General features: G+C 46.9%; 1 protein-coding gene across 1 annotated transcript; it reads right to left on the bottom strand.

The window, feature by feature from the left end:
• Nucleotides 1–56,652: 56,652 nt before the first annotated feature.
• Nucleotides 56,653–119,727, bottom strand: TGFA (transforming growth factor alpha). Its single transcript, XM_069618909.1, has 6 exons — nt 119,194–119,727; nt 90,563–90,631; nt 71,035–71,152; nt 68,593–68,742; nt 61,804–61,913; nt 56,653–57,322 (listed from the first exon to the last, which is right to left on the bottom strand). Exons 1-6 carry the CDS (start codon nt 119,231–119,233, stop codon nt 57,315–57,317), a joined length of 495 nt encoding a protein of 164 aa, XP_069475010.1. The 5' UTR covers nt 119,234–119,727; the 3' UTR covers nt 56,653–57,314.
• Nucleotides 119,728–144,179: the final 24,452 nt, after the last annotated feature.

Here is a 144,179-nt window from a genome sequence, read left to right as displayed (position 1 = left end):
TGTTTGTTTTATTATTTGCAATACGCAAGCCCCCCCTCGGTTAACAGTGCCCAGCATTTATAAGAGATTGCGAAAATTAGTTACATCAACAAAAATATATACATACACATATAGACAAGGTCAGCAATATGAGGTAAATAGAGAGAGAATTCAAAAATGACACCCAGGTAGTTCGGCACCCAGGATGGTGAAGGTAGGGGTTAGGGTTAGCGTACTTTGTATGCACACTGTACAATAAAATTTATTTACAAAAAGACAATCGTATTACAATTATTTAAACCGGGATTTGTACTTCACAACCAGCTCTCCTTTGGGTGGACATGGCACAGTGGCAATGTTGGGCGGCAGTGGATCAGTGCTCTGCACAGAAACGTTCAAAATTCCATATCTGTGCTTCTCTAATACAGCAACAATAAGGCTTTTGACAAAGTCGAACTCCATTTCCTCATAGACTGGTTTGATCACCCATTGCTGACTTCTTTTTGAAAAGGCCTTAGTGTAGCGAGGCATCCTTACATTACCCTTAGTCCTAGATTGTTCATGGCCGAGATTCTCGTTATGGGCCAAGACGGCAAGTAGAGTCCTATGTCTCATGCCCTGTATGCTGAAATGCAAGCGCTTTGGCCTGTACTTTAGGCACATATTGTGGAACACCTCCAAACCTCCAGTGTGACAGAATTCTGTCAGCCCCCTCAAATCTCTTGATAGAGTTTTATCAAAAACAATCTTCTAAATGGCTTTGTGTGTCGGTGAAGGTGGATTCAACCACTGGGGATAAAAGGCCATGTTCACATTGGTGGAAATGTAGGTTTCCTGACCAGCGGTGCACGTTGGTACAGTGGTGCATCAGTGACCGCCATTTTTCAAGTAGTATTTCCACTGACCCTTCACAAGTTTTGGAGCTCCACCAAATTTGGTTGCTGATAGACTGGGACCACTCTGAAATACTTTCCAAACCTTTTTTTTTCCCTGCAGCCGAGATTTTCTTATTGATTGATTTAGCAAGATGCCATACGTCAAATTGATGTTTAATATGTGGGAACTGCTCTCTCATTGTCTTGGCAATTGAAACGTGTCTGTCCGTGGCTATGAGGTCGATGTGCATTCCACTCGATTGCAGATATTCCACTGATTTTATAAATCCTAGTTTCTCCATGGCCACTGAGGATGTACATTGTGTTACCTGCACGACCACCGAACTCACAATTATCTTACTATCCATGTCCTGAAAGTGGTAGGTGCAGTACTTGGCAGAAAATCCAGGGCTGTCGCACTGTCCATCGCCGGCTAGCCTGAATCGTTTGCCTTCAAATGTACTTGCTAGAGACAATTGTTCAATTTTCCAAGCATCACTAATGGCCGGAAACAGATAATCATGTTGGTATTTGTAGTACTGCGTTTTTGAAATGAAATGGAGTCCCACAAACTGATAGAAAGACTTTAACTTTCTAAAACTGGAGCCACTAAAAAGTGATGCAGCTGCACACAGTAGATTACTGCTGGCAGTTTCCCCAGCATCGGTTGTGCAGACCATGAGAACGTATGATGTAATCTACAGGCGGCATGTATTGTGACGTTACTGCCTTGTTTTTGACGAGTCACATGAATCAATGGCTTCCCACATACTTTCCCTCTGACGGAATGCCCACATTTCAGCATACTTATAATATCCATCAAACAACTGTCGAATACTATGTATTTGTCCTCTTTCATTAGATTGTCATCTGCGTCAAAGTTGTTTCGGCCTGTGACGTTGAGGACATATCACCACATTTGAAAGAAATATCGCTGCTATCAAGTTCTGATGCGTCAGTGAATGCTGCTGCTGGTTCATTCTCTGTCATTTCAACATCTGCTACTTCAACATTGATGGGAGAACACAACAATGTCGACAGCTTTTTTGGTGGCAATTTTTTGGTGGGTGTAGATTGTGTAAATTGATCTGCGACTACTTCAGAGCTATCTTCAATACATCCAGTATCATGTTGTTGCAGTGGTGCGGTCGTACTGTAGCAATGGTCCAATACAACTTTGCTGGATTCTCCAGACACATTCATTTCATTTTCTGTACATTGGACATGAGCATCCCGAGTCTCATCACGCCGCGTCTGAATTAATAGTTCCTCCATAGCCTCCATAGTGTAAATGGTCTGGCAAGCAACATCTCTCATTCACTTCACTGTCTGTGTATGTATAGTTCGTAGACCCACGGGTAACTAGAGGACAGATTGGAAAAGGGATGTTCAGTTTAAACACAAGATAAAGTATAGTACAATTGACTTTAAAAAAACATAAAATAGTCCCCAGCACAAAATAAATTCTTATTTTTGTTTCTTTTCTTTGCAACTTTTTTGACTCGACCTTCAACATTTGAACGCTGTTGCTCCAATACGTACCCGCATGTCTCCCCTTCCTCTTGCGATGCAACGACTATATTTTCTGTATCCGCATAGACAGCACGGAATGAGGCTCCATCGACTCCCTGAAACATAGTATTTTCATTACTGTGTATCAAAATATTGTTAGCATAAAACGCACGTGAGAATGAACACACATGTACATCTCAATAGCCAAACACAATTTAAACATTGTGTGGAACAAACGACATGTATTCGAGCTCTGATGACCTAGTTCGATGGAGCTGTCAGTATCCATACCTCTGGCTCTGCATGGACTGCCACGAATGATTGTATTGAAGAGGAGGCATCTGCAACTCCCTGAAACACAGTACTTGCGTTAGTATGGTTTTCAATATCGTAAACATAACACACACTTGGGGTCGACGGCACAGGTACATATAAAGAGATAACCACAAATGTTGCATTGTCTAAAAGAATCAAGGAATATTTAAAAATGATCAGATTTAATCGACTTATTTCTCCGATTTCTTTACATCTACATCATCTAAATGGGATCTTGTGGTTGTAGTGGAAGCTCCATCATCTCCCTGAAACACAGTACTTGCGTTAATAGGGAAGAAAGTATAGCAAATGGAATCACGTTATATGATCACGCTCGATGGAGCTGTCAGTATCCATACCTCATGCTGCTGAAGAATATCTAGGGCTGTTGTCAATGTGGTGCGCACTTCCAAAAGCTGTTGCACCGATTCGTATCCGCATGGTCCCGCTTCCACCAGAATTACTTGAATGTCAGGCTCCGCATCAAGTGCGTGGGTTGACGATTCAACAACTGCCTGAAACATAGTATTTGCATTAGTAAGGATTACAATATTGAAAACACAACACACGCTTGGGGTCGACCGCACAGGTACATATCAACGGCTAACCACAAATGAAACGTGGTGTAGAACAATCAAACGACAAGTGTTCCAGTCCTGATGATCACGGTCAGTTGAGCTGTCAGTATCCATACCTCTGGCTGCTGAAGAACATCTAGGGCTTAGGGCTATTGTCAATGTGGTGGACGCTTCAGCATCTCCCTGAAAGACAGTACTTGCATTAGTATGGATAACACTAATTATAACTGAAAACAAGCACCAGGGGACGACAACTAAGGTGTATATCAATTGGAAAGCACTAACCAAACAATTGGTAAAATAATCACACGATACATACAAACTATTATTTGACATGCATAAAACAAGTGTGTAGCGGAATAGCCAAGTATGATTACCTGATATGCGCTAGAAGTGGTTGATAACTGCGAGCACGTGATGGAAGTAGAATGTTCTTGCTTCAGATTCAAGGGATAGTCAAGAAGTTGTAAAGGTAAATTATTGTTTGATAATGAAATGCCAATATTTAAAATTGCCATGTAAGGAGACAGAATACTTGAGTAATGCGCAATATAGCACAGTTCCCTGTGCCCATATATAGATTTCGTTTGTGGGTTATGAAATCTAAAAATAATATATTGATAATTGTCATTATTCAAAAAGCTATACACTCATATCAATGTTGAAAGTATTACAAATTGGAGACAACACCTAAAATATCAATGAATCCATTCAGCTACATACACACTACCGCAAGGCCTAAAGCTAAAAACGGACACTTGACTCACCAGTGGCGGATTGTGGATGAATAGAGTGGGAATAGCGTTTGCGTGCAATTTTCGTGTCGATCGCCGTTTATTCTTCTTTGTTACCCAAGATGTGGTGTACATGTTTGAGGGAAAGTGCCGGCTGCAGATGCGGTATCAATCACTCCTCTTGTGTTCAAAGACTTGTTGGACTCTACTTTCCAGCTCATCCAGTGGATATCCGCAATGTCTGACCCATTCTCTTATTCGATCAACAGTTTTCGGGAACACATGCATTGTAGTGCCTTCAGATTTAGCATGGGTCTTCGAAGGACAATCGCTAATCGAACAGGCAGGCATTGTTGAAAATTCTGAAAAGTAAATATCAAGATTATTATAAAACCTTGATGAATAAAAATGTCATAAAAAAGTAAATGAACCATACCATGCTCAATGCAAGGTTTGTTTTGGTCGCCGGAACTATACCAGTTCATCATGTGTGGCTTAGTATTTGCATAAGTTACAGAAATTTTTTAAATTATGTGACTAAACTCTGAACATGTGACTCGTCCCTTGGATGTTCTGTCTTGCACGAAAAGGAACCATGCTTTCATTATAGACTGGACCCCCGAAGGATGCAATTCGATGACAATTGACACAGATGAAAATAAATAGATCTATTGATAGCATAACAATTGAAAGTCAATAGCAATGAGACCAATGACCATAGCTCTATTGGGTACTGTAATAGCAAATAGATTGAAATGTAAAAATGACCGAAATATGACTAGGATACATGGCCTTACCTTGACCAACAAACAGTTGGATTCAGCAGGCTGAGCAGTATGTTGCAGGAGAACAGGTAGATGGTCACAGGTAGCACACACTGACGAGTTTGCTCGAAGCGGTCACAGATAGCACGACGACGAGCAGATTAGCATAGATCTCAGTGCTTCTCAGGTAAAAGGTTCAGGAGTTGACTTGCAAAGCACAAAGATGTTCTCATGAGACATATCAAGTGGTTTATAAAGTATTAGAAACAGGGGTGTGTTTGTGAATGAATGACGTGTGTATGTCGTGGTATTATGTTTATTGCAGGGGGGCGGCCTGCCTCAGGGGAGGCCTGCCTGGAGACACGTGGTCTGAGGAGGCCATGTGAGCGATGGCCCCTGGGCGTGGGATACCTTTTAAAGCGTACATGCCGTTTGGCACCTTGGCCATTTGCGCCCGTCACAGCCCCCCATGCCAGCGCTCATCCCCGGGTGCAAACTGCCTTTGATAGAGGGGGTGGGATGGATGGGCCTGGGGCATGCAGATAAGGCACAGGAAGACTGCTGAATGGAGACACACTTATGTGGATTGCAGGGGGGCGGCCTGCCTCAGGGGAGGCCTGCCTGGAGACACAGGGTCTCAGGAGGCCATGTGAGCGATGGCCCCTGGGCGTGGGATACCTTTTGAAGTGTACATGCTGTTTGGCACCTTGGCCGTTTGCACCCGTCACAGCCCCCCATGCCAGCGTTCATCCCCGGGTGCAAACCGCCTTTGATAGAGGGGGTGGGATGGATGGGCCTGGGGCGTGCAGATAAGGCACAGGAAGACTGGTGAATGGAGACACACTTATGTGGATTGCAGGGGGGCGGCCTGCCTCAGGGGAGGCCTGCCTGGAGACACAGGGTCTGAGGAGGCCATGTGAGCAATGGCCCCTGGGCGTGGGATACCTTTTGAAGTGTACATGCTGTTTGGCACCTTGGCCGTTTGCGCCCGTCACAGCCCCCCATGCCAGCGCTCATCCCCGGGTGTGAACCGCCTTTTGGCGTGCAGGCAAATGTGTGGGAGCGAGGGGCCATCAGGCCCCTCTCATCCTTTACTTCTCAGTAGAAACTCGTACCAAGTGCCTCCAGTAGTGGGTTCGCCCCTTGCCCTTATGTGATGTTAACTTTGGATGACATTTGCGTAGATGGGAACACTGAGCAGGACACGGGGCATCCATTTTTGCACCCCCTTTCCACTCCATTTTGGTGACGAGGCCTCACTGCGATAGTACAGCGTGCAGAGCACATGGCCCACAGCCTCGTTCTCACTCTGACTGGAAAACTCCAGAGGTATTTGCAACAGCTAATAAATGTAACACATCACTCTCTGAGATCACGGTCCTGCCCACGCACCCTCGCCAGTGGAAACTTACTGCCATTATGACCCTGTGTCCCTGCAAGGTATTCTCTTCATGTGCCAGACCACTGACCATGCCATGATGCCCACCTAGCAGATCCCCAACTAACATTAGACCCCTACTGCAGTATATCGTTGCCTATCAATAACAAATGCCACATACCGGAGTTTCTTGTGAGCACAGACCGACACTTCAAACAGTGTATTATAGTGGTCAAGACCCTTGACCCAAGGCCTGTTAATCCAATGTTAATTGATAGTATTGATATATGTGTGACTTTTATAGAGACATAACCGACTGAAAGACTTGAACAAGTGTTATTTAGTGCATGCATTATTGATAATATATTATGTTAGCTTAGATAGTGACCACCCCGCTTCACAGCGACCTGAACTTCATCCATTCCGAGCACAGGTGTCTGACGTCCATCCTTGAATGAAGACACACTTGATTGATTTAAAAAATCGAAACAACCGTTGTTAAAATATATGTGGTGTTTTATTTTGTAGCTTATTTTGATGACACAAAAATACAAAACTTTACACATTGTACAGTTCAGGTTGCAGCACAGCGAGAGAAAATCCCCTGTACTGACCGTTGTCACTCGGGAACGTTTCTCTTAAGGCACGAACAGCACAGGCGGGTATCACTCTTCGAACGCGGTGTCCAAGCCTCCCGTGAAGCCACCATGTAAAGGAACGATAGGCCACCAGCCTGTACAACCTGTAAAAAGGAATGAAACAAACTGTTTTTAAATGACCAAGATACGTTTAATAAACATTTGTTGTCAATGACAATTCTTGTAACTAATGGCATTCTGCTCGGACAAATGCTATCTAGACACTGCACACTATTCAACGACTTTCATGCGTTACAATGATATGTACATGTAATTTTGGATATAGTAGAAGACCATGAAATGGGAGTGGCATGACAAGCAGAGTATACTTACTCGTTACTCGGATTACGAGGATGAACAGTTGCGCGAGGTTCGTGCATAAGCACCATCATTATCCTCAACACGGACCGTGTGAGGCAGGCTGCCCTGAAGTCTGGCAGCTCGGTGATGCATTGCGGTCGTGGCTCACCTTCCGAAATGTAAGCCACGCATCCCGAGTTTTTACAGCAGCAGCAGTTCTCGTCCTCTGTTGGCATTAGCTCGCACCGATTGCATGTGCACCAGGTGGAAACACCGTCCATGTGACTAGGTCCAGGCTCTTCAGCTGTTGAATCGTCGTCCCAACTGATGTCCGAAGACCCATCGTTTTCGCGGTTTTCCCTTTCCAGTAGTTCCTCCTCGGTATACTCGGGCTCATATATGTAGGGCAATATTGTATCCATTGTGTGTTAAACAAACTAAAATAATTGATAGCGGTGGTACTGGTATCTGTTCACACGGGCTACAAGCAACGAAGGTAGCTGACCAGAGCACAGAATCGAGTTACAGAATACTCAAAGTAACACAGAGAGAGGAATGGTATCGAAAATCTGCTGCTGTGTGTTGTGAAACGGTCTGTTTATACTTATTGAGGAAAGAGGCGTCATGCCATTTCCATGGCGACACGTCATTAGTTGAAGCACAGCGATTGTTGACACGAGACGTGCTTTGGCGTTGTGAAATGGGTGGTACGCATCTGCTGATGACAGGCTCAGGGGCGGGGGATATGATTTAGTGCCGCAAAAGCAGGTCAGCCAGGGCGATGGGGGAAATGATAGGATTATCACAAAATGGCAGCTCCCTGGTGCCTGTTTTCGCGTGCGTTTAATGGATGAAAACTCGGGTAAGGTCCATAGGAAATTTTTTCGAAAATCGAGCGACTGGGGCTTAAATCCGATCCATAGGGGCAATAACAAATTTTGACCGAACCATTCCTTTAATGTGTGCTCTCTTCTTGATGAGTGTTATTGCTTTGACTGGCATTTTGCTGCAACCAGTCTAGGTATGTCTAAATGTGGCCTGGCATGCTTTACTATAATGTTATTACCTGTTTACACTGGTCTACATTGTGCAGCCAGTTGGAAGCATTAATGTTCCTGTGCACTGTTGGTGACTTGCATGTATTGGATTGTGTTACCCTACAAAACAATTGCAAACACTCTGGCTTTATGGCCAATTTATCTCAGAAAGTGTGCTGTATATTGCATTTAAACACATATTTATATCTTTTTCCTAGTGCAGTGTGCGGCATACCCCTTCAGCAGCGTTCATGCTTATTGCGCAAGCGTGACAATCTAGGCCGGCCCAGAGTGTGGCGCGACCCGTGATTTGTTGCCGAGTTGGGGGCCCCCTCAGCATGGCTCGCAGGGGGGCCCCCATGTTTTGTGTTACGCCACTGATGTAAGATGTTGCACCTGGTTGGAAGCAATCGTGGATTCTCAATAAAAACATGTGTACAAAACATCATCTAGTATGTATCGCCTTAGGCCCAATGACATCGCCATCCCATAAGTGTATCTTTCTCGTTGCTGCATTATTGTGGAACATGCACCACATTACTATGATTCTGCACACCTTGACTGAGCTGCACAGTCTTCCATTAACATGTGAGCATCTAGACCTACACTTGAGAAGGACAAATGTAGGTCCAATAATACAGCATTTACATGTGCACAATTTCTGGTCACCACCCTAGACTAGGGGTGTAGATTTGGTGTAAGGAGCCATGACTTCAAAGGGTGCACTGCTGTTTTGTTTATACAATAGTAAAACAAATGATACCATTTAATTCATTATGACAGTATGTTACATTGTGACAGAGGCGGCATGGGAAGTGGTGTTCACTATACCTCTTTCCCTTTGTATGTTGAGCGTATCAATTAGCCAATTATACTCTTGACGCAGTGACATTATAATCTATACAATGCTGCTACTCCATAGAATACAATCATTGGGCCTCATTGCGAGGTATGCCGGTAAGGCAAAAACGATGCCAGTATGGTAATACCAGCATCGTTTACCGTCCCGTTGCATTCCGACCCGCAAACCCGGTATTAGCGGCACACTAAACAACGGTGCCGCTAATAGCGGCATAGGCACGTACACGCGCCCCTTCAGGGAGCAAATACCAGCATGCCGGTAATAGGGGGTAATTCCAACCCACGCATACATGCAAATACCGGCATCGCAAAGCCGGTAATCATGGGCTGCACGATGCCGGCCATACAGGCATCCTGGACCACCCGCAAACAGCAAGAGGATACAAGGCAGCTGCCACAGGTGCACACAATCCCCACAGGTGGAGTCAATGGAGGCTGTGCCAGTATAAACTGAGCACACCCACACACCACAACCCCCCCACAGGTGTAGGTAATGTAGAGTGGCCCAGTAGAAAAGGAGCACACCTACACACCACACCCCTTCCTACACCAAAATGCTACCACTAGCAGTTGCAATCATGGCACTGGAGGACATGCCTATACTGCTACAACTACAGCAACAACAGCAACAACTACAGCATCAAGAACAGGCAGCACAGAGGAGACGCAGGAGGAGAAGGAGGGTGAGACAGGCCCAGCAATTACCGCCAGCGCAGCCACCAGTGCTTCGTAGGCAGCCACCAATCCCTCGCACCAGACCCAGCCCATTCAACCTAACCCCTGAGCAGATCCACACCCTGTACTGGTTGGACCGTGACACCATCACCACCATAGTGGACATGATACAGAACGACATTGCCAGACACATAGAAATACGCACTGCCACCCCCCACTACTAAACGTGGTGTCTGTGCTACACTTCCTGGCCACAGGCACCTACCAACACACAGTGGGCCAGCTGCATGGCATTTCACAACCACTATTCTCACGCATGCTGAACCAAGTGCTGGATGCCCTCCTGAAGCACACAAGCACCCATATATCCCTACCACGGACTGCCCAGGAGAAAGCCGAAACCAAAGTAGGCTTCCATGCACTGGCAGGCATGCCCAATTGTGTTGGTGCCATCGACTGCACCCATGTGGAATTGGTAGTCCCCCATGCCATAGAGGCGGTGTACCGCAATTGCAAGCAATACCACTCCATCAATGTGCAAATAGTATGTGACTCCAGCAAGATCATCACACATTGCTGCGCCCGATTTCCTGGATCCACACATGATGCCATGGTACTGCGCAACTCCACGCTACCCCATCACATGGAGCGACATGCTGGACCACGTGCCTGGCTGCTCGGTGAGTTGCACAACAGGGCCATGGCCATGCTGTGGGGTAATGATGTGTGCGGATGCAGAGGGGGGGGGCCTACTGCACCCGGGTGGTAAAGGGGGGGAATAGTGCACCTGGGTGGCACTAGCCAGTGAGTGGAGAATGCATGCAGAGCTAAACACTCCTCACCTGAACCAGCCGAACGGAGCATAACACATCAATGGGCCACATATCACAAATATTGCATATGGATGACAAGTAAGAAGCACAACCAGGGCACGATGGTGATGGCAAGCAATGCATGACTGACTAGGATGGCAACAGTGGCAATGCGGCTAGTGTGACCATGCATAGTAAAGAATATACATCATGATTTGGAGGCCAAACATTTTGGCACTACCACAGCACATCTGCCAGAGCATGCATGATTACACCCTGCATCATCTGTTGAACCCCATCCAGTGTACCACACCTCATTACAGTATACATTGCATCTGGGTGACTATTTTGTACAAGTACAGGGATATGTACATGCCCACACCAAATAGCTGCTGCCATGACTGTGCTCCCTGAAGGTGGCAGTTCAGAGTGACACACACATATTTGTATCTGCTTGCAGGTGATGGAGGATATCCCTTGAGGCCATGGCTACTTACCCCTGTGCGGAACCCACAGAACAGCCATGAAGAGGAGTACAATTGTGTGCACACTCGTACCCGTGTTGTGATTGAGCAGACCTTTGGCCTGTTGAAGGCGCGGTTCCACTGCATAAGCAGGTCTGGTGGGGCACTCCTATATAGGCCTGAGAAGGTGGCGAAGATCACCATGGCCTGTGTCATGCTGCACAACATGTGCGTCCGAAGGAATGTACCACTGCCACCTGACATTGACATGCATGGGCCGGGTGAGGATGAAGGGGATGGAGACGGAGGCGAAGGAGCCCCAATGCCAGTACGTGATGCACGGGATGGCCATGCTGTACGCCAAGCACTAATTGACGAATACTTTTGAAACGCAGGGACCATAAATGTAATGTGCCTATGACACACTGTCTGCATGTGGACATGCACACTTGTTTTGTTAGAATTGCCCCACTGTACACCATCACAGATTAAATGTACATGCACAAAAATAAGTATGTCCAGCCAATGATTTTCTTGCACAAAACAGGTGTATTTTCCAGACACGTGATAATGTGAACAAAATCCCCTCACAACCCCCAGTGAACACCCGCACCCACCCTACAAACCCCAAAAATACCCAAGTAAACTCCCTCACCCACCCTACAAACCCCAAATGTCCCCATATGTCCAACAAACACTGGGCCCTTCACCAACGTACATTTTCAAAATGTCATTGTCTGCCCACTCTATTTCTTTGCAATTTTGGGATCCATGGGTGCCATGGTCAAGCGCCGTGCTCTCCTCCGCGTCAACCGCACGGGGCTCGATTGGGCCGAGGTAGAAGGGGTTGTGGCAGTGGAGGTGTCGATGATCAGTCCCATGCCTGCCCCAGGGTGTGGGCAGTGTGTTTGAGGTAGATTCGTAAGCAGGGCCTGTGTAAGTGTCCCCATACACTCCCTCATGGCAGTGTTGGCTGCAATGGCTGTGGCAATGGCCCTTATGGAGTCATTCCCGTTGGATATTTTTTCTGCATGAGTTCAAGCATCAACTCCTGTCGGGCCTCAAACCTTGACAGGCGAGCCTCGAAGGAGTTGTTGGCTGCAGGAGTACTGGTGGGTCGGGTGGTGGTGGTAGGCAGGGTGGTGGATGGCAGGGTAGTGGTAGGCAAGGTGGAGGATGGCACCTGCGTGGGGCCCACGTCCAAGGCACAGTCCTACTCAAAGAGGGCTATGTCTGAGTCTCCAAGGTCCGAGTCGTGGAAGCAGGGATCGTCCATGCCCTCGACCTCTGTAGGGTGGGGTAGGCTGGTAATGGGGCTTGGGGTGGGTTTGCCGGACATGATGTCACCCTCATTCTCCACTTCTGTATCCACAACGTCCGCGGTGGCTGGCAGAGTGGGAATGGAAACCCCTCCCACTGTTGTGTGTGGCTGCTGCTGTACTGTGGCTGCAGGTGTCTCCTGCAGGGTTACTGCCCGGTGTGGCACAGTGCCTGTTGCTCTGGGCAGTTTCTTGGGCTGTGGGGTGGTGGTGGCCCTGGTCCCTTGCTGTGAAGTGGATGAACTTGCACCCCTGTCCTGCATTCCATCTTCTTCATCGGTGCCTGGGGGATAGAAGAGCAGGTCACCAGTGATGGTGCCACATGGCAGCTATGATGTATTGCGCTGCGATATGTTCATACATTCATGCATCAAATTGTTTCTGGGGTGTGCCATTTGGTGTTCTGAGGGGGCATGTGGGCAATTAATGCATGGCATTGGTATGGTGTCTGTGTGGTGAGTTCCATGGGCACGGTTGGGTCATGTTGCACTTGTGTTGGCATTGGGATTGGCACGCAGCATGCGTGTGTTGCAGGGTGTGCCACACATTCTTGATTGGATATGTTGATGTGGGCCTGGGACATGCATTGCCTTGCCTAGTCTCACTTCCTCATCACTTGTGCCACATCATGGTTTAGCCTACATGGATGTGATGGATCACTCACCTTCTTCTGTGGATGATGCGGCGCCCACCTCCTGGTCTCCAATTCCCTCGATGTATTCAGGGTCAATGAAGGTACTGGCGGTCTCCTCCCATGCCGTCAACTTCACTGGAGAGTGTGGGCCCCCGCCTGTCGCTATTGCGGCCCTCCTGTTCTCCGCCAGGATCTTCCTCACCCTGAGGCAGAGGTCATCCCACCGCTTCCTACAGTCAGGCACACTCCTTGGGGTGGTTCCCACTGCCGACACCCTCTGAGCGACCTCCTGCCAGACTTCTGTTTTTTTGGTTTGGGCCGAATGCTTCATGTCAGTGCTCCTGATTGTGTACACATGCTGGGCCAGGGTGTCAGCAAGCATGTTTAGTTCAGCGTCTGAAAACGCTGTTTTCTCTTCCTTTGGGTCGCCTTTTTGGTAGCCTTGGACATCCTGCTTCTATTCTGCCACAGAACAGCACGAAAGAACTGGTGGTTGTAGAGGATGGCAATGGATTGTGTTTTTAAAGATGGCCGCCGGCCCATTTCCCGCTCCTGTGCGATGATGTAATTTCCGGGTCCGTTATTTGCGAACACGGTAATACCGTGCCGGTTTTTAGGGGTTGTTATGAGGCGGTAACACTATGGGCGGGCCCCGCAATGCCGGTATAGGGGGGTTGGTGGCCCTTTACCAGCATGGCGGTATTGCCACTACCGGCATGGGGGAACGCGGGTGCTCGCGCACTTGTAATCACCCGCTGTTAGCGGGTTTATACGAGCACGGACCCGCTCATTCCGGCATGCCGGTAATGAACCCGCTTTTACCGGGCAACTCGTAATGAGGCCCATTGTGTGTTGTGTTGAGCCTTAAGGTTTTGCTTTGCAAAGATTCATGACACAATCCACATTAAAAATCATAGCCTATTCATAGAATATGCCATGTTTCTACTTCAGAACGACTGCTTTCTAGCTCAGGGTGGGATTACGCACACGTGAGTGCAAGCTGTATAATCAAACACATTAGGGAAAGATACAAACATGTATATGCAGATCTGCGTGATTACTGCCCATCTGGAAATTGCGAATCCGAAAAGATCAAATCGCAGAATCCCATTTGCAGTGATCACGTAGATCACTTTCTGCCATCCACCCAACACCCATTTACCTTTTACAGCAGCACACACAGAAGTGTGCCTCCACCTCTCCTGTACCACTGCGGCGCCAGTTTCCTTCCACTAATGTGGGTCGGAGCTAGCGCCGCAGGGTACTTTTTTCTATTTTCTTTAATTTTTTTCTTCTTTATTGTACCTTTCTTCCAATGTCATGGAAGTGGGGGACACCCCCCCACCCACAGACCCCCGCAACCTCTGCTCCCCCAGTTCAGCATTAAGGCATTCGTTTTTTTGGTTATTGCCGAATGCGCACAGAAGGCGCATTCAGCTTTTTCTTTTCCTCGATATTATGGGGTAAACCCGTAGAAGCCCATGTTCACCTCCTTTAAGCCTACATCAGTTGTTGGGAAATAGATATATCTTGCCTCATGTCTGGCAACATTCCTTTCATCACTGACAGTAAATGGCTGAATGCTGGTTGCAAAATCCCCACTGCCATGGAAATGGTTCCTTGAAAAGCAGAGGTTGCACAAACATGAAGAACAGGCAAACATTTCACAAAAGGTGCCGCCGAAGTATCAGTATTGGTCCATGGCCCGCCTTTGTGCAAATTCTAGCAGACACATCGAGTAGTCTGTTCATTCAGCCGCCGAGCCCTCGTGGCATGTTCTGTGCACACACCACACAAGGACGTGGGCATGCAAGGCACTGGCTGCTCATGTCTCTGCCTTGTAGGCCCCTGGTCTTCTGTTCAATCATTGGCTGTAGCGTGATAGCGTTGTGAACAGTTGGCCCTATAGACTTGTTTTGTTGTTCCCCTCATAAGATACGCTTCTGAAATACTCACCAATGTGTTGTTTTCTTTTCGCCAACACCAACGTTTCATACATGTGTGCGTACAGTACTGCCACAAAAACTCGCAAACTCAAATTTAAATAATATTGAAAAGGTTATGTTATGCAGTGTTTATGCTGTGTCCGTCACCACTGTAGCGGTCATTTGGCCCATGGCATTGCCCGAAAAGTGTCGTATCGTGACCCCGATAGGTTGTTGCCAGACCTTAGTTGGTGGAAAGAGTAGGGCTGGGGCAGTTGAAAGGAAAGAAGGATTATACACTAAAAATAAAACATTTCAGGGGTAGAACCATTGGGAAGAGGGGGTTAGGATATGATTGTGATAATAGTGATGTGTGCTTGTAACTGCGGCTAGTTGTCTGTATCTGAGAGAAAAGGTCCCAGGAGTGGGCAGTTCGGTTAAGAGTAGAGTAGGTTTTGATGGCACAATCTAGACCAGATGAAGCGCGGTAATAGATGCAGTTGGCCAAGGGATGCTTGATTGTCTCGGGAGTATAGCTCGGGGGCAACGTGCTCGCCTCGGAAGCAAGACTACACAGAGCACCACAGGTTCGATCCCTGGGTCCGCTCTTAGAAACCTCTGGGTATTAAGCACATTATAAATAACCTATCATATCATATTAATGCAAACAAACATGAATACTCCGCTGTCACAAACATGTCATAGTAGACATAAATAGGTTACTGAGCGACCATGGAGAAGCAGTGTAATTACTCTATCCCAGATAGACTCAGAGCCACTGAGCGAGAACCGGGAATGGAAGTGGAGTGTGGAAACGTAGGACCTGGGCAGGCCAGAGTGGAAGGGCGAAAGAAGAGAGAACTTTCCCACGAAGCAAGAGCTGGGGTGCAAGCTTACAAAGGAGAGTCACATAACTGGGGTTTCCTCATCTAAGGAGCAGTCCCAAAAGGAAGGGCCAAGAGGGTCTGACTCGGAAGAGCAGAGAATGAAAAAACAGTGGAGCGCTAACCAAACCCTGTGAGAGGCTGGGTACTAGATGGCAGCTTCAGCAGTCCAAAGACAGATTGGCCCAGAGGAAGAGCACAGATCACAGGGCCACCTTCATGCTTTATGACCAGACGATGACACCCAGACCAAGATTGTCACCAAATGATGCAGAAAAGGTCAGACATGACGGGAGTGCGGGAGATCCTGTCAAGGCAATCACCAAATATGCAGTTCACGAACAGCCCCTACATTAGCCAATTAGCCAGTAGAAACCCACTGGACATTCCCAGAAAGACAATCTCATTGGTATTGCTTTTGGATAGCCGCTCTAGAAGCAATTCTATTGGGGGAGCAATTCCTACAAGTAGTGGTTCTGCAGATCCTAAGGAAAGGATTGAAGCCATACAATCGGGTGGCGTTTCGGATATCACGCATGGTGCCATTACCCATCATACCACATGGATGGAAGCACACGCCTTTGGATATCATCCATGGTGTTATTATGCATTATATCACATGGATGAAAGCACGTGCCTTCGGATATCACCCATGATGCCAATACCCTTGATGCCACATGGATGAAAGCATGCGCCTTCGGATATCACCCATAGTGCCAATATCCTTGATGCCACATGGATGAAAGCACGTGCCTTTGGCTATCACCAATGGTGCCATTTCCCATCAAACCACATGGATGAAAGCATGCGCCTTCGGATATCACCCATGGTGTCATTATCCTTGATGCCACTTGGATGAAAGCATGTGCCTTCGGATATCACCCATGGTGCTATTACCCATGATAGCACATGGATGAAAGCATGCGCCTTCGGATATCACGCATGGTGCCAATATCCTTGATACCAGATGGATGAAAGCACGTGCCTTTGGCTATCACCAATGGTGCCATTTCCCATCAAACCACATGGATGAAAGCATGCGCCTTCGGATATCACCCATGGTGTCATTATCCTTGATGCCACTTGGATGAAAGCATGTGCCTTCGGATATCACCCATGGTGCTATTACCCATGATAGCACATGGATGAAAGCATGCGCCTTCGGATATCACGCATGGTGCCAATATCCTTGATACCAGATGGATGAAAGCACGTGCCTTTGGCTATCACCAATGGTGCCATTTCCCATCAAACCACATGGATGAAAGCATGCGCCTTCGGATATCACCCATGGTGTCATTATTCTTGATGCCACTTGGATGAAAGCATGTGCCTTCGGATATCACCCATGGTGCTATTACCCATGATAGCACATGGATGAAAGCATGCGCCTTCGAATATCACGCATGGTGCCAATATCCTTGATACGAGATGGATGAAAGCACACGCTTTGGATATCACACATGGTGCCATTGCCCTTGATGCCACATGGATGAAAGCATGTGCCTTCGGATATCACCCATGGTGCTATTGCCCATGGTAGCACATGGATGAAAGCACGCGCCTTCGGATATCACCCATGGTGCCACTCTCCTTGATGCCACATGGATGAAAGCATGTGCCTTCCTATATCACCCATGGTGCCAATATCCTTGATGTCACATGGATGAAAGCACGCGCCTTCGGATAGCCCCCATTGTGCTTTTGGCCATGGTAGTACATGGATGAAAGCATGAGCCTTCGGATATCACCCATGGTGCCAATATCCTTGATACCACATGGATGAAAGCCGCATTTTTGGATATCACCCATAGTGCCATTGCCCTTGATGCCACATGAACAAATGCATGTGTCCTATGCATAGCAGAAGATCCTGGTCTCCCATTTTGTATCAATGTGGGCTTTGGCTGTGCCATCCTGAGAATTGCATTGCTTTTAAATGTGTTTCTTTTTGACATACAAGCTGGCAAATGTGTGGCCAGTTTCCCCAGTTGCATGCATGCAAATCATATTTTGCGTGTTGCAGAATTCTACATAGGAAGGGCTACACAGTTTGCTTTCCATGGCCCCAGCGTAATCAGCCACTTTGTGACAGACAGTGGCAGGTACAATTATACACTATATATGTGCAGTTTCAGGAGTTGTTTGTTTGTTTGTTTATTTGTAACACACACCAGACCCGGAGGTATCAGGGCGCAAGGCAAGGATATTTTAAGCTTACATAGTTACCTAATACAGTACAGGTACATTTTGGTTAAAACGTGTCTTCCTGCTGTGTCTTTGTGTCTGTACGAGGAGGTAATGTTCTCTGGGCAGTGCCCATCTCTCCTTTGAATGTTAGTGAGCATTGGCCTGTCTGCTATGGATCTTCCCACCAATGTCCCCAAGAGGAGGGGCTCCCAGGCCTGAGATCTGCAGTGGGACCAAGGGAGTATCCCGACTGAGAAGGGGGTAATTTGGTCTCTCAGGGCTGTGGCCCCTTCCCATGGTTCCTGGATGGATTAGGAGGGTGAGGTGATCTAGAGGTAGCGAGGAGGCATCTTTAAAACATCCCTGAACAGCAAGACTGAGCAGCCTGACAGTTTGTTTTGAACTTCCTGGTACCCCCATCGATTGCTAGGTGCGATATAGATACTCCCCCAGAGGGGTTAGACAGTTTCTACATGTATGGTGATTCCAGGTTCGTTTAAGCCCTTGCTCTGAACCCGCACATCTAGTTAGGAAATGCCTACAACACAGGCAGGCCAAGAAAGCATCCACTGACAGACCAATGTCAATTTCAAAGTTATAGGGCCTCCCTCCACATGCACCCCTTCTCATGCCAGACTAAGCATCATCAACCTACATGCCAAACTAAGCATCACACGCCACCACACCTTGTTGCATAGTATGGTGTACACTGTAATCCCGAGTCACGTGAGCGAGGGGAAGTCTGCCTCACATGACAAGAGAGAGTAATGGAAATAAAGAGAGTGATGCCTGGAAGGGGTGACCAGGTGAAATACTAGAGCATAGCCACCGCTGAGCCTACATTGAATTCTTACACCATAGCCACTGTTTGAACTAAGGTGAACTTTACAGTATAGCAACTGTTAAATTTAACAAACTCTTACAATATAGCCGCTAATGAAGCTTGGTGGAACATTGGAAAAACATAATCACTGCAGACCTCTGGTGAATGTCACACTATAACCACTCTCTGAACCCATGTGCTTTTCTATAACACTGCTAAGGTTGAATCTGGGTGAATACTGGGGTATAATCTCTGGTGAATCTAGGTGAATTCCCAAAATATAGCGGTAGTGAACTCATGTGACTTACATAACAGCCACTGCTAAACCTAGATACATTATTGCAGTATAGCCACTGTTGAATCTGGTAGAATTACTAGAGCACAGCCCCGGGCGAAACTGGGAGAACTGCTAGAGCTCAAACACTGTAGAACTCATCTGAACTCTGTTATATAAACTACATTTCTCCACCACCTAGCCTATTCTCAACTCTCAGCATTTGTATCTACTCACTCTCTCCTTCCCCCTCTCAATCTGGATTCCACCCTAAACACTCCACCGAGACTGCTCTCACTTACGTGCTCAATTCCCTCCTCACTGCTCGCTACGCTAATCAATCTTCTATCCTCATCCTCCTTGACCTGTCTGCTGCCTTTGACACCGTCGATCACCCCTTACTCCTTAGTACTCTCTCCTCCTTTTGTTTCAAAGCAGTGTCCTCTCCTGGCTCTCCTCTTACCTCTCCAATCGTTCCTCCGCTGTCTCCTGGGGCGGCCACATCTCCTCCAACATCCCTTTGGACTATGGTGTTCCCCAACTCTCTGTACTTGGCCTTTCCTTTTCTCCCTTTATACCTCCCTTCTCGCCCCTGTTATCTCCTCTTTCGGCTTTCCCCACCACTTCTATGCTGATGACACCCAACTCTTCCTCTCCTTCTCCTCTTTCACTCCTGATTTCCACCACTCCTTATCTTCCTGCCTTACGGCCATTAAAAACTGGATGTCATCTCACTTTCTCTCCCTTAATACTGACAAGACGGAAGTCCTTTTCTTTCCTTATAACACACTTTCCCCTACTCCTCATTCAATCAACTTTCCCCCTTCTACTCTTCCCATCTCTGCCCATGCTCGCAATCTTGGTCTCCACTTCGACTCCTCTCTTTCCTTCTCCCACCACATTTCTCTCATCGCTCATGCCTGCCGTCAGCACCTTCACAACATTCGTAAAATCTGATCCTCCCTCACCTTCCACGCTTCTAAACTCTTCATCTCCTCCCTCATCTTCTCCCATCTCTTCTATTGCTCTTCTCTCCTCTTTGGTCTCCCTGTCTCTCATCTGACCCCCCTCAAATCCATCTACCACTCCTCTATCCGTACTCTCTGTCTTCTCGGTCCTCGCAACTCTATTTCCTCCTCGCTCTCCCTCCTTGGCTGGCTTCCCTTCCTCTCCCAACTTAAGTTTCAATTTCTCTGTCTGGCTTTCACATCTCTCCATGACATTGACCCCCCTACATCTCCTCTCTCCTTTCATTCTACACTCCTTCCCGCTCTCTCCGCTCCACTGATCTCTCCCTACTCGCTGTACCCCCATCACCATGTGCCTCTTCACGCTTCTTTTCCTTTCAGCTCTTGGCCCCCCTACACTGGAACTACTTACCTCTCCCATCTGCTCCATCCCCTCCTACTCCTCCTTCCGGTCTGCCTTGAAAGCCCTCCTTCTCCACTCCCCCCTTGACTTCCTTCCTTCCTCTCTCTGCCCTTCTCCCCTGTCCCCCCGATCCCCTTCATACCTCCCTCTTCCTCCCCTTTTTTCCTGCGGGAATTTAAATCAGACAACTGAATTTGATCCCCCTCCCTGACTACCCCCCACACCCTTCCTCCTCGCCCTTCTCTTGCCTCCTCCATCTAAGGAAACTGTTCTACGTATTGTTACACTGGTTTGAATCATGAGTGTTTATATGCTTCTCCCTCTATTGTACCTGTTGTTATATTGTAAAGCGCTTTGGGTTAAAGCGCTATATAAACCTCATAAACATATAGCCATAGGTGAAGCCAGTCGAACTGTTGGAGTGTAGCCACTGAGGAACCCATGTGAATTCACATCACAACTACCACACAGTGTCTAGTCTAACTATTGCAGGCTGGGGTGAGGCCAGGAGAACCGTTGGAGTGTGGCCACTGTTGAACCCAAGTGAGCTTCACACCAACCCATCAAATCCAAAGGGACCACTGACTCTAGTAGCGGTGGACCACACTGCACTGATGCATTTCCTCCCACAGCATTTTCTCCCACAAAACAATTCAAATGTAAGATTGCAAAACACCTAGTAACAATCAGGAACCCGCCCACCACAGGAAGGGCACTGCCTCTGTGAACCAAAAACAGCTAACAACTGCAGTGACGCATAAGGAGAGACAGGCACACTGGACCAACAAGGGAAGAAATAACCTCAGGTTACTAGAGGGAGGCCTTAGCCAAGTAGGAACCCGATACAAGATACAACCTATAAAAACGGACTAAAGGAGACAACAACACTGAACCCCACAAGAGAAGAGCTAACAACAGAACATCAGAGGTCACCAAAGGGAAGGAAGTGCCTCACCATCGTGGAACTGATACAACCACAACTACAAAACCAATACACCCACAAATCGCCACAGGAAGGCCTCTGCCGATGGGAACTGGACACAACCAAAACCACGGGACCCCACAAAGGAAGAGCTAACCCCAGGACATCATTAGCCACCATAGAGAGGCAATTGCTACCACTGAACCCAATTCCAAGACAAGAACCCATAAAGAGAGACAGCCACACAGGAACCCACAAGGGAAGAACTAACAACTGAACACCACAGGTCACCAAAAGGTAGGAAGGGCCTGCCATGCCATTGTGGAACCAATACAACAACTATAAACCAGTCCAACCACAACTACACATCCACAATTAACCGTTGCCTCTGTGAACCAGGAACAACCAAAACCACGCAACGCCCACAAGGAGGGACAGCCACAAAGGACCCCACAAGGAAGAGCTAACCACAGGACACTAGAGGGAGGCTTTTGCCACTGTGAACACAGCACAGCTACAACTAGAAAACTATAGGTTCCCACAATGGAAGATCAAACAAAAGGGCACCACAGGGAGGCATTACCAACCGTGAACCTGATACAACTACAAATACAAACAGAACTACAAAACTGGCAGAACACACATGGATAGGCACCCCTCAAGGGAAGATATAACAACAGGCCACAACAGATCTCCACAGGAAGGCCTTTGCGTGAGCATGGTACTGGTGGTTTACTACCCAAGGGATATCCCAGGGTGCAAAATAGTCCAACCGTGACAAGTCCCCCCGCCGCCTAGAATAAAAGCCTTCTCAGAACAGAACCCAGTACAATATGCCATGCACCAGAAAGACCAATGAATAAGGAACAACCAAAACAGATCAAATGAAATGGAACAATCTCGGAACATCACACCTGAAAATAGGTGCACACCAGGGGATCCAACAGCTTGCTCAAGAGAAATAAGCCAATTTGCTGAAACAAGAATAAAATGGCTCTACCTAAAACCCTACATGTCAACCCACCACCCACTTGAACAGTCAACAATATCAAAGAACCTCAAGCGCACTAACAGGATAGAAGAACACCAAGGACAAAGACATGAAACTCACAGAAACAAACCAGAAGGAAACTACACCACCACACCATTCGTCACCAAAAACTGGTGTGAACAAAGGAACCATCCACTTCGACCGAGAGATGACCATGAAGAAGAAATCAACCCAATATGGAACTTGGCTTAACTACTCAATGAAGAATCAACACCTACAGACCCAAACATGCAATCAAGTAGTAATAATGAACTACTCATTGAAGAATCAACCCCCACAGACCTAAACATGGAATCAAGCAGTAATAACAAAAAAGACCAATATGGCCACCAAATGACACAGCCAAAAACCAAACAGATCACAAGTGTCACAAAGATACACTGCATCCCAGTTAATGCCAGATCCATTTCCAAACACACAACAGAAATCTACTATCTGCTATGCAATAGAGAGATATACATTTTATGCATCACTGAAAACTGGCTAACTCAAAACTACATGGTCATACGGCATGACTGCATACCCAACAGTTTCAATCTCAAGCAAACCCACAGACAAGGAGAAAGAGGAGGAGAACTTGCAGTGGCATACAAGGACCATATAAAAATAACAATGGCCCAACCATTAAACATCGCAAACTGCAAATCATTCATCATAGAACTATCGTCAGACCCTCAAACAAATATTACATTTACACTCATCTACAGGCTGCCAAACTATGACCCTACATTCTTAGCCACCTTCGTAGAAGCAGTCACTAACATGGCCATTAAGCATGATCACCTGAATTTCCTTGGAGACTTCAACGTCTGATCCGATGAAGAAAACATCATCTCAGCCAAAACACTAACCAATCAACCCAGCAACAATGCACCTAAGACAAATGGTGAAAGGAGCAACACACACAGCAGGCCACACACTAGATGCAATCTTCAGCAACAAAAACCTGGTCACAACTGCACCCCGAATGCAAATCCCCTGGAGTGACTGCCTCATTACAAGCACCTTGGAAAACAACATGTGGAGTCCCATAGGGGTCATCGATTTCTCCATTACTCTTTAACATCTACATTACTCCACTGATCAACCTCATCAAAAAACATGGCCTCCCTGCTGCAACTACGTAAAATCAATACCAGCGAAGAGCAAAACTCAACGCTAACCAACTGCCTCATTGAACTAAACCAATGGATGAGCACCAACAGCCTTAAACTCAACCCGGACAACATCCAAATCATGATTACACCCAATGACCTTGCAAACAACCAATACATTTCATGACCCGCCAAACCAGGCAACTCGCCAGAACATTCCAAGGGTGTCAAACATCTTGGTATCCTATTGGACAACGAGCTAACACTAGATTCACAAGTAAATGCAGTAGTTAAGAAATGCTTCTTCCACCTGCACACAATAAAGTATTTCCTTACTTCTGCTTCATACACAGTACGCTCTCCATCTTCTCCCTCATCATGTCAAGAATATACTACACCAACAGCATCTACATCAGAATGCCAGAATACCTCCTGAGGAAGCTATAACATGTACGGAACGCAGTGGCAAGACTACTCCTTAAAGTGACAAGAAGAGAACACATCACACGAGCACTGAGAACGTTGCATTGATTGCCAGTCAAAAAACAAATCTTCAAAACGCTCTGCATAACACACATAGCGTCCATGGCCATAGAGCAGAATGCATTCAGCAGAAAATCACTGTCTACAAACCAACATGAACACTAAGATCCAGCAACGCCATCCGTCAAACACAAACAATAGTCAAAACAAAGGTTTTGGGATCAGTATTTTCACGCATAGCAGTGAAACTCAGGAATGTGCTCCCAAAGGAAATACGAACAGCAGAGGAACAACTCAAGTTCAGGAAACTATTAAAAACATGGCTCTTTAATACCGTGAGCTTAAGAACACTTCAGAGCATCATAAATCTGCCCGCCACAATGCAAGAGAACTTCACAAGAATAGACCACTCAAACGTCAACCACAAACTCACCAGGAACAAGAAGAAACGAAAGAGCCAACCCATTGCATCAAATCCAAAGAGCCCCAACCAACCCTACTAATCACTCTCTAATTATCTAATTCTCTAACACTCAGCATATCCACCACCCACTACATAACTGGCTTGATACAAACCTCAGACACGATACACCGAAACCAAGAAACTCTACCTACTCCAACAACACCGAATACAGACAGGTAATATCCACATAAAACACACAAATGCCAAAATCATACCAGCCCATCAAAGCTCTCTTGCGCTTCTGCCTCTCAACCCCACCAACCCTCCCAAGCCCCCTCCTTTTCAGGTCCACCTGAGCACTTGGAGGCCATGAGAAATGGCACTAGAGCTTGGTACAAGTCCCAAAAACATAATATAACACAATAGACCAGTTCATGTTGAGAGTTATGGACCATACAATAAGAGAGGAGGCTTGGGTTAAGGGTGATCGCAGTCTGAAAGAGGTTCAGGACATTACCAAGGGGGTTGAACACACGATGCATTGTGTGAAGGAGTGAAAGGTGAAAGATTCCAAAGGGACCAAAAGGGAGTGTGGTGCAGTCAAGGGAGAAGAGCAAAGCAGAAATGAACAGGTGGGGAAGAGTGTCCACACACAGGGGAGGAGAGATGGAAAACAAAACTGTGTCAAAGGGGACAGAGGATTGGAGAGGGCAGGTGGAAGGGTAGGGAAGAGATTGTTAAGCTCTGGGATGAATTTAGAAGAGGCAGTGGACAGGAGGGTGTGTGCGTATAGGTTAGCTTCTCATTCTGTTATGGCGTTAGTCCCATTTGAAGGGATTAGGAGAAAATCTCTCACCACTGTGTGCCATCTTTGAATGGAGCGGGCAAGTTTGAGGAATGGGATGAAGATCAAGTGAGGGGGAGGTAAAGTAGAAAAAATGAAAGGGTAAGCACAAGGTATGATCACAAGAATAATGTTAAGAAAGAGGAGTTTCAGAAGGGGGGGCAAGTGTGCGTGAAGAAGGGAGGGTTGACTCCTAAAATGATGAGTAGGCCTTGGAAACAGCAAAACGTTGTGCAGATGTTTGAGGCTGCGGTGGTCACAGAGGATGGAAAGGTGTTGAACAAAGACAGGGTGGCACTGAAGGCACGCATACTAGGTGACCACTGAATGCAACACCAAGTCAGGGTGTTAAAGGGAGAAGGTGTGTTATATAGTGTTTCCAGTTCTTTAGCTGTTCGTGTTCATGTTATTAATGCATTTTAAACATTTAATGTGAGCAGTCTCTCTTCACTGGAGTGTGGAATGTGAAGGAAGGTCTGCTCTTGGGGGTTTGTACCCAAGGTGCTGCTCGTGTATTTTTGCAATAAACATTGAGCCATCCAAAGTAACTCACCTCTTTTGTGGAAGTCTCATTTTCACTTTGATTGAAACGTTTTCTTTCTCTTTTTTCTGCTCTCTCATCATCCCAAAAGGCTCAGACCCAAAGGATACATGTGAACACACTGGGAACGGGTGGTGACTAGGTTTCAGCAAATAACTGTAGCCGAACTTCATGGAAAAGCATGTATCCATTTGAGGGAATCAGCCAAAGTGTAATGCTTGCAGAAGACATATACGGTGGCCCACTGTGAAAACATGAAAATAATATGAGGCCGGGAAGCCCAAAAGAAACACACCAACACAGGTTACAAAGAACATACAAGTGCTTTATTTAAAAGCTACAACAGTTACCAAAGTCAATTGACAAACGGATAGCTATTCGGCTCTCAGAGTAACGTAACGAACTTCAACGAAGGTTTGATGCATTAGTAAGAGAGACCGTACATTGGAATACTTGGGTCTTTTATATGATTTGTCCAGCCCTTGGCCAACCCTCTCGCGGGTTAACCATTCTTGGGATCGGGCCTTGGGTTCCTTGCCAGGTCAATCCTATAATATATGCATTTTGATCAGTTTCGCTGATATAGTTGTGCATTTACACATAGGTCAGCAATAGGACAAGGTCTCAGTTCGCGACCCCGACAAGTGGCCTGCAGGCATATTAATTATTCGTGTGTACGGAGGTCACAACGGCCAGAATCTTACTCAGAATGTCATTCGGTCTCCATTTTGATGTTCAGGGTGACTTCCACATTACAATAGAACCTAAAATGGCGGCTTAATCCAAGTTGGCGACTTACATTACTTTCTCTAAGGTCAAGACCTTGCCGCGGAGTTTATTCGCATGATATTTTAGACAACTTGGCATAGGCCAATACACATACAATTGCTGCAATAGGAGGCATAATATTATTTCAATTCCGACACCATGAGGCTTGTCTGTTTATTTCTGAGATTGCGCTGAAGGAAATGTTGTAGTTATATCTTTGCAGAATACTATTGCCCCGTCACATCCACATTACTTAATGAAGCATCAATTCCAGAATAAAAGACTGTCAAAGACTGGGAAAGTGACCTTCTGATTGAGATGATAGCCCAAAGAGTTTGGGAATGTAGGACAACACCATTTAAAGGACCACTTGCCCCTGAGAAAAATAAAGTAAGCTCCTTGGAAGACAGAGCTAGAAGTTTGCTCATTCTTTCAGCCGATATTATGGTAAAGAGAAAAACAGTTTCCCAGGTCAACAAATCCAGGTGACAGTGTTCATCGACTCTAAGGGTTTGCATATTAGCGAACCTCAGCTGAGTTTACATCCCTTTAAAAAGCAGGCCCTCTGCCCCAAGAGGGTAAAGATGATTGGAGGCAATCCAACTATATTTTCTTTTAAACCTTGGACTATACTTAGACTTTTAGTGAGTCTAAGTATACAATAAAGTGCAAGAGATAAGGCTTATGAGACATGGATCCGTGAAACTGGCAAAGAATGACATGTCACTGTGCAATGTGGCAAGTAGGTGATTGGTCTGTTTTCCTGGAGCCCAATGACAAAAATGAAGCCATCTGATTTTGTTCCGCTTTCAGCTAGACTCCTTTCTTGCTCCACTCACCAGAGTCAAATCTTTGTCTGAAGTCTGCAAGTGAACCTCAGCTCTCAAGTTCAGCGATAGTAGGGAGAGGCGGAGGAAACATCTCTTATGAGATGCAAGGAGATTCAGCACCTGAGGGAGTGTCAGGAACTTGGATCTGAAATTCCAAACATGGTGAAGGACAGGTTGGAGAAAGAGGATCAGAGAGTGTTTTTGTTTAAATTACTTGACCATCAGAAGAGTTCTCTGGCTTAGAGTTACCTATGGAAAGGTACATAGCGTCCTATTCATCTGAAGGGCATCCTTTAGGGAATTGTGGCAGCGACCCAAACAGAGTGCATGTATGCAACCCAAGCTTTCCAGTGTGTGTAGTGGGGTAAAATCATTTGGGCCACTGTGAGGTTTATCCCCCACTCATGCGGAACATAATGAGGTCGGATCATCTGCTGTTACATTGGGCATTCCTCTAAATGCACAGCCATAACCATTTAGTGATGCTGATGTACCCAATCCCAAATCTATGATAGGTTGTGCCGAGAATGGGAGAGGATGCGGCAAGTACCTCCTTGTTTGTTCAAGTAAACCTGTGCAGTCTTTCAGTCCGTTTTGACTTGTAGGACATTTACTTGGAGCTGAGGAGTGAAGGATTTTAGTATCAGAAGGATAGCTTTCAGCTGGAGGAAGTTTGTGTGGTGGACCTTGTCTTGAGGACTGCAAATACTTTGGGTTTCCAAGTACTGACAATGCCCTATATACCCAAATGTAATTCTCAATTGTGACAGAAATTGGGTGAGGGGTGGATGGAAGGAGACACATTTTTAGAACACGTCTCTCATGATTCAGCCACTGGATGGCCAAGCTATATTTCGAGCGATCACAATTTTCTTGAATTGCTCCTCTGAGGTCTAGTCTCAGTTCAGAGCAAGATTCCACAGCACTAGTCTGCTTTTTAATCTCACAGAGCAATAATATGAATGCATGGGTCCATGAGTCCCTACAACATCCAGAACCAAGATTCTGTGGGTGCGTTTGATTGGAGAAATTAAGATCACTTTTCTGGGTCAGTGATATTCTTCCATGGATAGGGAAGGCCTTGCCTTGGGTACAGTGAAGGACTGCTTTGATAAACTGTGCTCTACCACCTTGAAGCGTCTCATGCGTCTCATGTTGCTACATAGACCCTCTGATTGGTTGGCATTCTCTCCCAACCTTAGGCTTTTGGTCCATTAGCAGCAGGTAAGCAAAACGAAACCCAGGTGCAGCAAGCAACGTCAGACTACTACCCACTTGCCCAAATAGTCCATCATCTCTCATCGGTTAGGCCCTAAGCAAAGGCTTCTTATTTATAGTTGACCTTGCAGCCTGTTCTCTGTTCTGGGACTTTTAAGGGAGAATAGGTACACTATTATCACTGTCTGGAGCTTAATAAATAGCCCTCGTTTTCGGCTTCTGAATCACGTGTGACGAGACCATGATGTGGTCAATTTCAACCATTTATTTACTGCTATTTGAATTAATTAAGCTGGATGTCATTCCTCTTCTTGGCCTCTGGAGACTTGCTCACTCCATCTTACATAGGCTTTTCGCATCCTTGACTGTCCAATGCTTGGCTCTTGCAGATGTTTTCCTTTTAGCTTAATCTAAGAGAAATATGTCTTATGTACATGGCCTACTCGCTTGATTCCCTTTGTGCCTTGCAATTATCCCTTGAAGTGGCATTCTTGATCCCAGGTCAATGGACTCCTCTTTCTTCCTCACACAATGCTGTTTTACCAGCATCTCCTGACTCTGCAGCCAAGGTCTGTCTCTGAGGTAGCTTGATTGGTTTCAACACGAGTTTGACGTCCACCTTTCCATCATGGCCTTAGCCATGTTATGTTTGCTTCTGTAGCAAGCTTCTATATGTCTTTGTCTTGCATTTTTTACGTATATGCATTTACTTCATCTCTCCTCACATACTTCTTTGGTGCATATGATTTCTTCATCTCCCATTAAATGTTTCTCTCATTATTCCAGTTACATCTTCATTTTTTAAGTATTTGCATATCGTTTCAGTGCATCTTTGTGTCTTTCCTTCATGACGTCACTCTGCTCTCATCCGATTTCACTTATAGCACTTCGATGGTATGTGCAAACATCCTTCCACCCTTTCAGTGCTGGGGTATTTTCGATACAACTGTCTGATTGCATGTTTTCTCTCATACACTCGGTGTAGTATTTGGATGATATCTGGTGTCCCACATAGGGCTCTTTTCCTGTTGTTCCAATGAAATGGAGGTGAGAGGGCGGGTGCTAGAGATGATGTGTCTACCTGATCCTCTACAAAACAGTGTTTTCTGTGTGAAAATGAGGTTTGGCTGGTCCATAGGAGGCACTCCTGGTTTGTCCGTCCACTTTTAGGGATCAGCCCGTTTCATAATGAAAATGTTGTCTTTGCCTTTTTATAGAATCTAAAAATGTTTAGATTCTCTTCAAATGTAACTATTGGTGTCCACAAAAACCTGCATAGGGTTGTAAATGGGCTAGTGCCAACGCTTCGGCCAACATGTATGCGTAGCCCTGTGCATGGCATTGGTGTGAGCATCTGCTGATATCCCCAGCAGCTGACCTGCAGTGGTGCAGGACTGTTTCAAAGGTCACATATGCATCCATAAACACAGCGGGAAGACATAGTTACAGCAGAGCAAGGTGGCTTGTTTACTGCCATAAGCTCTGGTTCAAAATATTATAATTGTGTACCCCAGTAGCCTGGTGGCAGTTATTATCTAAAGATAAACCATGTCTGGTTTTAACATGTTGACTACTGAGATCACACACACACATTGGATGGCATAGTATTGTCAGCTGGGTGAGCTGTGGCTCATTCATGACAGCACCTTAGCCATTTGGCCTGGGTGTACCCACAAATCCTCTCTTTTATCCCAATGAGTAAGATCAACGCTTTCCTCCACGAAATATTAACCCTCCTCAGGCTGTCTCCTGCAAACCAGTGCATCAATGACAATCCTCTGGTCATCAAAATGGACACCTCAAACCGGAGTACTTGTTAGTGGAGACATTTTGATTTAGACAGAAAGACGAAAGGAATAGCCAAGAGGAGATTTTCAGTCCACAGAGGAGCCACTCCATGTTGGGTTTTGCTAGAGCTCCCAAACTTACTGTCATCCCTCCCCATTTCCTGAAGACATGGCACTCTAGGTATTATATCAGCAGACAGCTGCCCATTTTGGACCATTAACAACAAGCTTGCTGTGAACCAATAAGCTACTGCATTCCCTCCCCTTTGTTTATTCATCTTTGGAACACTTTCGAAAAAGGATTTACTGGAACCAGGTTCGGAGTAGAGTCTCTTTCAAAGTCCTCTGCCAGAAAGGTGAAAACCAGGAGCTACAAGATGGAGGAAGCTCTTTTCCTCAACCACCCTAAAGGACAAATTGTGGTGAAAGCCGTGTGTACATGACAATCTACTGCTTTAACATTGGAACCAGGGCTACCCATTGAAGGTGCCAGATCCCTGCATATTGTCTCTGGTGACTTTCCTGGGTTGGGTCTCCCAGTAACTCAGAAGTCAAGGAACAGCCTCAGACCCCTCAAGCCGCTTCTGAGCTACACCGACCAGGACATACACTGCCTGTCCCAAACTTCTTCTTTCCATGTGCTGTTGCTGCTTGATCTATTATCTTTGATGCATCCCGTCAACTAGCTCACCAGCCCCATGCAAAATCACCACCTGAGGGAGCTCCTTGAAGCTTGGCACAATGCTATTGAGCCATGAAAGACACATATTAAAAATATCTGAAGTGCCCTATCACACATGGTCTGCTGTAAAGGATAGTAGTGACGTTGAAGCCTCTTCTCTACCTTTTTGAAAGACATATCCAGTAACATTACTTTTTCCCACTGGAATCTTTGCCGAGCACCCATGTCTCCAAACCCAGAGTGCCCCTTTATTTTCAAGTCTGCTTTCTCTGGGTTTTCCTTTACAGGAGTGGACCAGTAGTGTTTATTTTAACAATAGTTATGTGCATTTCTTTCGTTTAAGAAAAAATCCTATTTTTGTATATCCTGGGTTGGACATTATTTTATTTCGGTACCCCAGTAATATTAGAGTTTGGGTTGCTTCTATACCAGCTTACATTCCTACTGAAGAATCTAACCTGCCCATGGCCAGTGTACCAAACGAAGTGAAGGGGGTGTTCCTTTTGGGCTATGCTTGCTTCACCTTTATGACTGGGATCAATACTGATTTAGTAGTCATGTGGGACTGAGTAGGTGCTGTAGCTACTGCTCATCCCTGTACTCCTACAGAAAAGTAGTAATTTTGTCACAGATTGTGTCTGGAGTTTTATAGTGTGAGTCCTGTCATGAAGGCCTGGTGTGAAGCACAAATGACTGAATTTAGAAGATGAGTTTTCCAGTCTTCATTTTCACAGGGAACAAGAAACACAAAGGTCAAGGTAGCAAATGGACAACTCACCATGACAAACAAGCAAAATCTCCCAACCTGAGATGACAAATTCTCTCACTATAGGGCGGTTTCCACTACTTGTTGACCAGCTGGATGGGCCCCATACACATGGCTATCTAACACTAACTGTCCTCAACAAGTCCACACGCCAATCGGCTTCTTGCAGTCTCTAGTTGATGCACCACTGCATCACTTCCACCATTTGAAGGTATAACTTGAGTTGCCCCAATGGTTGAAGCTGGAGCAAGGAGAACCCACCATGAGTCGCTACTCCCCAGCACCCACTCCTCCTTCTGGGTTGCACCCCTGGACACCCTTTCTTCTCTGCACCTGCTGGTATCAGGTAATATTATTCCCACAAATAATATTGTCATGCATATGGTCGTCAGGAACAGCCTTAAGCAATATTATGAATGGGGATAGTTTTTGGGGTAAATGGGAGTGGGGGTTGCGAGGGTGTCCCCCGCTCCCTTTAAAATAATATGTGGGTTGCGGAGTGTCCCCCGCAGGTTCAATGGGTAAATATTGCTGCAAATAAATGGCAAAATTCTTGTATGGTGATATTTTTGCTGGGATATTAACACATGGATCTCTCCTACTTTGCTCTCCATGCCAACTTCTCGACCTGCCTTAGGCCAACACTGTTTCCGTCTTCCATCCTGCTCTTATTGTCTGCTTCATCTGCTGCCACCTTCTCATTGGGGTTACAAGGTCCTCCGGCTGTCACGTCTACTCATATATTATGCCACACACTCCTGAAGTTATGGCCATCGACAAACCTTCACCACCTCCTTCTAATGTTACCACCTCCCTCACTTCTTCCATGCAGACCTCATCCTGCTTTAAGAGGTCCTCCTCTGATGCTCCCTGGGGCTGTCTACACTGGTATGTTGCTGTGCTGTTTATGTGGAATTACAGGTTGAAAACACACTGGGTACGTGTTCTGTCTTTTCTGAGTTACTTGTACCATTTGGTGAGCGAACAGCAGGATTCTTTGTTTGTCCAGCATGAGATTATTTTGCCTAGATAAACTGAAGCTGCAACTAGTTTAACTACGTTCAAGAAACAGCATGATTCAAAACTTGTTTCCACATGACCATGCTGATCATCACAGGTCCTGCACTTGATTCTAACATGATGTTGATCTTTCACTGCACACTCTCTAGCTAGCCTATTGCGTTGAAATTAGAATGTTTATTAAGGGTGGCCATTGCGTAGCAGTTGGAGGGACCATGGGAGTGGCTAGGGTGCTGAAATTGGTGAGGTGGTGAGGATGGGCAACGTGTTGCATTCCAGACTAAGTCTGAGGGTGGGCATGTACTGCACTTGTGGCAAGGAGGGGTAACTGGTGTTTTGCGCATGGGGGAATTGTGAAGGAAGATCATTTGAAGGTAGAATGTAGCCAGTGTATGGAAACTGGGTGAGTGTGGAATGTGGCCGATGTGTTGATCCTGGTTGAATGCGCAATGTAGCCAATGTATTGTAGGGTGATTGTGTATGGATGAATCATAAAGGCAACTAATGTGAAGGTAGGATGTAGAATATGTACTAAATCTGGATAAATTCACATCTAGGTGAATGCAGAATGTAGGCAATATATTGAAACCCTGGAATGCAAAATGTTGCCATGGAATTCAATCCAGATGAACGCAGTATGTACCCAGCACTGTATTCTAGATGAATGAAGAATGTACCATAGGTACTGATTCTGGGTGAACGTGGAATGGAGCCAGTATACTAAATCTGGGTGATTGTAAACTGTAGCCAATATACTTCTTGACCTCTTCTTCCAAACTCCTCCTCCTTGGTCACTTCAACATCCACCTCGACTCTCTTGAATCATCCACCTCGCAGTTACAGGTGCTCTGTGACTCCCACTCTCTCACTATTTTTCCTTCCAGCTCAACTCAATCTGCTGGCCACACTCTTCATGTCCTCATCTCTGGTGACATCCCTATCTGTAACCCAGTCACCACCCCCTCTCCTGGTCTGACCACTCTCTCCTTTCCTTGGCCCTCTATCCGAGCCACGCCCTGCACTGCAAACCTTCTTCAGTGTAGTTCGACCAATTAAGGAAGTGTAAGTTGCTGCTTTTGCCTCCACCTTCATCCCCCCTCCCACCACAGCTCCTGACTCTCCCTCTGACTCTGAACTTGCTAATCTGCTTCTTGTCATCTCCAACACTCTCGGCATTCTTGCTCATGCCATGAGGATCCCTCTAAAACCTGCCACCAAGAACAAAAGCTGGTACGACACAGATCTAGTATCTCTGAAACGCAAGTGCAGGGTTACTGAATGGAAGTAGCAGACCTTGGGCTTATCCTCTGACAAACTGGCCTGCTGCCAGCTCCAAAGGCAATATCGCCTCTCTGTCCACTCCAGAAGGTAAGCCCACATCTAAGCCCCCATCACTGGAGCCACTAATAACACAGCCAAACTTTTCAAAATATGCAAGGAACTTGCCAATCCAATTGCAGTCTCCACCTCTCGCCTTCCTTCTCAGGCCCTCTGCACTTCCTCAGCCTCCCACGTCACATGCAAAACTCAGGGCATCCTGTCCTCACTCTCCTCCACCCCATCTCCTCTCTCACTCTTAGCCCCCTGCCTCCCTTGGCCCCCCTCCATCCACCCCCCCACTTTCCTCCTGCCTGCCTATAACAACGGACAAGGTCTCTAAAGTAGTCCACTCTATGAAGGCCTACTCCAAACAGGTGCTCCCCTGCTCCTCCAGAACCATTAAGGACAACATCTCTTCTCTTGCCCGACCCTTGCAGACCTCTATAACCACTCCTTCACCACTGGCTCTTTCCCTCAATCTCTCAAGCACTCCCTTGTGGGACCTTTCTAAAAAAAAACATTTGCTGAACCCTCCTGCCCAGCTAACTATTGCCCTATCTTTATTACCCCCTTCCTGCATAACCTCTTCGAATAGTTAGCCCTTCCACAACTGACCCTCCACACTGAACTTGTTGGCTGCCTTTGTGCCCACCAATCTGGTTTCCAGGCATCCAGAGGCATGGAAACTGCTCTCCTGAACACCCATGAAACCATGCTTGCAAATCTCAATTCCAACTCTCCTGTTGTTCTCATCTCCTTGATCTCTCCTCCACCGTTGACATGGTCAACCACTCTATCATCATAAAACGACTCTGTGACACCATCGGCATCACTGACTGGGCATTGGACTGGCTGACCTCTTTCTTCACTAACCACCCTTCCCAGCTGCAATTGGGCCCTTTCTTCTCCTCCACCACCCTCTCTACCTGTGGTGTCACCCAGGGCTCTATCTTATTGCCTTGGCTCATCAATATCTACCCCGCCCCTCTTGTTCATCTAATCTCCTCCTTCTTTCCTCATTTCCAGTGTTATGCAGATGACACACAACTTTCCTTCAAACTTCCCTCTTCCCCCTCTTCCTCCGCTCTCATCCCTGAATGTCTGTCTGCCATTCAAGCATGGTGTTCAGCAAATGATCTCTGTCTCAATGCCAGCAAGACGGAGATTCTCCTCATCGGTACACCTGTGCCCTCTTTTCCTCCAACCCTTTGGCCACCCTCTTTGGGCCCTCTACCCCCACCATCTATGAGGCCAAAAACCTCAGAGCTATCTTTGATTCTGCTCTCTCCTTCATCCCTCACATCATGGACCTTTACCAAAAAGTCCCACTTCCAGCTCCACCCCCTCGGAGGCATTCTTCCTTTTCTCACCTTCCTTCAGACACTCAATGTCTTAGAGCTTTGGTCCTTAACAGGCTGGATTACTGCAACAGCCTCTTTCTCAATCTACTTCTCTTTGCTCCCTTGGCCCCCTCCAGATAATCCAGAATAAGGCTGCAAGACTTATCCTTGGCCTCAGGCCCAGGGACTGTATCTCTCCAACCCTTAAATCTCTCCACTTTCTCCCGGTGGCAGCAAGGATCAAATTCAAAACCCTTTGCATCATCTGCAAGGCCTTCTGATGCCTGGGACCATGCTATCTCCAACGTTCCCTCGCTAAATAGATCCCTGCTCGAGCCCTACGCTCCTCTAATTCCAACTCTGTGACTGTCAAACGCTACTCTAAGCAGAGAGTGGGGGGCAGATCTCTCTCTGTGGCTGGTCCCTTCCCTATGGAACAGCCTCCCTCCCCCTCTCAGATTTGAGGCTGGCCTCCTTAAGTTCTGGGAACTGCTAAAACCTCTGCTCTTCTCTACGTCTTTCCCTCTTTCCCTTTTTTTGCTAATCAGCCCTCTGCCACTGTGACCGGTGGCCTGATCCTCATGAACCTCACAGGCTCTCAGGCCCTTCCTCCCTGTCAATACCAGCATACCCCCCTCCCCCATTGCATTACGCGTGGGCCCCTGCCTGGTGGCTGCACATTCCACCCTTGAGAGCTGCTTGTACTAGCACTTAGCCTGAGATGCTCCTCCTGGCTCTCCTTAGTACTTGTCCACTCCTCTGCTCCCCCTTTCCATCTCCCTCCCCCATACGTCTTATCAATGCACTTGCACGGCCGAAAGCCACAAGGCCTAGTAGGACCACGACGGTGTATATATATTATTACTGCCTTTTCTTTCTTACCACTGTTACTATCTCCCCCGTTGTCTTCCCATTTAGCCGTGTGGTGCTTTGAAACACAATTCTGTTGTATAAAGCACCTTACAAATGACCAATAAAATAAATAAAAAATTAAAATAAATATTAATTCTAAGTTACGCCTGGATGCACCCAATGTATTGAATCTAGGTCAATAGAGAATGTAGCCTATGGAGTGACCCTAGATTAATCATTTTACAGCTCGCTGCATTTTATTCTTTTCATCCAAGCATAATGAGTTATTATGGAAGAGGATGGAGAGTGAAAAATCAAAGGTTTCTTGTTAAACTATATGCTTAAATAAAAAAATTTAAAAAATGTGCTTTCTGACCTGTGAGCACTGACTGCCCAAGGAAAGAGATGTCCATGCCCATAACAGGTTTCTTAGGTTTTGAAATAGCCATTGGGCCTCATTACGGCCCAGGCGGTAAGGGGTTAACGGCGCCGTAAAAGGTGTCGACACCATTAAACCCTTACCGCCTAATTACGAGGTCCCTTTGCAGGTCCCTACCTTAACGGCTGGTTTTACCAGCCATTAAGGATTGGACCCGCAAAGGGACCTTCGAGGTAATAACGGTACCGCAATTTGCGATACCGTAACTACCGCCTTCCCCATTTCCATTGAGCCCTATGGGGGCAAAAATGGGAATGGGGAAGGGCCAATGGTGAATGGGGAATTACTGCCCCGCCAACCTTGGAATGGGGCGGTAATTCCGCCATTCACCATGGCGGAGTTGGTAAAATACCGGCGGTAACCATGGCGCTAATAGCGCCATGGTTACCGCCTGGGTCGTAATGATGCCCATTGTGTTATAAAGACCTATGGAAGAAGAATGTGCTTAAAGAAAAATATAAATATTCAACGCCTAAATGAATTTCCTGAAACTATGTTATGCAGCCTGGCAGGGTTCATAGGTTGTGCCTCCCATTCATTAGAGTCTTTGCATGGTTTGTTTTCTTAACAGAACCCTGATCATCTCTGCAATCCGATCTGATGGCTGTGGCACCAGTGTAAATGTCGGGTCTTGTGATTCCTGGGCTGGGATGGGTGGTATTTGGTGGCTCACAGGTTTTAGAAGGGTCTTAACCTGGTGCACAGAAGGCTCTGAACATGGGCCTGATCGCGTGGTCCGCAGCACTCTATTCATCCCCACCCTAACACTCCCTTGGCTTTAAGCAGAGCCACAAGCCAAGGAGATTGGCTCACTGCAGTAAAAGGAGATGATGATGCTGTGCCCATCAGCTCATGTCCTTTTAATGAAGGGCGGGTCATTGATCGTGGTAGTGAGAATAGTACTGGGTAAACAGAATTGACCTTGCAACCTGAATATGCATAAAGGACAGAGGCAGTAGTGAAGGAGACGACAGAAGGCTCGGTCCAAAAAATACCTTTCTGCCACAGGCACAGATTGCAAGTCAGATTCAGAACACTGTGTAGGTGGGGTCAGCGTTTCCCACACTGGCATACTAGAAATCTGAACAAATGGAGCAGGAAATAGCAGGGAAGCTTCACTACTCAGTTCCTCTGAGTCAGGTAAGGTTATCAGTTCACATCTGGGCACACAACATGACTGATGATTTAAATCATCTCCCAGAATCAACCAACAAAAGGACTTGCTTAGCACCAGGCACCACATTTTTTCTTTTTCCCAGGCCACAAAGGAAGAGTGTTCTGAACTTCTCTCCTTTATCCTCCATTCTTTATGGGGTGCTTAAAAGGAAACTGGCAGCAAAAGAGGAATGTGGTACCAGGCTCAACACAGAATGTTTGCAAGTCTGTCTATTCTTTTTTGTGCAAGTGATTGATTACCGAGAAAGTTTGCTTGTTTTAAGCTTGGTGAGAGCCTCTAGGGGTCCTTACAGTTTTGCCGGTCTGAAAAAATTGCAGGTACGTCCGGAAGCAGCAATTTTACTGTACTAGCAAAACACGTTTGCCGGTGGTGGCAATGATTTACCTCCAGCCAAGAACAGGAGGTAAATCAGGCCCCTGTTGGTAAATAAATGCCCGAATTACCAGCAATGGTATTACTGGTGGAATGGAATTACTTCCTTTGCCGGCACCTACAATATCCCGGTAATACCAGGATATCGGGCACTGGTAATGATAGGGGCCGTTTACCGGTATCCCGCCGCAATTCATGGCGGGATACCGGCAAACTTTTTGACTCCAATGATGCCAATTGTTTGGTACAGGAGAAGGTCAACTTAATTCCCAAGTGTGTCGATTTTGATGGGAATGGACACCGGGTTTTGGAGAATTTGACACATGAAAACACCCAATTTCCAGTATGCTGTGGGCCTGAATGGTTTGGTACCAAAGCTGGGGGAACCTGTGCAGTATCCGTATAGTCCTAATCTCTCGCCTTGGAGCTTTCATTCCATGTGGTACTCGCTTGTATATATTCACAAAATGCTTCTCCCTTAATAGAGCCGAATGTGAATGGTGACCTTCACATGGAACCTGAAGGGCACTGCCAGTTGTGGGACTGCATTTGGAACCAACCTCGACCCCTTACCTAGTTCCAGCAGGTTGTGAGCTTCCAGGTAGCTTATTGTCGCCCCTGGTACCAATCCTATGCTGGACATCAATTGTCAGCGCTTCTTCAGCGTCCCCAGGGGTCACCCGCCACAGTGTCAGAAGTTCTTATTTGCTCTGAGTTCAGGAGCTACGTAATCTCGGTCTACGTCAGTCGTAGAGAAGCGTCTGTCACCAGAACACCAGACCGCTTACGTCGGCAGGAGGTGACGGGCGGCAATGGATGTTCCAACTAGTTTTCCAATGCCAATCAGAATAAAATAGAGCAAAAGAGGCTGGCCCTTCGATGACCATTGAGAAGAGACAATTCACCTTAGAATTCAAAAGGAAGACAACGATAAGGTGCGCCTTCTCGAGCTGCCTACAGGCAGACAGGAAACAGCAACAGGTATGGGGGTTGGCATGCTGTATTTCAAGGAGCTGGGCTGGCCCACATCAGGACACAGCACGAGCAGCCCCACTACAACATTTGGAAATGTACAGTGATCGTCTAGACAGTGTTTTCGGGGGGGGGGGGGCCTGCATGCAGTGTATACAATGCCCAACCAGTTGTGAATTGGGGAGTGCAGATGACAAATAACCCGTTTTCCTTTGAGTGCTCGCCTCTGTGCAACCTATGGTCTGGGACCTTATTCGTCAATCGCCAAAGCCTGTGCATTCATTCTATTGCCCCGGCCTCCTGGGTCTCTTCAACTATTTAGTCAGGTTCTATATGAGGTCAGTATCTGCACCGAGCCTGCCGGGCAGCGTGTGTTTGACCCGGACGTTCTTCTTTTATTCACATGTATGGTATGTCTAAGAAGGGTGCACTTCCTCCTGTGTTCAGGCCTAATATTGACCTCTCCTACTAGCTGTCCATATTAGCGGCTGGTAAGATATCACTCTAAGTTCACCACTCATCGCAGACAACTCTGTTCAGCCTTCAGGACACGAGTTCAAATCCTGTCAGGTTGTGTCAGGGCGTTCATCCTTTTGGATTCGATACATTGAGCACCATGAACTATTGGGTGATAAAAATACCTGCTATTACAAAAGTTGGGAGTGGGAGGAAAGCATGACGCACTCTTCATAAACAGGGTTTTGTTGTTATATGGGGAGGCTGTTAAACATGACACTGCATTTTGCAGGCTTTCCAGCTCTGTTTAGAAAGGCGACACTGTATCACACTCTGGAAGAAATAATCTCAGAAGCCTCTCTCACCTTCAATTTGTCATCCTATTTGCCTTCTGCTGTATCACTCTAAAGATATGAAACAAGACTGTCCATTCCTGGGCTCCATATTTCCTTCATAAATATGGGAAGAGCTTATTTTACATTTGTATTCATTGAAATTAATGGTGAGTGCTTCCATCAGAAATACTGTACATTAGAAAAAAATACAGAAGTGGATCAGTCCCTGCACAAGGACCTACAGAATACCCGGTACTGAACCGTGACCAACGTATGTGTGACCAATCAACTTCCAGGGCACCAGTGGTCCAGGGATGAATATCGGTTTCTAAACCATCAATCAGCCCCACACCTCACAGCAAAACACACGCAAATTATAAACTTCCTTTTCCAATTTTGGTAACATGGACGGAACGGCAGACTTATCTTCAGATGGTCGTGGATCGTTGGTTAGTTGCAAAACAGCGAAAATACAATTGTCACCCAATGATAAAAGGGACTGTCCAGTCAATGTTGTATACAAATATCTACTTTATTGTTTTTACAACAGAGAGTTCCAGTACAATACAAAATACAGCTCACCCTGTAAAGGAATGCAGAAGACAGTTTCAAGAAGGAAAGGGATGCACTCTGGATACTGACAGGAGGGTATAGTCGGTCAAGTAATTCATCGCAATAGTTCAAGGATACTTGGTTTCATTTCAAAGGGAACAATGGGTCGTAAAATTTCACTAGGGGCCTTTTGGAGAAGGATCAGGGGGACAGAACTACAATGTACCCTATGCTTGAAGTGGCTCTTGGAGCTCGACAGGGTCAAGTCGGTTTCAGCCTGCTTTGCAGCTTCTGCGACAGAGTTCAAGATGAGAGACCGCTGCGGGTATCAGGTGGCAGGCAGTTCGGCAAGCGAGGCTGGATGGACGGCTCCAGGCTGGCCTACACAGTGGCTCAGTGTCAGGAATCATCTCAGTGCTGTTGGTGGGTCTGAAGCACTGGTCAAGGCATCTCGGACGGCATGAGTGACTGTGACAACAACAGTCAGAGGTGTAGTCAGTTGCAGCTGGAGGGGCTCAACTGGCTTGAAAATGTCCTTTAAGGCAGATGCTGGTTGATGCTTGTTATTTATGTATTTATTTATTTATTCAAATTTATTTAAAGCGCACGTCAGCCCGGGGGCATGGTGGCGCTGTTACATGAAGACATACATAATCTGGTTACAGTGGAAGGAAGATGGTTACAAAGAAATTTTCATTACAAGACACATTTTGTATCAGACGTATGCGAGCCAGTGTGGGTGAAGGAAGGATGAAGTTAGTTGAATAGAGTGGTTTTGAGAGATTTGCTAAAGGTATACAGAGATGGTTCTGCTCTGAGTGAGTTGGGGAGAGCATTCCAGAGCTTAGATGCTATGTGTGGGAAGCCAATGCTGCCGACTTTGGCTCTTTTTACAGTGGGTACTCGGAGTTGGTTGGTGTGATGGCTTCTTCTGGGACGGGTGGAAGAGTTCTTTGTTATAGTTTCAGATAGGTAGGGGGGTGCTGTGTGATTGATGCACTTGTGTGTGAGAGTGAGGATTTTAAAGTTGATTCTTTCCTTGACTGGGAGCCAGTGGACGAGTCTTCTGGCCTGTGAAATATGGTCAGTTTTGGGGATGTGTAGTGCAGCGGGGAGGGCATTGTTTTGCACTATTTGGAGCCTGCTTAGGTTTTTTGACGATGTGCCAGCCAGGAGGGTGTTTCAGTAGTCCAATCTGGCTCCTATAGTAGCTCTGGCTATGGAGAGGCAGTTGGGCTTGCTGAGGTAGGGTTTTATGGCGTAAATGAGTTTGGTGGTCAGAGCAGAAGTTGAGGCGATGGCGCTGGTTTGTCTGGTCATTGAGAGTTGTTGATGCAGTCCTCCAAGCTTCTCCGCTGGGCTAGTGTCATCCTTTAAGGTGATGGCCCAAAGCTGAGGAGAGTGTTGCAGGCAACAGCTTTAGTTCAGAGACTCTCTGGCACTTCTCACCTAGGAAACATGCTGCAGAGCCTAGCAGGGCACGCTGTGTGCTGGCTGGGTAATGGTTCTAGAGCTGCTAGTGGGTCCTCTGGATTCAGTATCTCCCTCTGTTCCCTGGAAGATGTTTAGGGGAGGGATCTTGCTTCCTTCTTGGAGGTCCTAGCCTTCCTTCACTGGCGGAAGATGTAAGGCAGACTGTACCTTAGCCAGGGCCCAATGTTGAGTTCTTCTTGTTACCTTTGCAAATTATTGAGATGATATGCCCAAAGGAGGGGCTCAGCCCTCTTTTAAGGATAAATGGGTGACAGTGATTCTTGTATGCTAAGCCTACCTTAATGAAACACAAGGTCATAACCAGAGTGCTTTGCAACAGAAAAGGTAAAGGGGTGAAATCATGTAATACTAAATCCCACCCATCTTCCTGTCTGTTGTGGCTCAAAGGGTCTCTCTGGTTAATTGAGCTCTCGGTGATTCCTGATTATAGCGGCAGGTGTCCCTTGAAACTGCAACGAGAACAGCCTTTCTGTCTCCTGCAACCCACATTCTCATACCTTCTGAATGGGGTCCCCCTGAAGGTGTTGCCTACTGTAATCACTTAGGACCAGGCATGACAGCTCACTGTCATTGATACTTTAGGACGGGAGCTGGTTTCAGGTTGACACAGTGCATATGAAAGGGGTATTGGGGTTTCCTGTCTCATTTGTTTAGCCTCTGCAGCAAGCCCCATGTGGGACTGTTTCAATGAAACTTTGATTGGTATGCGAAGCTGCCAGCAGCAGTAGAGCTTAGGTAAAGGGAAAGGGCCTACCCATGGAGCCTTTGTTAGTTAATTAGTTTGACCATGGCAGGAGGAAGGTTTTGCCCTCCCCTTCTGAGATGCCTTGATCTACTATTGGCTGGCATTTACCAACTAAATATGACAGCGGGGAAGGCACCTGTTGGATTTATCCACCCATAGTACACAGGTCTACGTGTATGCTGTGCGGTGACCATATGCAAATGTGTGCAGATTAGCCCCACGCATTTTCTGGAGGTTGATCTACCATCAATCAATTTCAATTAAAATTTAGAAAAAGCCCAGGCGAGTGCACACCCACTGTGCGGATAGTCATATTCCTCAGAGTATGAGCCAGCTGGTGGAGAAGGCAGGTCATCAATGGCATATGAACTGGATGTCAATACAGGCATATAACACGCTATTACATTATTTACAATAGTGTACAGTTGAGGTTGAGTTAGAGGATAGGAAGGGAGGATGATGCAACTCTACATCTCGTGTGCCTCTTCCCTGGATAGGAGATGCTTTGTCAGAGCAGTCTATATGGCCTGTATGGAAGGGTTGTTATTAATATCAGGAGGGTAGGCAGGGCTTTAAGTGGGCCGGGGCCAGCCGGGGCCGGGCCCCGGCAGTCTCCAAAAAGTGGGATTGAGCAGGGGCCCTGCCGGGGCCCCCGTCCCACCGCACGCAACATTGGCGGGATGCATTATCCCGTCGCGGCGGCAGCCGCGACGGGGGATGCGCCTGCCATGAAGTCAAGCGATCTGACAGAAGTGGCAGCCAACCACAGCGATGCTGTGCCTGGCTGCCACTTCTGTAAGTCATAGTAACTGCCTCTGGTGACCTCTCGCGCGAGGGGTCACCAGAGGCAGTTACTGTCCCTTTGTTTCCCCAGGTCGCCGAGGCGTCTTTAACCCTCGGCGAACCTGGGGATTCCTTGACATGTTGCGAGGTTTATGAAAGATGGCTTGAAAAGTACACAATTCAAGCCATCTTTTATAAAGCTTTGCCGACGGACAATTTTGTCCGTAGTCAAAGCTTTATAAAAGATGGCTTGAATTGTGTACTTTCAAAGCCATCTTTTATAAAACAAAATGTTTAAAAAAAAAATGGCCTGAAAAGTAGGCAAACCGTAAGGTATGCACACACACATATATATGCATGTTATATATCTGTGTGCGTACCTTACTATGGTTTGTGTACTTTGCAAGCCATCTTTTCTAAACATAGAAATATGTATTTGCAAAGTACACAAACCATAGTAAGGTACGCACACAGATATATAACATGCATATATATGTGTGTGCATACCTTACGATTTGCGTACGTTTTAGGACACGCCCCCCACAGGCCACGCCCCCAAATGTGGGCCCCCCCTCGATTTCTTACCCCACTTAAAGCCCTGAGGGTAGGGAATTCCAGTTGTAGTTTGTATATATCAGGCAGAAGAAAATTTGAACAGCTGAAATGAAATGCAATTTTGAGGAACACCATTATTCATTGACATGTAAGGAGAATGGGTAAGAGATCATGCATAAATAACTAAGACAGTAAAATAGTCATGAAATGAGGAGGGACTATATGAACAGTCACATTTTTTTGATTACAGCATTGATTTTAATCGGCAGAAGTGAGAATTGAAAGGCTAATAAACTAATGGTATTTATGTGAGTGAGTTTATACTTATGGAGCTTCTTTGATTATTTTATCAAAGTTTGTTTGTGTTTGAAGGAGGAGGAAGGATAGCACAGGGGCAATGTGTTAGTCTTGGAAGCAAGACAATGCAGCGCAATCCCGAGCCCATGCTTAGAACCATTTGGTGGTATTAAGCCAATTATAAAACATCTACTATAATAAAATACTATACATTAATTGACAGGAAGACAGATTAGATTAGCCGGTCAGATAGCACCGCGAGCGGAGTGCCTGTTTTTGACATCTGTGTGCAGCCTACTTGTGCAGGTTCAAATCCTGGTAGGGCCAACTCAACGACGCTCTGGGATAATAATATCAACTGTTATTTTAGCTCTCAAATGCCTTAAGGCTTGTAGCGCTATATAAAACTAGATATTATATCAGCATTTCCTGTTGAAGGGTTGAAGAGACCCAAAACATGTAGAATAATAGTCGTAGAGGAAGTTCACTGTTACACTCCTCTGGACCTCTTGGGCAGTAAATAGTAGTATGAACCATAATGATTTTGAAAACATTGCTCTATTGAACTGAATTTTCCTTTACTTTTGGTAAAAATGTGAAAAGAAAGTATAGTAATTCATAAGAGCAATTATGTATGATGCTAAGTAAAAATATCAGAATAGATCATAAGGATTCATTTATTGTGATTAAAGTATGAGACTGAGTACAGAAGAGCGGCGTGAGTTTACATTTCGTTACTTTGATAAGAGGGTTAATTCCAAATTGGAGTGCGGTTGGGATCCCAGGAGGACTCGTACGGAATGGTTATGCATTGATTTGAGCCTAATATCAGGATGGCAGGTAGATCCAGTGTTAGGGAGCAAGGAGGGTGAAGGAGAAGAAATGTGAGGCTGTGCATTGGATAGAGCAAAGCCTGCTAACAAACAAAGAGGGTGTGGTGAGGAGTACCAGGAGATAGAGTTTGAAAGAGGACTGAGTGAGTGTGATTATTCACACAGCAGGCATTGCAGAAATAAACTGATCCTTGGTGCTGTTAGCCAAACACCAGGAATGAAGAACTGAGATTAAACTGCAAAAGAGGTATTTCTTGAAAGATCTCTGAAATGGAAGTGATCCGGCTGGGTGCCGAATGAAGTTGGGATCTTGTTCGATAGTTGTTGGGGAGAAGACTCCAAGACGGCTAACTCCCTGACAGGTGCAGTTATACCACGTGACAACAAGAGGAGATGATCTTGTGGATCGTAGAACCTGTTGCAGCTAATAGATATGAAACTTATCAGTGTGCGAGGTGGGGCAGAGGTTATGTGTAAATTTATGTATCAGACACAAGATTTGAGAAAAAACCTCTTTCCTTTAGAGAAACCCAGTGAAAGGAACCCTGAGCCACTGACATGTTATGTGTCTTGGAGAGCACAGGGAGCAGGTGGGGTGCCCTGATCTGTATCAGTTGCAGCCTGTTAGTGGAAACTGGCAGGAGCCCGGGAATAATGAAGTTGTTATAATCAGTGCAGCAGTTTGTCAGGATGCCTACCACTATTTAATTAAGATCCTTTGGGGCAAAAGGGGGAATAAGATTTAATTTCTTTGCTGAAAATAACAGGGTTTTTTTTGTCTATAGGTTAACAGCGATCTGGCAGGGTCGAACCAGAATCCTAATTTACGGACCGGATATGTGGGTCATTTGAGGGAATCTGGGCAGGGGCAAGAAAGAGGGAGATCCCAAAGTAGTTCAGGCAGTCCACAGACATGCCTTTCTATGTTATCTTGATTGAGCAGAAGCAAATTGTTATCCTGTTATAGAAACAAGACAGGTTCAGAAAATGGCGGATTGGGTGGGACAATCAGAAATGTGAATGTAAAGTTGAGTGTCATTAGTGCAAGACTGATAGAGAACCTGAGAAGAGTTTAAAGATAAGATGAAGGGGCCAGGGTCAACATTAAATAATAGATTAGGTAAACATTAGAGATAGCAAAAGAAACAGAGCTGAGCTAAAAAATTAAGTGGTTTATCTGAAAGGAAACAAAGGAACCAGCTTAGAGTATTAGTGGACAGATAGAGCACAGACTAGAGAGGTTCCAATAAGATGCCATGATCCATAGTGTTGAAGGTGACAGACAGGTGTAGAAGACATAATACCATCACATTCCATTGTCTGCACCATAGACGACATCACCCAACAAGAAGGGAAGAGCCACTTTGATTTTATAGGGGTCTAGGAAGGGCAAGTACATCCATGAATTTTGAAGAAATTGAGCCAGATCATGAAGAGTGAGCAGTATTCGGGTAAAGAGACATCCCGTTAACAGGCGTTGGACAGAGGTGTGAGACTATCAAGGGCTGAAAGGAGTGCAGGAAGCAAAATTAAGAACCTTGTTGTGCGGAGCAGAGGAATCGAGGGGGAGTGCCTGACGAATACTGAAGCAGGGGTCCTGCATGATGATAAGAGCGGAGAAAGTGGTTTTAGTCGAGTGGTAGGTTAGGTGTGGCCATAATTTGCAGATTTTCAGCATGTTCATCCTGGCCGGCATAGCAGTGGTGATGATGAACAGTTGGAGTTTAATGTCCCTGTTGAAGAGGACCACAGGGTTGACAGCTTTGGTGGATGGGGTGAGGAGACAGGGTGGGAAAGAAATAGGGCAGGGGACAAAGGGGTGGGCATTTGTAGCCGGGAGGTAGGTTTAGCATTTGGCAACCAAATTTGACCCAATGGCATTTATTAGCAGGAGAGTTGGACATGTGAGAGGAAAGCGAACAGGCAGGTGAGTGAGTGGAAGGAGAATAATAATAATCAAGGGTGCTGAATAATAAAAGATGCCAGGTGGTAAAATGCAGCATTCTCAATGGCAGAGTGCCAGGAAAAAGAGCAAACCGTCTAGATGACCAAGGACCTTGGACTCCTGGTCACTGTCATCTGACTTGGTTTCTATCACTGTATTAACTGAAATGGCTCTATTAATGCCATTGATGCTCACTGGTTAGCAGAGCTTTTAGGATAATAGTGTGCCAGATAACAAAACGTGTGTTGTCTACTGAGCCGTTTACAGTCAGGTCTCTGGGAGGGTCATTCTTCACAGATTGCACGCCTTGTACTCACTGATTTTCTCTACCGCGTTTGCCACTTTTTATCACTCTTTTGTTTTCACTCTCTACTTTGAGGTATGAGGTAATTCACTGGATCAGTTCTCCTCTTACCTTGAGATTCTCTCTTTTCAGTCTCCTCAAAAAGATCGTATTTTGATTCTTCTTCGTCTTGTGGGGTAGGAATAGGCTGAGTACTTGAACTTCTTTTTCACTCTTTGAGCCATTCTTCTATCATGAATGATTTCTGCATTTATGTTGTATACAGACAATAACTGGATGTTGCCACTTTTACCTTTTGTTTTCTGATGCTGTTCCCTTTTCTATCCCCTCATCATTTTCATTTTTTTCATCGCTGATCACACCCATTACTTCTACTAGTAATCTACATGTTGCCTTGAATTTTCCCCTTCTTTCCAGGAACCAATCTTATCAGTCATTCATGTATGTCGATTTCATTTGTGTCATATGAGATCAATCAGACATTGACTGCTTTTTTTCTGGCAACGATTGTCTGCCGAAACAAGCACTGCTCACTTTTTGTCAGCCTACCGTTATATTCTCTTCTCCCCATACAGTATTTTCTTCACACTACTGTTCACATAGTATTTGTGTAAGTAAGTTATGTACCCACATTTCTGTTTGTTTCTGCCTTGGCCATTGTGCTTTGCTTTTCCTGTTCATATTTGCTACCATTAGAGGGAAAACCAAATGTCTTACATATACCTTTCAAATCATCTCTGGTACACCATGGTTGGCCATACACAATCCCCACCTTAATAGAAAGTGTGATCCGTTCCTATCCCAGTATCATCAACAGCACGGCTATCACTCTTTACAAGTGTTTGACACCATTATTTCCCTCTATTACTCTGCATTATCTGAGGCAATGCCGTTACTAGTGGCTACAACTCAGGAAATACCAAAGGAATAGTTACTCTTCGAAGATATTGCGATGAATGGGAGTCAAATAAGCCCACCCACTATTGTCCTAACATTAAAGGACAAATACCATTGATATGTCTGGGGCTCCATATGACAGTAGCTAAGCTCTCACAGACCGGGGAAAATGAGAACCATCGCCACTTATTCCTTCAGTTTAGTGCCCTTCGACCAATGCATTAAAATATTGGAGCATTAAAACACTAATAGATGGTATTACCCAAATTGTTCGAACACAATTGTTCGAATTACATAATTGACTGAAAGTCGAGGGTCCGAATTGACCTTTGCACAATTGACCGTATATATATATATATATATATATATATATATATATATATATATATATATATATATATATATATATATATATATTGGTTTGGTTATATATATATGTATATATATATATATTTATACATATAAAGGAGGGTTGGGGGGGTTTCTCCCCCGCATATATGTAACAATTGACCTTCACAATTCTGTCAATTGTGCAAAGGTCAATTGTAATTCGAACAATTGTAGTAGAAGAATTGAAAACGAAATGCAGATGCGAGAAGAATTGTCAAAAACAAGCTTTAATGACACACATCTTTAAATAACTATTAGTCTAAGTTCAAGAACTGAGAACAATCACATAAACGTGTAACAGGAATCAAAAAAATTAATTTACCAAATGTAATAAATTAAAAATAACTTTAAATACCAACTTTGTCTTTGCTCAGTGCCACATGTATACAAGTACATGTTGCTAAAACTGCTCTTCTGTTTATAGTATAAAAGAATACATTTGTTAAATTTTACAAACAATTTGCTATTTGTTAACGACCAGCGGGACGTTTGTCTGGAACATACAAATAAAAAAGCCCTGAAATACAATTCACTATTGTTTTACTTCGTGTTATTCCTAGGAGCACATGCCATGATGAAACTGAAAACAAGTTTATTTGTGAAGTGAGTGAGCTATTTGAAGTAAAGATATCAGTTCGTGGCTATACTGGTGACAAAGGAAAATGCACAGGGTAGAAACTGTTGAGATGTAAATAATAAATAATGTATGGACAGACAGGAAGATCTTGATAACAGATCTAGGAGAAATAATGCCAGAAGGGGCATTCCAGAGAAAGCTAAGGGATCCAATGCAGAATTACTAGATCAGTCACTGTAGGGCGATGTGAAATAACAAGGTGAACATCTAATTCACGTAGACTGTGCACATAGTCTATGCACCCTCAAAAAGGCAAACATTTCCAATGATTCTGTTTAGAGTTTCTTTTCACAAAAATAAGAACAGATTTATGACCAAAACAGGAATACAACCGTGGGCGTACATTTGGGGGGGCTAAGGGTGTTTGTCCCCCTCAACTTTCGTGGCACACCATTTTGTCCCAATTCATTTAGCAGGGGCACCTTTTCCTTTAGATGTCATGCCCCCCCCCAACATTTTCAGCAAAGTTACTCCACTGAATACAACAAGAAATTACTATGTCGACCAGGCATTCGTGATCATCCAGGATTTGTCCCAAACCCCTCTTCAAAAAAAGTACAATATACATGAAACTGGCAATAAGGAAATCATGTTGAGTAAATGATCATTATATGTGAGGGTGCCCCCTGAAGTTGCCTTTAGATTGTAATGGAAAAACAAATGCTCATAATTAGATGATCTACTGTTCACTCTTGGGGTACAGCACAACCCTTCCGTCTATCATTGGAATAATTGGCAACATTTCAAGATGTTACTTGATTGAAAGAACACCATTTTAAAAGCATGGCCCTTAATATTGCAAATTACCCAAACACAGCCACAAAATCATAATCATATGAAGCGAGTTAAGCCCCATGTTACATAACCAGATATCAATTCTATTAAATTGTATGGATAATCTCTTTAATCTGCTCATTTTCAGGTTTATCTTCGGAGGCTTTCCAATAATGAGGCCTGGCAATGATACAAGATAGGAAACCAACATGGGTAGTCTCAATACTACGACACCAAAATTTAGGCTGGTAATATAGATCTGAAAATGCAAGTTGTGTGGGTAAGTATATAGCGCTCATGAGTCAGTGATTGGTTAGTAATGCAGACAAAACAATTCATAAAAATGCTAACATCTCTTGTATTGGTACGCTGTATGCAAAATGTGTGAAAAATATCAAACAGTATATATAACAAATTATTATACTTAAGTATATTAATATGTACACTACTGTGGTTCAGGAAAAGAGATGCAAGTTAGCCTGGATAGACTGTATCACTGTATAAAGAAAAATGTAATCCAAATGTTACTTTGTGTTTATACGTTTAGTTTAGCAAAACTTAGTTAAAGATAATTCCCTGACTCTGATAAAAGATATTTGAAATCCTTTAGGCAAACACAATACTTAGATTGTCCCAAAGGTTTTGTTCTAGGGTTTAACAGAATGGAGCATGGCATTGCCAGATATTCAATATTATTATTTTTCCATACACTTAGGAATCGTCGATGAATGGCATAAAGAGAAACTGCCTTTACAGTGGACGGCTCTAGAACAGTTACATTCCAAAATAACGATCAGCAGGATTTTATCTTGCCTTTTGTATGAAGCTCATTTAAACAAATTGATGCTCTAAATATGTAATCCTTATTTTTGGGTAACTCTTTAACTACATTATCTCTTACCTTTTCCTAAACTTACATAACCCAGTTTTCTGTGAAATATAAGAGGTTTTTGTTCAATGCTGAACTTTAATAAGTGTATAAGTAAATTTGTTTTGAAAGCGAACTAAATATCTCAGAATTTTACAGCTAAGACATTAGCTCTGAAATGGCTATGAACAGCAGGGATGTTCACATGATGTGTCTAAAGTTAACAACACCGACAGTGTCCTTTACAACATTCTAATGTTTTTATATTAATGAGTTTATGTGCCATGAAAAATATTACCGTAAAATAGCACATGAGATAAAAGAATATGTGGAAAGATTTTGAGGGAAATGGGAGGGGTTTGTGGACTAGGACCCTTTTTTGTATATATGACTATGTATAAATAACCTATCAGTACTCAAGTTAAACTAGAGCCAACAGGGTACATATAATGAAATTCTACTGTGGACAGCTTGCCAATAAATGTAGCCGTTTTGTAATCCTATTAAGACTTTTGGGAGAAATAGTATAGACTCTTAGGGAAAATATCTATCTGGTATGATACTACCTAACGGCCCACCGAGATGAACACCAAGAATAATCTAAAAAGGAGCTTCAGCCTCTAGTGCTTCCTTTAGAGCAAAGTTTTCAAATATGTATTGTGGTCATAGTATCGTGGTCACTGTTGAACAGTAGAGATGTGAGGCAGCTAACTTTTGGGTCTTGTAGAGAGGGCATTGGGATCAAAACAATGATTTTGATGATGGATGAGGAAAAACCGGAAATACATTCATGTTCTGTTTCCTTTTTATATCAGATTTAATACTACAATCACAACCCAATATGACTTGGAGTTTAAAGGCATATCTTTTCAGTGGCTGTGATGAAGGTGGTGCACTCTTGTGTACTCATAGAGGATGTTCATATAGTTGGCCATGTATATAGTTCAGTTCAAAGAAATTGTTTCTTGGCAGTGGTGTTATTATTTTCCTGCTTAGTAGTACTTATTTTGAGTCGGATGAAAGTCTTCGCTGAAACCACAGGATTCTATCATGGGACTTGTTGGTTGCACATATATCTAGCAGGTATGAAAACAACTATGTTACAACATGTTGAGGTTGAACATCATTTGAACCCCAAGCACTGTAGCGGGAATTAACTCCTGCCAATGGAATAAATATAGGTTACACTCATTTGTTTGGGTTATTAGGTGGTGCTTGAGACTATTATTATTGCATTAGAGAACAGATAGGGAGATATGGCCTAAGAGGAGGGACACAAAGCTTGTAGATGTTGTTTGGATATTTGCCCACTCTTTGAGCTCACTTTAATCAAGCCGTTGCATCAAACTTTGCACTCAAAGTACCTGCCAGCGTTTTTTCAAAGCAATCTTCTGAGAGTTAATGACTTAATTGGAGTTGTAAACTGGCTACTGCTGTAAATAAATATGTCTTACCCGGTCTGCCTCCAGCCAATCAATGTATACGCACTATGCATGTCCTTCACTGAAGTCATGTTCAAAACAAGCATTGGCAAAGCCAACTGTTTTGGCATGTGTATGAGTATTAGGTATTTGCCAAATACTGCTATTAAATGTCCAGGTACTTGCACCATTTTTCATGCACATTCTACCACCAATGGCCAGTTAATACTACTAGTCCATTGCCTGGCAAGTGTCTTTCCTGTGCCTACACAAAAGCCCAAACTGTTGGCATTGCCAATGCATGTTTTCCCTTTGAAATCAATAGAGGGCCGGAGGTGAGCATCTACCAAAAGCAGAGTTTTTGCAATTTGGATAATGTCTCCTATACACACGGCTTTGGTTATGATGGTGATAAAAGCATGTTAATACACATAGCAAACAGCCATGCACACCACCTCTCAGTGATGGGCGATGGCCTGTGAACAATAGTGGCAAGCTAGAGCCATGAGTTTCTGCAGAATTTGATGTCTGCTGTTTCAACATGGGATCCTCAATGAGATTTCACCCAAAGATCAGGTAAAAAGGTCACCTAGACCTTGTCATCCACCTCGGCGTGCCTTGCGTTCGCTATAGGAATCTTGTCTGTCTGTCACGGCATGGTGCCACAGGGAAGGTCTTTCCGGTCCCTTCGTTTAATCTCAAATATCCTACATGTGAACATGGGTATCCAGTTGATGCCACCTTGAGTATCCTGCATGCATACGTGACTGTTCAGGCCACCCCACCGTAAGCATCGTGCATGCAGAGCAGACTTGTCAGTCTATCCCTCCTGAAGCATGCTGCACGCAGGCATCACTGTCCATCTGCATCCTGCATGCTGTCATAGCTATTCATTCCCTTACGTGCCCCGCACCATTATAGTTTAAAGCATCCTGCATGCAACTATGGCTGTGCAGTCAAGAGATCACCAACTACTGCTCACTGCACGTAGACGCCGAAATCCATTCCCTTCTGTGCCACCATGAAGCGTACTCCATGCAGAATGGATATTCCATTGCTGCACACCTTACAGCAGCTGCCTGCAGGCATGACCTTCCAGGCCATCACTTTATATGTTCAAAAATCCTGCGTCGAAACACAGCAGTCCAGGCATTTCTTATCCCATCACAGAGAAAGCTGCCTGCCAACATGGCCATCACTCCCTTCCATTAGCCGGTAAGAGTCTCCTGCTTTGGAGATCAGGCAATCCTGCTGCCCGTTTGATCACCATTTGCCTTGCAGGAGTCCTGCTTTACTCTTCAGTGAACAACAAGAGCCTCGGGGATCCCTTGACTTTTACCATTCCTCACAAATGAGTTGAAATAAAGTACACAGCCTCGAATTGAGAACATTCTGGATGTAACCCGGCATGAAGGGATAGAGAGTCCTGGTGGGAACAGGCACGTGTCACAATCTTTTCCCTTTCTCAATCTTAATGCATGGTCATAGGGTGTATTGGGTAGTTACATATCTGGGAAGCCGCATCCGGTATTTACATTGCAGGCTCCAAAGCGTGGCCCAGCTAGCTTTCGAAAAACGGACCCTGGCTTTCTGATCGCGGAAGCGGAGATATCTAACTCAATAGCAAGCTGATACTTTGTGTGCCCACTTCATCAAGCTAATATGGGGTTGAGGGACAAATAGCTGAGACGGTTTCTACACCTCCTTAATATCACAAAACACTGCCAGTGGGAGTGTACATAACCAAAAGGGAGACTGGTCCAGGCCGCAGAGGCCAGCTAAAGCTGTGGTACTGAAACTCTGCCCAAGACCAAATCACAGCCCTTCACTGTGCAGGGGGGGGGTGGCTCTCCTTAACCAATGTTCAGGGCCTCCCACCTTCCAGACCCTGGGGTGTTTTCTAATCTTGATGCCCCTTTTAGAGGATCTGCAGCATTTTGCAGAGAAAGCCAGTGTGCCTGAATCTATCCCTTGTTTTCTATAAGAGGGCCTGCCTCCTTCCTCTCTGTCTTGTTGTGTAGTTATTTATTTGGTGCTTAGTTTCAGAAAGAGGTGCATCTAGGAATCAATCCCCTTAAGAGTAAAATACTATTTTTTCAGGGACCTGCACAGGGATTCATGATTCCCTTTTGCGTTCACGGCAAACCCATGTTACGTTCTTTTTAGTTTGGGCTGTTCGGTGCCGCTTGCACACCACCTGTAAGCTGAAACTATTGCATCGGAGCACAGCTAGGGAGAAATGGCACAGGAGGAGGGACACAAACCTTCTAGGTGTTGCTTGGTTACCCGCCCACCCATTGCCTCCCCGCGGTCATGCTAATCCCTATGGCCATACCTACCCAGTTCCTGCCCAAAACACCTCCTCGGTGGAACTCTTTGAGCTCGCTTTAATCAAGCCTTAACATCAACCTTAACACAGTGCCTCCTGTGTTTTTTTGAAAGCAGTCTTCTGAGAGTTAATGACTTTATTGGAGTTGTAAACACCAACACTGGTGTAGTAAAAATGTCTTAACCAGGTCTGCCTCCAGCCACTCGGTTTACAAGCATTGTGTGTGTCCTTCACTGAAGATCTGTTAAAAGCAAGCATTGGCAAAGCCAACAATTTTGGCTTGTGTAGATATATTAGGCACTATTAGATGCCCAGACACGAGCACCAATTTGCACCTACTATCATCAAAGGCCAGTTAATACCACTACCGCAGTGCCTGATAAGTGCCTTTTCCATGCCTGCACACAAGCCGGAACTGTTGGTATTGCCAGTGCTTGTTTATGTTATGTTACTGGGATTTGTACCACAAGCCGCTGCTGTCTGCAGAAGAGGGCCTTTGCTCCAAACGCAATCCAACCCCCCAACAGGGTATCTACTGGTCCGGACCCTCAGTCATTTATTATTAGCATTAGGGGCATTGACAAGAGCCCCACGTCACGGTCAGTCTTCAGGCTAACTAAGTGCTAGCTAACAGGTAGAAATAACACTGGAAAAACAAAAAAAGCATTGTTGGCTCGGGCGACTGGCACAGCCGAAACTCACTGTACACTGACAGCGACAAGGAAGCCCCTTCGGAGACTTGTGAAATTGTGTCCACACGTGTAAATACAGGCACGAAGTGTTGCCAGGCTTGTGTAATAGCTGTCATGTATTCTTCAGATTAATGTGTTGGTATTCAGAGATAAAGCCCAAATAATAGGCCACACCCTCAAGTGCCATAGTTGTTATTGGCCTATGGTTCCCATTTAAAATCTTCACTGCGTCAATGGCGGTTCCATTGCCAGTCGTATAAAAGCCTTTCCTTTTACCAAATTAGCCAGTTGCCTTTATAGATGGCAAGCTCCCAACCTGGTGACCAAAAATGGCCCCAATCATCCTTAGCCAGAATTATTACTCCTGAAATATGTGGTATCTGCGACTAAAACAAAGAAATACCTTTCCAGCCGTAGCCATGAGAACCGGCATGAAAACATTTTTTTTTTCAATCTCCGGTTACAATGGCAGCCTAGTCAATGGATCCAGGATCCAGGCAAAGAGTAGTCTACAGTGGAACATGGCGCTACCTTGGTTACGGGACAATGGGACACAGGCATGCTCGCGTGTGGTGGCCGACTTGTGCTTGGCTTCACATATTGGGTGGGACCTCCATTTTATGGTGATAGCTTGTGCACTCCCCGCAGCGACTGTCCGAAGACAATGACAAAGGGGACAGTTGTAGGGCATCTTTGTGTTTTTTGGTTAAAGGAAAGAGGTTAGAATTAGGTATGTGAGGGGGGAGAGAGTGTTAATAGGAGTCTCCAGAGGCTCAACGGCAGGCATGGCCATGGGTCCAAACTAGCATTAGATAAAACTCCCATTAATCTCTAGTAGCTCTGACGCGTGTGGGCCGAGGGATAACCACCGCTCTCAGAAATGTCTGCCCAACTCTACACACCCACCAATTCCATCCTAGCCATATACCCCAAAGCACCTGCTAAACATTGTAGGCGTGTTGAAGGCATAACTGCAAGGCTCAACCCCGGCCGAGCAAGTGCGGGCCCGGGGCCTTTTGCATCCAGACCAAAGAGCGGGTGGCGGAAGGATCTGCACAAATACTTGCAGGCGCAAAACAGGCGCAACACTTGAGCAAGACCTTCGAGAGACGACACTTTCACAATTTTCACTTAAATAAAACATTGTTAATAAAACACATCAACTAGGAAACTTAACTTGGTCATATTTGTTAGCTTCTTTTTGAATCCTTCTCAGGCACAGCCCCCTCTGTTCACGACAGGGTTGCGCAGGGGGAGGGCAGGCATGCAGACCTTATAAAATTAATAATAAATAAATGAAAGACACTTGTGTAACAAATCTCAGATCCCGCCTGCCAATTCTGGCCGGCGGGCGCAGTCCTTCCCAGTCCGGTAGGTTCATGCCCACGGTTACAATGGAGTCCGCCGCAGCTGGTTCTCCGGCCTGAGCTTTGTGTGCTCCAGTCACTTCCAGTGGAACAGTGAGAAGCCCGCCCCGCAGATAGTCCCTCAGAGCCTTTAGTGTTCAATACTGCCACGAGCGCGTGGTATGAATGTCTTAAGATCCGGCGGTAGGGATCAGCTCTCCACAGCATTAACATCCGTCACTCTGATTAGTCCGAGGTTCTGAGGCAGCGACAGCCCCAACTGATCCGCGCGCATGCTCAGGCTATGCAGAGTCGCGGCGGTCGGTCCAGCACGGGTGCGTTCCTCCATAGGAGGCCATTGCAGTCATTCTGCGCATGGTTGGTGCCGCAGATTCGTCATTCCCGTTGCAAAGACACGGAATTAGAACTGCCCCCCACTTAGACCACTGCAGAGAAAAAAAACAAAAAAAGATTAAGTTCCATATTCAAGAAGATTGCGTGCATTGTGTGAGGACTATATTGACTAGAGTGCAGGTTTGTGAGTCAGACAATATTTTTTAAACCACTAGAAACCTAGAAACAAGCCTGTCTGAGATAAAAGGTGGGGCACTGACAAAGTGTGCATAAAACACCCAGTGAGTACATAGAGAGTTTTGCATCACACCACTGAACCACAGTCATTTTGATATTGTTATTTTATTTCTATCGTGCTCATACACAAGTGTTTCAGAGTGTAACAAGGCAAGGGAAGAGGAACAGAGAAACAAAAACAACGATCTTACTAGGCCCAGTGACACTGAGAACGCGCAAGTGCATGGAAGAGGGGGAGAGGGAGAAGTGCATGGAAGGGGGAACAAAAAGGAGCGTGCGGAGCAAGGGGGAAAAAAACCATAAATAATAATTAATAAATTAATAAATAAAAAGGCAACAAACACAGGGAGTGCAGCCACAAGTGGCAGTGCTGGGTTTAAGGCAGCAGGCTGGGTAGGTCTGATAAGTGCAGGAAGAACAACAAAAAAGAGGGTGGGGGCTGTATGGGTACAGATACAGACCCCAGTGCAAGGGGTGGCCCAGAGGCAGTGTGTGTGGGTGGCAAGAGGAGCAGGTACTTGGGCCCGGAGGAAAGAGGGTGGCCAGGTGCATGGTGCTGAGGGAGAGTAGAATCAGCAGGGGAGAGGGGGGGCAAAGGCAGAAACAAAGAGGAAGGTCTTGAGGTGCTTTCGGAACCGGAGATGGTTCTCCTCAAGTTTTAGAGTGGCAGGGAGGCTGTTCCAGAGGGAGGCTCCAGCCGAAGACAGAGATCTACCCCCAGCTCGTTTCTTTGAGGAACAACTGACCCTGAGGGAGTTAGAGATAGAGGAGTGCTCGAGAAGGGAGGTATTTGCGGAGGGATAGCTGAAGGTATGTTGGACCCAGGCCCCAGAAAGCCTTGTGGACAATGCAGGGGGTTTTGAATTTAATCCATGCATCCACTGGGAGCCAATGGAGAGATTTCAGAGCTGGAGAGATATGATCCCAGGGCTTGAGGCCAAGGAAAAGTCTTGCAGTCCTGTTCTGGATAAGTTGCAAAGGGGGCGGAGAGTAGAGGCAGGTAGATTTAGAAAGAGGCTGTTGCAATAGTCCAACTTAGAGAGAACCAGAGCTTGGGAGACAGTGAGTTTCTGGGGGAATGAGAGGAAAGTAAGAATACCTCTGAGGAGGTGCAGTAGGAGGTTTTACTTTTTTGACACATCAGCGATGTGGGCGAAGAAGGAGAGTGTGGAATCAAAGGTGACACCAAGGTTCTTGGCCTCGCAGGTGGGGATAGGAGGAGGGCCAAGGGAGGCCGGCCAGAGAGTGAGGGGAAAGGAAGGTGATGGTGTGCCAATGAGGAGGATCTCTGTCTTGCTGGCATTCAGACAAAGATCGATGGCGGCACACCAATCTTGAATGGCAGTTAGGCAATCGGTGATGCGAGAGGTGGAGGAGGTGGCCGAGGGCAGCCTGAAAATGAGTTGAGTGTCATCCGCGTAGCACTGGAAGTTTGAGCAGAAAATGGCAATACAGAGTGCGAGATTTCCACTGGAATGATGAAATTCCACAGATGGGTCAAGCACAGCATGCTTTGGGATTTGCCATTCAAGCCATCATCTGCCGCATCATTTGATTTTGGGAAAATAACATTGTCTCAAGCCCTACTGGATCAAAACGTCACACACCAAAAATTAGACAACTGTCCCAGATACACCAACGGAAGGACCGGCCATTTTCATTCATCACGCTCTTCTTGCTATAACTTTCCTTACAGGTCATCCATCACCTTTAACGTGAACGCCCATTTAGAGTTGTGCATTGATGTTCCAATAAAAGAAATACATGTTGAGTGTAACAGTATGGGATGATTGTAGCCAAGTTCATAACATAAAAATACGCAAGACCAAGCAGTAGCAATCAACAAAGAGTCAAGTCTTTGGGAGTATTGTCACTGTCAATGTGTGGTCATCATTTCATCATTGTGGGCACATCCTTGAATACTCTCCAAAGATGCTCTCTGAAGGGAATTTGCCAGCGGTATCACAGGTTTCTGTAACCAAAAAGTGATGGGTGCAAGGTTTGGAAGCAATCATAGCCTATGATAGCATTAGCATTTGATCTGTCCCTATGATCCTTCCGGAAAGAGCTCAAAACGTGGCTTTTCAATCAAGAGTAATACCTACTCTTGACCCCCCCTCTCGCCACACACACCAAGCGTGACTCTCTAACTGTACCAGTAATATGCAACCTCTTTATGTAATTGTTACCTGTAACGTATGTACTTATTGAAGTTTAACGATTTCATCTGATGTACCCTGAATGCAGCCTAAGGTAACTATTGCAACCTCCACGCTTCTGTAACCAGCGTCTAGATGCGATCGGGCTAAGCGTGCTTAACAAATGGCAGCATAAATAAATAAATAGCCACTAGCTTTTCTTAAGGCCACGCTCCATACCTTCGATTTCAGCCTGTCTGTGACATCATTCTTGGGGACCAGCCATATGCAAATAAGCACAGGTCCTGCTAACAATAAATGCAGTTCTACGCTGCGCCAACCCACATCTCCTCTGCACAGGAAACCATGCACCCCAGACATCTGTCAGCCTTATTGAGCCTCGTCATTAAGGTGGAGTTGGTTCCTTATAGAAGAGCGAGCAAGGGGCCCACACTTTTACCTGACCCTCTAAAACCAACAAGCGATGGTTGGAAGGTTTCAATTAATGATACCCACTGATATTGTCCTGGGGAACCTTCTGTATCATTGGTTTTAGCCTGTCTGCCCCACCATGCTACCCGATGAGTAAAAGAAAATAATTAAAAATGGCAGCGTAGTGTACTCTGCACACGCAGGCCTGTCCACTCCACCCTCCGAGCCATGACTTCCTGCCCCGCCCCCAGACAACACGATTGGCTAGGGCCAGAACAGGGAGTCACCCCCACCGGAGCAGCCATAAAAAGTTTGATGGGAGAGGCATTAGCCCCTTTATCCTATCAGTTCTCTTTAAGGTTGTTTCCAGTGTGATAACGAGGCTCAGGCAGGGCGGCGCAGGAGACCGGTGAGCAGCAGCAGCTACGGCTTAAGGTAGACCCACCTAACCACTCTATCTTCCTTTTTTGGGTATTGCTTCTCATTTTGCTGGCGCGCGACACAGGCAAAATGGGAAGAAATGCCCATTTTTTTCATCTATGGGCATTTATTTTCATTTTGCCTGCGCTGCGCGCCAGCAAAATGGAGAGCAATGCCCATAAATGAAAAACAAAAAGGCGGCCCTGATGGCTGTTCAGTGCCGACAATACACCAAGGCCGCGTTTATTTTTTTCCTTTTTCTGCATTTTCTTTACATTTTGCCCACGGCACGGCCAATATGGAAAGAAATGCGCAAAAAAGCGAAAAATTGAATGCGGCCCTGATGGTGGCTCGACAGAGCCGCATTTTTTAATATTTTTCTGGGGGAGACAGGTATTTTATGGGCTTGCCCCTGGTGGGCTCCTAGAGACAGGCCTGGCCCTCAGGCTCGGCCCCGCTCGGCCTTACCCATGAAATCCCTGGCTCCCCCAGCTCGAGTAAGGTGAATAACCTTACGCAGGATTCCTAGACCTGTGCAAACAGAACTGGAGAACTGTTGATTACCGCTGGCCCTTTTCTGTGCCTGTGCCCTTATGGATTGACTATGGAATCCTTATAGATCTCTGATGTCCGAGAAAAGTGATTGCTGCAGTGTCTGCACTGTGTTAATACCTTGCTTGGACACTGGTAATCGGCTCATGAACGATTAAACAAGTACATGTGCACCCGTTGTCTTCTGCTTACCCAATCGCTATTAACAGCTCTTTTAAATCACTTAATGTGACGAAATGTTGGTGAATGAATAGGCAATTAAGCCATTACCTTTCACACAACTGTATTTTAGGGAAGAAAGCATTGTTTTAAATCAAATAAATGTGACAATAATTTAGATAATGTAGATAATGTAGTGCAGGCCAAGGTACTGCTGAATAGGTATCCATCTACAAACGCAGAAATAAAGGCCCATTCACATATATGCTTTAAGCCATGGGTGGGCTTATTGGCAGCAACTTTACTGCAAAGCCCACAAGAAGAGGATATTATGAGTGCTTTCACAGCATTCTTTGAGCAAAGATAAATGCCAGTGAACAAAAGCAAACACACCTGTACGATATTAAAGAAAGCGAGATGTGACTGGCTCTGTCCCAGCCCATACTGGCTTCTCCCAGACGACAACCACCTGTCAGTAAATCGCATGGCTTAGTAAGCCTGCCTGTCTAGTCTGTGTCTGATGACTCAAGCACCAATGCCACCGGTAACGGAGGGCCTGAAAACCCAAGAAGTCAGAGTGCATGGTTTACACAAAGAAACTCTTGTGAATGGATGAATCCCCATGGAGACTGTACCTGTTTCTGATTGGCAGCAGGAGGTCCTGCCGTTTAAAAGGCCCGCTGGCTTTTCCTGCCGGCAGAGAATCGATCGGCACCAGTCACAATTTTGTCTCGGCCTGCAGCAGCTAAAATGAAAAGGAGAGAAAGATAAAGGTAAGTTAAACTTTCGACGATAATCCCACTGCAACGCGTGACATTGACTTATTTGAGAAAGTCTGCATTCATGTAACATTTTCAAGCTCAGATAAACCAGTAAATTGGGCTCAATGTTTCACAAACTAAAACGAATACAAAAGGCTTTAAGTGGGCCAGGTCTATCCAGGACTGAGTCCCGGCAGTTTCCCAAAGCTTTGATCGAGCTAGGGCACTGTGTGGGCCTCCTAGGTTTCCACCACCCCACTGACAACTCGACAGCGAGGAAAGACACTTTTTTGTATTGTTCGATACTGGGGATTCAAACCCAAGCCCTGCCGGTGACAAGCCAGTGCCACATGGCACTGTTACTGTGCCCATAACGGCCTTTATGTGCCAAACAGTCTAATGAATGAAGCAAAAGAAATGCAACATCTCTGAAATAGCAGTGTGTGCGGGTTCGAATCCCCAGCATGGGACTATAAAGATTTTTTTTATAAGTATCCCAACAGTGAGGAAAGCTACTTTCATTTATTGTCCTGGGCTGACTTCAGGCCACACCCATCCGTTAGGCCACACACCCACCCTCATTACAGCCCCCCTCGATTTCTCACCCTATTTAAAGCACTGTTTATACTTTTAACAATTCAACTTCGTTTTACTTCATCTGGCCATAAGTTCCAACGTTGTTATCTTCGCCCTATCAACACCGCTGTATATGGCAATAAAGTGCTAAAATGCAAAAAAGTACTTACATTTATGAAGGCAGTTAGTTCCTGTATGTCTGGAAACATATTAAACACATTCTTACATGTTAGCACTTTATTGCCATATACAATGGTGCTATTGTGGATTGTATGTAGGATAAATGTTTAACTCGTGTTGTACTTCACTTTTTTAAAGTAATCATTTACTGTAATATTTGGCTGAATAAACACCCTTATGTGCTGGTGCAGCGTGAGAAATTGTCCATTTACTGTATGGGGGATGCTAGCCCCTACAGTTAGAAACAATGCTGCTTATAAATGTGTAAATTATCATGTATGCATTTATATTTTTCTCTATGCAGACGTTTGTGTTTTATGTATCAACAACTAGTGTGAATGCATCACTGTTGCCCTTGTACGTCAGATGTGACTAGCTTTCCCTTGACCTTCCCCTGTTCTCGCACACTGAACCGTCCACCAGGTCTGCCAATGTACCATCAGCCAAACCAGTCCCCCGTTAGAACAGGAAAGGTCACGTGATAAACGTCCAGCTGCACGCTTTAGGAATACGCCGATATCGCAGGGTCAGGGGGGCCAGGGATGATTTTACGTATTGCAGCGGACAGCACGTCCACTGTACTATCGGGGGCACTGATTGCCGTGCAGTTCATGGTCCACGAGGACGGGTAGATTAAGGGAGATGTCGCACGGGATCCAGAAAAGCAGCACCCATGCCTGGGTGGAGGCCACGAGGGTTGACATAAAATGGACGCCGTGCCAGTGCTCACTTTTGTGACAAGTTGCGCCTAACACTGCTGGCGATAGGGATGCCGGCTACGTGAGTGCTACGGCCCCTCCCACTACTCCCCCCGACCGCCCACCCCCCTTTCAAAGACCAATTGAATTAAATACGTTGAAATGGGACTTTTTTTTGCCGCCGCTCCCCCGATCCCTGAGATGGGAAAACCAAAAGTCTACTCCCCTGTCTGGCTACTATCAGGGACACTGAGAATCCACACGCATCTCTGCCACCGCACATCAACAACGCTGCCTGCTCTCCCTCAACCGTGGCCATCAACATCATGCCTGCCTATTGTCCAGGTTTAGGCCAGAAACTCAGGCTTTCCATGCTCTTCTCCTGCTCTCTGAGGAAGAGCGAGGAGCCTCTGGGATTTTCGGAAATCCCAGCAACTCCACCCACACCTCCATGTGATTGACCACAAGCAGACTGCTTCTGGCCAATCACATGAAGGTGTGGGCGGAGACACAGTATCATGAGCAAATCCCATCCATATCTGGCATTACACCATAGTGTTTTTTTTTAAAACTAGTGGTTTGGTTAGGTGGGCAGAGTCTAGAAATATGTGGGCGGAGTCTATCAAGTGATGTGGGTGGGGAGCTGTGTGATGTCAATCCGGGTTTTTCGTTTTAAAATGTAAAAATGTAGGCAGGTATGATCAACACACGTCTGTAAAGGTGCCTCGATAAAAGACTTCCGCACACACTTCTATTCTGGCAGCAAGACCCACAACCAGGTCTACCTATGCACCTCCTGAATACCAACCGATTGACCACTGCTATTCCAATATTCGGAAGCCCACCTCGCTCTGTCATTATACCTTCCTTAAGACCTGCAGTACCCCCAGCTCCGCCAATGCACCACGATCCGAACCTGCCGTGCTCCGTCCCATAGGGCATGCCAATGCACCTCTTTACTGGCCTGCAACACTCACTGGCAAATCCATTAGAAGGACCCACACACACCGCTGTCATCACACCTCAGTACAGACCTGCAGCCACCCCTGTGATTGTACACAGACTGCGTTCACAAGTGGTGCTGCAGGTCTGTCAGCCATGACGTGCATTGGCAGAGCTTTGGGTACGGTATTGTACTGAGACTGGGAAAGCAGGGGTGCTACAGGTCTGCGTTGAGGTGCGCTGGCAGTATTGCGCGTGGTTCGAGGTGATGGAGCAGCCAGCAAGGGCTTCTGATCATGTATGAGGTTATCGTCACGAGCTTTGGGTAGTCTGCTGGAACAATACTCTGCGTTGTGCTCTGGCGATGCTCTAAGTCTTGACCTGCATCCTTCGCTCTCCTAATTCAGTACCTCACCTATGCACACACCACTACCACCATTGCCCTTCAATCCTCCTATAGGCAGATGTGTGGCAATGACTACTGCTCTTGTGGGAGTACAGGGCTGAGCAGTGGCGGGACTTCCAACTCGGCCCCACACTACTTCAACATCAGCGACGATCCAAATCATAAAGGTGAAAAGGCACAGCGGAGAGGTACACCTCATAGTAGTAGCAACCCAAACAACTCAAGTACAATGGTCCAAAATAAAAGAACGTACAACTAAGGTTCTTTAAAAATATAGATTTAAAATCAAACAAAATGCAAACAACTAATCAGAAAACAATACAAAAACCCACCCCTGTAAAATATACACAGAGGATGCAGATGACCTCGGTAGATCATTTCAACCTGAAGTCGAGCCTGGCACTTAGAAAGGTGTTGCTCAGTCTTTGTGGCTGGGTTTCTGACAGAATGCCCATCAGATGAAGGCCGGATAGTCTGGCTTTTCTAATGTTAACATAACTTGATGCAGGTTATTCCTTTGTGAAAGGGAGGTCTGCCAATCAGACCCACTTTTCAAAAATACTCTGTGCCAAAAGTATAATACAAACATGTGCCTTTGCTGAGATAGACTGGAATGCTTAGGACCACTGAAGTCATCACCTTGGAGTGAGTGTGGTTTTTGTTATGTCAATGTTGCCAGGAGACTTGCTGGTGGGCGTTCCTGTGCTCTGGGAGAAAGGTATTGGCTTTCCCTCTGGGGAACTAAAGAGGCAGCATTCTGGCCCTTGTTCCATGTTGTAGTATTGGAGACACCTGGACCAGACACCAAAACACAACAGTCCTGTTAGAGCTGGCCCTGCTCACAGAGCTGACAGTAGTGTGATATCAAATACCTGTCAGCAGTCACCATGCCACAACGAGGCATGGCTTATATTTAAATATGTATGTGCCAAAAGACTGACTAATGCATACAATTATTAGAATTTAGATGAGAGGTGCAGACAGTTAAAATGTCACCTCTGCATGCAAGAACTTTGTTTTCCAACATTTGTCAGGGATGTACATGCAACCTTTCAACCTGCCCTGTACCGCTGCAGAGCTAGCACTAGGGGTGCTTGTAGGCAATCTCCGCAAAGGCACATGTTTGCACTATCCCGCCAACACCAGATGGCCATTTTGTCACAGCAGCAGTATTATAGAAATCCACAGATGTGATGATAGGCCAGTTTGCCATTAGTCCACTGTCTCGGCCTAGTGTATTTCCTCTTCGGCCTAATGCCACGACTATCGCTTTCCTAGGGAATCTTCTTTCCTGGGGATTCTCCCACAGAGCCTCCAGAATGTTGGCGCTTCTGGATGTTTAGCATATCTAAATATTCTGGCTCTAAATATTCTTCTCTGAAGACTCCTCTGATCGGCCGTGCATCACTAGGTGCAGCCCTCTTACTTTATTAACGCACACGTGGCACATGAGAAGCTGGATATTCTGGCACCAGCCGTTTCAGCGCAACGCCTTCATCGCAGCTACCATTCAGGTGCACCCTGTTGGCCGCGGCTGACAGTGTGCACCGAGCTGTGCTAATAAATACAGTGCTTTGGCTGACAGCATATTTAAGCTAAACACTATGCGCTCAGTATATGGAACCGTTAACGGTGACATGTACTGAGCGTGTGGGGTTTGGCTTAAATATACTATCCACCAAAGCACTGCATTTATTAGTGCTTTGGATGACAATATAGTTGAGCAAACAGTAATATCCCGGCACGGACAAGTCTCTGTGATGGGATATTACTGTTAGCGTTGCTAACCTGGCGTGGACAGCTCCCTGCGCATGTGTGTCTGAATGGGAGCTGTGCCAAAGACGCGATGCCAAATTGGCCGTGCCAAAATGCGGCCTTCTGCATGTGGCCCACACTGGCACTGGACAGGTACATGCACGGGACTACCCGCACACACTCAGCATGTAGAGGTGGCGAGTGCACATTCGGAGTGTACAAAAGGCATTAATTCACCCATTCAGTATGTTATTCATTAAAGCATCAATCACCCATTCTTGCATTAAGTGATCCCCACTCAGTTCCTGTTTCATCCACTTGGCTGCTGAATATCTGTGAAGGAGCCCAGTATCAACTTATTCTTATTTATTTATTTGTTTCAGTTCATCCAGAACCGTTACAAAATATAAAATATTAAAACAGGGATTATACATATACAAAATACATGGACAGATATGCATAGACAAGTACCAGCATATACCAAAGTATAATTTCATAATCTAGGTCCCAAATACCCAAGCCACACTTTCTGCTATAAGGAGCTATGAGTTCGCTTGTAGGTCATGAGGCATACAGCAACAACAAAACATGTACCCATAAGACCTGCATTGTATAGCCTACAACGTGATTTGTTTTGACATATATCCATATCTTAGTTGCACATTCTCCATAGATCAATGGATAAGGCCTCTGATCTCCTAATACTACTAAAAAACCAACTGGTTTCTTAAAAATTCCTTAATATAAAATATTGAGTTAAAATTTTGTCTCATTACCAGACTATCTACGGCAATCATATCACTATCAACCAATTTCTACTAGGTATGGCTGATCTCAATTTGACTACTTTCTATTTTAAATTAACTACACATTAATTCATATGTTATGGTACTTTGCCTGTATCTCTTATTAGTTTCTGCGTACCTTTCTTATTACGTGTGGCACTCTAAACGTGGCCATATTGACTTTCAGACTTGGTGTAGTGCTATGTGTACCTTTTCCAATTCAGTGTTCAAACAGAAGTCCCAAAATGTGTCTGTTTTGATAGAATCATACCTTCCTACAAAAGGCCCCCAGTAGTGTCATATATGTCGGTCCCATCTTGGGGCATAATGTCATAAAATGCCAGGGGGTTTCCATATTTTCTTGTGTTCTACTAATTTGGCATATTCTTTGCTCTATTGGTACTTTAGCCGAGGCCCCTTGCGGGGCTAATAGCGGGAGTTGATTAACCCAGAGCTGTAATATAAAGTGGTGCAATGATGGACTAGAGCACTGCATAAGATAGCTCTGCGCCTTGAGATATGTGTGTCTCACCTCGTTTACATATGTGTACTGTTTTAGTGACTCCAGGTGGGCAAATTTACTGATCCAGTCCCACTGCTCGATCTTATTTTTGTATAAGGTTCTCAAGATATCATAACTCATACCGCGGGCAAAGTCTTGCGTCCACCCAATGCTGGTGAAACTTTCCTCTTTCAGCTCTGCCTACTTTCGGGCAACCCGGCTATCGTAGATTGTTCCCAAGACGTGTAATAGGGGACACTTCGTATTAGATCGAGATTTAATATAGAACAATCCTCTCCATAGAAGCAAATGGCTCTTCAAGGACAGTATACCCAATTCCAGTCTTATCAAATATGACTTTTTTTCAGTTAAATAATTATTTGCTAATTGCTCGTGTTTCACACATTATCGTGCTTTTTCAAGGCTTGCTTTCTCTTTGACATCAATGCATAGCGGGGGTTTATGGACCTCTAGTCTAGTGGGTTTCTCCCGTGCACACAGACTATTGGCATCTTCAAGTAAAAAGCCTTTGAAAAGCACCATAGCCTGAGGAACGCTGGCTAGTTTAGGAAACTGATACTATTAGCAAATATTTGGACAATTGAAAAATAGTGAACAGATGAATATTTCATACATTTTGTTTTCGATTTCTGCAAAGGATTCCACGGTAGGATGAAACGTGATCCATTGAGGCCAAATGGGGAAATTAACTTGTTCAAACCCGAGGATGGCAAACTTTACAGGTAGCTAAAAGCAGACCTTTAAAAGAGGAGCAGCAAGACTGCAATGGCCACGTGATCAAGCCTGCGCATCACTTACTGTATTAACACGCAGGCCGTGATGAGCAGCACGCACGCCACCACTGACACCACCACCAGGACAGTGATGGTCTGCTTCTTCTGATTGGCAGCCACGACAGCCAGGAGATCGGCGTGCTCGCAGCGCGAGCCGATAAACCCTGGGTTGCACCTGTGCAAGGGAGAGATGGAGAAGGTGAGAAACTGCAAGTCTCAAGGCCCCGAGTAAAACCAAAACACTAAGGGATTCAGCACACCCCGTGCGACATGCAGTGGCAGCTGAAAACAAATACGAGTGCACGGGGTGAGATCTGCTAGGACCTTATGGCACATTATTTACAGGGCTTCCTTTCAATGATATCACACTAATGACCTCAAAGTGGTAGAATCGGGTCTGTGATTGTTGAGCAGTTTTTGGAGTGCTGTGTGTCTTTGGTTGACAACATCACCTTCAAAGTGACCATCTTTTCAGGTGATGGCATTGTGTGTTTTCTGTCACCGTGTGGGCACAGTGATGACATTGCCAAATGAGCTTGCGAATATCAACACCCCAAGGGCAGGGGGCATGGTTTAGAGAGGGGAGAGGGGGAGGTCGTAGTGGACATCCAGCAGTGCTGGAATACTTTAAAAAAAAAAGAGAGAAAAAAAAGCGCCTGCGACGGCAGCATTGCCTTTTACCACCAGCTTTGGCACTGGTGTGTAATACACAATGCTCGCTAACATTTACAACTGCAAGCAATCAGTTGTACATGTAGCGAGCATTGTGCATTACACACCAGTGCCAAAGCCACAGTAAAATGCAGTGCTGCTGTCGCAGGCGCATTTTCTTTTTTTCTTTTTTTAAAAAAAAGTTTTCCAGCGGGTTCAAGGGCTTGGGCGGTTGACTCTGGCCGGATCCCGAGATCCGCCTCCATATCTGGTGCCGGATCTCGGATCCGCCAAGAGCCGGCCCAATGACCAGCACTGGGCCCGCCATGACAAAGAAGAAGGTGTGGTGGGGGGGAGGGATTAGGGAGAGATGCCGAGAAAGAAATCCTGGATGGTCTGGGTGAGAGGGGGACAGAGAGAAGAAACGTGACAAAAGAGGGAAAAGAGGTAGAAATGAGTGGGGCAGCGAGAGGAGAGAGGGTAAGAGAAAGGGGGAGAAAGGGTGGAAGCAGACGAGGGAGAGCCAGAAAGAGACATACATGGGCAGAGAGATACACGGAGAGACAGGTAATGAGAAGGCAAAGAAGGAAGGGTGGGTCACGGGTGTTTGTTAGAGAGTTATCGAGAGGAGGCAGTTTGGATTTGGGAGAGAATGAGAGACAGAAAGTGAAGAGGTTCAAAGTAAAGTAGACACGACAGAGTGCGAGACTGAGGAGGAAAGGTGTGTTGGCGAATTTGACAGAGAGACAGAGGAAAGGGGGCTAGAGAGAAAAAGATAGGAGGAAAGATTTCACGCGGGAAGCAAACGTAGCAAAGGATAGAAGATGGAGCAGAAGTCATGGAAAGGAAGGTCTGGGTGCGAGATACAAATGAGAGACAAAGATCAAGATGTGGGTGATGGGGAGCTATGGAGGAATTGGAGCAAGAGGAAGACAGCTTGAAAAGAACGAGAAAAAAAGAAACCGTGAAAGTGATAAGGGAAGAGGAGGGTTAATCAACTAAGATGGAACGCGTCAGATGTAGTGCGAGAATCTGGCAACTGGCGCGACTAAAGAGAGAGAGCACCTTGCCTTTTACATGGTCTCCAAGTGGGCACGGCGTAAGAGGCTGGCTCTGCCCGAAGGAACGATGGGACATGACATAGACCGGCCAAGCCTCGCCCATCTTTCCGGTTCAGAGGCGTGCCTGACAAGTGACTGGCCCCGCCCGATCAGCGCCGGAAACAGAGGAATTGGCCCACGTGGGAAGCTGCCAGTTCCGCCGTAACACCTTCAGTATTTCAATGCGTTGCAGGGCACGGAAGGGGACGTGCCAGTACACGTCCAGTGTAATCCCCAGCTACACTTTCAGGAAGGCAACATCCGGCACCACACCTTCAGCCCTAATGCACCAACCTGCTCTTTTAAAGCGCCGAAAGCGCCCACATGACTTTAACACCCCTCCCCACCCCCCTCTGAGTCACAGGCCCAGGAAACCAGACTCCAGGAGCACTGGTCTCTGACGACGATCTGAGGGTGCGTGCACACTGGGAGAAAGTGGGCAGACAGGCGGCAGACTCTGCAACCTGGGGTGCGTGATGGGTTAAGAGTGGGGTGCAATGCGGGAGGCAGGAAGAGAAAGCAGGGCAAGCGAGACCTCTGTGTGAGAGAGAAATAGATAGAGAGGGGGAGTGGTGGGGGGATTAAGGAGAGGACAAGTAAGAGTGATACCTTGACAAGCATAGGAGTATTTTAACGAGCAGAACTTATGAAAAGGGGGATGCGGAAGTCGGGACCCCGTCGCGAGGACCCCTGGGCTCCACCCCGGATATACTTACACGCACGCGGCCACATTCTCCTGCACGATGAACCGGCAGCTGCCGTGGAAGCAGTACGCTACGTGTGACCTGGGACAGTCACCGAAGTGCGATCTCATCTGTGCTGCCATCGGTGCTTCTAGAAAGAAAAGAAAGCAGGGGTTGAGGGCGAGCAGTCACCGTCGCCACTCTGGCACAATGCCAACATGTAACAGCCGGCGGAATGCCACCCAGTTTATGACAATGCGGCATAGCGTACATTCACTTCGCATCACATAACCTGGAGTAGCAAAGCGTAGTATAACATGATTTGGTTGCACAGAGCCGGGCGGAGTTACTGGTTTGACGAGTTAATGGCCTGACAGCACACATCCTAACAAAACATAGCACGACTGTAGCAACCTAACATTGGCTGTGTCTCGGGTGTGCCACACCTGGAGCATAACGTAATAATCGATTCCAAGTCCCCCCTCACCCACCCCTCCGCCCCCCAAGCAGGGGCTTGGTCTCAGCGGCGCTGCGAGACTGCATACAGAAACGACCAAAGCCTCACAAACTTCCTTGCAGCTGCATACTTGCCAGCATAACCCATTCTAATGTATAGGTGCTTATCCAGTCATGTTTTTTTCTTTGCATTCTGGTATTTGTAGTTCAATTTGTCCCATTATAAAACTTGGAATACAAGTCGCAGAATGCAAAGTAAAACCTAGGACTGGATAAGCACCTACAGATTGGAACGGGTCATATTGCCAAGTATGCAGCTGCCCAAACCGGTATATCTCTCTTGCAATGTATAGATTTTTTTTGTTGTTGTTAGGCTGAGTACTGTGACCAATGGAAACAGCAGAGTTAAACTTCCATTATTCGCTGAAAAGGGTTTCTTGCTAAATCACTAAGAGTCATGTTTAACATTTAAAATGATGGTAATTCGAAAGTTCCCAATAATGATTTTGCTTTTATGCAAAGGGCCAGGGTGTGGGTTCTATTATGAGATATTATGTTGCCACGCCCTTCCTCCCCATGGCCCCACCCCTCCAAGGAGGAGGTGGTTCCCCAGTAAATGTATTCCATGTCCAGCACTGACCCCAAGGCGCGTGCTATGGGTACACATGCTATATTTTTTTCTCTAGGTGTCCTTCTTTGGCGGTCTGCACGCCCCATGTAAGTAGTATAGCTCCATGACTCAGTGACTGCTGTGATGTCAACCGAGGCAGCACGCGTGCCAACCCTGCCGGGATTGGCCACCCATGTTAAGGGCCAGAGCAAGGCAAGGCTTCCTTGCAGCAGGTGGTGATGTTACCACTGACTTGGTTAATATCACCATCAGCACCCGCGGTTATAAGATTAGGGTGCCACTGGCTTTTGACAAACCGCTCTTTTCAGAGGAAGTCCCTTTTCAGTGTTTGTGGCAATCCCCACAGCCTGTCTGGGTATTAACCGAGACCTCTCCGGGCCAGTCCCGCTCATTGTCGCTTGAGCACTACCACCAATGGTTTCTGGTGCTCCATTGCTACATTGTAACACGCTTTTCTAAATCCCCATGGCTCAATCATCATTCTAGGAAAGGGGCCTTGTAACATGTGGCCTTTTCACCAGTTCCAGAAGTAGCTTTTCACAAATACATGTAGCTGCTTTTTCCAGGAATGTAGACCCTTGGGACAAAAGGAAGGAATGGCAAGGACTGCTCACATGGGCAGTGTGGTGGGCTTTTCCGGCCTAATAGGTTTTCCGTCTACGGTGGCCTTTCCACTTTCTAAACCCCTGAGTCCTTGGCGCGGCACAATGAGGCCTCTCATTGCTAGAGCTTAACTCCACGGTCCATCAGCTGATGGGCTAAGAGCTGGACTTGCAGCTTCACTAAAACCCGATGGAAGGATGGAGATTAACATTTTATATGCCTTCTACCTTAGGAAGGGCTGGTGTCTGAACCCACAGCTTGATGAGGGGGTGAAGGTCTGGACTACGCACGCGCTGAGAGACTGACTGGACCTGCAACTTTTCACAACCTAATGAAGGGCCTGACACTGGGATGGCAGGCAGTGCCTTTAAGTGGAATGAGCAATCCAGGGGGGGGGGCTCTATCTAGAGGATGTGGCCTAAAGTGGGTGTGGCCTCTAGGGCGGTCAAGCCGCTTAGGGGAGGGCTTCCTCCTCCAAATGATGAATAACCCTTTCTTGAGGGGGGTGAAAGCACACATTTGAAAATAACACATTTCATGTTATGATGACTAGGTTGCAACACAGAAATACATGTCACTATTCACATGCCATAACTGTTGCCTTTTTTATATGCACATATGCTACACTATAATCTAGTAAACCACAAGTTGGTGTTTTTTGAATAGTGTAGACTGCAAACTGAGTAACTTCTAGGGGCTCACTATTTTTGGCAGTTAAGGCACAGTGAGATTACATGATTTGTCCAGGATAACACACTTTGGTTAAGTGCTGAAGCCGGGATTTGAAACTATTCTGCAATTTAACCATTTGACCAGATATCTTCCATGTTCTAATTGGTTCAGTTATGTGTTAATGTTTGGTTTCAGAGAGTTCAAATAATAGTCTGCTTTATAGCAATATCATTGAAAGCACACACATCACACAACAAACAAACGCGACAGTATATACATTGTCAAACAAACATATTGAGCAAAAAGAGTATCACTGCTACTTAATTCCCCCCATCCTGAAGAGCCTTAGATGCACAGTGAAAGAAAGGCATGATAAGGTCACTGGCTTGAAATCATAACCGTGACTCTCCGAGTGTTTGATGGGAACAGCTGGTGTTGCACTCTTGCAGATCAGCTATGCCCCAGGGAGATACCTGCCCCAAGAAACAGCCCTGGCTGGAAGGGCTGAAAGAGTCAGAAGCAGGGAACGTGTGTGAGTTACGCTTCAGATTATGCTTTCGGTTTTGCCGAGTTGCCGCGTGCTCGACAGCTCACACTCCAGACCCCCGCTACCAGTGAGACTGAGGGTTGCCCCAGTGCAGCCTCGGCCAATGAGCAGCTTGTGGAGACTGCCGGAGCTCTGCACTGGCTAACCTGGCCTATTTAAAGACCTGGCTGGAGACATACTCAGAGATTCCTTCTCCTTAAGGAGGGGCTGGAGACTGGCTTCACAGCTTCCCATAGCCTGGTGAGGGGATCACAGACTTCACCCAGAGGTTCATACAAGCCATGGAGGGTCTGGAGACAGGCTTAAGTGTGTCCCATAAACCGATGAAGGCCTGGAGACTTGACTAAGAGCTTCCTGCAGCCTGAGGAAAAGCTAGGAACTGGCTCCAGAGCTTCCCAAAACCTAACGAGGGGCTGGAGACGTGTCTCAGCGCTCGCTGCAGCCCAAGGCGTTGCTGGAGACGGGCTTTTCAGCTTCGCATAACACAACTATGGCATCCAACACTTGATTCAGAACTCCCTACAAACTAAGGAGGGCTTAGAGACTGGCCTCTAAGCTTCCCAGAACCCAATGAGGAGTCAGAGATTTGACTCAAAGCTTCTTCAAACCCAAGATGGAGCTGGAGACTGGCTTGGCTTCACAGTTTCCCCACACCTGGTGTAGGACCAGAGACTTGATTCCCAGCTTCCTGCCACCCGCGCAGGGGATGGAAAGGGACCTTGCAACAACCTCATTTCTGGCAAGTGGCGGGGGGCTTGATGTGCAGTCTCTCAGAACCCGACGAGACGCCCAGAACTGGATTCCCTGCTCCTTGATCCCTGTAGAGAAGATCCACCCCGCTCAGAGCTTTCCTGAACCTCTGTAGAATTCCACACTGTGCCGGGGGGCTTATGTGTTGTCCAGGGCACAGAGCTGCCTTGTTCTTACTGTGAGCATCGCCATGAAAATGATCACCCGAGGAGGAGCTGCGCAATTTATTCAGGCTCTCTTTGTGTTAAATTAGTTGCATGCAGTGCTGGTTGGACAAAAAACAGTGGTGCTGCAATATGTTACTTCATGCATGGATTCCACCCACCTAGTGCAGCGTGGGACACTTGGCCAAAAGATGGCCAAAGTTAAGTGGCCACGGTAACATAACCCCAAGCCATTGCGTCCCTTCGCAGCTCTGATCAGGCTCCAGCTCCAAGTAAGGCTACATCTAGTCTGACACTATCACCCACGCTATCTCCCAAGTGTATTAGGGGGTACCAGGCGGGCAACGGGTGGTACCCATACTCTCCCTCAAAGTAGCATGGTGGACTTGGCAAAAAAAGCCACAACCTAGGCTTAGACAACCTGCCTTATTCTCTCACAATAACTCACATGCACATACAATATCTCCCAGGGGTGTTGCTAGGTCTGTAAAAGATCCGGGGCTACGCTAATGTGGGGACTCGGGGCTAGCTAGCCTTTTGGTTGTAGTCACTGAGCTTCTATCTAGGGCTACTGCCGAAATACCTGGGGCTATAGCGCACTCAGCCCCCCTTAGCAATGCCTCTGATATCTCCGTTAGCACCGCCCAACTCAAAAAAACTTGGGAGACAGGGCTGAGTCCGAACAATCTCCCCAACTCTGTCCCTTTAGTAATAAAATACCAATGCCACCCCATGCCCATCAGAAATGGGAACCAGAGGAGGAACAACTCCCCATTGCTGGTAGACACCAGCACAACACACATCAGTGTTCAGCTCAAGAGCGGACTGGTGCTCCAACAGTTAACTCCTCATGAACCCCAAACTCCATCTAGCTTCCCAAGTAAGCGAGTCACCTCTCGACCGACTAGCACCATCATACTAGGTGCCCAGGCATGTGCGAAAGCTTCAGGCTTCAGGAAAAAATGCCATAATGGTGGTGCCGCACTGCGAGGCATCCCTTCGCCCGTGGGCCGGTGCCACCATTAAGGCTGAAAGGGTGAGGCTGCTGGAAGCAGAGGCCTTGTTTTCTAAATCCTGAAGCTCCCGCGCATTCGCAGGAGTTTCAGTCTTCAGGAAACTGCCTCAGCTTCCAGTGTCCTCACCCTTTCAGCCTTAATGGTGACGCTGCCCCTCCCCAGCTGGCGAGGGCCAGCGCCACCATTAAGGCCGAATAGGTGAAGCGCTGTCCCCTGCCAGGCAAGCCTTTAAAAAATAAAGGCAGAGATCAACCCCTTCTCCCCCGGGGAGAGAGGGTGCTGATCTCTACAAAAGGCTGCCTGGGAGGGGTGCCAGTAGCCCATTGAGCCGGGGCTCATCAAGGGGGCGTGGCCTAACGGGCAGCAGGCGACCCCCACTGTTAGGCCACACCCCCTTGATGGGCCCGGGCTCATTTTGTAGTGCCACTTAAGGCACTGTGTAAGCCTATCAGTGCCATCTCCTGTACCTTAACCTCACTGAAGCAGCTCAAAGCTCATTGCACAGCCCGGCACACTTTAGCTCCATCGCACACCCACCCAATAGGTCGCCAGATAAAACACATGGCCACAAATCGCACAGAACCATACCCACACTCATGGCGTGTGTACTTGTGTCCTGCACTCATCAACACTTCAGGTTTTGCCAGTGCTTTAAATGAGATTAGAAATCTGGGGGGGTCCTCTCATTAGGGGGTATAGCTGCCACATTACCCAACAAGAGCCCCCCCCCCCGGCCTAAGGGGGCGGGGAGTGGTAAAAGAAGTAGAGCTGGGGCGCACTGGCATTTATTACCTTTAATGTGCCCAGCCCCTCCTTTTAAACAAAAGAATGGTTAGGGCACACCAAAGGTGTGGCTCCAGTGTGACACAGCTCACACGCAGCATTTTCATTCAAGGAGCCGCGCGGTAGGAAACGCTTTAACCACGAGCTCCTTCAATGAAAGGTCTGCCTGCTGCTGATGTCTCTGTACTCAAAGACAGGAGGAGGCCTGGACTCACTGCCCAGCTCGCCTTTTGTTTCTGAGTAAATAGTCATCACGCAGCAGGCCGCCAGCTTCATGCTGCGTGATGACTATTTACTCAGAAACAAAAGGAGAGCTGGGCAGTCCAGCCCTCCTCCTGTTTGAGTACATAGACATCAGGCAGTTCCTGCAGCCGAAGCGCTGCACAGTTCCACGGACTGCTTGTAGCCGTCAGTACTTTTCTTCTTTTCTAATCCGAAATGCTGACACCTGCAGGCAGCTCATGCAACCGTGCAGCTTCTACACGGGAGGCCTGAGGTGTCGTTGTGGCAGGTGCTAGTCGGGGGTGGGCCCTGGCAGGGCCCCGGCTCGGGAGCCCATTCCTGAGACTGCCGGGGCTCGGCCATGGCTAGCTCCGGCCCACTTTAAGCCCTGGGTTTTGTATCTGCCTCTCTTTTTAGCCGACTGATGCCTGACCTACCTGCCTTTTCTTGGGGAGCCAGGTGCAACAAGAGAATCAAAATTGCATAGGTGCCCTATACAAGACCATTTCTCATTGCTGGCCTGGCCTATAGAGAAATTATGAGCTGGTGGCAGAAGGGTAACGTGAGCCAGAGAGCAGCTTCTTTGGATAACTAGGAAACAAACTTGACCATAATTCATATTTACACAATTTTAGAATGAAAAACAACACAGCTCTCCCCCACATCCCTTCTGCAGAGTGTAAGGGCTACTGTAAACTCCGTTTCAATTTTTTTTTTTTACGCTGGCTATTACAGCTCAGTAGGACGGGCGCTCGCTGCAGAGATCTCGTTGCATGGCGGAGACACAGGTGCCAATCCCTAATGGAGTCCATTAAGTCTCTCATTATGGAGAGGTTGATAAAATGGCCGCCATTCGTGTGGCAAATGAAGAACGCTACATAACATTCCGAGAACACCATTTGGATGGCGCACTCGCTCACGTGCTGGAACCGATTTCCTATGGTATTTACTCGCAGATTTGCATAGGGTTTCTGGCAGGGAGGCCTTCTGGCTCTTTCCTCTCAGCCATATCAGCGCAAGACACTGCAACCTCTCCCCATACCGTTCAAACAGCTGATAGTAATGGTGGCCGTCACCTGGAGAGGCCATATGGCTTTAGAGACGTCCGTGGCTCTATGAACGTTTGCCGGCTTGTTCTGACAAATTCCAATTTTGCTGAATTTCTTTGACTGATTTGACCACTTTACTGCTAAATGTGGGGCGACCTCCCTTAATCCCGCCACACCCTCCTCTGTGCACCTTACTCCAATTTACCATCTGCGCTTTCGCAGTAAAAAAAAATGGTTAAAAAAATGCACATTTTTTGGGCGAAAGTCTATTCGATGAAAGAGGGGAATACCGGCCGGAATTCAAACTTGCTAGAAAGCAGGCCGGCGTTTTTAGGGGGCCTGGCATTTAGGGTACTCACTGGGGCCGATACAGCGCGAGTCTTCTGTGCAGCACAGGGGAAGTGGGAGGGCTGCTGCCGGTATATGCCAGGATAGCAGCAAGACTGCACTGACCTAGCCGGACCATAGCCTGGCGTCTCACACTAATGTCTGTGGGTGGTGGTGGGGGCTGGCGAGGGGGTGCAGTGGGGAAAGGTTCCAAGGGCCTCCTCGTGGAACGATCAGCCTCCATCCTTTCGTCCTTACACCAGCTGACGTTTAGAGCAAAGAGCAAAGTCCTGCTTGGTGAGCAGCGAGCTACAAAAGGGCTGGGCTTCTGAAGGCCGACAGCGAGCGGGTGATTGCTTTCCTGTTTTTGCCTGCTGGCAGTGGGAGTAAAGAGCAAACTCCTGCTTCATGCAGATGTCCCAACAGTCCTGTTTCTAGGACTGCCGACAGGGCCTAGAGTCAGTCACGTGTCAGATAGCCGCACATTTGACCTGGAGTGGAGACAGCGTGTCAGAGAAGCAGGCTGGATGGCCCCACGGCCTTTAGCGGCCATGCTGTTGGGAAAGCCCCCAGCTCAAGCATGCCTCCCCCACCCCCTTTGCCCCCCCAACCTCGGTCTGAACCACCGTGCAGGCTTCTTGGATCCATGCTGGCAGTGAGATCACACGTGTACAGTACACACTCACACACAGTACTTCCCCGTCTTTCATCCGCGCCGGCTGGGACATCAAAAGCCCGCGGGCCAGAATGGCGGTCTTATTCCCGTGCCAGGAGCCTTATTGACACACTTGGCTCTTCCAAGAGCCACAACCGCCCTCTTCCACGCCGCCACTGGGCAAACAAGGTCGGGCGAGATGTGCCCCCTTCCCCAGGGCCGGAGGAGGGCAGGTCCGGAATGCCAGACAGATCCGAGCCTTGTTCACAGCCCAGCCCGGCCAGACCGTGCATCACCTGGAGGGACAGGCCATACACACGGGCCTTCATGGTGACCCGGCTTCCACGACTGCCGGCGCCAGCTGGAGTGTTGACATATTTGGAGGTGCTTTCTCATTTGGCTCGAGTTCGAAACCCTCATTCATAAAATGACGCTGCCCCCTTCCCCCCTACCTTCAAACGATTCCATGAAGGTATCTCTGCCTTCACAATATCCCACTCAGAATCCATTGCGGCTCAAGCCGTTCTCTTGAATGGCGTCTACGCAGGAGAAAAGGAGGACGTTCTTGTGAGGTTTTCGTGATTAAATCTCCAAATATCATGACAGTGTAAACTGGAGGGCTTAATCGCATGAGAGTGTGGAAGTAACCTGCCCCAGCCCATACTCCGCGTGCATGCCTAAAGGAGGATAAAGAGCAGCTTCTGGGGAAGTCTTGGAAATGGAGGATGGAGTGCTGCATACAAACCCTGGCTTGACCATTCAATTCACTGTGATATTTTGGGATGATCCTGATTTCCTGCTGCTCCTGATTTTATCCCGTAAGCCGTGAGCACTTCAGTGCCTGGATTGCTGTGCCAGGCATCATGGCACACATCAGTAGCCCCCTTGATTTGTGTTTAACTTCTTAACAGTTTGCAGCAGCCTTAAAAGTGAAGGGGGGCTCTGCTTCTGCCCTATCATCCTGACAGTCATTGGCAAGTTGAGAAATTCCCCCGTATCCCGGACGCCCAGTCACCCCTCTGTGCATTTGCGCTTAATCTTAACCTTAATCTTAGACTTAAAAATCTTCAGCAGGCTTTTCGATTCATATATTTGTTTTTTCTGCCAAGGAGATGGATTGCCTACAATGAAACCTCGTGGCTTGAGTAAGAAAGCTGGATTTGGAAAACTCCTGAAAAAAAGACAGCAGGGGACCGTTTTCTAAAACCTCTCTCTTTTTGGTGAGACTGTGAAGTGTGTAGGTCACACATTTTGAGATTCTGGTTGGACCTTCACAGAAGACCTGGACTCTGTAATACTTGATTGGTAGTTACTGCAGGAAACCTCACTCAGCATCATTAAACCGTCTCTACGGGAGGCGGGTCGCCCAGTGGCCTGTTCAGAAGGCAGGTGCAAGGCAGAGTGGCCTGCTCTTCTGAGAAGAATGCTGCCCAGTCTAAGGTCATGGGTGCAAAATGTTGCTCAGATCCCAAGGGCAGTGCCGGGTGGCACCTGTACTGTATTTCCCTGTGATTTCCTCTCCGCTTGGGTTGGCAGGGTGGATGGGGTCCCCTATGCAAGGCCTCATTGGATCTCTGCTTGACACCCCGCTCTGTGGGTCCCCACCCCTGCCCCGCATGTCCCACTGATCTGCTGCTTAGAAGTCTCATGGATAGTGAAGTATTAGTGCAGCTCTGCTGTGAAGTCCTTGTGTTGTGTTAGACTTGGAAAGGTGCCAGGAAGTACCTGGAGGATTCTTCTGGGAGTTCACCTTCTAGGATCAGCCAACTCCAAAGTAAACAGATTGCGTGTTGGGGAGTACAGTGGGGGGGGGGGGAGTATTTATTTACTTGTGTGCTTGCAGATCAAAGAGCAGAAACCGACTTCAAAGGGAGCCGGCATTTCAAAGAGACAATGCCTGTTCTTTCGCCTGCCACTCATAAAAAGCTGGTGGAGCTGCCCCACCCTGTCCAATGTGACCAGCTATGCGGCTGCAGAAGTTGGGACTTCAGCGGCCAGGTGTGCACACGTGTGTGCGCACAGCATCGCGATCTGTCTGGGCTCTGGTTTTTTAAACATCCTTGTGCCACCATGACACACAAGGCTAGGAAGCAAACACCTGGCTGCGTGACTCTAAACTGGGGTAAGAAATTGAGGGCAAGGGCTCATTTAGGGGCATGGCTTGAATGATGGTCGTGGTCCAAGAATTGATTGGCATGGCCTAACGGCTAACATGTAAAAATGGTCTCGCCTACATAACTAAATGCATATCGCAACAAAGTCTGCTAGGTACAAACTAAATAGATAAATGGACCCGTGCACCTGGAACACAATAGATAAATAAATAAACCGGGCCTGTACAATTGTGACATCCCCCATCTTGAAAGACTACAAATGCCAGAGCTAATGACAGCGCAGATAAGATCACCGAGCTTCGCTGATGGACAAAGACGCATTGGGCTCTGTGATCTGTGCACTGCAGAGCAGATTGGCCGCCTGGGACTTTAACTTTCTCTCGTGACCCCTGATGACGGGTCACGAGAGGACGTTACAGAGTGCTTGGGGACACTGACACTGAAACATTTCCTGCAGCTGTGACTCACAGAAATGCCAGCCACAGTGTCACACAAGTTGCAGTTTGCGCGATGCTGTGGCTGGCGCTTCTGTCAGTCACAGCTGCCTGTCTTCATCATGGCGGCAGGCGAATGTCCTGTGGAGAGGTGGCTCAGCCCCACTTTTTGAAGACTGCCAGTGCTCGGCCCCGGCTGGCCCCGGCCCACTTAAAGCACTGGTAACACCACTGCCTGGGTGCAATTTTAGGGGGGACTATAGTGTCTGCCCCCACACAACTTTTGTGGCACTCCATTTTATCACCCTCATTTGGTAGGGGCCCCTTTCTTTTAGATGTCATGTCCCAGCCCCAAAATTTTCAGCAAACCTACCCCACTGCACCATTAACTTGAGTGCGGTAGCAGTATGGCACTACTGTGTCACTGGTCTAACCTCAATCCATCGAAAGAGATGGACACAAAGTCGAGCACCTGCGAATATTGAGGGCAGATAATTCTCCCCACAAACAAGCAAGCAAATGGCCTCTATCATCTTCAATCATGTCATGCCGGCTTGCAAGCGCTGAACAAAGAGAGTGTGCCATCCAAGGTCACGCTGGCCTTCAGTCATAATTAGTAATCCACTGCTCCTAGTCCGCCCAGTAGCAAATTATACAGGTGATGGGGGTACGGTTTTGAATTAATCATAACGTCTGGCATTGCTTTGGGCAAACCTCCAGTTCTTTGTTTTCCAGCCTTCCACGACATTACATTCCAGAAAGACCTTGCGAGAATTAGGCTTGGCCCCACCTCCAAAGGGGCAATCCAGCCCAAACGGCTAGATAACAAACCCTCTGCATGAAGCCACCAGCAATCCCAGACATGTCTCATGGGCATTGGCCATCTTCAGTGAAGTGTCTCTTGGCTGTCTATGCATGGCAGTGGCAGAACCCATGTCTGGGCACACACAGCCATCTCCAGGTGACTTTTCCAAAAGAGAAAGGTGATAGCTGGAAGTATTTAGTATTAATCATAACCACTGGCATTGCTCTGGGCAACCCTCCAGACCATTGTTTGTTCAGCCTGCCATGCCATTTCAAAGGGGAAAGGCCCTAAACAAATCACGCTTGCCCCAACCCAAAAGGTGAAGTCCAGCCCAAACTGCTAGGTTTGTGTATGGCCTTTCTGCTTCCTTAATAGCATGGGAGGCAGGCAAACATTGGTCTGGAGGGTTGCCCAGAGCAATGCCAGAGGTTATGAGTCACTCAAAGTCTTCAAGCCACACTCCTCTTTTTGTTTTTCTGCATTGAGTGGTCTGCCCATGAGCCCACCTTGCTCCTCTCTTTACTCTCATTGGCTCAAATCTAAAAAAAAAATGGACGTCTGAGCCAACCCTATCACCTTCTAGCCTGTGTGTTTATTCACTTCCGGCCATCTTCATCATTGTGTGGCAGCCCTCTTCATGCCATGTGTCAGCCAACACCGGCATGCACATGACAGAGTGTGATCCTGGCCTTCTCTGTGTGTTGTGTAATAATGACGCCATCTCTCCTCACCAGCCTTCTCTGAGCCCAGGAGCCTAAGAGAGCCGGGCTGTGCCTGAAGGCAATTAGGGTGTTTGCCTAGGCTATGCACCTGCCCTTTTCATTTGGTGGGTGTTTCTTGGCACACTGCCTCAGCATGGTGTAGCTATGATGCTTTGCTGTGACATGGGCGGCTCAGCCCTCACAATACAGCGGTGCAGAGATGTGCTGCCATAATGTCTGGCTAGGCTGTGTGATTGGCCAATGCACATTATCTGCCCCACGCAGACAGACTCTTGTGTTGTTGTAGGAGGGGATTCCTGCGGGGAAGGGAAGCATCCTTAGATGGTGGTGTTTTTCTAATTTACTGAACAGATGTCTGAGTTCTCCTACTTTCCTTCACCTCCGATGGCCGCCTGTGCATTGACGATTCTTGTCTGAACATTAAGGGGTCTGGGGCAGCCACAGTGGCAGATTCAAGGCAAAGGGGCCCGTGGGCACAAATGACAGAGGGCTCCAGGTGGGCGGGTCGTGGTGGCAGAGTTTAGAGTGGGCGGAGTTGCACAATGATGAACTTTAAGGACGAATGCTACATTTTTGGGAAGTTGTGTTTATTATTTTACAGTTTTCTGTGTTGGGGGGTATGACTCTAGGTAGAAACAGCTGGGCCTCCTGCCAGGTTTTGCTGTCAATGGTGGTAATATTGAATGTGCAGTTTAAGCCCAGAATGAGCATGTCAGTGCACAGGTAGCTTCTGGGTAATAAAGCACCTATATCTTTCACCTGGGGGAGTGGGTGGGACACCCCTAAAAGGGGCTGTGCATCAATGAAAGCAACCCGTGATCCTCTCTTGGAGGTGGGAGCGGCCACACTTAGTAAGGACCGTGACAAAGAAGAGTCTATGAGTAAGGGGGGGGTGACCAACATGTTGTCTGGGCATTATCCCCCCATATACCTGCGGGGGTTGCATGATGAAGAAGATAGGACTTCATGTCCATCACGCTGCAGGGATTGGCCAGGCTGCTTTGCCATTTACAACCCATATATCATCCAAAAACCACACGTGGAGAAGGGCTGGTCTGCAGCGACGTTAGGAGATTTCCCGACAGGCCTCTGTTTGATTTGTGATTCCATCCCGGCAATGGCGGCATTCGGTCGGGAAATCGCCTGCTTTCGCTATAGGCCGGTCCACCCCTGTGTGCCTCCGACCGCAGACAGTGACTCAAAATCACGCCGTTCCGTTGGTGAGTTCTATCCACCATATAGTGCCTCACGCCCAAAGCTGCCAGCTGTTAACAATCATTTTTTTAGAGGAAAATAGCCCTCCACTGCACTCAGTGGGCAAGTCAGAAAACCGAACAGGGTCCAACACAACACATGTCAGACACATGTTCAGGTTTTAGCTAAGAATCTCAATGCTGCCGCCGTCAAAGTAGGCCCAAGTGTCCTAAGTGACAAAACACCCCAACAAAGGAGGTGTGTTCTGCCACCACTCAGTGTACTCTACTTGAGCCTGGCTTGCACACCACACGTGCCATGTAATAAGTACTTGCATGGCACCAACATCCTGGGCTGTGCACACACTTGGGTGGTATGTTCACGGTGGATACGGCAGATGCTGTTGGCTCGGCACCCTGCTTTCTGTCCAAGTGATCACGGCGGCCATGACAGTCCGCAGTCGCGTGGACATGTGAGTCGCCTCTGAGACCCTATGCAACATCCATGGGCCTATCTCTGGTGACCCCCTGGCACGGAGGCACTGTGGGATCGCCCACGTTTTGCTTCCTCGCACACCTCTTGGGGACCCTGTCCTCCTGTTTTCGTGAAGGTGGAGGATTCCAGAAACACAAGAATGTATTTCGGAGATGGAAGCAGTCAAAGCAGACGCGCTGTGTGCTATTGGGCAGAGTTTGGAGTGAGGTATCCGAACTGCCTGAGAGGCTCCCCTATTGTTACTGTAGGCAAATTCGCCAGAGCAACCCCTTCCCTTCAGAAGTGGAAAGCTCCCTCCATGGGGCAGCAGTAAGAAGTGAATGTGTGGTAATGTAGAAAAGGGGGAGCAGCATATTAAGCTCCAGGTGCTGGCCTTCTGTTGAATAGGAAAAGTGAATCCAGAAAAGGGGTATTTCAGGATAATTATTGAGAGCTGACTCCAAGAACTGCGATGAGGATGCAAGGAGTTAGGTTTTGCCAGGGGTCCACCTTCACTAACTGGGAGCCTTCTCTTGTTTAACCTGCCTGAAAGGACACCGTATGTGTGTGATACTAGCCAGATGACCTTACCCGAGGCTGGATACACTCTGTGTGTCATTGGCATCACTCTGAAATATTGCCCTGAGCTCGTTCAAGAAGTCATGTAGGGGTTTCATGTAAAGGTTAACCAGCAAGAGTTAGAAACAAGAGCCCCAGGCCACACCACCGCCTCGGGCCTCCGGCCGGGCTGTATAGTCTCCAGCTTCGCCCTGGATGTTCTATCTGGCAAAAAGAGTGGGTTCCTTACAGCAGCACTGTCCGAAATTCCGACAGCCTTCGGCTGAACTACTCACATGGGCAGTCCCGGATTAAACCCTGTGCAGGCCCCTAGGCGGTCGAAATGTACCCCTGCCCCACAAATGATCACCTAATACTTTTTAAATGTTCTGCACTGCTTTATTTTGATCAGTTGTCGCTGGGCCACTAAAAGGAGTGTATTGGGTGAGCTACTGAACTCTACCCTTGGAAAGCCTGAGAGCGCAGGAGGTGGGTAAAGCACTTGAGGCAAAAAGAGGGCAGTTTGGGATCTCTGTACCCAGTGTCCTCTTCACACACGGGATAGCAGTGTGCGACATCAAACGGGCAGTGGGACAGCTCTGAGGAAAAGGCCTTCTGATAAAAACCCCGGACTTTGAAGTCCGAAGTCATGAGTTCTGATTCGCTGTGTGATCTTGGGCAATCACCTCGGGAGGAGATATGGTCTAGTGAGCAAGCTGCTGATTTGGAAAAGCAGGGACCTTTATTCCACTCCTGTCTGCATTCATCCGGATTCCGATCTCATGGATAAACATGTTTATTGGTGCGTCCGTTCCTTTATGCTATGTTACTACACGTTATGCGGGGCACAGCTGTCATTGTCCTGGTCTCTAGGAACTCTCTGCTAAATTGCGAGTGCTTAGAAGCAGGCTGGCACCAGCATAACACTGTGCATTCATAGCCACCATTCAGAAGCTAAAGTCTGAAACGCTACTGAAATGTATCAGATGTTTCCCAAATGTAGGGCAGTCTCGGAAATCAGGACAGGTGGAACCATAGAGGGTGGCGCTATGCCAGTCACCGGGCAGTGTCCTGCGTTCCCGGCCCATCCCCCTGCGCCGCTCGCGACTTCTCACCTAGTTTGTCGGTTTGTAACTCGCGGAGCTCTTGCGCCATTGTTTAGGCCCCCGTCCCTGTGCCATTTCCAATCGCTCTGCACCTTTGACGACTATGAAACCTGCTGCCAAGGAGAGCCCGGCCCGCGGAGCAGCTAATCCACCAATCCCTTCTCAAGCACTTAATTCTCCACCCGTGTTATGCAACAGAGTACAGCAAGCCACAGCTCTCCCCAAGCCGCCTGCGCCCCCACTCTCCTGGCTCCTTTGATTCGTACGAGGGGCGCATCCATCCGCAAACATTTTTTGTTGGCGGCGGGCGGTGGGGAGGGGGGCTGGGGGACAGTTTTTAAAAGTGGGTAATGAGTCAGCACCCAATGCCCCCTCCGAGTGCCGGCGTGCAGTCTGTCCGTTGTGCCTCGGCATTGCGCGCTTTGGGGTAACCGTTATATGGAGGCTGTTTCTCTGCCAAACTGTCCTGACAAAATTGAGGAAACGTGGAGTTTTAGAGGTCAGTGTTGATAAGTTAATGTGCTGGGCATCAAACACGAGAGTGAGTACCTTCTCAGTGTGACTACTGATCCCAGCATAGCAAGCAAATATGTAGCAGTGGTTTTACCCAGGAAAATGAGCCGGGGCTCACCAAGGGGGCGTGGCCTAACGGGGTCGACTGCTGGCTTGTTAGGCCACGCCCCCTCGACGAGCCCCAGCTTAATGGGCTACAGGCAGCCCTGCTAGACAGCCCTTTGTAGAAATCAGCACCCTCTCGCCATTGGGGGAGAGGTTGCTGGTCTCTCCATTTAAGGGAGGCCTGGCAGGGTCACAGCACCACACGTTTTCAGCCTTAATGATGGCGCTGCATCTCGTAGCTAAAGGGATGCCTGGCGAGGGGCAGCAGCACCATTAAGACTGAAAAGGTGATGATGCTGGAAGCCGACACCTTTTTTCCTAAAGCCTGATGCTCCTGCGAATGAGTGGGAGCTTCAGGCTTTAGAAAAAAAAGTCCTCGACTTCCAGCAGCCTCACCTTTTTTTCTACAATGGAGGTACTGACCGGCCCATGTGCATCTCTTGACTAAAAGGGATGCCTCACATGTGCCGGGGCCAAAATTATGTATAAAAGTCATTTTTTTGTGAAGCCTGAAGCTCTCGCATATGAGTGAGAGCTTTAGTCTTTAGAAAAAAAGCCTTGTCCTCTAGTGGCGGGGCTACCAGGGGACATTAGTGAACCCCGTCAGAACCCCACCTCAGAACCATATTTCTGAGCCTGTCAGGCCTGGCCAGGGCTAGCCTCAGCTCACTTAAAGCCCAAGGTTCACCACTGAAGGCATTGGGAGTGTTGCCTTTGGTTGCAGAGCTAGCTGGAGGATGAACCCATTGTGCAGTAGATCTCCTCCCCTCCTTTGAGACAAGAGGGCTTAATATTTAGAAACCTTCCTTTGGCCAAAGGGGAGCACCCCAATTCAGAGGGTACTTAAGGCCTTATTCACAGAGCGTTTTCCAATGGGATTGTTCCATTATAAAACACCTGTGAATCAGACCTTTAGTTTCACAAAGAGATGCTAGTCATCAGCGCCGTGACCCATCTAAAAGCTGAGCCCATCAGTGAAGCCTCTGGCTTCTTGATGTGGGTACATTGATCTGGGCCACTGAGCAGTTTGTTGCTGGCAGTGCCTGTTAATGATTGTTTAAACGTCAGCACGCTGCTTTCACAGGTGATTGATTGGACATGCTTTTGCTTTTTGCTTTTGCTGTAGCACTGCTTTCCACATGCGGGGCCCAGGCTGAGCATCATGGCAGAGAGTGCTGGCTTCTGCCTTCCACTTCCTCAATTTGGGACGGCTTGCCACTGATTAGGCCCCTGACTGAGTACCTCATCAGGCTTCTGGGATGTTTTTAAGTCCACCCTTCATGATCTGTGCAACTCTTTTCATTTAAACAGTGCTTTCCGAGTATGCTAAGCAAGAGGTGAGCTAGCAGGCGCAGCCACTTTCTAGATATGCGTTTGCCCATTTTTCCTGCGTCATGATCATGGCCCATTAACCACAGGTCAAATAGTACTTGTGCCTGCTGTGTCATATCACTATTTGCCTCACCTTCAGGTAAAGTGCTCGTGACTGGGTCATATACTGTTCTCTGCACTCTCTGCCGCGTCACGCGATCCTGCAGGGTTCTTCAAATGGAGGTTTTGCCCCTGCATCAAATTATCCCTTTAACCAAAGTCCTGCTTGCAATGTGATTGACTCTGCCCCAACCCTACCTGCCTTCCATACGCACCGACTGTCTCATGCGTGTAAGCACGGCACACTGTGTTAAGGGGTCCATCTTTTCTTTAGTGACTGGTGTACGGCCATTTTAGATAAATCAATACATTCAAAACAAAACCAGGTATCCGAGTTGAAAATGCGAAATGGCGGCGAGCAAACAAAGACAAGAGCAGAACCAAATGGCTGTTTGGCTTTGATGTGCCTGCCAGTGTTTATTTGATGGCGCTCAGGTTGGCACCTGGGAAGGCGCCCGGGCGGGAGCTGCACTGTGTCCCACGGTACCAGGCAAGCAAGCTCCATGGTTTAATGCAAGGGGTGCTGGGCACACGCGCCTCACAAGTCCCCGCCTCCCCATGGGCAAAGAATGCAGTAAGGAACCGTGCTTGAAAGCCACTACCCCCACTTCCGCACACCATTGTGCAAGCAGACGAGCAAGGGCTCAATTACCAGCTGTTCCTCTGTCACATTGTGTGATCTTGACAAAGCCATTGTATTCATGGGAGGAAGAGACAACCTCACACACTGCTTCGACTTCAACCCCCTTTGAGTGGCTGTGCATGCCATACAGGGCTTTGAATGCAAAGAAAAAAGTGCAGGGACTCACGCAGCAATCTAGGCTTTAAGCCAGACAGCGCAGTGAGCTAAGCGCTCGCCTCTGATATCTGTGTGCAGCCTGCTGAATCCCTGCAGGGTCCACTCAGTCTTTCCTCCTCTGAGGTTGATCAATTGAGTATTACCGGGTGGGATAATAATCTTGTCTATTATTTTAGCGCTCTGAGACCTATGGGTGTGTAGCGCTATATAAGAATACATTATATATTATTATAAAGTGGGCTGGGCTCCACCTGGGAGTGTCTTAAAATCGCTGTCGCTCTGGAGCATGGCCGAGGCTCATTGGCCTGTTTCAATTAATCTTGTGTCACAACCGCATTTTCCTAGTTCTCCGTTTGAACCACTGTCTACGTGTGTCCTGCTCGGTGGGGCCCATTCTCTATTTGTGCCCATTTCTATAGGTCTCACTCACTCTTCAGTTATATTCTCACAGCCTCTTTAACTCTCTGTGGAGCCTGGCCTTGAGAGCATGCTGTGCCGAAACAACTCAGTGTTTCCAACCAAAATGTCCATATAATGGTGTACTGTTAAGTCATCACCTTAAATCTGATTCCATCGGCGTAGTGCAACCATCTCTCAAAGATGCTCATCAATCAAAGACTGATTTTGACCCCTTTTGACACTTTTTTTTTCGTATAAAAGATGCCATGTGTTGAGAAGGATACATTCTTTTGTCAAGGAACGCACCATTTGGATAAGCAGTGCAACAGGGATTCTTTCACACAAGCTTACCGTTTGTGGTTATGCATTGTGTTAAGAAGAACATGCATGTAATGTCAACCTAGCAGACATCATATCTATAAGCAAAGCTTTAAAAGGGGAGTTATATTATTGCTAGCTTCCAATGTCTAATAAAAAGCTATTTGGATGGAGACTGGAGCTGTGTTTGGGTTTTCAGTCCAAAACATTCCATCACAACTCCAGTTACTTAAACATTTACATATTAGAAAAGGAACTGCTAATAACATAACACAAGTTACAAAAAACATAAACGTAATTGCCCGGGCTTTCCAAATCAATCCACGCCCCATATGAAAACTCTCAAGGGACCCCATGCGTAACAGGTGAGGCCCACTTTGCAAAATGCTGTTCTGTGCCTGCTGAGGTGGCAGCTCTGGAGCTGTCTCCCCTTTTGCTCTGCAAGGTGGGCGCTGAAGGAGACATTATGGGCACTGCGGGTGGGGGGGAGAGTAGGAGGGAGAGGGTGCTGCATTCCCCAGCAAATGGGCACCTCGCCATGTAGTTTAATACTCTCTTTCAGGCTTTGAGAAGTGCAGGTACTCAAATGCTCAAAAATAAGAAGTGCAGGTACTGAGGGCCGGGCAGCACCGGCCCATTTTAAGGACTGATGCCATATCCAAATCAGTTGTTACAGCTAGTAGGAGACGTTAGGTAGGCAAAGTAGCAACTCACCACTGAAGTCGGAGGTTGTGTTGGTGTTCGTTGCGTTTTCTGAAGCCTGGGTCAGAGCCGCCACACATCCTATGGGAGAGAGACATATTGTGTTCATTCAGATGAGAAATCCTGCAAACAGGTCAACAACACAAGCAAGCAGCACAGCCAATGAAACAAAAGCAAGCCAGCAGAAAGAGACACAGTGACATGGAGCGCAGTTCACCCCGAGTCGAGGAGGGGGCGGTGGAACAGGTGACGCAATCAGTAAGGATTTTGCATCTGTGATAGGAGCGCTGTCAATGTTGAATGGGGCACAGAGGGCCTACCTAGTGAAGTCGGTTGCTATGGCAACGGGATGCTTGCAGACGCTGCCATAGCTTAGGAAACGGAAAGAAACACCCTTTTCAGTGAAGAAATGCCATAGTTTGGTGATGTGGGTGTGCAGGTCACAGACACAACCCTCTGCTGTGTGCACAACATCTGCTTCACAAGTTTAGAGCCTGACCCAGCCGACTCAGCTCAGTACAATTGAATGGAGTAGTAATTACAGTGCTTAGAAGTGGGAGCTATCTGGCATGAAGCAGTATATAAGGACCATCTGTTATTATGTAGGAGTAGGTGCGTCACTAGCGGGGGCCTGGGGGGCCTACCCCCCCACTGAAGTCCTGTGCCCACACTTGTACCCCCCACCTAAGGCGAGCAGTGACCGTGTTCTCTGTTCGCGTGTTATTTGTGCACTCTACTGAGGCAAATGTCTGCATATCACATGGCAAATACTCTCCTTTGGTATCAAAGCTAGCAGTGATCTTGGCATGCATTCTGGCATCGGTATGAACATGAGCAGGAGCAACTTCTCAGTTGTTCCTGCCCGGGTTCTGCACAGCGACTTCCATAGTGTGCAGAGCAGCTTGCAGCCACTCCCATAAGAATGTAGCCAAGAAACTGCTAATGATGGGCCATTAGTCACTGAAAGGTTTCGTGCCTGCATTCTGATGGGAGGGGAAGTGCAGTGGGGTGTGGGTAGTTGGTGTGCACAAGCCTCTCTGCAGGAGTGCGTGTGACATCACACATTACCTTTCATAGGCAGCCCCGGCTTTTGTCTGTGCCCCCCCCCCTACTTTTGTCTGTGGCCCCCTCTGTGCCCTTCCTAAATTTGATTCCTGGTGACGCCACTGTGTAGGAGGAATGGCGGCCTGCCATTCCCAATCCGGAGGGCCAGCCAATGAACTAGCCCCTGTATGCAGAGTGCTACAAGATAACGGCGTGAGTCGAGAATACAGTGGGTTGGAGTGAGAGGTGCGACAATTGTGCCTATAAACCATCCTTGTACGCATTTCCGGGTCACCTGGCTACTGGGGTGCGATGCTGCTAACATCCCACCTAGGCTCTCATTGGCAGCAGAAGAGGCGTCTTGGGCCAGCTGCTGTGAAAGGGTGAGCTGCAGGTAGGTAGGGTGACCAGACGTCTTGGTTTTGCTGGGACTGCCCCGGGATTGCGACCTCTGGCTCCCTGTCCCGAGAATTGTATGTTTTTAAAACCCTGTTCTGGTTTTTGGGCATGGGGATAGTGACAGTCCTGTTTTTCTATTTTTTTTTTATCTCAAACAATGATCAACTATATAAACAGTATTAGATGTTAACAATGTTGTCATTTTAGGAAAGGCTCGAACCCCCAACCTAGTTATGAGCAGTAATAGCGTACATTAACTGCTTGCACCACAGAGACAGGCTGCGTGGAAAGTACATAACAAGATATGCAATGTCAAACAAAGCAAAAGCACTGTTGTTATGAATATTTACTTTTTGTGTGTGTTATAGTAGAGATGCTCAACATTTTGACACTAAATACCAATAACAGTCAAGTTCATTGTACAAATATAACTTTAAAATATATAATTCAATCAGTATCACGTTTGGTATTTACGTGCTTTTATCAATACTCAAAGTCGCACAATTTGCACGCATACATTGTGGGAAAGCGGGTGGGGGAGTCCCGGTCAGTTAGGGCGGCAGCCCTTTTTTATGTTGTTGGCTGTCCCGGTTTTTGTCTTGAAAATCTGATCACCCTAGCTGCAGGGGAAGTTCCCAGCTAAAGCCCCAGAGCTGGGTATGGACAGAAAGAAACGGTGTCGCGAGTCAAAGTCCCTCGTGGGCGCCGAGGCTCTGCAGCGGGTCTAACCTGCAGGCCATGCCCCAGCTCTTTGCTCATCAATTGCACGTTGATCACGTGCTGCTGGTTGATTTGATAAGTATCAGATATATTTCCTGTTTTTACGCGCGCACCTTGACTACCTGGGAAAGTAATCAGGTTTTTGGCAGCTGTGCTTTGAGTGTGTGGCTTTGGCAATAATAAAGTGCTTGATTTTTATTTATTTTTTTTCATTATTAAGTTTATTGAAATGTACATAAAAACTTACAGAGCATTAGATTCATCAACGCTATAAATATAGAATTCATCACAAGTTATCTTTCCACATACCACCATCCCCTACGCTACGTAACACAAATCAATCTAAGTGCTTGATTAAAGAAAATCAATGAAGTGGAACTCATTATGTCTACTTCCTGCCTACCTGGGAGAAAGGGACCTGGAGTTCGTGGATTAGTTGAAACTGTTGGGGATTTGTTGTGTCCAGGAGATCCTGCAGCCACAGGCTTCTAGGTGTTTCGGACCAGAATCCGCTTTGAGTGGGAACATACACTTTTAAGGATTCCGGCATGGCCTGTTTGGGACGCCTGCCAAAAGATGGACATTCTTGCTCAGAACCATAGTGAGGCGCAGGCATGAAGTGGGTGGTGCCACGTTGGCGATCCCCTGCAAACAGACGGCACTAGTTTTCTGCATTGGTCTGCAGTCCCTTGTTCTGGTGAGACTTTTCTAGTAAAATGGCTCTGCAGGTTACACGCTCATTGGTGTGATCTGTGTTTGAGCTTCAGGTGAGAGGTTCAAATCCCAGCAAGGCTAACTCAGCCTTCCATCCTGCCGAGGTCGATAAGTGAGTGCCAATTTTTGATTGGGTAATAATAGTAATGCAAATATGTCCTATGTAGAGTGCTTTAGATGAAAGCGCTATGTGAAAAACAAATTATTATAATTATTTTGAAAAAGTGACACGCCGCGTTCATGCACTCTGAGATTCCAATCCTGGAAGTGACAGGGGACGCCAAAGGTACCAAGAAGGAGCTATGCCTCCCAAAGGTGGCAGCAATATTTCATGAGACATGGCAAGATAAGCTTCCTTAACTAAGACATGCAGTGCAGGTATAACAACAGATGACGGCTTAGGTGCATAAGAAGGACACATGGCTGTGCGATTCCGGTGCTGCCGTGTAACCCAGTGATCGAAGTGAGCGGGAACGGTCAGGAGCGGTGTTCCACTACTTTTAATTATGTGTGCTTACCATTGCTCTACTTTTATCGATCCTATTCACTATTCTATATAGAGCATTTGCCAATCCACGTCACTGTGCAAGTGTAAAGTTGTTATATGACGGAGCATTAGTTACTAGTCACTTAGACTATTGGAATGCCCCGGCTGCAACACTTGTCACGCGTTGCACTATGCTGCCGCCTATCCTCTCCCTTGCTGAGACCACAGTTCCACTATTTTTTTCGGTAGACGTCTACCACTGACTTTAGCTTGGTGAGACGAGGAGAGGAGGGTTTCACCCAGCATGGAAGATGGTCACTGTCAAATCTGAGACAGTTAGACAAACGTTTTATTTCAACCTATTCAAAACATGATATTTAAATTGTTTATTTGAGTGTATTGTACTGTGTAGTACTTTGCTTGCATGACCCTGTCTGCCCAATTGTCTGTGCTAGTTAGTCGGTACATTGAGGACTGGAAGCGGGACACACAGTGTGTTAAGTGGGCCAGGGCCGAGCCCCGGCAGTTCCCAAAAAGTGGGGCTGAGCCAGAGCTCTGCCAGAGCCCCATGGTCCCAACACGCGACGGCAGGAGATTATCCTGCCACGGCCGCAGGCGCGACGGGACATTAGCCCGCCGGACGATGAAGTCAGGCAGTTGTGACTGACCTAAGTGCCAGTCACAGCATTGCGCAAACTGTATGTAACTCTCTTGCGCCCCGCGAAAGGATGTGAGAGGAAGTTACACAGTTTGTGCAAATACTACCACAGCTGAGGCGAGAAGGGCTCCTATTGGCTGCTAATTATATTCATTGGTGGCAAGAAACAAAGCAAGTGGATTATTTGTTCTGATCATGGTGCGACAAACCGTGGTCACAAACAGCCATTTTAATCAAATGGACAGGACCACCAGGCTGAACTGTTCACGCCTTTCAAGGGAAGATTTCTGGTCTCCGTGCCCCCTTGCGTGACGTAGTGTGCCACAGCCATGTCTCAGCAACCGTCAATCTCTGAGGAACACGCGTCACATAAAGGCCTTTCTTTCCAGAGTGGAAAGGCAGCAAACATATGGCCTCGTATGTGCCGATACATTATCCTTTGAGGCAGACGGCACACTTCTGTGACTGGACCCTGGAGTTGGGGCCTGGCCCTGGCAGTGCCCATCTGTGTGAGACTGGCACAGGTCCCTCATGCGTCCGCGTGGCCGCGAACGGCCTTCCTTCAGACCAGAGAACACCCAAGCTCAATGCTACGTCCACTGCGCGCTTCTGCCCAGAGCCTTTTCTCACTTCTTTGCGTATTTTGGTCACTATTATGAACCATCATTGACACTGAAGGCTAATATATGAATATATCCTTGCGAGGGAATTTCTAGCTTTTGAAACAGGTCGCATTCGTGCCACTTTTGTTGCAGGAGCGCAGTCATTCTTTCAAACTCATTGATGCTTGGAAAGCGGGTGCCGCCAGCAGCCTCACAGCAACACTTTTCTGGAAAAGTGCACACTCTGCACCTTTTCAGCTCTGGATCCAGGAGGGAGACAGAGAAGGCCCAGCCGTGTCTGAATAAAGTGGCCTTTTCTGACCTGGAAGGCCTTCTCTGGTGCTGCTCCCAGTGTCTGGGCCATTTCTAGAGCAATGCATATGTACAGGGAGCTGGCAATGAAGGGGTGATGAGCATCAAGTGGACAACAGAGCTTCGGTGCATCTGTATGGCAGATGTTGAGATATGCACTTTGAGTTGTAGCCTAGCGCTTAACCTTACTCAAGCGCCTAGCATTCCATCTACAAGATGAGCTTTTTGCCTGTGAGTGAGAGTAGTGGAGCTTGGAGTGTTGGTGTGAGGCTTGGAACAGAGGGAGCATGAAGGTTCCAGGAATGACAGCGACAGGCAGGGAGAGAGCCAGAGGAGGTAGAAGCACATTACTTGTTCTCCTGTCTAACCTTCCTACTATGAACTGTGACATTAAAGAAGCTTACCTTTTCTACATGCCTGGCTCTAGGGGGGTTCCTGTGTGTCCTGCCTAAGTTATTACCACTCCAAGATACATCACTTAGGTGTGTAGGCCATTTTTACATGTTCTTCTTTAGGTCACGCCCATCGAGTCGCAAGCCACACCCACCATTCAAGCCACACCCTCAAATAAGCACCCTCGCCTCCTCCATTTCTTACCCCACCTGATGCACTGGGGCCACAGAATGATTGATTTCGCCCAGGACATGGCACAGCTTTATTTAGCTACTCTGCTGCATTGGTGGACCAGGGAAATGGTGTGGTCTGGAACTCTATGCAAAATATGATGTGGGTGATGATGCCACCCTGTGCCCCTTGAGGGGTGGTATTCCGTCCGGTCAAAACAACCTTTGACCAGTTTCAGGGCGTCTTAGAAATGACAGAAAGTCCATATGGGTCCTTTCTGTTCGTCCACCCCCAGTGCCAAGTGCTGCAGATGTCCTCCTTGTCCCTTGTATTGCCCGACACCGACCCAATCCCTCTTTTTAACATCCCAAACCTGCTCCCTGTTTCAGGGCAATGTTATGCAGATGAGGACTTGATCTTTGGGATGGAAGGTGGTTTACTGCCTCTCCAGACTATCTCGGGCTGGACAAGCAATCATCACCTTTCTCTTTGAATCACACAATGCCAAACAACTTCACTGCATTGCAATTGCTCCCCTGCTTCGCCATCACCTTCTTTAAAGTACAAAAGTCAAAAATAAAGGAGTATTACTGAAAAACAGAAGACTGTCAACCTACATGTTACCTACACGTAAACCCATTGGTGAGCCGCTGTTTTATTCAGTTTGTAGGTATTATTTGTTTTTGTTAAAACTGGTTCCACTCTTGCCAGTCAAACGCAGGGCCGTAGTCATTAATGCAGTGGCCAATTCTGCCAGTGCCAGTGACCTTTATGCAGGCCTGCCCTCTTGTGAGCCTAAGAGGGCACATATTGCAGGCATGCTCCTGGTCTTTGGCCTTCAGGAAAGAGGGCCTACCTCCAAGGCTAGAAGATCTCTTGATTGGCTGAGGGTGGAGGACTGGGAACAATTCAAGGTGCTTTTTTTAGCCTTCAAAAGCCTTAGTAGTCTGGCACTTTCTTACTGGATGGACAGAATTTCCCTCTATGTACTCTTCTGAAGCAGCAATCAAATATTCCTTCACCTACCACCTTACAAAGAGCGCTGCCACTCTGGGGATGATTGTGGTCTCGTGCAGAAGGGATGTGACCAAGCAGTTTGTGCCGGACTGCCCCTTTTAGGGGTGGGACCAAGCCTGATTTGCACAGGGTCTTTCCCCCTCTGTAATGGCTTGGCAGGTAAAGAACAATGGTCTGGAGGGTTGCCCAGAGCAATGCCAGAGGTTAGGATTAATGCCAAACCTTTGCGTAAATCACCCTGAGTGGGACAGGTATGCCCACATGTGGGTCCCTGGTCTGCTGGGCGTAGAGACCCAAGCTACTCCTCACTGGTGACGCCCAATAAGGCATAAACATGTTTGGGGATGCTTGAGGTCTCGTGCAGAAGGCATGTGACCAAGCAGTTTGGGCTGGACTGCCCCTTTTGGAGTGAGACCAAGACTGATCTGCATATGGTCTTTCCCTTTCTGTAATGGCTTGGCAGGCAAAGCGCGATGGTCTGGATGGTTGCCCAGAGCAATGCCAGAGGTTAAGATTCATTCCACATCTTCCAGCCATCACCTATTTTGTTTTACTTTGTGGTTGAGGCATCCAAAATATGTAATACCTTGTCCTCAGAGATCCAAATAGCAAGTTGGCTCTCTAATTTCAGGTCCCAGTTAATGTGCCTCTTATTCTAATATGCAGGATCTCAAACAGTGCCCGGAGACTAGGGCTGTGCAAAGTTATGGTACTTAGGGCCTGAGTCAAGGGCCTGATTCACAGAGCATTTTCCAATGGGATTATAAAAACGCTTCTGTGAATCAGGCACTTAGTCTTCAAATACTTTGTGAAGTTCACCACAAACCTTTGCAAACTAGTTTCTCGCAGCGCTATTAAATGCCCACAATTCAGGCATTGCTGGCATTTAACTGCACATATTGCCTGGTTCTGGCATGATACGTAAATGTACCTAATAAATCAGTCATACTACTATTCCAAACCCCATACTAATCTGCACACACACTTTAATCCTAACCTTAATCTTGCCTCTAACCCTATCTCTTAATTGTAGCCCTACTCTAGAGCTAAACTTAAGCTTATCTATAATATTAACCCTTATCTCTTACCGTGCCAGTATCTCAAATCCTGATCAGTATCTCAATTTCAAAGACATACACCAAATATATTGCAAACCACAATCCCAATCCAAACATTAACCCAAATGCTAACCTCAAAATATCATTAACTCTAACCTACATCCTAATCATAGCCTCACCTCTGACACTATCAGTTTCCCAAGTGTGTCTTTAGAAGAATCTTAAATCTAATCCTAAAGCCATAGACAATCTTTATTTATTTATTTGTATTTGTAAATTTGCAATTTTTGGTTTTAGCATAAACAAATACACCAACAATTCACATTAGCAATGGCAATACGCAAACAAAGCAATGCAATAAAAAAGAAGAAACTATGGAAACTGTAAAACAGAACTAAAAGAGAAACACATAACTTCCACTCCCTGAAAGCCTCAAGAAGTTCCTTATCATCCAGCTTCCATCAGAGTTCTCCAAACAGCAAATGACTCCAAGTCAGAATCAAGAAACGCTCCCCAAATGCCGCCAACAAGGCCATGGCCAACCTTAAACTTAACCTAGAACTGTAACCGAGTTCCTGACACACAGGTTTAGTGTAACCTCAATCCTAGCTCATAGCCCCGTGCCACACCGTAAACCTAACACTAACCCTGACTATAAGCTTCCATTCCATCACCCTGATTTATCCTAGTCCTAAAACCAACCCTGCCCCTATCCTTACCACCGTTTGCTTCCCAATCCAGGGAGGAGAGCGCAAGCGCAACATGCTGGCCTTGGGCCCGCACAGCAATATTTGCCTATTGATTCAATACCTCCATCAGGCCAACTCAGCGCTTCACACCCCAAACCCTAAAGCCTCCAGGTTGATAAGCTAAGCACCACATTGTGGGTACCAAGAATGGTAATATAAGGAACATTGGTTACCAAGTGCTCTGAAACTGGATTCCAGGTTATAGTGGCGTTATAAAAGAAAACACAGCAAGTATTATTATTAGTTTGTCGATTTAGGCCACTGGGGCTCATTACGAGGTAGGAGGTAGCCATGGTGCTATTAGCACCACGGCTACCCACTTACCGCAGTCCAGGTCCTGGTTCTCGAAATAGGGACTTACCGGGTCATTCCAACCTTGGAGGACCCGATAAGTCCCCATTCCGAGAACCATTCCCTATTCCCATTCGAGCCCCCGTAGGGCTCAATGGGAATGGGGATGGAGCTAATAACGGGCCCGCTATTAGCTCCCTGGTCCCTTAGCGGCTCCCGCTAAGGGACCTCGGAATAGGGCGGTAAAGATTTACCGGCACCGGTCTCCTTACCGGTGCCCGTTAACCCTTACCGCCCACCTCGTAATGAGGCCCACTGAGTTAGTCTGTGGGTCGGTTAGTGTCAGGGGGCAAATCGTGTCCATCTAAACATCTTTCTGAAGGCCAGGGGACCCATTAGTACCTGGGCATCTGATGGGGGGGGAGGGGGCAGAAAGCTTGCCATATGTGGCCATAGCTTTTCCGATGGGTAGATGAGGGCAGCATCGCTACTCTGTCCTCCAGGGGCCTACATCACCAAAGCGAGGGGGGGGGGGCTGGAGGGCGATTACACAAGTCCTCTCTCTGATAGTGCCGAAGACGTCCCCTTCTATGCTCCCCAATGCCACTGTTACTACTAGGAATACTAATAACAATAAACTATATACAAATCCCACCAGTCACTGACATGACTCTTGCTTACTAAATCGGTGTTAATGTTACACAGGTCAATATTATTAATTTCATTCAACTTCAAAGAACGGTCGAGTTTCCAATCTACGACCCGCAGATTTTGCATGTGTATTTATTTAGTGTTTCATAACGCGCCACATGCAGAGAAGACACTTTGCATTGTGTGTGTGTGTGTGTGTGTGGGAGGGGGGGGGTAATTGGGAAGGGGACAAACAAAAAGGACGGGCACAATCAGGTCAAAACGTAAGTTCTATGTTTGGGGCCAAAGCAAGCAGCAACAGACTGCAGCGGTTGCATTAACTCGCTGAGTTGCCTCACTCCTAGATCTCAAAGGAGGGAAATCGGAAATGCCACACCTGCGGTAACGTCAACGGCACCGACAAAAAAACTGCCTCAAAGTGCCGCTTTGATTTCAGGTGTCAGGTGATCGTTGTACCTACAAAGAGGAGAGGGCGCCGTTTCCTAAAGCAGGGTTGTTCAAAGCATCCCCCGGGGGGCCAGCCCTTCAAAGGCCGGATGCGGAATTCCCATTGGCACTAGGCCCAGCTCTGGGACAGCAGGCCTAACTGCACCGGAAGGGCTCCCACCCCGGCCCCGCCGGCTCCGGCACAGCGGGGCATCTAGGCAAAGCAGTCTGGGGACCACCATCAGCAGCTCTGGGGCTACCTGGGGTTTTCGTGTTCCCCAACAAGAATTATCTTACTAAATGTAAGCAATACTCTGGAATGAGCACACAGTGCTGCGAGGTACCAGGCATGTCGGCTGGCGCTTCACAAACTACATTACGTTATTGTGACTTTGGTAGTTTACCACGCGAGCCCCGCCCTGCAGCCGTACTTCTCTGCCTCCTAGTGTACGGTTTGTCCTCCAGGTGTTCATTCACCTTCCTCCCTTTCTATTTCCTTTCATAACTATCATTTCACTTGTTCACAAAGCTGGCACCCCTGCTTGACGTTCCAGCAGAGAAGCCAAGAATTGAATGAGCATGGAGTATGAAGTCTCATTACACCTGCCTGAGTGAATGGGTTGGATGCGCACCGGTGGACAGTGAGAGAAGCTGGCGCTAGTAAATCAACGTGAGCTGGCACCACTAGTGAAAGGAGGTGGTGCTGGCAAGTGGTGTGAATGGCCTGAACTCGCTGGCAGCATGAGGTGCTGCCCATGGTGGGCAACACGAGGTGCAGCTACTGGCGAGCAGTGTGAGGCGATGGCACTGGTCGGCAGTGTTAGATGCTTCTATTGGCAGGTCGTGTGAGAGGAGCTGGCACGAGAGGCAAGCGTGAGGCGCTTCACAGGTGGGCACTGGGCAGCACGGGGGGCTGGCACTGATGGACAGTGAGAGTTATCATTGGTGGGCATTTTGAGGTTGTGCCACCAGTGGGCAGCATAAAGAACGAGCAATGGTGGAGAAGCTGGCACTGTTGTCATGTCCGGGGAGCTGGCCGCTGGTGGGCAGAATCAGGAGTGTGCACAGGTGTGAAATACGAGCACCTGCTACTGGTCTGGGGAACTCGTGGGCACCAGTGAGTCTAGCGATAAGTTATAGTGGGAGACAAAGTGAGCCGGCCGTCATCTGGGACAGGACGCTGGGCAGCTCCCTGGGCACTGGGGCCGTGGGCACGAATGCTCCTAATTCCCAGGTACTTCCTGGAAATCCGACCTAGCCTCCCTCAGGTACTCACAGCCTCAATTCCTGAGCAGAGCGTGCCTGCTGCGCCACAGCTGCCTGACTTCCGGGACAGGTGTAGGCGGGGACACGGGCAGCATAGAAACAAGCACAACCAGTCGCTGACTGTAGACAGGGCCCGTCCATCCCATGTGCTGTGCCCATTCTCATTTGTTCTTCCCGAATCCCTAGCTCTGTCTTTGCTCTCCATGATCCACCCACTGTGTCTGTCACAGGACGTTTTAAAATGTACTAACGATGTTCACACCATGGAACATATTTTGAGAAATATGTACAGATCTTCATAAGACTTTTAGCCAGTAACATTTTCTTAGCCCCGGGCCCCAAATCTGCCTTTGGCAAGCATATTCTGGACCTCTCAAGACTATGCGCGAGGCAAAAGAAGACTAGACAGTTCCGCTGATCGCCAGCATCATAACTCAACGCACTGTCGCCCAGTGATGACATCATTGCCTGCCCTCTGGCTCTGTGCATCTAGAATGAGGCAACCACATTGAGACAGTGTGGTTTGGCTTGGATATGATAATGATGTGTTATTTATATAGCGCCTTAATCCAAAGCGTTTTACAGAGCACATATGTACATACAATATCACCCAACCGAAATTGGTACTCATTTATCAACCACAGAAGGATGAAAGGCTGAGTTGGCCATGCTGGGATTTGAACCTGCGACCTGCCGATCATGCTCAGATCGCAGCAGCGAGCACTCAACCTGCTGAGCTATCTTACCATTTTATTTTACCGGACTATCGTGTCAGGTAGATATCATTTCACAAACACTTGCATGGTTGCGACTGTGTGGCACCATACATGGTTGGATTAGGTGAATGTGTGCCATGAGGAAGGATGAAGGTTCTCCTGTACTGCTAGCGTTTCTTCTGCTCTATCACCTAGTAGAGATCATATAAACTCTACATATTTAGTCGGGCGTGCCCCAATTCCTAGGTTGTTTCAGATTCTGATACTTGCCATCATGTTCATACATTCTGTGAGTTACCGCATGACCATGGCCCATTGCCTACTGCCCTTGCTAAGACCAGACTCCCTGAACCTGCCATCTGGAGAGATTTAGCAAGGACCTCAATGTGTGCCATGGCAGATGCCCCAGCCCTGAATTACCATCTGAACGTACCCACTTGAGATCCTCACCTTTTACTTGGAAGTGAGGAACTTCAGGAGTCAGAATGTGACATTGGACGTTTTGAGACACCTGGACCATGTCCATTCCCCACGCCTGACTGGGTCCATTTGCTATCTCTGCCCTGGGTGCTCTTCTCACCTTTACTGGCAGAGCTACCCATGTCTGATTGATCATGCACATGCCCTGTCCTCACTCTGCTAGCATAAGGAGAGTTGCTCTCTTTTGGTTCTCGGGGCACAGCAAGCCATCTCTGCTGTCATGCTGGGCCTGGTGGGAGACAGTAGGAACCAACTGGGGCTGTCTGACAAGGAAGCCCGGTTACAGGGGGCTTCAAACTTGGAAACAGACACCTCTCAGTACCCGCCCCCACCACCCCAACCACATATCTACCACAGCCACCACCAATTGGCCCTACAGTATCTTCCGCCTTCAGCAAACCTTGATTTTTAGCTCGCAGCCCTATGAATTTTAGTTCATGTTGGCCCACATAGTTGAATAGGAAAAGGTGAACTACACGCCCCAGAATGGGAAATGCTATCGTTTAAGATATGCCATTGGTGTCATAAGGTGTCTCACACCACATCTGGAAACTTCGCAGCTATGTTACTCTTGATAGACTATTAAAGCAACAGACCTAAAAAAAAAACAACAGTGCAGAAAATGCCAAACAATATCGCCATCTTTTCACATAACGCTGGCTGACTCAGTTCTTCCAGGATATCATCTCGTGATCTTCCAGCTAAACACAGATACCCTGCTAACAGAAATTGCATCAAAAGGCTGGCACAGAAGAGCAGCCCCAGCGACCCCAACTGTGGGCCAGAGTCACATTCAAGCTACTGGAAACAGAGCATCCAAGCCCAGCTGCCCATCACTCCTGGCAGAGAGGACCAAGATGGCCGCCAGTTGCTGGAGAAGACAGAGGGCATAATCCCCACCACGGAGGCTGGGAACAAGACTGCTTAATATCAAGAGAAGTTATGCCTGGTGCCTGGCCTGCACCTGACCCCCACCCTGAACGTTAGAGTCTGCAGCGGAACACTTGTGTAAAGGCGCGTTATAAATGCCATATCATATCATATATGAAGGCGGCTGCATTCTTCCCGCCTCCAAGCACTTGATTATTTGCCAAATTAATAGTTCGGGACTGCACAAGCCAGCCCGCATGAAGGGCCTGTACGGTTATTCATTGCTATCTTTAAATGGATTCCAAGTTGCAAATGGGATGCGCCTGGACCGGAAATCTGCGCCTTGTTACATATTGACTGGCATAACCCCAGCCCAAGAAGCCTGTGTGAGCCTCTCCTGGATGGACACACAAGCTGCAACCTCTTTTCCAGTGATTGTTTATCCCAAATGGTTTATTGTTCCATTGTCTCCGATTTAGATTCTACATTTTTTTTTAAATGCCTACACATTATAATATGTCTGCAGTAGGCCCTGTTTAGGGAGTCAGTCGGGTCAGGCCAGGTGAGAGAGAGAGAAAGAGAGGGAAAGAGATAGAAGAGAAAAAAGAGAGAGAGACAGAGAGAGAACGAGAGGTATATAGAGAGAGACGAGAACGAGAGAAAAAGAGAATAGAGAGGGGAGGGAGAGTGAGAGAGAAAGAGAGTGTGAGAAAGAGTGAAAGAATAAAGAAAAAGAGGTAGGGAATGAATAGAGAGGAGGGAGAAAGAAAGAGAGAGAGAGAGAGAGAGCGAGAGAGAGGGAGGGAGAGAGAGAGAGGGACAATAGTTAGAGAGAAGAGAGGGAGCGAGAATAGAGAGAGAGATGAGAGAGAGAAACAAAGAAAATATAGATACAGGAGGGAGAGAAATAGAGAGAGGAGAGAGGGAGGGGGGGAGAGAGAGAGAGAGAGAGAGAGAACGAGAGGTATAGAGAGAGACGAGAACGAGAGAGAAAGAGAATAGAGAGGGGAGGGAGAGTGAGAGAGAAAGAGAGTGTGAGAAAGGAGTGAGAGAAGAAAGAGGCAGGGAATGAATAGAGTAGTTAGAGAGAAGACAGGGAGCGAGAATAGAGAGAGAGAGATGAGAGAGAGAAACAAAGAAAATATAGATACAGGAGGGAGAGAAATAGAGAGAGGAGAGAGGGAGGGAGAGAGAGAGAGAGAGAGAGGGAGAGAGAGAGAGAGAGAGAGAGAGAACGAGAGGTATAGAGAGAGAGACGAGAACGAGAGAGAAAGAGAATAGAGAGGGGAGGGAGAGTGAGAGAGAAAGAGAGTGTGAGAAAGGAGTGAGAGAAGAAAGAGAAAGAGGCAGGGAATGAATAGAGTAGTTAGAAGACAGGGAGCGAGAATAGAGAGAGAGAGATGAGAGAGAGAAACAAAGAAAATATAGAGACAGGAGGGAGAGAAATAGAGAGAGGAGAGAGGGAGAGAGAGGGAGAGAGAGAGAGATGGATGTTCATACAGGCGAAAGGTTTTCCTCCAATCAAACCCATACATAAAAGTATGGTTGATTGGCTTAGGTACCCAAGATTGACATGGGTACCATTGTCTTCGTTCAACCCAACCCCCCCTCCGCCCTCGGGGCGCAGGCCTAGGAGCCGCACCTGTTGGATCGGAGACTCCAGCCCATGTTCACTCTCCCCGATGGCACAGAGCACCCGAATTGCTAGCTTCTTGGCTGACCTCGCTTTGCCTTTCGGGGATTGTAGTCACTCTGGGATCTCGCTCATACATTTCAATAGGGGTCGCACTCAACGGCGTCTGTAGATTCATTGGGAGCCTGCCCAGTGGCTGTTTAGTTAGACTTCTAAGGTGTGACCGATGTTAGTGGCATTCTATGGACACCGTGCACGATCGCTACCGTAAACTTCCGCAGGATCATATTCTGTCAAGGATCGCTCCCATTGACTTCAATAGAACCCAATCGCTCCTCACAGCTCTTCCGTCCCATCTGCGGTTGGTTGTATTGCGGGGGGAACACGGACATGAAAGGGAAGGCGAGTTAATTGCTGGGTAGCGCAGCAGCTGGGTAAATAGCCGCACTCTGCAGTGTCTACCGTGGGAACGGAGGAGCAAGCAGGGTGTGAGAAAGCCCCAGAATATCAGGGCCAGGCCCTACCTTCTCCGCCTCGTCTTCCTGGCAGAGGCAGGTCGCGGAGTGCCTCCTCTGCGAGGAATGCGCGCACCGTCATCGCAAAGAATGCCTTCTCTCATCACGCTAGCATGCCTAGGCCGTCACCAGGCTAACGCCGGGACAGCAACGCCCATCAAGAGCCACCACGAGTCAGTGGCAGAACCGTCCCAGCCGCACAGTGCTTAATGCGTACGAACATCAGTGGCAAGGCCCAACTCTTTTGTGGCAGCTCACTTTTAAGCGCGGCGGGGGGGGGGGGGGGTAGGCTGGGCAGCAACTGCAGGCAAGCTCAGCACTGATCCGATGCACTGGCTGCCTGCCCTCAGGACCCTGCGTTCCAATAGCACCTGCGAAACTCGGCTGTGTGGCACAAGGGTCCTTCCCGCGTGCAGTCCCTGGGCTCCGGGCCCTCCTACCGGAACTGCCAGTTTATACATCACCTTCAATTTTCAAACGTGGACGATTCTATTCTGCTGATCTACTGCTCTTCCTGACCCACTGCCCTGGTCCTCTGTGACATGGCGTTTATCTTTTTTAGCACCCCTATGCCCTCCATGCTTTGTATCACGCTACATAAATAAAATAAATAAACAAATGAATGAACGTGCCTGTGAAACACTGCAGCAAAATGATCTTCCTTTGTTTGGCACTTAGGCTGGGCACTCCTCTTTGATATTGGCCTTTTCACTGACCTTAACTCTGTGTGGAGACGGTTGGCTGGTGTCTGTCCTGTTGTTGTCAACCCACTTTGCTGGTTATTACAGGAATGGATTTGCAGCAATGGCAACCAGGGTAATTGGAGCAGTGTGCGGGTATGCCAGCAACAGTGCCAAACACTGTCAACTTCTAACTCATTGTTATTCACAAAATGGATAGCCATCCCTGTCAACCTGGGTTACCAAGTTCATGAAAAAAACAAGCAAGCCCTGGATGAAGAGACCCAGGTCAGTGTGCATTGTTTTTTTTTTATATAACTATGACTAACTGGAAGTTAAGGTAATAAAGTTGCCAAAACACCACAACATAATCAAGCTATGATGAGACATACGTGCCGGGACTAAGAAATAAGTGCTGGGTTTGAGTCTCTCCACCCCCACAAAATAAGCAATGCAGCCACAGTACTATCAACCTCACCGTAATGACACCATAGCACTCAGAGCCATCTCCAGTGACAAAACCATCCCTGCCACAGCACCATCACCCTCACCATAACAACACAAAACACCCAGAACCATCTCCAGTGACAGAACCATCCCACGCACAGCACCATCACTGCAATGACACCATAACACCCAGAGCCATCTCCAGTGACAGAACCATCCCTGCCACAGCACCATCACCCTCACCATAACAACACAAAACACCCAGAACCATCTCCAGTGACAAAACCATCCCACGCACAGCACCATCACTGTAATGACACCATAACACCCAGATCCATCTCCAGTGACAGAACCATCCCTGCCACAGCACAATCACTGAAATGGGACCATGACACCCAGACCAAATACAATCTCTGCTTTTCCTGAGAAGTATTCATGCAGGAACATAAAAACATATAAACCAATGCAAATGATGACCACAGCTTAGAACATGGGCACATGGACAAAAGTATAGCTTGTCTTTGAGTCATTCATATTGACGTCTATGTAAAGTGAAGTACCAGTGTCTATATATGTATCAGCATACTAAAACAGGATTTATGTATGTTCCTCTACACTGACTATTGTTTAAATGTATTCCACAAGTGTGGACCACACCATTGTTTTCTCGCTGTCTTGTACATAATGAAGTCTATGATGGTTGATAGGAGCGAAAGAATCTTTCGCTCCCCTCAAGAATATGCTTTTTTGTCACTATGTATAGAAACATTTGGAAGCAAGTAGCATGTCTTTACAAGTCTGAAAAAAAATGAAATAACAGTGAAATAAAGATAATGGAGGAGATGGGCAAAAAAATAAACTCCCACACCATATCCTATTTTATGGAAAGATAAAATGATTATTCGTTCTTTTGATGTTTGCATTGGGAACTTAGTAAGACATTTTTTGTGATGAGACTAAGCCTGATTTTCACATGGTCTTTCCTCTTTTTTAATGGCTTGGCAGGAGAAAAACAATGGTCTGGAGAATTACCCAGAGCAATGCTAGAGGTTAAGAATAATTCTAAACCTTACAGTTATCACCTCTCTTGTTTTGCCACCATAACATCCAGAGCCATCTCCAGGAACAAAATCATCCCATTCCAGCCAGATCACCATCAACGTGACAACACCATAACACCCAGAGCCATCTCCAGTGACAGAACCATCCCAGCCACAGCACATCACAATAATGACACCATAACACCAAGAGCCATCTCTGGTGACAAACCCATTCCAGCCACATCACCATCGCCATAACAACACCATAACACCCAAAGCCATCACCAGTAACAGAACCATCCCAGCCACAGCACATCCCCCTCACTGTAACAACACCAAAACACCCAGAGCCATCTCCAGTGACAGAACCATCCTAGCCACAGCACATCACTTTAATGACACCATGACACAGAGAAACATCTCTAGTGACAGACGGGTTAAAAAACGGTGGTATGGAAGGTTGTCCAGAGCAACGCCAGTGGTACAGATTCATTCAAAACCTTCCACCCATCACCTTTGTGGTCACAGTTTGTCTCTATGTGAGAGAGGGTATGCCCAGACGTGGGTCCCTTGCTTGCTGCGCCATAGGGAACCAAGCTGCACCTCACTGAGGAGGCCCAACAAGGCCAAAACATGTCTGGGGTTGCTTGTGTTTCCATGCAGAGGGGACCTGGCCTAGCAGTTCGGGCTGGGCTGCTACCATTGGTCGAAGTACCAGACTGATTTGCATATGGCTGGACCCCTTTTGCAATGGCGCAGACGGGCTAAAAGATGGTGGTGTGTAAGGTTGCCCAGAGCAACGCCAGTGGTACAGATTCATTGAAAACCTTCCACCCATTACTTTTGTGGTCACATCTCCAGTGACAGAACCATCCTAAACAAAACAGCATCACCCTCGCTGTAACAACACCATTAAACCCAGAGCCACCTGCATTGACAGAACCATCCCAGTCATAGCACCATCACTCTCACCATAACACCCAGAGCCATCTCCACTGACAGAATCATCCCAGCCACAGCACTATCACTGTAATGACACAATAACATACAGCGCCAAACCCATCCCAGCCACATCATCATCACCATAACAACACCATAACACCCAGAGCCATCTGCAGTCAGTGTCAGACCATCTCAGCCACAGCAACAGCACTGTAATGGTGCATAACACCCATAGCCATCTCGAGAGACAGAACCATCCTAACCGCAGCACCATAACACTCACTGTAACACCATAACACCCAGAGCCAATCTACAGTGACAGAACCACCCTAACAACAGCAACATTGCCCTCACTGTAACACCATAACACCCAGAGCCAATCTCCAGTGACAAAATCATCCCAACCACAGCACAATTGCCGTCACCAAAATCACATGATAACTGCCAGAACCATCTTAGCCTCAACACCATCGCCCTCACCATAATAACACCATGACCAGCTGCAGTGAAAGAACTATCCAGCCACAAAACAGTCACCCTCACCATAACAACACAATAACAGCCGTAACCATTCTAGCCACATCACCATAATGACACAATAACACCCGGAGCCACTTCTAGTTACAGAAACATCATAGCCACAGCACATCCCCCTCGGTGTAACCACGCCTTAACAGCTAGAACCATGTCTATTGACAGAGCCGTGGCCGTCAACATCACCATGATATCAAGAAACACCTGTAGCCACAGAAACAAGAATTACCATTGTCGCCATAATAATCAAAAACATCCCAACCATATCACCATCATTGTAACATCTAAAACCACTGCTGGCCACAACACCATCACCACCACCATAATAACCAGAAACATCCTAGCCACATCAGCTGGTCTGAATTGTCACAGAAATAACCCAAACCACCATAGCCACAGCAGTAGTGGCCTTCGTTGTCAGATTAATAACCAGAACTACCCTACAGCCACCACTAGGCACAGCAGCATCATTGTCACCATAATAACCAGAACCATCCAAGCCAAAGCAGCAGGTCTACATTGTCACAGTAATACAGAACCACTGTAGCAACAGCACTGGTTGCCTTCATTGACACTGTAATAACTACAATGACTCTAATACCATTGCTAGCCAAATCATCATCCTGGTCGCCATTATAACCAGAACCATCCCAGCCACAGCTCTTCTTAGCTTTATAATCACTTTAATACCCATACTCATCATATCCAACAAGCACCACGTATTAAACAGAATCACCTTTAGTCAAAGCACCAAGAACCACCATAGCCACCCTTATAACCCGAACCTTTTCTGCCAATTCTGGGAATTTTAATGACCACCATAATAACCAGAACCATCCTAGCCATAGGAACTAGAGACATCATCGCCACTATAATAACCAATAACCAGAGGCCTCTCTAGTCACAGTCCCAACTACTTTCATTGATACCATAATAACTAGAGTTTTTTTAGTCATGGTACCATGAACATTCATAATCACTGCAATAACGCCTGGGACCAGCATAAGGTGTAATGTGTGGACCGGCACCCTCATCTAAATAACCAAAACCATCGTTAACCACAGCATCAGCAATCTTCATCACCATAATGAACCGAAGTATCTAAAGCCACAGCAGAAAGAATGCTCCTTGTCACAGTAATACCACCAGAAAACCCACATCTCTCTCCAATGAGGTCTTCATTGTCACCACATTTACCAAAACCACCTCTAGCACCTCAGCTACAGCATGAGGAGCCACCATCATCTCTGTGATGGTTCCAAAATGCCCAGAACCCTCGACAGTGACACCACACCGGGGCCTTCATCATTACCGCGAAAATCAGAACCATCTTCAGTGACAGCACCACCGGGACCCTCAGAACCCTCTTCCCTCATAATATGCCGGCCTTCAGTATCGTACACACACACACACACTGAGACTTGTCGGTGAGAGTAAGACCATGACAGGAGGAGGCTTGGGGGCTCACCCTGCTTTCTCAGATGGCTCCTCAGGTGAGTCTGAGAAGGATGAGACTCTCAGAGCGGACGGGTGAAAAGGGCCTGCCGCGAGTCTGGGCTCTAATTGGGGCAGGCAGAACCTCATGCCATATTGGATGAGGCCTGGCACTGCCAGCAGAAGGTGGAATCCAGCAACATCCAAAGGAAAAGAGGCAAAGGGCCGAAGGTCTCCTATTGGAAGACACCCAAGAGAACATCTGCAGGAGTTGGGCCTTTAATCGGCACTTTGTAAATGGTCATGCATCGGCTCCTGTTGCACTTGCCACTTTAGTAGGTGCACTTTGGCGCTCCTCTTTTTAATAATGGTGATTTTGTACTTATATTTTAGTTTGAGCTCCTACATATCTATTATAAATCTGGTGTTTTCTTTTTCCTCTTGACCTTTTCATATTGTTTTATGTTAGATGACGTGATGAACATTTGTTTGTATTATGCTATTGTTATGTATTGATCGTTGCTATGCTAAATTAGTGTGATATTTTGAAAGGTTCTTTTTTTGAACCATTACACAATTAAATGCATTTAAAAAAAAATAAGTTGGGCTTTCTGACTGGAGGAGTGGTGGCGGAGAAGTGGCATGCCGAGTTTATACAGATTGAACACACATACACACACACATTTTCCAGGCATTGGGTCAGGCAACCCACAGCGGGCAGGTGTGAGGCTGCACACAGAATGGAAATGAAAATCCAAAACAGCCACTTACTCTCCCGTTAGGTAGCAGGCGAGGGCCAGGGCACCTCTTCTCATCTGGAAAGTGTGTGGGTGGCACAGCTCAATGCTCAAGCACAAGGGACCACATTAAAGGAAGAAGCAAGTAAGGCCCAGATGTTCCAGTTCAAAAAGGAAAGCCTAAGTGTGTCAAATCTTGAAAATGCAAGGAAGGGCCGCCGTGGGATCCAAAGGCGCTTCCCACCGCAAGAAAGCCCAGGCGCTCGCAGTCTCGCCCACTCCCTTTGAAAGGATCTCCTGCCACCGTGACCTGCGGTAGGAGAATGATATGATGGGCCACGTTGGGTCACGTGGCCACAGGAGTGCATTTGAGACGTTGGCCTCGCTACACTCACTCCGAGGCCATCTACCGCTGCCGGGAATTGTGCGGCCCTGGGACAAGCGCCATTTTGCCACCCCCTTCTCTTCCTTACAATGGTGCCAGAGTTGCTGTTTTTAGCTGCGGGCAAATGGGTTATTGTAGCAGCGACGCTGTCCCTCTCGTCTATTTGACGTCCCACTGTGTGTTGTATGGAGGCGCCCAATGTCACATCCTACGGTTAAAGTCTGCATGTGGCACAAAGCTTTGCATCGTTTCATGACATCTGGTGACGCGGGGCTGCTTTACCGGTCATGACATCTGGTGATGCAGGGCTGCTTGACGGGCCCATAAAATCTGGTGATGCGGGGCTGCTTGACCAGTCATGACATCTGGTGACCCATGGAAATAGCAGCAAGCAATGTTTCTTCTTAAGCCGAACATGTAGAACATAAATATTCTCTCTAAGTCCACTCAGTCCTTTGTCTTTTTGTTAATACTAAAGGAAATGTATCACATGATAGAAATTGCTGCATGTTTCCAATGCACGCCAATGCACTTAAAAATATGTTAATTAACCTTTAAGCGAGCTAGGCACTGCAGCTTGGCAAGCCAGGCTAGGGCCTGCAGGTTGGGCACTGCAGGATAGCATGTCAGGCTAGGCACTGTTGGCTAGCCTGCCAGGCTAGGCACTGCAGGATAGCATAGCAGACTAGGCGGTGCCAGCTAGGCACTGCACTGCAGGATAGCATGACATGCTCGCTACTACAGGTTACCCTACCAGGTTAGCTACTCCGCCCACCAGCAGATCATGGTCCTTCTGTTGCTGCTAGCAATGTTCCCCTTCTCAGCATCTGGCCAGGGTCCCTCTATAAAGCCCATATTCCCCCCTCACCATAAGGTCATGGTCCCTCTGTTGCTGCTAGCAATGGTCCCCTTCTCAGCATCTGGCCATGGTCCCTTTCTAAAGCCCCTATTTCCCAGTCACCTGCAGATCATGGTCCCTCTGTTGCTGCAAGGCAATGGACTTCTCAGCATCTGGCCACGGTCCCTCTCTAAAGCCCCTATTTCCCCCTCACCAGCAGATCATGGTCCCTATGTTGTTGCTAGGCAATGGTCTCCTCAGCATCTGTCCACGGTACCTCTCTAAAGCACCTATTTCCCCCTCACCAGCAGATCATGGTCACTCTGGTACTGCTAGGCAATGGTCTCCTCAGCATCTGGCCATGGTCCCTCTCTAAAGCCCCTATTTCCCCCTCACTAGCAGATCATGTCCCTCTGTTGCTGCTAGGCAATGGTCTCCTCAGCATCTGGCCATGGTCCCTCTCTAAAGCCCCTATTTTCCCCTCACCAGCAGATCATGGTCACTCTGTTGCTGCTAGGCAATGGTCTCCTCAGCTTCTGGCCAATGGTCCCTCTCTAAAGCCCCTATTTCCCCCTCACTAGCAGATCATGGTCCCTCTGTTGCTGCTTGGCAATGGGCACCTTTTTTTTAGCGTCTGGCCATGGTTCCTCTCTAACGCCCCTATCCCCTCCTCCCTGCACCCCACTCATTGTCAAGGGATGGCCCCTCTGTTGCAGCTAGGCAACGGTCCCCTTCTCAGCATCTGGCCATGGTCCCTCTCACCCGGTTGCCCCCACACCACCAGGTCATGGTCACTTGGTTACTGCTAGGCGTTGGGTCCCCTCTAAGGGTCTCTTCTATTTTCACTTCCGTCCTCATCCATTTTCGGGTCAGCTTTTCATGGCTGAGCCTAGAGGCAAATTACTTTCTAAAGCCCTTGTTACAGGCTAGATACATAAGATGGCTTGATCCCCCGGACAGCTCACAGGGCTACTACAAACTATGGCCAAGCCAAGTGACCAGTCTAGTACTCGGTCTGAAGTTGACTAAGTGTGGCTTAGCTGTTCTGAGCACCTATGGACAGGACAATTCCCTATTGTGACTGCTTGCAGGACCCCCCTGTATGCATGCACCTAAGGGACACAGCAATCCTTCACCCGTCGCCTAATGTCCTTCCCTTCACTACCTCTAACATCACCCCCTCTACTTATCGCGCTCTGCACTACCTTTAAGATCAGCTCCAATGTATCGCTTAAGCACTCTGGGGGTGGGAATGTGGCACGGGGGAGAGGTGGTGTGGGGGTTTGGGTGGCTACTGGCACTCATGTGCACCACAATACACCTGTCTGTCACCTGCAGCTATTTCATTTGCGCACTGCATTAACCCTAACAGCATCTTCCATCTCACCCTGAGCAGCATATGACGTCAGTCGTACCCCTAGCTTCTGGGTCTCAACACCCACCACTGTTGCACGGCCGCCTGCATCAGTCACTCCTCCCTTGAGTGCGCCCTGCACTATCTTGACCACTGCCTGTCCCTTCACCTACCACCACTGCACCGTACATTGCCTCAGCTATTAACCTAGTTGGCCCTGTGTGTGTGTAGTGCATCCACCCCCGAAGCAATGCCATATTGTATTTGCGACATGTGTGTTTGCAGAGCCCCATGGATATCTCACTGCTGCATAGGGGCCAACATGGTACCAACCCATTAAGCCATGGAGGGGAAGAGCAAAACAAAAGCGGCGATGGCTGGAAGGTTTAGAATTAATCTTAGCCTCTGGCATTGCTCTGGGAAACCCTCCAGACCATCGCTCTTCAACTGCCAAGCCATTACAGAAGATGAAAGACCATATGCAAATCAAGCTTGGTCTCACCCCAAAAGGGGCAGTCCAGCCCGAACAGGTAGGTCACATTTCTTCTGCACAAGCATCCCCATACTTGGTTCAGCCAAGCCTGATTTGCATATGGTCTTTCTCCTTTTGTAATGGCTTGGCAGGCGAAGAACGATGGTCTGGGGGGCTGCCCAGAGAAATGCTAGAGGTTAAGATGAATTCTAAACCTTCCAGCCACCACCTCTTTTGTTTTGCTGTAGTCACCCCGTGTGGGACCGGTATGCCCAGACATGGGTCAGGTTCCTGATGGGCCTAGACACCCAAACTTCTCCTCACTGATGAGGCCCAACAAGGCTGAAACATGTCTGGGGATGCTTGTGGTCTCGTGCAGAAGGGATGTGACCTAGCAGTTCAGGCTGGACTGCCCCTTTTAGGGGTGGGACCAAGTCTGATTTTCATATGGTCTTTCCCCTTTCTGTAATGGCTTGGCAGGTGAAAACAGTGGTCTGGCGGGTAGCCCAGAGCCATGCCAGAGGTTAAGATTCATTCCAAACCTTCCAGCCATCACCTCTTCTGATTTGGTGGAGGGGAAGAAGGCCGCGAGACACTCACAGCGGGTCCTACGCCTGAGTGTTTCCCTTTAGGGTTCAGCATGGGTCATGAGATGAGGAGCACGGGTGATACTGTGATTTTCACTGGTGTGCAGGAGATGGTGCACGCGGGGAAGAGGACTGCAGAACAATGCCACGATTTCATCCAGCCTGCTTAGGAACCATCTGCGAATGAAGGCCTTGTTACGCAACCTTTGACCTGTGAGCAGCTTTGGCCCCTGTGTCCCAGTGTGGCTAAACTGAGCAGAAGCACACTGGTTTTTACAACTTAAGTCATTGGTAAATGTTGCATCAAAATGCCCCCGGACACTTAAACATTGGTAGGACAGCATGCCAGCCTGAAAGGTACCGTCAATACATGAGAGGCTGGGTGTTCGTCTTGCCAGTTTCTGGGGCCTCATAAGTCAAGCCGAGACAGTAGGTCACACTGTGTATGCGAGTGGTGCCTGGCCGCAGTGTGTGAGGCGATATGCCACTCTGGCAACATAGAAGAGGCAGTGAGGTCATTTGCTAACCTATGAGAGATTGTTGTGTATCTTTGTGGTAGAGTGTAAACCTGGCCGCCATGCAATCGCCCACCCTGGTGTGCCAGCCTTATGTGAATCTGCCCGCTGTGCCTGTTACTGGTATAGAGCTCTTTGCACACGGCTGTCAGGCTGGTATAAAGTGAGTGGCTTAATGTCAGTTTAGACATGTATGAGGACACGGTATCTTGCTCTTCTGACATGATCAGCCGGACACAGATGCCTGTGCATAACCAGCTCCCCTCAGCACCGTACACCACGCGGGACCGACTCCGCCTTTCATCCTTTGTAGGTCACTAATACGTGCACGATCGAGTTCGTGATAAGAGGCAGTTCATTGTGTAGCAAGCACTGCGTAAATGATCGCAGGCTTTGCGTAACATGCGACTGATTCCACCCCATCCCTTTTGGCCTTGCAGGGGATTGGGTCTCGCAATGTCCTCCAATACCCAACAACACTCCTGCGCAAGCGGAACATACTCCTAAATGTCTGGGCACAGTGGAGTAGAGAGTAAAGGGGGCGTGCTTTTGATTCACCCCTTTAAATGCGCGAATGCAGCGCGAGGAAAAGACCATATAAGTGGACTCCCGGCGCGAGTGAAAAAAGCAAGAAAAATAGCCCTTACATGACCCCTGGAACTGCTGTAATTACAGGTATGCAAGAGGGATTCCTTCCCGTGAAGCTCACAACACAAATATCACACGGCTGGGTGGGGTGCATACCAGGGACGCGTAGTGTGCAACAGGAAAGACATTCCCCGCGATCCAGCAGCGCAGCGCGCAACCAGGAAGCAGGGCGCGCGCAGGAGCGCCGGGGGACAGCAAGGCGGGCACACATCAATCACAGACGAGCTTTGCCCTGCACTGACGTACCCGATCCGTAATGAAGCTTATGGCCTCACATCGGATGGTCAAAATCAGAGCAGTAGAACGTAAAAAAGTTACACCAATCACCGACTCCACCCCACCGAGCCCAATTCAGGATTTCACCCCAAAGTAGAAAAAAATAAAAATAAATAAAAAACAGGCAGCAGCAGAGCTACAGTAGATAGGGCCCTACTACACAACTCGAGAGTGTGTTGATACGCGTTTAAAGGGGCCTTGCAAGCTATTTCACGATGGCAAGACATCCGACAGAATACTCTTGGACAAACCAGGTATCAAGGTGTCCGGCTGCCTGCACGCGCAATCCTCCTTGGGTTATAGCTCATGCTACTGTTTTCCGACTAGAACATGTGCTCCGGCGGGGAAAGAACAAATCCCACAAGCAACAAAGAGCATGGCCCATTTTTGATCACAGTAACTTGGCCTACTCCGCCTTTCACCGGTTGATAAATAAAAAAGAAGTACTATTACGTAGTGAAAATAGCTCCCGTTTTAAGTTTTAAGTGCCAAGAGACATTTAAAACTTTGGTGGGCGCTATATGAATGGCAATAATGTATTGTGTATAATGAGCGAAGAACTTTCTAGAAACGGTCTGAAAACATTTCAGCAGTATGCCTGGCACTGTGTTATTTTTGCCTTGTAGTTTGGTTCAACCCCTGGTTTTTCTTACCCCTTAAAGTAATGTGTTCTTTGAAATCAGTTTCTTATTTAGGTTTTTTGTTGCGCTGAAGGTGACCACGGTGAGGTCCCTGCAGGACCACGTGAGCAGTTAATGCACGAGATAGCTGGAGTTCAAGAGTCCTCGTGTTATGCATGAGTATCCCAACCAGCCCAGACATCTCACACGACCGAGCATCCTCGGCAATGCTGCATGGGCATCCCACAAGCGAGGCAGGGTAACTGCTCTTACCATCGGCAGCTGGGTGAGGGGCAGCCCGAACCTTCTCCGAGCCTGCACCTCTCCTCCCCCCAGCTACGGAGACACGCAGTCTCGGCAGCACAAAGCCATGGAGGGGTAAGGTGCGAACAGTCATCTCACTCTTCCTCCAAACAGCAAGGTGCATAAGGAAAACAACTGTCAGGCAGGGCCCAGGTTCAAAAGATCTGCCCCACCAGGGGTCCAGACAGTAGGCTATCCGGCCGGGCGGGAGGGGTGCGGGGGGGGGGGACACCACATACAGGGCCTCCCTGGGTCGCATAAATATGAGCAGCATGCTCAGAGTAAACACAATCTGTTTGTGGACCCTGAACGGGGACCCAAGCAAACAGGAGGTTCACTGTTTACTCAGTGTCTTCCAAATCTTCTTGCTTCTTTACCACAGGACCCTCCCACCCTACAAAAGGGGAGAAGAACAAAAAGAAGTACAAGGCACTGTACGGTGCCCACAACAAGTCATGGGACACAAGAAGGCGGCACGGGTCAGAGGGGGTAACCTCAGGACCCGGTGCCCAAAAGTATGATACCATCATGATAGGTGATATTGTTATTGCCATAACTCGTATCTGTACAATAAAATCCTACGGCCTTTTATTGCCAACACAGGACACAAGTTTTGAGCCTATCATTAAGGGAGAGGGTTTGGGGTTCGGCCAATACTAATGCATGCATATGGGTTCAGCAGTTACACTCATCCCAAAGACCCCCCACGTCCCATGGCAGGCGTGCCAGGCGTGAGACTCTCACCCAGCCCAGAGATCTCACTCTGTCACACCACAGGGGTGAGAAGTTCACCCGGCCTGGAGATCTCACACTGTCCCGTGTCAGGTGTGAGCATTTCTCCCAGCTCAGTTATCCCACTGTTTCCCATCATGCCTGACCAGCTCACCCAGTCAAACATCTCACGCTATCCCGCCACGAACGTCAGAAGCGCACCCAGCCTAGAGGTCTTGCATTGTCCTGCTTCATGTGTGATCTTCTTAGTTCTGAGTTTATATCAGTGAACCAGTGAAAGCAGACGGGCAGAGAAAAGGAGGACTGGTCAACCACCAACTCTTGGCAGAGTCCCAGCAAGCCGGCTGGGTTGTTAACCTGCTAAGTGTATTCGTAACCTAGTGTCTTCATAACCTATGATCAATTATGTATAAATGTACATCCTGTTTTATGCCTAACCCACTTGTACCCTCCCTGTAACTAAGTTCCCCTCAAGTAACAGTGCCACGATGCCCATGGGCTGTTTGTGCGCTATACAAATGTACAACATAAATAAATAAATAAATGCACAACGAGTACCAATAGCATTTGGTAGGTATAATGGCATGCATTCGCACTGATGGCAGACGTGGTGGGAAGAGTGCTTTGAAAAGATGAAGGGCATTGCATCCCAGTGTGTAAATAACAAGCTGAAGTGATACAGTCTCCGCATTTCATCCTGCAGTGGTTGTTGCAATGAGTACCACTGAGATGGTTAACAATAGCACCAAGAAGTGAGTGCCGATTCATTTTCTAGGATCAACGGGGTATTTTATACCCCGTGGTGTCTGTGTGGGGGTGGGGGGGGCAGCGGTGTGTCTGTGTGGGGGCGGGGGGTAGCGGTGGGGGGCAGATGCATAACAGGAACCTTGCAGGCGGTGAAAATGGCTGTATTGCCCTAGGACTCACCTAAAAGGATCAGCGTCAGGTCCATGGCTGAGGAGAGCATTTCCAAGGTGAGGGCTGCTCCCTGGTTCAGGCCGGTAGATCGCTATAGGGGGTGGGCGCAGCACAGACCGCACACACGTTCACCTGCTTCCCTGGGACGGATGGTCCATGCGCGCCGGGGCCCGAGTCGGCCTGCGGAAAGCTCCAGTGGGTGCCTAACGCTGGATCCAGGGGGCTGCAGAAGGAAGGCACGCTCCAACACACCCTCTAAAAAACACCAGTACAAGCAAAAAGTTCAAGGGTCCGATGAAGTCAGCGTTTTCTAGAAATCCCAGCCACGCAATCCGCGCCCGCGGGCAGATTCCCTGCGCGGAGCCTCTACGCGTGATTTGTGTTAATCCTCAGTATCGTCCAGGAATGTTCCTCAGTACACGCCCGGATTCTAGGCAAGCAGAGGGGGGCTCGACTCTCAGCGGGCTGCCCTCGTTCCTTTCCCTGTAGTTAACTTTCTCCCTCTGGTGCCCTCGGACCTGCCTGGCTCTCCTGGGTGATGTGAGGCTCGGCTCTACCTGCCCAGAGCTTAGTCTGCCGAGAATCGGCTCCTCCCCTGCTCCTCCCCCGGCCGTCCTCCTATGGAAGTGGAGGGCCTGCCTCCAGCACCAGCCATGCCCGGGCAATGCCCAAGGCACTCACATGCCCTCCTCTCTGTGTCGCTCATTCCTGTTAATGAGCTCCAGCCTCCAGCACAGCGCTCGCTTCGCGGCTGTCCTCTTCAATGCTTCACGTGTAGCTGACAAGGCTGATATCCATGTAAAGTGGCTGCCAGGAATCGGTTTAACGTGGATTCAAAAGACCCTATTTGTCGCTTTCATAATCAATAAAAATGAGATTTAGGTTTACGGAAATTAGTGGTGGGATTATGACTCAATTTGATGGTACTAATGTTCTCGTTCACGGGCGGATGAAAGGCTGAGCTGGTTACGTTGGGATGGTAGTCTATCGCTTATAGTCGGAACGCAGATCTCGTCAACCCTCACATGAACCCCCTGAACTACATTATGCTCTGGCAACATTTTGTGAAATGACTCCCTTGCTTTGTGTCGCCTCAGATTCTGTAGGGTATATAAAGAGTAAGGAAGAAGGGGGTGCCCCCTCTCCGAACACAACAAACTCCGTCCGCGATTTCTTGAGCCCTATGAGGCAATGACCAGGACAGTTTAGCTCTTAACAAATGACAGCAGAACACAACTCAGAGTCTACCCGGGCCGCAACTTTCACAACAGGAGAGGGCAGGGCACATCAATGCAGCAGCGACGCCTGGTGATCAGTCTGTGAATAGCACTGTCCGTGGCATTAGCAGGCGAAGGTGACACTCGATGCAGCGACACCTGGTGTCCTCTTGAAGTATGGCATGGGCTGTGGTTGTGGCGAGACAAACATACCGTTGTTTAGTGTGAAATTGAGTGGGCAGGCAGAGGATCAGCCTCTGACTGGTCTATAAGGCAATGCCCAAACCAAGAACACAAAATGCTAGTGTGGGACCGTTTTTTTTGTTTAAAGTGGGCCAGTTTTTTGGCTCATGTGTGGGAACAGCCTCCTTGTATGAGGTCCGCTGCACTGTGAGCCCCCTAGCCCCACAGATGACACTGAAGACACTTCTTCCCGTCCGGGCTCCATGCGTGCTCTGGCGAGCGCACGTGACATGCTCCATTGATTGTTTTGCACACGCGACAGAGTTATGTCACTCCGCCACATGTCTCTCTTAAAAGGACACCACACCATGTGGGCCAGTTTGCTAAATTACTTCACCACGCGGGTAGTAGTTTTGACCAGTGTTACTGAATACATTTTCTTTAAAATGCACAATTTGCATCACATTTTATCAAAAACCTCTTGCTTGGGTACTACTCAGTCTGTCACAAAAGCAATGAATTGCCGCTTGCAATGGTGGGACACTTTTTCCTTGGTGCCTGTTACAATTTTGTGCCCCAGGCCGACCCTGTAGAATGGTGTTGCCTCTGGTCGGAGAGAGCGGAGACCAGGTGTACCAGTGACCATCATTGGCTAGTCAGACTAGGGCAGAGGCAGAACAGATGTCCAGTGGCCAGTCTGAATATGACACAGGGCTTTAGGAAGCTTGGAGCTAGCCAGGGAAGTGCCCTGGCAGTCTCCAAAAAATGCCCGAGTTGCGGTTCTGCCATAGTAATCCACCCCCACCCACAACTATCCCAGGGCGCGTCAACCTCCTCAGGCAGCCCTTCGATATCACAGAGCCGAATGGTTAAATGGCTGCTTGAGGGGGTCAGTGCTTCTTATAAGAAAAAAAAGTGAGATAGAAGCACCAAAAGTATGATAACTGCAGTGAGAAACCTGATGGTTTTCTCTCATCTACTCCCCCAGATTTTTCCATTCAGGTAGCCAGGGAAGGGCCATTGCTTTTGGATCCTGACCCTGGGGGTGGACAAGCGAGGGAGGATCACCTGAGTGGAGGGTCACGGCGGATTGGGAGGAGAATACCCAAGGGCGAGACATGGTATTCCCCCCTTCCTAATTGCCCACCAACCCACTCTCTCTCAGTCTTCATGGGGCATTTCCACTATCACCCCATCTCCCTTTCCCCATTTCCAATAAGTACTAGAACGCAGAAGAGGCGATCGGGAGCAATGAAGATTACCCATAGACATAACATAGCGATACCAAGGGAGGCCTACCACCTAACACCTTTGAATTGTCCCACTAATAGAGTTAGGCAATTTCAGGCAAATTGCCCCAATTGTGGACACCTGACTCCAAATGACTCTCACCTGCAGTATAAAAAGTGCATTTCTGCAAGAGTCAGAGAGCGAGCTGGGGATACTTACTGTACCAGCGGAGCCAAGGAGCAGAAGGCTGCAGGAGGAGGAGCCCAGAAGGACCGGTGGAGTGCAGGACGCTGAGATGCTGTCCTGGTATGTGTAAGGGGCTGCAGCGTTGGGAGGGAGCTGTGTCTCCAGGAAGCCGGATTGGAACGGAAGGCAGTCGGTTGGCCTTGTTCAGACCATTGCTCGGTCCACTGGGACATGTGACGGTCCCAGGAGTGTCCTAGGGGCAAGTAGTGAGACCCTGACCCAAGAACCCTGTGACCTACTTGCCCGCTCCGTTCCACTATTGGTGAGTTTTGTGAGCCAGAAAGAAACTTAGAAGCGTGCGGGTGGCTGGAGCGGGAGCAGGAGCATTGAGAAAGGTGAACAGCCCTGGTGAGGAAAAAGCAAAGTGAAGCAACAAAAAGGGAAAAGGCAAAGCAAAGTAAGTGAAAGCAAAGCGAAGCAAGCAAAAGCTGAAAAGATTAAAAAAAAGAAAGCAAAGCAGAGTAACAGAAAAGGGCACTAGAAGCACACAAATAAAGAGATACAGAGCAAGTGCTCTGGCGGTGCGGAAACAGCCAAGAAAGGGTGGGTGCAAGTGACCTGAAACCGAGAGAGACAGAGAGAAGGAAACCAGACAGCCGAGAGAGGGTGCAAGCAACCCAAAAGTGAGAACGAGGGTGCCAGCAACCTGAAATAAATGCATATAGTGCAAGAGGCACGTAAATGAGAAAATGAAGATGCAAGAGAACACTGGGAAAAAGCAAAGAGAAGTGTGCAAGAGGCACGGAAAGGTGGAAAGAAGGTACACGTGTGTGCGAGAAAAAAAAGGTGTGCAGGAAGCACAGCACAGTAAAAATGAAAAGGACAGAGTGAAAGAGGCACAGAAGAAGAAGAGGTGCCAGAGAATAAGTAGAGAGGTTAGAGGTCAGAGTGGTCGCTCCTGGGAGGAGCAAAGAACCCAGCGCTCTCGAAAGTCTCTGATAGTACCCCCATGAAAGAACTGTACAGTGAAAGGTACATCCTGACCAGAGGAATTGTTTGTTTGTTTGTTGAACTGTGTAAAGAGAGGCTTAGCCTTGGGGAAGGGAACCCTAAAAGGTCCGCTAAAGACGTTTTTGAACTTTGTGAAAAAGGCCTAGACTTGGGGAAGGGAACCTTAAGAGACCTAGCAGGAACTGGAAGGATCAAAGTTTGGGGAAGAGAACCCCAATAGATCCAGAGCCATTGTGAACTCTATTGACTTGCTGCAAGAGCCCTACGTGGAACTAAACTACTTTGAACTGGCAGAACTACACCTATGGGTAAGACTACCTATAACCAGCTGTGGTTTACATTTCCTTTTGAATCACCATTTTTCCTTTAAGATGACCCCTATCACATTTGATTTAAGAGTGAGGTCAAGTATAGGTTTTGACACAGATGAACTTTGGTTTTGGTCTTACGGACATCAATGGCCTTTAGAAGCATCAGTTGAGGGAACATTCCTCTTAGAGTTAGGGCCAGGTAGGCATTACACCAACCCCACAAAGTTTGGTAATAACGATTTTCAAACTATTCCTTTTGAGTCTCTGTCTCTCTTGATACCATGCATGTGTCACACTTCCCTGTTGCTCCTTTTGTTTCTTAACGAGAGGCGCAGACTACGCAGCAGTCATTTAACCATGCGGCTATGTGGATTTAGGGGCTGCTTGAAGGGGGTAGCACCTGTCCTGAAGAAACAAAAGGAGAGACAGACAACACTGTTATCAATTTTTTGGTGTGCGGCCCTCTCCATTAGTTTCTTAATCACATGCTCTGACCGCAGCAGGCAGCCTGCCAGCAGTGGTTGGAACCTGTGATTAAGAAGAAAAGAAAGGAGAGGGGCACAGCAAAATAAATGATAGTGAGCCCATCTTTGCTGCTTGGGTCCCACTGCCAAGCACTTTTGTCGCCCACTTAGGCCACACACCCTTGTGCCCTGATACCCTTGGGTCTGGCGCACACTACAAATAAAAAAACAAACAAACAAACAAACAAACAAACCCTTAATTGAGCCCCCTCAAATCCTCCTTCCACTTAAAGCACTGGTACAGAGTTGGGAGAGGTGGGGGGGGGGCAGACACCCCTGCAGCAGCAACACCCAATGACCAGTAAGAGAACGGCAGTATGAAGGGAAAATATAAAGACTGTGCATTAATAAAATCATGTGTAGTGCTGGCACTTGAGGATGGGGGAAGGGAAGAAAGACACAGGTGCAGCAGCGACACCTGGTGGCAAGGCACGAAAGAGACAGATATATCGGAGGGGACTCTTGAAAACAAAAGTCGTCGCGTCAGTGTCTATTTTGGAGGGCACGAAGAGTGAGTGAAGGCCGATGTGTAGTCCTGAGATCAGACCCCCAACCAAATCCTCTAGGAGGTCTATGTCGCAAGACTGCTCTTTCGGTTACTGCACCTCATGCAGAGATGTGGGCGTCATCATCTACAGCTCAACAGTAAGGAAACCGCGGGGTAGAGCCGTTCTTCCGCCGAGTTCTCTGCACCCCGTTCTGCTGAGTAATTATAGTAATGGACTCCGGTCACGCTGATTGCCTGTGTTTATACTTGTGGAGTGGTGTTGTGTTAAGTATTTCTGGTCGGCGGCGGGGTCCCCGGATAGCAGCTCTTCTCTGGCCCTGAGTCACCGCCTCTGACCAGCCAGGGAGTCATCACTCCCCAGAGGCAGCAACCACAGGCTGATTTCGCTCCAATTGTTCGCGCGCATTCATGGACGCTCTATAAAGCGTCTTTAGTCACCGGTCTGTTGGGTATCTACGAAAGCGATTCTCTGTCTCGTTCGGGAATGAAAGGGCGGGAAGTAGGTCACCCACTACCCACCACGAGGCCACGTGCGATCGCCACAACTGAGCAGCAGGTGCAGTCCGGGCTCCTCGCTTCCACCATGTACATTATTTATACAGGTCGTCGTGCAAAGCAGTAAAGTTAAGGACCGAGTGTTGCGCCCCTGTTCTCTGTTGCGCCTGTGTGACTGAGGCTTGCAGCCCTGATATCTGTGCTGTACTGCTTCGGCGTCTGTTCTGGAGCTATTCTGCCTGTTTAATTGAAGCCTGCATCGTTGCTCTCTTTACTGCGCCCGTTATGCTTGTGTGATTATCACTGCGCCCAGTGCTTTAAGTGGCACCTCAAATCGAACCGGGGCTCATCGAGGGGGTGTGGCCTAACAGCGGGGGTCCTGCAGGCTCGTTAGAACACGCCCCCTTGACGAGCCTCGGCTCATTGGGCTACTGGCACCCCTGCAAGGCAGCCTTTTGTAGAGATCAGCACCCTCTCCCCATTAGGGAGACGGTGCTGATCTGCATTTAATTTTTATAGGCCTGCCCGGCAGGGGACAGCACCTCGCCTATTCAGCCTTAATGGCGGCGCTGCCCCTCGCCAGCTGGGGAGGGGCAGCGTCACCATTAAGGCTGAAAGGGTGAGGCCCCTGAGAGCTGAGGCCTTTTTCCTAAAGACTGAAACTTCCGCAAATCTGCGGGAGTTTTAGTATTTAGAAAGCAAGGCCTCTGCTTCCAGCGGCCTCACGTTATCTCCTTAATGGTGGCGCTGGCCCACGGGCATCACTTGATTAAAGGGATGCCTCGCAGGCACGGCACCACCATTATGGCTAAAAGGCATTTTTTTTCTGAAGCCTGAAGCTCTCGCACACGAGCGAGAGCTTCAGGCTGTAGAAAAAAAAGTGTTTTCGTGTAGTGGCCGGGGCTGCCAGGGGACGCTAGGGGGCCGCCTCAAAACTAAATTTCGGAGCCTGCCCAGCCCGCCAGACCCCAGCCCACTTAAAGCCCTGACTGCGCCTGTGCTGTAGCTGTTCTGTCTCTGTGACTGAAGCCTGCACTGCTGCTGTCTGTGCTGACCATCTCGTGTGTGCATGAAACAATGGCACCAATGCTGCCTTTCCTGGACTTCTTTTGTGAAATGAAAAAGCATTGCTTGCACCCAGGGGAGCCGACTTCTGAAATTCCCAGGGGGTGCCCAAATATAGGAAGTGACATAACCAGCGGTTATATGACCGCATTTGCACGTTGTCGCCAACTTGTTGTGAGGGGGGGTGGGGAGAGCGCTGAATAGGGGAAACATTGGCTAGCATGTACTGCATATACTAAAGTCAAGTAAGAAGGAGGTTTTACCATCCAGTTGCATTCCAGTAGGCCATCACTGCCCCTACTCCACCCCTCTATAATCATCCAGGTTGTAGTAGTCCTCAAAAGGCAGAGCAACACAGCTAGGATGGGAGAACGAAATGCCATCCCAGCCTCTGAGTGTGTCAAACCTCAGAGCAAAGACTATGCGTGTGCCTCCTACCTTGGAGCACAATCTCACTCATTTGGTGCAAATCTCACAAGTGGGTGCATGGGAATCCCATGCCTGTGCGTGGGCTGCAGACCCCAGATCACTTGCTCACTTCTTCAGTGTAAAACTCTGGCCAAGGCTCTTTGGGCAAGCATTCAAGATGTGTCTCACACATTTAAACAGTGTGATATATTGAGTGGGCACCTCACTCCTTGGAGCATAGTATACCCATTGCTGGTAATCTCACAACTGAACGTACAGTTTCACTCTTGGTCCTCTCAGTGACCCCATGTATATTAATGGAGACAGTCTCCCATCTGGGAAGACAATTATATTTCTGTTAAAACACTCTGAATTGTCACTCCAGTTTTCTCGATCTATAGATCCATACCATATTCATTCATTGTGTGTGAAGGGGTGATAACTTGTGTTTGAGAGACCTCATTCTTTCATTAAGGAGAGATAAAGGGGTAACAACCCCCTGTATGTGGGATCAGGCTCATTTTGCCCCATGGCCCTTCACTCCAGAATGAGTGAGCAGGTTTTAAGACCCTGCTGATTCTGCTATCCTACAGGCTCAAGCCTTCTATCCCTTGCCCCATCACGGCTTCCAACATTCTGAGTGGCAGCTTACATACAGCAGGCAGCTCGGGACATGCCTGTTGCCAATTGAATGTAGCCAGACCTATTATTTAGACACTGGGAGAGTGCCATGAACCCACATTGGTGGTGAAGAAGCACTCAACATACAGAACACAATGGTATAGTGTTGTGGTCCTGCTGAGAAATGACAATTCGGTCTGTTTAAATGTAAAGCAGAGTGGCTTAGAAATACACGCACTGTGCCATCAAAAATAAAGCAGCGGTGGTGGGTGGAAGTGCTGCTTTGGTGGCATCAAGAGTATGCAATTCCCTGCGCGGTAGTGTTGGTCATTTCCTATTGAAGTATAGCAGTCCTATTGAGAAGTGCCATTAAAAGTGAAGCTGTCCAGTAGGCTGGATCAGTGCTGCCCCATAAAAGGTGTAGAAGCCTCTGTGAGAAGTGGCAGTACTGTCCCAACGGTGAGAAGTGTAGTATTTTCACATTAACTATGCTTAAGCACTTTGGGTTATTGAATAGTGCTGCTACATTCTGAGTAATTCCATCCCTTTAAATATATTAGCTCTTGTATAACCACGAGATTGTTGAGTTATTCTGATGATGATGATGATATCAGACTTGCTCAATAGTTCTGGTTCTCTATCATTAAAAGTACTTCAGATCTTCAGAGTCCCGGGAGGATAGCTCAGGGGCAACGTGCTCGCCTTGGAAACAAGACGACATGGAGCAATACAGGTTTGATCCCTCGGTCTGCGCTTAGAAACCTCTGGGTATTACGTGCATAATAAATAACCAATTAAAATTTTAAAAAATAAATCTGCTGAGAAGTGATGGGGCATTGTCAATAAGAGTGTAGCAGCTCAACTGAGAAGTGCTGATGTTGTCCCATCAAAAGTATAGCAGGCCCACTAAGATGAACTAGCATTGCCTCAACAAAAGCATATTATTACAATTATAGTAGCCCTGTTGCCAAGAGGGGTGCACAGATGTACAAATACACCCAACCTAAAAAGATTTTTAGAAATTGAGGGACAGACTTGCTTTGCATCTGTTCCTCCATTTAAAAAAATTGTGTACAAATACACCCAACCCAAAACGATTTTTAGAAATTGAGGGACAGGCTTGCTTTGCATCTGTGCCTCCATTTCTAAAAATCGCTTTGGGTTGGTTGTACCTCTACATCCATGCACCCCTCTTTCCAAGAGGGGTGGACAGATGTACAAATACACCCGACCCAAAACGATTTTTAGAACTTGAGGGACAGACTTGCTTTTCATCTGAGACTCCATTTCTAAAAATCGTTTTGGGTTGGGTGTACCTCTACATCCGTGCACCCGGGTGCAGGGATGTAGAAGTATACCCAACCCAAAATGATTTTTAGAAATTCAGGGACAGATGCAAAACAAGAACATCTTGCTTTGCATCTGTCCCTCAATTTTTAAACTCTTTATTTCTTATTTTCAACAATATTCAACAAACAACAGCAGCATCATCAGAAGTCATCGAACTGCAAAATATACAATAGCGGGAAGCAATATAGCAGAATTTTACACCATAACCCCGTATCCCAACACATCAAACTGTAAGACTAACCGAAAACCAGACCAAATGCACCAAACAAATAACAAAAGACAAACAAGACTACACAAAACAACCACATAAACAACACAAATCCCGCCACCCCCATATGTATGGTACCTGAAAGTAAACCATTGCACTCCACAACTCAAACTAGCATTATCCATAAAGGTCATTAAAACCGTCCCACATTTCATCATAAAGGTCTGCCTTGTCCTGTTTACGAAACATTGTTTTTTCAAATCTAGATAAAACTCTAATATCAAAAATCCACTCCTCCACTGTCGGCTTTTTTCGGGTCTTCCAGACCTTCAACACCTGTTTAGCTGCCACCAACAAAACTTTACGCATCCCACACAATGTCACCCAACTTACATAACTGCTAAGAGATTGCGTGGGTAAACAATGTCCCAAATCTGGTCGATAGTGTCAAGAACGTCCCTCCAAAAGCTTACCACCCTTTCACAATGCCACAACATATGTAACAGAGTACCCTGTTCGTTCCCACAACCCCAACACAAAGCATCATCAACCAAACCCAATTTGCACATACGTGCTGGAGTCCAATATATCCTGCCCAATATCCTTTGATGCACTTAGCATAATTGCAAATCCACTTTGGCTGTCGTCGGCACTCTCCAAATCTTATCCCATTCTCAAAATGTGAGTTCCCTGCCCAACTCCCCTGTCCACGATAACCTTAACTTTTCCCACAAATCCAACCATTGCTTATCTGGTAGCATAAACTGCATAAATGTAGACACTCTTTGAAATCCCATCTACAATATATCAAAATTCTCTGGCTTTTTCAAAGATGGAGCAACCAACATTTCTCTCCGTTCCAAGAGTAAAGCTACCAAAATATCATACCTCCTCAATTCCCTGTTCCTTAAACCAAATTTCTCAGCTAAACACTCAAAAAGTACTACCCCAGCCTCATTCCACACATCGCCAATAGTCAAAAGTCCTTTCTGAATACAACTCTTCCAAGACAGTACCTTATTATTAAACTGCAGACCAGGATTATGCCAAAGTGAAGCCTCTTCATAAAGATATAGTCCCTGACCAGTACCCACAATCCACGACGACAACGATTCTTTGGTAGCCAACACCGATTTCAAACACTGTACCTTCTTAGGTAACTTCCCAAAAGGAAATAAACATTTAATATCATAAGGCAAAAACCGATGCATCTCAATTTGTACCCACCACAGCACCCGGTTCAGATCTACACCAGTGTAACTAGACACTTTCTTTAACAAGAAACCACTATAATAATTTTTCAAAATCGAGTACCCAAATCCCCCGTCTTTAACATTCCTGACCATAATGTACTGGGAATCTTGGCTCTCCTCCCAAATCCCTGCAAAAAATCCTGAAACAATCTGTCTATACGTGCAAACGCCCCCTGTGTAAAATGTGAAGGTAGAGATTGAACAACATACAGAACCTTCGGCAGCAAAATCATTTTAATAGCATTGATTTTGCCCCAAAGAGACAGATTAACACGCCCCCATCTCATAATATCCCGCCTAAGAACCTCAATGATTTTATCTACATTATAACTTACTAACTTTCCAAAATCCTGAGTAACATGAATACCCAAATAATTTCACACTAGAATATTCCCATTGACAGTCCCATCCCAGCAGCTGTTCACATCCAGGCGAAGCCCTCACTGGAAATACCACCGTCTTATCCCAATTGATCCGATACCCGGATAGCTTACTCACCTCTTCAAAGACCTCCCGTAACACTTGACCTCCCAACAACAGGGTCATTCAAAATGACTACCACATCATCCGCATAAGCCAGAGCCTTTACTTCCCCATCTCCCACTGCAAACCCTCTGATACATCGCATCTGATGTATATACGCCAACAAGGGCTCTAACACCAAATTAAATAACAGTGGCGACAAGGGGCAACCTTGTCGAGTGCCTCTAAACAATGAAAATGATGCAGAAAAACCCCCATTCACCCACACCTTTGCCGATATGCCATTCTGAAGAGCTTGAATAGCTTTAATAAAGAAAGGACCAAAACCCACCTTTGACAATGTATAATTCAGAAAGCCCCAATTCACCCTATCAAAAGCCTTCTCGGCATCTTAAAAAAATCAACAAAATATCCTTTATCTCTAAGTCCGGCAAACTCAAAATATCTAACAGTGTTCGAATATTATCATATCCTTACCTTCGCTCCATGAATCCTGTCTGAGAACGCTCCACTAAATCACCCATGTATTTTTTAAGCCTTACTGTCAGTATTTTCGTAAAAATGTTTATGTCTACATTAAGTAAGGAGATAGGCCGATAATTATTGCACTTACTTACATCCTTTCCAGGTTTCGGGATCACTGTGATGATTGCCTCTTTCATTGAATCACATAAACTAACCTCCCTAAAAAAACAGGTATATAATTCACACAAACTCGGTGCCAACACCTCACCAAATTTTTGATAAAATTCTACCGTCAAACCATCCATCCCCGGAGATTTACCTACATTCATTTCCCCAATTACTGACAAAACCTCTAGGATAGTAATTGGCGCCTCCATAAAACATCTACATTCTTCAGAAAGCACTGGGAGTTAAATTTTTCCAAAGAATCTATCAAAATCACCTATTTGTGGTGTAATATCTTTTGTATACAATTTAGCATAAAAAGAGCGAAAACATTCCCCAATTTTACCTCTCCTAATCTCTAAATTTCCAGACTCATCAACTATTTTTTGAACATACACCCTCTCTGAATAACTCTTCAATCTACTTGCCAACAAATTCCCTGCTTTATCCCCCAGTACTTTTGCTTTATGAAATACAATCCCTTCTCAACTTGCGAGTCCACCTCATTTTTTAGTAATTCTTTAACATCCAAGATCTTAAGTCTAATATTCCTCTCTCTTGACAAAGCATAACTTTGTTGTAAGTCTCCAAGTTCCTTTTCAAGCTCCACCAATTTGGCCTCACCCACCCTATGCATCCTTGCAGTCCAGTTCATAAGTTCCCCTCTAACAGAAGCCTTAAAAGCATCCCACACCACCATGCTGTCCGCCGTGCCCTCATTAATCTCAAAGAAATTTGGTATAAAAGTAATTAATGCGTCAGCAGCATCTTGATTGTTTAACACAACAGGTTTCTACCTCCATCTACTAGGTCCCTGCATCCCAGCGAGTAACATCAACTTAGCCTTTAGCACCGAGTGATCCGAAATGTGTCGTTCTCCCATAGACACCTCTTCCACATTCTCAATTAGCCTATCCGACACTAATATGTAGTCAAGCCTAGAATAAGAATTATGCACTGGTGAATAAAACGAAAACTCCCTATCCCTCCAATGAAAATGTCTCCAGGTATCCAATAATTATATACATCCAAGAAGTCCTGAAACTCCTTACCTAATTTCTGTCCGGTAAATTGGCACATTGAGGACCTATTCATTTTGGGGTCAATCACTCAATTTAAATCCCCTCCCAAAACAATAATTTCACCTCCCATATCACCAAGCATCCTCTTCAGCGAGTCAAAAAAAAAACCCACCCGCACATGGCCCATATATAGATCCCACTGTTAACAGCATGCCCTCACATTTAAGATCAATAAGTATGATACGCCCCTCGCCATCCATACTCACTTTCTCAACACATGCATCTAAACCTTTCTTCAACAATATTCCAACACCCCGGGAGTTGGAGGAGTAGCAACTTAAGAAAACCTTTGTATATCTCGAATTGGTCAGTGAATTACCAGTACCATCAAGCAAATGTGTTTCTTGCAAAACTGCCACATCAATTTTCTCCCTCCAAAGTTTAGCCAGCATCTTCTTTCTCTTTCGCACACAGTTCAACCCTTTCACATTCCAAGTACACAATGTAACGGCCCCTTCATAACTCACCAAACACTCCATATCGTCACATATACTCATAGACTATCAATCATCCACAACCTTCCATTAAACACTATGACAAACATCAAGCCCATCCCACAGAGTAGAGCAACACACGTATCAAACCCCCCATCCCACTCCACACATATAACAAAAGACAACATATACACATTCAAGCCAGCATTGATTGTAAGAAACCCAACATAACTTGGGTTTCAACAAAATACCATTATGTACAAAATCATAACATATTTCAACTATCTCCCCTGAACCCTATGCCCAACATTTCACTAGTATAATTACCTCCTCAAATATCCTCAGTAACAAGTCCCAGAACCTTCACCAAGACCAACAAGCACCTGCATCAAGCCCTCTACTATTATTTATAAAGCAAAACATAAGAGAAAAAACCCTCCCTGTATGCCAAAAGAAGTTCAAACTAAAACATATAAACCCAAGACATAGAACAAGATATCCAACCCACCAATAAAGAGCCATCAAATAAAGACTCCTGCTAATTGATGCACACAAACAATTCCTAACCATGTACACCCCCAAAATCTAAAAGCCAACATATAACATTTAAAGATTAAGAGCATTTAAAAATTAAAGTCATGCCATAACTGAAATAAAGGTATAAGCACTAAACATTTCCACCAAACACCAACACGTCAGTATGAACAAGCGACAGCAACCATCCTAAGTCTGCATGGGCAAACATGAAGAAATAAAAACAAAATCAGAAGCAGACTCTAACAAAAATGAGTCTATTTTTATAAAGCAGTTCCTCCAACCACCTCCTCTCCGTCAGTGCCATTGCTTGGCTGTTCATTCTTCAATCATGGAGTCTCAATTCCCCATAGAGAACGCCAATCCCTTCGCTGCTCTTCCCACAGGGCCAGAGTGTAAAGTAAAAGATGCAATAACTCAAACATCATACACCTCAGTTCACCGCCATGACCATTGAGCACATATTTTCCACCAAATAAGCCACGACAAGCAGAGCAGAATCCGCAGAATCTCTCTCCACTGTAAGACTCCATCCAAAGGCGTAAAATGTCAGCAGAACAGTATACTATATAACAATAACATGAACCTGCAAACAGTGGATGGCGTATTCAAAGTCATTAGCTTGCTGACATACCAACTTTCAACCAGCTCTTTCACATATAAATAAAGGACAGCATGAGGCACTTCTTGGATGGAATGCATGCTGAAGCAATGCATGCATCAGTCCGCACACTAGCACATACCAGGGCATCTCACTGCACAGCAGGGGGAAGAAGAACAGTGTCCTTTTTGCACACATAGTAGAGCTGTACTAGGATCTCACAAATTAATCTTGAGTTGACAAAAGTAACATGTAAACTCCATAGCGAAGTCTGAGCTCAGCATCATACCTGTCAATTGTCAGTTAAACTCAAATGCTGGCACTAGGTTTATATCAACAAAGAAGTGCATCGCCAACCAGCGGACCAAAGGCGTTCCCCCATCCACCCGGGAATATCACAGAGATCCTATAGAATACAGTACCACCCTGGATGCAAAAGCAAGCCTCAGTGGTAGACGGAGCATGCAAGACTTGGGAAGTCTCTGCGGTAGTTACCAACACCACCACCTTGTCTGCCTCCTTAGATGTGTTATGAGGTTGCTGGAGCATCATGGCAATGTCTGCAAGGTTCACTCCTTTCTGTAATTAACCATACTTTATGCTTCTTCATACGTGCTCTGTATCACCAAATTCACCTCAAAGTCAATCTTAACTCTCATAAGTTTTTCAAGCGTATCCTGAGTTCCCCCCACCTCATTTGCAGAACATGTTTTCCGTATACTAATTGCCACTTCACACACATTGTTTTTATACAACCCTTATTATATAATCCGTAGCACAATTGTTCATGCGGCTCGGAGACACGAAACGAGGGCAGATCGGGAAACAGCCCATTCGATAACAGCGTGCTAACAGTGCCATCCCCAAAACATGGCATCCTGCCACATTTAACATGGTAACCACAATAAACCTCAGTACGTGAGCGGATTGCTGCTCATTGGAAAGAAAGTCGATGCGCGTGATAATGTAACCTGATGTTTCTTGGTAAGCGTATGCTATGTCTATTCGACTTTGGAGGAACCATATACGAATGATTCAGCACAAAACCTTTGCCAAACGTAGCAGTTCATCTTAATTCAAAAATAAGCACAACTCGCCCAATGCAGGTGCACAGCGGCACTCAGATGCGTCAAGATGCCCGTGCATTGCCTTGTCAGTTCGAAATGACACTGTAATGAGGGCCACAGTGTTCGATCATGCGCACTCCATACATCCCAAGTCCCGCAGCTGCCAGCATTCCCCCGCGCAGGGGAGAGGCAGGAACTGCACAGCTGTCCACGACCCTCGTCCACTGTACCTGATGAACGTGTGCCTTCCTCACCCCGCCACCATTTTCACCGACAAAACAATCCAGGCAATGGCGTTCCGCGCATCGAAAAAAAAAAAAAACGAATAGCCTCTTCCTACCCGGAAACAACGTGCGTAGGAGCACGTATGGAAGGTTCCTTACTCAATATTCATGAAATGAAGTTCCCAGCATCCCGTGCACGCGATATAATCAAAACACAACTCCAACGTTTTTTCTTTAACTGTAAAACATCAACAATGAATCCAAAGGCAAATAAAGTCAATGAAACAAAAATAAAACATCCAATGGTAATATATCAAGCTGTCATTCCTTTTTATTATCTCTTCTTCTTTGCTGTTTTTGGATTCATAGATGAAGCTGAAGCTTTCATAGGCTCACAATTCACATCAGTTAAATCGGATAAGAAAGCTTCTGCACTCCTATGATCAGAAAAGGAATGTAATTGGCCATCCACAACCACACGGAAAATTAAATTGCTAGATAAATCATATAATACTTCAGTTTCTTGAGTCATGCCTTTTCTTTTGCCACTCCAAAACATTTTCTTTTTTTCCATGACATCTCTACTGAGGTCAGAAAATATCATAATTTTGTTCCCTCCCCATGCTAGATCTCCAATTTCACGAGATTTCCTCAGCATTAGTTCTCTCATTGGGAATCTTAAAAATGTAACAATAAAATGTCTAGGGCGCTGACCTAAGGCAGGTTTCTTACCAAGAGACCTGTGAGCTCTCTCAATGTCCAGTGGTGTCTTAGGATCCAACTGTAGCATGGAAACCAATGCTTTTTCCAAAAAGGAGATTGGACTCCCTCTCTCTGCATTTTCAGGAAATCCTGCAATCCTGATGTTATTTCTCCTTGAGAAATGTTCCTGCTCAGACAGCTTGATTAATAGCTTCTCATTATTAATCTCCAATTGCCTCACTTGATCAGCCAAACGCAGTGTCTTGTCATCCATCCAATTAAGATGATCTTCAACAGCAGTTTCATTGACAGTAAGGTCCATAATCGTCTCCTCTGCCTTTATCAACCTTGATTTGATATCTGTAACATCCAATGTTAATTTTTGAAGCAGATCCAAAATCTTATCATCTCTCTTCTCCTCTTCACCATTCTGTCTTTTAGCAGGCTGTATAGTGTCAGCTGGTTCAGTAATCTCTGCCATATTGATATATGATGCAATTTACTACATAAAGTGCAACGTGTTCTAACAGGTTTGGTACGAACCAGTCCTCCACAATAGCTGCTGCAAAGCTTTCCCTAGCTACATGCGTAGGGTAGTGCAGGTGTTCATGCCCTACTGTTAACAAGGCTATAGTCATCACCGGCTTCCAGTGCTGTCCTGTCGCCACAATGCTTGAGAGGGGATAAAGAACACACCCTTCGATTCCACAATTCCTGCTCTTCCTGTGGTGCACTCCCTTGAGTGTATTTGCTACAAATACACCCAACCCAAAACGATTTTTAGAAATTGAGGGACAGGCTTGCTTTGCATCTGTGCCTCCATTTCTAAAAATCGCTTTGGGTTGGGTGTACCTCTAAGTCCATGCACCTCTCTTTCCAAGAGGGGTGGACAGATGTACAAATACACCCAAACCAAAACGATTTTTAGAGCTTGAGGGACAGACTTGCTTTGCATCTGTGACTCCATTTCTAAAAATCGTTTTGGGTTGGGTGTACCTCTACATCCGTGCACCCGGGTGCAGAGATGTATAAGTATACCCAACCCAAAAAGATTTTTAGAAATTGAGTGACAGATGCAAAACAAGAGCATCTTGCTTTGCATCCATCCCTTAATTTTTAAACATCGTTTTTTACCCGGCTTTCACTCTGGCCGCCAGAGAGACACAGTATGGATGGAATAATGGGCCATCCATACTGCGTCTCTCTCTGCGGCCCGGGGGGGGCTCAGCCCCGACTTCATTCTGCCGGGTGGTGCCCGGGCCCCAGAGGCCCCACGTACACGGCGCCCCTGCTTGCACCTCTGCTGTACCTGTGACGTGTGTGTGGGTCGTACAGGTGAGTGTGTAAACCTGTCTCCACTTGCACTGCTGCTGTCTCCCTCTGCTGTGCATATAACGTGTGTGCGTGTTGTAGCTATAACTTGTGTGCGTGTTGTACCGGTCTACATGAGTATTAACTCCACTCACACTGATGCCGATTCTGCTGTACCTGTTACTTGTGTGCGTGTTGTCCATGTGAGGAGTGTGGGAGCATGGGGGAAGGGGTGCAGGAATGGGATAAGGATCAGTGCTTTATGTGGGTTGACAAATTGGGCGGGGGGCTGTAATGAAGGTGTGTGGCCTAAATGACGGGTGTGTCCCAAAGTGTCCCCAGCATAGGACAATCACAACAAAGTGTGTTTCCTCGCTGCCGGGTTGCTAGTGGGGTGGTGGGAGCCAGGGGAACCCCAGCAGCACCCCGGCTGGACCAAAGCCCAGCTATCCCCGGATCACTTAAAGCCCTGATAAGGATGCATGGTACTAATATATTGGGAAAATACTATGAGACCGAAAGTAGAGCGACCATGATCGTATAAGTAGGGGTGCATGTGTAATGGTAGGCAGTGGTTCAGACAGAATGCTTATGCATAACGAGGAAAAATAAATCTCATAGCAGCCATTTTCCGGTGATGGCGGGGTCTGTTATGGTGGAAGAAGTACTAGAATGTATGGAAGCATGGTTGTGTGATAACCATGAGATGCACTTGGGAAGCACTTAAAGTGTGGATGGTAGAACTTCAGGTAGCATTTTTTAGGCGTCCAATGCAAATCCCAGGCATATAATCAGGGAATTCTAAATTAGAAGTGGAAGAGCCAAGGACTGGCAGTGCAAAAAAGTTGAACACAGGGAACCACAGTGGGAGACAGTCAATAGGGAAGAAGGCAATGAAAACGACCATAGAAGAACCATATGTGCACTGTGTCACCATGAGGAGGAATTCACTAATGTGAGCTGTGGGAGTTATGGAGTTGATGAACTGGCATAATATAATGTGTGGTATGGTTTAAAGTCATAAAGTCGAATGTCATAATGTCGAAAGTCAAAATGTCTAAAAAATAAAGTAAAAAAAAATGTTGAATTTCTTTTTTTGGTTGCTTTTTGTTCGCAATGGGGGGGTTACCCCCCCAACCCCCTTTTTGTATTTAGTTTTGTTTTACCCATTTCTTTTACCCCAGTATCCAAAAATATATATAAATAAAAAAATTAAAAATTCGACATTTTTTTTTTCGACATTATGTTTTAGACATTTTTGTAATTCAACATTATTGTTTCGACATTATGACTGCACACCGCGTGGTATAAAGTCAGCCCAGAGTGACAGAGACTGAGAGGCTATGTGAGAATGAAGCAGGCTGATGTTGAAGCCCATTGGAATTTGCAGGCCAGTTCAAAAATTGATTTCCAACATAAGGCCTAGTGAAGGAACGAAAATGGGCCTATCTCAACTTTACTAAAATGGACAGGTACTCAAGTGAAGGAAACAGTGCCTGCAAACTTAAAACTGCTGCATGTGCCCAATGCATGGTAAAAGGCCTGTGTGGCTGAAAAGGCTGTTTTCATAAAATATGAAAAGCTACCATTTCATTTAAGGAGACAGATAGCAGCATGTCACATTGACTTGAATACAGCATAAGACTGTGATCCAGAAATCTACAGTGAAGCTAAGCACTTTGCAGTAGTCACAAATATAACACTTTTCAGCATTCAAAATGACATAATTTAAAAGGAGAGGCCTACTTATTGAAGTGAACACACGTGTCCTTTTGGCCATGATAAGCGAAAGCCATTTTGAATACAGAAACTAAAATAAGATATTTTACAAACAAACCTTGAAAGAAGAAACAATTGAATTATTTAACATTTGGAAATCAGATATACTATACCATTATAAATTATCAGGACAAACTAAACTGGAAAAATCCAAGGCTCTTAAAATTGCACCTCCTAATGAACCATTGAAATCTCCAATGGGGAAACACGCGTTGAGTGGGAATGACTGTTTGTTCATTTAATAATAGTTCTTTTTCAAGCCACAGAGTGTGGCACTAACACTTGGACTTAAAAATATTTGTTGACTCCTTTTGATTATCTACAATAACATCAAAGTGTTATGCTAACACTTGGACTTAAAAATACTTGTTGACTCCCTTTGATTATCTACAACATATAATAATTAAAGACATTTTTGAAAAATACCATTGATATGGAATTAAGTTTTTTCTTTCTTTAACAAGGAACTAGTTTCAAGACTTGGTTATATTAAATCCAGCGATCAAAATAGTCAGGTGTAAATAGTGAACCCTGCCACGTTTGTACCTGAGCCTGTGGCAGAGAGTGAGCATGTGCATGATTGCTCTAATTATGAGGAGTTCTACAATGATATTCTGCGTGTAAAGGAAAATGCGCTAGCAGGGGGGAGATTCTCTTTATTGACGGGTCTTTAAAAAATTGATTAAACTGATGGGGAAAGGCATTCAGGTTCAGCTATGGTAAGGCACAGACCTAATGGAGAATATGAACTCGTTGCAAGTGCAGGACTACCGTCTCAATTTCCGGCACAAGCAGCATAATTGGTGGCGCTCATTGTCGCGCTCGAGAAACATACAGGGAAGGAAGTGACGGTGTACAGTGACTCTGCCTGTGTGACATCAACCGTGCATGCAGGCCTAGCATGTTGGAAAAGGAGGGGCTACCTCCGAGTGGACGGCACTCAAGTGCAATGCACAACATTATTGGACATGCTTATCAAGGCACTACAACTCCCAGTAGCCATCGCAATAGTTAAATGTGCAGCACATACTAAAACAAACTGACTTTATCTCTCGCAGGAATAAACCTGCAGACGAAGAGGCCAAAAGGGTGACATATTCACCAGATAGTTCAAGTTTTGATACTCCAGATGTAAAGGAAAAAGTAGTCACAATTATTATTGAAAATGAAGCCTTTAATCACTTGTCAAGAACACAGTTGATGGAAGTTCAAGGGAGTGCACCACAGGAAGAGCAGGAATTGTGGAATCGAAGGGGGTGTTCTTTATCCCCTATGAAGCATTTAGGCGACAGGACAGCACTGGAAGCCGGTGACGACTGTAGCCTTGTTAACAGTAGGGCATGAACACATGCACTACCCTGCGCATGTAGCTAGGGAAAGCTTCGCAGCAGCTATTGTGGAGGACTGGTTCATACCAAACCTGTTAGAATATGTTGCATTTTATGTAGCAAATTGCATCATATATCAAAAGTTTACCACTGGCACACACTGTAAACAATCAGAGGAGTGATTCCTTGACCGAAAGCAGCATTTACATATTGAATATGTTGATATGCCGCAAGTATGTAGTGGATACAGGTATATGATAGTGGTGGTGTGTCTCTGTTCTAGGTGGATTGAAACAGGTCCATGTACACACCCTGATGCCTCCTTAAAGAGAGAATTGCTAAATTGAAATTAACATTGAAGAAGGAATGGCTGAGTTGTTTGCCCCTTGAATTATATGCATTAAGGAATCAGCCTGGGTTGGACCACCACCTCACACCCCATGAGTTAGTGACAAGGAGGCGAATGAGAACGCCCATGTCTCCTCCATCAAGGAGCAGAAGTGATGTCCAGATGAATGCAGAAATGTTAGGAAATGAGTTATGTGCTTATTTGGCATGTATGACCGCTAGTATCTCTGTCATTTTAGATCAACACAAGCACAAGGGTTGTCGTCTCAGGACACAGTTAAAGACCATTCAGCAACCAGACTTCAAAAACTATTACCTGCACCTGAAATATTTATTGGAGATTCAGTCCTAGTGTGCAACTTCACAAGGAAGTGGCATGAGCCCCGTTTTAGTGCACAGTTTATTGTGGAGAATGTTATTCTCTCAGCAGTAAAGTCCAAGAAAGACGCAAATGTATACACCTTGGCAACGTCAAACCGTATGCTGTTGAGACCGATGCACCCCCAACCGTTGATTCAGAAGCAAGACAAGAAGAAGAAGTTCAGCACTTCAGACTCGATCGATGATGAGGAAGAAGGACGCTAAGATTGCTGATTAAATAAATGCAAGTGTGCATTTGGACTGTGGGTCACCCCGGACACTCTTTGTAGATATTATAGCAGGAGTGCTAAGTAAAAGTTCTCGAGTCACAGGAATCTTTGAATTGGACTTTATAGAGTGTTGATGTGCTAAATATACCAAATCTAGAATTTGAGTTTGACGACTGGAAAAGGGAGAAGTTTCCAGATTCTTTCCTCACTGAGTTTCTCTTTGGTTAATCTCATCGTTCTGTCAGATGTCGATGCCCATAGACTCCTTCTCGCTATCTTTTTATACATATTGGGAGCCTATCCTGCTCTTGTTGGACGTAGTATCAATATACGTGTTTTTTTGCAAGATCCTAAAAATGTCCATGCAATTAGGAGGATACTTGCGGCAATAGTTGAACAGATTCTGCAGCTACCTGATCATTTAACAAAAATGCTTGATTAAAAAGGTTTTTTCCTTCCTTAAAGTAGTACACAGGCACAATGTGGACTGTCGAGAATAATGCAGTTCCGGAAAGTGAGAAAGCGACATGTGGAGAATCGAAAGTGCTGGGGACTAATGTATTGGTGCATAATATATACATGCTCTACATCTATTATTGTTTTTCTGATTTTTCTAATCAATACTGTCTACTTCATTGATCCAAGTAAGGTGGATGTCCACTTGATCCTTCCCACTCCAGTGACCAATGCAGAATTGTCTATTACTGAAAGATCAAGACCATATGTGATTTTCCCCACACCAGTGACACGAGTAAAGTCACCCTTTTCTCTGACAAGTGTTCCTATGATTCCCCCTGTGGAAAAGGCCCTTATTGATGTACTACGTGAGCATTATGCACGCACCCTCCTTGCACAAGGAAGCACAAGGGAAGATGATTATGAGTTAAATAATTATCGAGACAGTACAGCAAATTTTGGGAATAACATGTGGTATCAGCACATGAAAGAGGTGGGGAAAAGTAACTCTAAGGAGAGTTGCTATGTTTGTGCTCTCCTACCTTATGCAATGGGGAATTCCAAGATATTCATAGCTCTAGAAGTAGAAGTCAGACAGCTCATTGCCTGATGCACCTTGCACTCTGCCATACGAGAGGTCAGTTCCAGGGTCGAACAGCATCCTTGGTATGGGTGACTAAATGGACAGCTCCAGAAGAAGATATTTACATGCAAGATTTAAAGACATAAGCGAGAGCACACACCAGATATCATGTGATAAGATACTAACAGGCTGGAATGAAGGGAGCAGGAATCAGATGGGAAATAAATAAAAAACTCAATTGTCAAGGAAAGAATGGTGAAGAAATACAAAGATGCAAGGAGAGAGGCCAAATGTAAATCAGGAGAACAGTACTTTCTCCAGATGGTTGGCAGGAAGGCAAAGATGTATGCAGAGCAGTGGCAGTAAGAGGACATTACGAGTCAGTTATAGATCGCGTGGAGAAGGGCTGTACACCTCTCTGGTCGAAGCTTGCAAAGTTGCTGACATGGGTTGATGACAAAGGTGGCCCATTGCAGATAGAGCCTCTGACTAGTGCAGAACTATGCTTCAGAAACAATGGCACAAGAAAAGTTGGAATGAATCAGCAGCAGGCCACATTTTTTATGTACCAGGAATGCAATGAAGGATGGAATAGTAGTGATAATGGACCACTACTGGGCCTGTGGATCCAGAGCATACATGAAGTTGCCTAAAGACTAGGGAGGGCTGTGTTCTATAGTAATTGTCCATGTTCCAGCGTTGGTGATTGCAAAGAGTGACCTGAACATTGGAGAGTTTCCAAAAGCAAATGCTCACCTGAGAAAGAGGAGATAAGTTGAGTTTCTCAATCGAACAAGGAGAACTACTTTTCAGCTAAATCAATTGAAGCCTTTGATTCCATTCCGTATGAAACCAGGTTGTTCAGTCAGACTTCAGCAGTTGTCGCAACTATCTTCATGCCAGGGATCCAGACCATAGCGAATGCCAAATGGTTACAGATTACCAGATGGGAGCTTCTGCAGACGATCAACACTACCATAAAGGGATTCAATGCTATCAAGGAAGAACTGAGAGCCATAAGACTGATGACTCTTCAGAATAGATATGTCTTGGATATGATTAGAGCTATGGATGGAGGTGTTTGTGCCAATATCAGAGAATCATGTTGCACATTCAAACCTTCTCACGATGATGAGAATGGGACCTTGACAGGGGCCATAAAGATGCTGACAAACCTGCACATAAAGATGGAAGATGAAGTAAAAGAATTTGCAGATGACAGCTGGTTTGCGTCGATCTTCTCATGGGTTCCACAATGGATGGCGAACATCTTCAAGTTCCTCGGAGCATTGTTGGTGATGATAATGTTTGGATTCTGTGTGATTAGAATAATAATCAGACAGTGCAAGAAGGCAGCAAAGAAAGCAGTAGGAAAGAAGATCATGATGGATGTCGAGTCAGGGTTTGGACCCAAAGAGCTGACGGATGAAGAAATCAAAAAGTATATAGAAGCACAAATTTTAGCACCTTAGGCAACGAAGTTCCTGTATCCAAGAAACCACAAGAAGTATGTGGAAAGATGGATCTACTGTAGCCCGAATGGACAATGTAGTCTCATGACCTGGAGTGTTGATGAGCATGTGAAATCAGCAGGATCTCTGAAAGGAGTAATGAAGATATGGACTCCAAAGAAGCACTTTTTCAGACGAGGATGTGTCGATGTGAAGACTGATGGGAGAGTTGTCGTTGAATAAACCAGAGGGGGGAGTGTAGAAGAGGAGCCAAATGCCTCTACCGGAAGTGCCGCCCCCATTTTGCCTATATGTTGGAAACCAGAAATTGCAACATGTACGATGCCAACAATGATCCCTATACCGCGAAAATTCCTTGAAACAAGGTATCCATTGAGAAAACCCTATATGATGTACCCACAGAGAAATTATAGTCTTTTAAAGGAGATTCCATAAGAAGTGTGAAGATGAATGAAAGAGAAGACTGGTGATGTCACATGAAGCAGAAATGATGCACCCAGAAGAAATGCCAATGAAGAGAGTATACAGACCTTATAGAATCTGATGATGAAGTAAAGAATTGAGCAACATTTCATGAGAAAAATGAAGATTGCACGTGCAGAGAGCACTGAAGAAAATACAAGCCATTTTATAATTGTACAGATGCTGAAACACAAGCAGACTAAGTAATCATGAGGCTGGCTATGCCTAGTGAGTAAACTGCAGATGACGCTGCCAATATATATGTGTGTACAGAATCTGGATGTTCCGAGAGGCATTTGAGCAAACTAGGACCCCGTGAACAGAAGGGATGAAGGTGTG

The sequence above is a fragment of the Ambystoma mexicanum genome, chromosome 10 (assembly GCF_040938575.1).
Source record: "Ambystoma mexicanum isolate Mex_15411 chromosome 10, UKY_AmexF1_1, whole genome shotgun sequence".
Classification (NCBI taxonomy): Eukaryota; Metazoa; Chordata; class Amphibia; order Caudata; family Ambystomatidae; genus Ambystoma; species Ambystoma mexicanum.
The sequence above is the reverse complement of the archived record's forward strand: the minus strand, read 5'-3'. Positions and strand labels throughout refer to the sequence as shown.

Excerpts from the sequence above, each read along its gene's own strand:
- TGFA (XM_069618909.1), bottom strand. The coding sequence starts at position 119,233 with ATGCTCTCCTCAGCCATGGACCTGACGCTGATCCTTTTAG. Across the intron at positions 68,743-71,034 it reads GAGAATGTGGCCGCGTGCGT|GTGCAACCCAGGGTTTATCG; the intron begins GTAAGTATATCC and ends TCCCTTGCACAG. Across the intron at positions 61,914-68,592 it reads ACGGCCTGCGTGTTAATACA|CTGCTGCAGGCCGAGACAAA; the intron begins GTAAGTGATGCG and ends TTTTCATTTTAG.